Source organism: Pistacia vera, unplaced genomic scaffold (assembly GCF_008641045.1).
Source record: "Pistacia vera cultivar Batoury unplaced genomic scaffold, PisVer_v2 Contig751, whole genome shotgun sequence".
Classification (NCBI taxonomy): domain Eukaryota; kingdom Viridiplantae; phylum Streptophyta; class Magnoliopsida; order Sapindales; family Anacardiaceae; genus Pistacia; species Pistacia vera.
In genome coordinates, this window is record NW_022196614.1 from 55,021 (window position 1) to 199,199 (window position 144,179).

Consider the following 144,179-nt stretch of genomic DNA (forward strand, 5'->3'; position numbering starts at 1 on the left):
GAAACAACAATGCTTGTAAGGTTCAAGGAGTTGGTAGCATATCTTTGAGGATGAATAATGGAAAATTAGTCAAACTTACTAAGGTTAGATACATTCCAGATCTTAAGAGAAACTTGATCTCTTTAGGAACCTTGGATGAATCTGGGTGTTGTTATAAGGCAGAAAATGGTTGCTTAAATGTCTATAAAGGTAACAGCATAGTACTTAGTTGGGTAAAGAAGAATGGATTGTACATCTTGAGTGGGGGTTACTGTTCTGATTGTTTGCTTACTACAAATCTGACAGACATTGATAAATGGCATTTAAGGTTAAGGCATATGAGCCAAAAAGGCCTAGATACTCTAAGTAAACAGGGGTTGTTTGGTAGGGATGCCATTAGTGATATGAAATTTTGTGAAACATGTATAATGGGGTAGCAACATAGGCTAAGTTTTCATAAGGGGACACACCAGGACACTAACTGTTTAGAATACTTACATGCTGATCTTTGGGGGCCAGAAAAGATAAAATCTCATAGGGGCAACAGCTATTTCCTGTCGATAGTGGATGACTACAGTAGGAAAGTGTGGGTTTTTCTACTTAGATCCAAAAATGAGGCTTTAGATAAGTTCAAGAATTGGCAAACACTTGTAGAAAATCAGGTGGATAGAAAGGTTAAAGCCCTTAGGACAGATAATGGGTTAGAGTTTTGCAATTCAAAGTTTGATAAATACTGTAGTGATCAAGGTATTTTGAGACACATAACAGTCAGAAGAACTCCTCAGCAAAATGGAGTAGCTGAGAGAATGAATAGGACGTTGTTAGAAAATGTGAGATGCTTGCTGTTCACATCAGGATTACCCAAGACCTTTTGGGGAGAAGCCCTCAATACTGTTGCATATTTAGTCAACAGAAGCCCTTCTAGTACCATAGGTTTCACCTGTCCCGAGGAGAGATGGTCCAAAAGAAAGCCAAACCTAAACCACCTTAGGGTCTTTGGGTGTGCAGCCTATGCACACACAAATGAAGGGAAGCTTGAACTTAGGTCACTAAAGTGTGTTTTCCTTGGTTATCAAGAAGGGACTAAGGGGTTCAGATATGGGAAAGAACATCACCAGGGGTTAAAGTAATAATCAATAGGGATGTTATTTTTAATGAAGATATTTTACCTTGCAAAACTACTAACCCTGATGCAGGTACCTCTAGCATTGATCCTATAAGTCAAGAACCAAATACAGGGACACAAATTGAGGTGGAGCCCTTAAGTATTCAACCTGGTGAAGAAAAATCAGATGAAGAAACTGAAATGGCAGCCATGGCTCATAACCAGGAGGGTGAACCAGCTGAGAACTTAGAACCAACCCAAGAAGAGCTAACCAGAGACAGGACCCGTATAGAGATCAGACCTCCAGCAAGATATTCCTATGCTGATTTGATCTTCACTGCATTAATGGCTGGAGCTGAAGTACTAAGATTAGAACCTGATGGCTATGAGGAAGCAATCAGATCAAAGGACAAGGACAAATGGTAGGCTGCAATGGAGGAAGAAATGCAATCTTTGAAGGTTAACAAAACCTGGTCCTTAGTCCTAACTCCAAATGATCAAAAATCAGTTGAATGTCGATGGCTATTCAAGGTAAAAGAAGGTATAAATTTTTCTGACCCTCCTAGGTATAAGGCTAGACTTGTAGCTAAAGGTTATACACAAAGGGAAGGCATTGATTTTAATGAAATTTTCTCATTAGTAGTTAAGTATAAAACAATTAGGATTATGTTGGCTGTAGTTGCACATTATGACCTAGAACTAGAGCAACTAGATGTTAAGACTGCTTTTCTACATGGAAACCTAGAAGAGAAAATATATATGAGACAATCTACTGGATTTGTTGATAAAAGACTTCCAAATTATGTGTGTTTGCTTCATAAGTCATTGTATGGACTGAAACAGTCCCCTAGGCAGTGGTACAAGAGGTTTGATGCATTTATTTTAAGCATTGGGTTTAATAGGAGCAAATATGATAGTTGATTTTATTTTGCTTTGGATAATGATATGCCTTTGTATTTACTCTTATATGTGGATGACATGCTCTTGATTAGCAAATCTAAATCTAGGATAGATGGGCTAAAGAGTAAACTTAAGGCTGAGTTTGACATGAAAGACTTAGGATGTGCTAAAAGGATATTAGGAATGGTAATACATAGGAATAGAAACTGCCATGAATTAAGATTAACTCAAAGCTCTTACTTGAAAAAATTAGTTTCTAAGTTTAATATGGCTAAATCAAAGGTTGTATCTATGCCTTTAGCAAGTCATTTCACACTTAGTAAACACTAATGTCCCAAAACAGATTATGAGTTAATAAAGATGGAACAAGTCCCTTATGCAAATATAATAAGGTCAATTATGTATGCCATGATTAGCACCAGACCTGACCTTTCCTTTTCTATGTCATTGTTGAGTCATTTTATGTCAAATCCTGGGTCAGAACACTGGTCAGCCCTTAAATGGGTTCTGAGGTATATTAATGACACTTCACATATTGGTTTGGAATATTGTAAAAGATATAATTCACTTGATCTTGTGGGTTTTGTAGATTCTAATTTTGCAGGGGATAAAGACACAAGAACATCAACCACTGCTTATGTCTTCACATTGGGAGGAAACTGTGTGAGCTGGAAATCCCAGCTACAGCCTATTGTGGCACTCTCCTCAACTGAGGCAGAGTGTGTGGCTGTTGTTGATGTATTCAAGGAAGCACTGTGGCTCCAAGGAATACTAACTGAAGTGAATTTGATTGATGGAGTAGCCACAATTTATTCAAACAGCCAAAGCGCCATTCACCTGAGCAAGAATACTGTCTATCATGACAGGACCAAACATGTGGATGTCAGATTTCATTTCGTCAAAGATCTAGTTACCTAAGGATTGATCATCTTGAAGAAAGTCCCAACAAAAGATAATCCTGCTGATATGGGTACCAAGATTGTCACTGTTGCCAAGTTCAAGCATTGCTTGAACCTACTGTTTGTCAAGTAACAGGCAACAACTGAGCTATGAAGGGAGTTTAGGATGGTGAGCTGCACTTAGGAAATTTGGGTTGTAGAAGTTTTAAGCTTCAAGGTGGAGAATTGTTAATATCTGAAGCTCAAAACGCAACGTTTCTGCAGAATTTTATTAAGCAAAACGCTGCAGTTTCACTTAAGATTAGAGCATATCTCAGCCGCTAAAATCAAGCAAATCCAAGGGCCAGAATTAGCGCACAAGGTCAAACTATAAAAGGGAGAGCTTTTTTACACAAAAATAGTTTTTTTTTTTTTGCTCCTTCTCTTTTACGCATCAAATCTGTTTTACCTTTGAGTGTTGAGAGTTTGTTTCAATCTTGTTTTGAGTTGCAAATCTGTGTAATCCTGGGTGAGGGCAGGTTGTTCCTTCAGGTTTAGAGAGATTGGGTCAGGTCATCTCTAGGGATTTTTGTCAGGTTTGTGTGAGTGTGTTCTTGATTGATCTTTGGGTAAATCAGTGAGAGTTTTTCCTGTAATCTATAATAACGATTATTCCTTGGGCAATGAGCCCCAAAAAATTCCTGGAGCTCAACATGGATGTAATCTTTCCTTTGTGGAAAGGTGAACCACGGTATATTTGGTGTTCTTGAGTTGGTTGATTATTGATTTTGTAGTGTGTGTGTTATCTGTGTTATTTGTGCGTGTGATTAGGTGAGAATTGATTGTGGATTTCCATAACAATATGTTATGTGGCTGTGTGACACATCATTCGATACAAAATTTCGGTGCAAGTCTTCGGTTTTCATAGCATTATTGTTTCTCAAATATGTTATATGCTATCTTTAAAAAATGGGACTAGCCTTATAAAAAAATATTAAATAATTCAATATAAAAGGTTTGGATGGATTATTATAACCGCTCAACATGTATAAAAAATTAAAAAGTTTAAAAGACACGAAATGTTTAATGTAATAACATAAATCGTCGTAAGCCTTTTGAAATAACAAAACCTCCAAGAGGTTTAGCGGGCTTCTCTAGTTTATTTAAATAAAAAAATCCTTCTGAGATTTAGTAATAATAAAATTTCACTTACTATTCATAAACTATTAGTGTACCGTAAAATTTTATAACTAAATAGATTAATAAATAATTGTTCTTCTTTTGTTTAATTTAACCCCAAAAAATTAAAGGCAAGAGAATTTTTGTTTTTTCTATAATTACAGGAAGAATTTTATTCATTTATATCTAAGAGAATTATTGTTAATGAATATTACCATTAATTTTAGGATGTAAAAACTAAAAACTAAAACTAGGGGCATATTTATTATTTCAGAAATTTCAAAGGGCTGTTTTTAATTCAATCATACCGATGAGAAGAAATATTGTTAACTAAAAAAATAAAACTTAAAAGTCCTATATAACCCCAAAAGTTCTATATTTTTCATAAAAACCCTTTCTTGTTAATAAAGAAGACTGCCGCTTTAAACTCCATAAAACTGCATTAACTCTCTTTAATTTCCTCCATTCTCTTCTTGCATTTCAACCCCCAACAATGGCGAAGGAGTTCTCCGTCCCACCCGTAATCTTTCCCTCCGGCGGCAACCCGTCCACCACCACTCGCGTCCCCACTGCGCCGTTTCAGCCCAACCGCCCCGCCGCCAGCTCCGCTATCCCCTTCATGTCCTTTGACATTGGAACCTCCGCCCCCTCCTACACCGGCCCCATATCCACGTCATCATCTTCTGGTCCCATTTCCTTCGACGAAGAAGAACCCCTCCTCGACGAACTCGGCATCCACCCAGATCAAATCTGGAAAAAAACCAAATCAATCCTAAACCCTTTCCGGGTCAACCCGAATGTCCACAAAGACTCGGATCTTTCCGGCCCAATTGTTCTCTACCTAGCTTTCGGACTCTTTCAACTCCTCGCCGGGAAGCTCCAATTTGGAGTGATTCTCGGGTGGATCGTCGTGTCCTCGATCTTTTTGTACGTGGTTTTTAATATGTTGGCGGGTCGGAGCGGGAATCTAGATCTTCACACCTGTACGAGCGTGGTTGGGTATTGTATGTTGCCGGTGGTGATGTTGGCGGCAGTGTCATTGTTCTTGCCGCAGGGCGCGGCGGTCCGGTTTGCGGTGGCGGGGATTTTCGTGTTGTGGGCGATGAGGGTTTCGACGAATTTGATGGTTTCGCTTGCCGATGGAGGTGAGGAGCATCGTGGATTGATTGCGTACGCTTGTTTCTTGATCTATTGTTTGTTTTCGCTTCTTGTTATCTTTTGAAAAAAAGTGAAACCTGGGCCATTTTCATAGATGTAAATGAAGGTTTAGATTGATTTTATTTTGTTTTATGGTTCTTGAAGAAAGGAGAAGTGGGCTAATTGATTGGATTACAGTTTTTGTTATAACAATAATTTGTATTTTGATCGAACTGTTTTCGACTTTCCAAGTTGAATTTATACTTATTTTTTATAGTTTGAACTTTGAAGGAGCATATATGACCTTAGTTCAAGGATTTTTTTGAGCTTTAGCAATTCCTCATTACCATGGTGTTGATACACAAGAAAATGGGTCATTTGTCGTGCATGTTGAGTTCCCTACTTAGATCTTTTTACCATAGTACTAGACATGTTTGACACCCTCAATGATGCTTCTTGAACTTTAATGTATTTTGGATCTGTTAGTTGAGCCATGTTGTTCTTAGTTGGGCTGAGAAAGGTTTTTGAATCTTCTTAGTTATCAAAAAGGCCTCTGGAAATGGATTATTTACACTGATTTTGGTAATTTCAATTACATCATAGAAATATAAACCTGTAAGGTTGAGTTGTTTGTCGAAGGTTTGATTCAACATATGGCAATTTGAAGAAGTGTGGGAAAAAAATGTAGAGATTTGAAGTGAGAAATATAATGATTGGTTGTTTTCTTTGAATTAATTTAATGAGTTGATTGCTTGTTCTCCATGGTTTTATTTCGTGTTACCATTTTGAATTTGTTCTACCTGTATTACTGAAAAGTAAAAAGAAATTGTTGTATTACAATAAGTAAAAAAGAATGTGAGTGGTTTTATCTTTGTTAATGAATCTTTGAGAAATAGACTGATGATCTTAGTTCAGGGATGTTTTGAAAGATAGTGATTGTATGCTCATTCGTGCTTTGGCTGAAGTGTTCTCGTTTTGTTAGTTTTATTCACCTCATGAAAATATAGAGCTCATAGATTGAGTTGTTTGTAAAAGGCTCAATTTAAGACAGGGCGATTTGAAGATTGTACAGGGTATGAAGTCAAGAAATATGATCAGTGGTTGTTTTCTTTGAATTTTTTTGTTAGGAGTGGATGGTTCACATTCTTTCTGTTTCGCTTTACCATCCATAAAATTTGTTCACTGTTCATTTGTGAAAAGAAAATAAAATTGATGATTTTGATTATGATTTATGCTCTGTTTCCGCTTCTCATTACGTTGTAATAATGAAATGGAATGTGGGTAGTTTTTGTAGCTGTAAGTGGACCTTGAGACTGATTTTTGTACAATAGAAGAGAAAGTGTTTGATTTCTTTTTTCCTTTCTTTATTATTTAAAGCATATTTTTTGGGAGTTAATTTTTTCAATTTAAAGATGGAAGACTGGCATTTGGAATTCTTTTTATGTTATATTCTGGATCACGGTGAATGAGAGTTTGTTTTGCAATCTGAATGTTTAGTCATTGCTTTGAAGAAACAAATAGAAGCATTCATTGGCTGTGATGTTGTGCTAGTGCTATTTCTTTTGTTTAAGCGGAGTGGTGTAATTGGTGGTTCTGACTGCAATAGTTTGTTTTTGTTTTCTCAGATTGACTGTTTTCATCTAAATGCTTTCACATTAACTGAACAGAACATAAATAAAGTATTTATAGGTTTTGCGTTGCTGCCTACAATACTGAAAACCATCAAAGTCATTTAGAATCAACAGCCTCAATAGTGGCCAAACTTGGGAGACAGCAACGTATATTGGAGACTCACTTAACCCTCTGTAATTGCTTTTGATTATATTCTCCCATGCTAGCCCAGGACATCATATAGAAACTTAACGTGTTTCTAACTTAGAAATCAACTTTAAATACTTAAACTTAGGAAATCGATAGAACCTTGACAAATTTCTTAATATTGAAGTTATGACCAATGGTGCTTTGCGTTTGATAGAATGCTAGCTATTGTGTCATGCGTAGGAATGTTGGTTTTTCATTTATAGTAATTTCTTTGTTAGCAGATTCTGTGCTTGGGTTCCTTCCATCCCAGTGTCTTTCTTAGGCTATTATAAACCTGCATTGTCACAGGTTAATAGCTATCGATAGTTTGAGACATTTTTATAATATGTATCCCTACGTTCATTGCCATATATACCATATAATAAATGCCACTTCATGACTGATTTAAGCGTCAATAGTCCAGTTTTCATCTACCCTACTGGTTTGCTGCTGAGAAAAGACAGAAAGTTAAACAAAACCTGGCTACCTAAAGGTTACTAGTTTTAATATTTTCGATTCTTTTCATTTTGATAGCAGCTGAAGTGGGATTAAAGAAAATTGTGAACTAATAATCAATGGCCTTATAGAAGAGGTTTATTGATGTCAACGTTAAACACGAGTAATTAGGATTGTGTTTATAGTTTTTAGCCTCTTAGAACTCTTATCTGTCTCGTGCTTATAGTTTCATTTTATTTAAATTGTGTTCTACAGAAGATGAAATCTCTTCTTCAAAAATTCTTTGGTTACTTAAGCATTTAATAATTAATATAGCAAGCTCATAATTTTTGTACAAGGAAAAAGTCAAAATTTCTTTAGTAGGAGAGCTTCCCTCCAAAACTTTCTATTTCATTTTTTTTGTGAAATACTTTTTAGTGTGGTATATGATTATATATATATATATATATTTAGTTATTTAAACTAGAAAAAGAATTACAATTTTTACACTTTAATCTAAAAATAAGTTATTAAATTATACATACACAAACAGAATTACGGACAATGTCCTTATCATAACATATATAAGCTTATATATAACTATTAAATAAGACTTCAACTTTGTTTATTTAAAAGCATTTTAAATATGTTGACCACTACAATGGTTGGAATCGACAGCCAGTTAGTCCGTCATTGAAATCTGTTTATCGAAAATATTTTTGGTGTAACAATATTGGCATCAAAATTATCGTCTTTAAACTATCTATCTAACCTTACTTTGTAACAATGCAACGATTGGCCAACATTTGATGGAGAAAGTTCGACTGTTAAATTTCAACCAAACATTACCTTTTATTGCTTTTGATACAAAAACTGTCTTAAATTCATTTAGTGAATTTTTGGTCATCGGATTCCAAGGCCAAGGTTTTTGTCATAGGGAGTATTTGACGGGGTTTGGTTTGTTTTGATATTTGAAGTAGATTTTGATTTTGTTTAGATTTTAGTAAGTTGGTATAGTATGTTTCTGTAGGTGTGAAATATAGAGTTTTGATTTCATATAATTTGTACAAATTTGCTTTGGCAAACCGCATGAGCCTGAGTTTACATAATTATTTTAAGGGTTTTGTTCTTGAAGCAATAGCCAAGGCAAATGTTGTGTTCAAAGTGGATAAAGGGGAGACAACCTATAATTTAGGAGTAATTTGTGTAAATGTAATTTAGGAGTTTAGGTCATAAAACACTTGTCAAGTTAAATCATAAATGCTGTGGTTGAAGCTGATTAACGAGAGAGAATTTGAAAGATGTAAAAACATAAACCCACCTATCTAAACCTTAGAAACCCCAAACCTACTTGCAATATCATAACAAACAAAACCCAATTAGATCTGTCAAATTTTCTTAAGTTTACTAGCTTTAACCACTATTTGCATTAGTAGTTGTTTCATGACCAAAAGCCTTAAAATCATATGTACACTTATGTTTTTATTGATTATAGTATATCGATTTTTTTTTTTTTTTTTTTAGTGATCGAAGGTGTTTGAGTTAACTAGTGCGTGCCTCAACTAATCGTGAAGCTAACGACTATGGAATCAATCTCTAAATCTCAATAAACATCATGAAACCAACCTATCTAAACCCAGACAAAGTGCAAGCCTGCTCAATATGTTATACCAAACCAAAGCCAGTTACATCTTTTAAATCCTCTCTAGTTTATCAGTTTTAATCACAGGATTTGCATTGGCTATTGTTTCACGACTAGAACCCTTAAAATCATATGCACGCTCGTGCTTCTATGAATTTGTCACGTGTAAACTTGTATAAATTATTATGAAATCAACCTCTCTATCTCACACTAGTAGAAGCACTACAAAACTTACCTAGCTAAACTTAAACAAAATCAAAACCTAATTAATATATTATTCCAAACCAAACTTAATTACATTTTTGAGATCCTCTCTCCTTTATCAATTTTAACGATAACAATTGCTTTAGGAGCAGAACCCTTAAAATCATATTTACGCTCATGTTTTAGGGATTTGGCACATGTAAAGTTATACAAATAATTATGGAATCAACTGTTGACATGTGAATAATTATACGCACCATATTTAGAAGATTTGGGAGATTTGATATGGTCTGAATATGGGCAGTCTAGCTAGAACTATACTGTTGCCTTCTATGTATTGATTTGTATTTAATCTCTTTATTTGCTTTCCTTACATGTTACATTTACACTTGTACAAATTGTAACACATTGTATATGAAATATACATCTGAAATAAAAAGTATTCTTCTCTCTTTTTTCTTGCTTTTATTCTCTCGGCATACTCAACAACTAAGGTTGCTTCTCTTGCCTCTCCTGCATTCTTCTTGGAGTTCTTTGATAGTCCAAGTACCTCTTCTTGCCACTCCAATTCCAGGTTCTTGCATCAACCTCAATATCTCACATAAACAGAAACACTACAGTACCAACTTATCTAAACTTAAACAAAATCCAAACCTATATAAATTGTAGTGTATTGTACCAACCCACCAGTCCAACTGGTTTTTGGGAAAAAAACCAGGTGAATCAAAATGTAGAAAACAATGACTTTCAGCCAGCGTTCGGTGGGGCAAACATGAATTGAGGTTAGAAGGTTTTGAAGGGTGGATCATGGTTAGTCAGTGGGTGGTGTCTGATTAAGTTTTAGTCAACAGAATTGCCAAAATTTGGCCAAGAAACAATGAAACCCTAGCTTTTGATTGCTGGCGATTGGTGGGTGGAATGGCTTGGGAACTTTGGGGGTTTTGTAGGGGAGTAGTCGTGAGTCTAAAGGTGGTGGTGGTTGGAGTTGTCGTCGCTCAAAACGGCCAAAATCTGGCAAAGGATAACCAATCGATGCAGTTTCCATGGTCAACGGTCGACGAGTGATGAGAGGGGATAAAGGGTATGGTTTTGAAGAGGAGAGGGTGGGGGTTCCAGTGGTGGTAATGGGAGTGATTTTGGGTGAGAAAATAACCAGAAAAAAGAGAAAGAAGGTCGGCGTCAACACATGCTAATGTGCACATGAAACAGTGCTAACATGTGTTGAAAATAAAAAAATTTGAATTTTTTTTTTATGTTGATGTCACCGGTTTGACCCATCGGTCAACTTGGGGCTCGACCACTTTTTCGAGTTTAGCCTTGGATTGGTTTTTAAAACATTGTACGCAATTACTTAACGACCACAATCCTTATACTCATATGTACATCCACGCAATTATTATGGATTCAACGTACCTCTATATCCAACCACTGTTTAAAAAACCGGACCGGACCGGCCGGTCCAACCAATTGGACCGGGAACCGGTCACGTGTCCGGTTCGAGTCAACACCAAAACCGCCATAATGCACTCAGCCGCTTTAAGTCGTTTGAAAACCGAATAAACTTAGTGAACCGTCGGTCCAACCGGACTGGTGGATAAACTGGTCTAAATTTTAAAAACCCCTAAATCCCTAATACGTAATCGCAGCCCTTTCTCTGTTTCTTAGCTTCTTCTCTTTCTTAGTTTCTCTACGAAAATTTCTCAGCTTCTTCTCTCTTCTCTGCGAAAATTTCTCAGCTTCTTCTCTATTCTCTACAAAAATCTCTCTGAAATCCCACCCAAATCGCAACTAAACTCTCTGAAATCGACGACGACATATTCCTCCCTTGCCGGAAATCGACGACGTCTTCCTCCCTCGCTGGAAATCGACGGCGACAACTCCATTCGTTGACGATAGCTCCATTCCTCGATCCAGGTAATAAACACGTCATTCCTTGATCTAGCTTCAATAATGATTTCGTTGCAAACTTTATCTGGGGCAATGTGTATGTGCATGTATTTCCAGATTATGTGTATGTGCATGTATTTCCAAATTATGTATTTGAATTCACCCTGCTACTACTCCTGATTTTGTTTTTCTTTTGCTGGCTAAAAGCAGAAAGACTTCTTGAAGTGACCTCTTTCCTTGTGCAGGTTGGTTCATTACCTAGTTAAATAAATTAGGTTTAGATTTGCATGCCCATTTGAAGTTTGGTTTTGGAAGCAATGAGATCAGGACGAAATTGGTAGAAGTAAAATCATGAAGTGCATTTTGCAAATCACAAAAAGGAAATTCAAATTAAGCTCATAAAAGAAGGAAAGATTTTTTCTTCTTTTATGAGCTTAATTTCGTATATGTAGTTAGCGAACTTTTATTGATATACTTTATGTTTTACTTGAATATTTCTTTTACTAAGTTATTTTATGTACAACTATCAACTGATTTTGTGGTATGTTTGTTGCTAAGTACTTATTGTATGTGCATGTATTTCCAGATTATGTATTTGAATTCCGTACTTGAATGTTTATGTTTTACTTCTATTGTATCTTTGTGGATGAATAAGGACTTATGACGATAGTATGTTGCATGAGATTTTTTTTTTTTTTTTTTTAGTGATCGAAGGTGTTTGAGTTAACTAGTGCGTGCCTCAACTAATCGTGAAGCTAACGACTATGGAATCAATCTCTAAATCTCAATAAACATCATGAAACCAACCTATCTAAACCCAGACAAAGTGCAAGCCTGCTCAATATGTTATACCAAACCAAAGCCAGTTACATCTTTTAAATCCTCTCTAGTTTATCAGTTTTAATCACAGGATTTGCATTGGCTATTGTTTCACGACTAGAACCCTTAAAATCATATGCACGCTCGTGCTTCTATGAATTTGTCACGTGTAAACTTGTATAAATTATTATGAAATCAACCTCTCTATCTCACACTAGTAGAAGCACTACAAAACTTACCTAGCTAAACTTAAACAAAATCAAAACCTAATTAATATATTATTCCAAACCAAACTTAATTACATTTTTGAGATCCTCTCTCCTTTATCAATTTTAACGATAACAATTGCTTTAGGAGCAGAACCCTTAAAATCATATTTACGCTCATGTTTTAGGGATTTGGCACATGTAAAGTTATACAAATAATTATGGAATCAACTGTTGACATGTGAATAATTATACGCACCATATTTAGAAGATTTGGGAGATTTGATATGGTCTGAATATGGGCAGTCTAGCTAGAACTATACTGTTGCCTTCTATGTATTGATTTGTATTTAATCTCTTTATTTGCTTTCCTTACATGTTACATTTACACTTGTACAAATTGTAACACATTGTATATGAAATATACATCTGAAATAAAAAGTATTCTTCTCTCTTTTTTCTTGCTTTTATTCTCTCGGCATACTCAACAACTAAGGTTGCTTCTCTTGCCTCTCCTGCATTCTTCTTGGAGTTCTTTGATAGTCCAAGTACCTCTTCTTGCCACTCCAATTCCAGGTTCTTGCATCAACCTCAATATCTCACATAAACAGAAACACTACAGTACCAACTTATCTAAACTTAAACAAAATCCAAACCTATATAAATTGTAGTGTATTGTACCAACCCACCAGTCCAACTGGTTTTTGGGAAAAAAACCAGGTGAATCAAAATGTAGAAAACAATGACTTTCAGCCAGCGTTCGGTGGGGCAAACATGAATTGAGGTTAGAAGGTTTTGAAGGGTGGATCATGGTTAGTCAGTGGGTGGTGTCTGATTAAGTTTTAGTCAACAGAATTGCCAAAATTTGGCCAAGAAACAATGAAACCCTAGCTTTTGATTGCTGGCGATTGGTGGGTGGAATGGCTTGGGAACTTTGGGGGTTTTGTAGGGGAGTAGTCGTGAGTCTAAAGGTGGTGGTGGTTGGAGTTGTCGTCGCTCAAAACGGCCAAAATCTGGCAAAGGATAACCAATCGATGCAGTTTCCATGGTCAACGGTCGACGAGTGATGAGAGGGGATAAAGGGTATGGTTTTGAAGAGGAGAGGGTGGGGGTTCCAGTGGTGGTAATGGGAGTGATTTTGGGTGAGAAAATAACCAGAAAAAAGAGAAAGAAGGTCGGCGTCAACACATGCTAATGTGCACATGAAACAGTGCTAACATGTGTTGAAAATAAAAAAATTTGAATTTTTTTTTTATGTTGATGTCACCGGTTTGATCCACCGGTCAACTTGGGATCCAACCACTTTTTCGAGTTTAGCCTCCGGTTGGTTTTTAAAACATTGTACGCAATTACTTCACAGCCACAATCCTTATAATCATATGTACATCCACGTGTATGGCTTTATGCTAATTCGTCACATGTAAAGTTATACAAATTATTATGGATTCAACCTCTATATCCAATATTCCAACATCAATAGAAGCACTACAAAACCTGAATTTTTTTTTTCTAAACCTAAATAAAAATAAAATATCATATCATACCAAATCAAACCCAATTAGATTTTTCAGATCCTCTCCCGTTTATCAGCTTTAACTACAAGATTTGCCTTACCAATTGCTTCATGAGCAAAACCTTTAAAATGGGATTTACACTTGTGTTCCTACATAATACAATAAACCCCACAAAAAGTACTCCCACATTTGCACTAAGGCCCGATTAATCCAACTTTCTTGTTGCAACTTAAACACCTATTAACCCTTTTGGCTGGAGGAATGTAATTGGCTAACTTAGCCCGACCATTTCCCCAAACGACAGCTAACACTTCAAGGGTTGTAATCGACGAACTCTCCACTTTGAGTAGATCATTTCTCAAAACATTAGATTGAGGAATCGTGCCCCACGAAACAAAAAAGGGTTCAACAACAGCCACGTTAATATTGTATCATACGAATTTTCACTTCGTTTTATTGACTTTTGATTAATAGATTTCTCCATGACTGCTTTTACCGAAGCTACTTATTCCTTCTTGATACAGAAATCCACAAGGCACTCGTAACATAAGTTCATGTTGGCTACATGCCAAAGAAGCTACAGCTATTAGTGAAAAACTTTGATTGGAAAAAGCAAAACTTGTTGATTCTCTTGATGAATGCATATAATTATCATATTTTGAGAGAGTTTCTTAATCAAATCATTATTTTAAAACCTACTTCTTGTGAGACCCGACAAGGTGACTAAGTCACAGGTCGACCAATCCAACCAGTTGAACTGGTCGATTGGACCGATAACATCAGCAATAAAAACATTTAAAAAAAAAATCACAAGTTAGTCCCTTAAATTTTAGTATATTACCCCTAATAAATTTCAAATTAGTCTCTGGAATTTAATTTATTTTTAAATACCTTACTAGTCCCTAAAGTTTTGAAACATTACAAAACACTCCCTAAACTTCAATTAGTCCCTACAAATTTGAAATATAATAAAAAGCCCCCTGAAACTGAACCGGACCGGAGAGACTGCTGGGTCCCGGTCTGACCGGCCAGTCCGGTTTGGGTTTTAAAACAGAGAATCAAATAAGAAAAACTTTTGATTTATAAAGGGTCCTAAAAAACATAAAAAAAAAACTTAAATACTAATAAGATAATAGATCATTCTAAATTAAACAAGTCTTAGAAATCTCCACGAAAAATAATTCAGCAGCATGCCCAAATTTTATAAACCCCTAGAATAGAACAATGTCTAATAAAAAGAAATATCATCTCCAACAAATAATTAGAATCAGTGTTCCTAAAAACAAGTACTGAAGCAAAAAGGCGGAAAATAATTTAATATACAATAGTGAATATTATTACAATCGCCTTCGGATAATCAAGAAATAAACTCTACAAATTTTTCATACTACATCTGGGTAATTTACAGCAGTTTTGTTTTAGTTATTATGGGAGAGGCAGCTTGATACCTTGTTCGTTGATGCCACTGAAGCTTATTCTGTCTCTGATTGTACCGGTATTTGGAACAAATTTAAGCTTCTAAGGATATGCCTGCATACCGGAGACGTATGTTGCCTCGACAGATGCAGTCCCTTCTGCTGCAAAGTCCTCCCATGAAGAAGTCGACAATATGACAAAATCTGCCAGTTTCCCAGGAGACAATGATCCTAAATAATTTTCAAGAAAGCATCCACGAGCAGCTGAACTAGTATGCCTGCCACGGAGGAAGTGTTGGTATTCCAGTTTGAGAGTTCGATTAATAAATAACAGAAAGCATGAGATCATACATAGAGGATAGGGAAACGGTTAAGTAGCTGTAAAAGAGAGAAAATTAGAGCATACAACAAATATATCCACTCAATCCAAAAAAGATGGCATGGCTCAAAAATATTTGCATGTTTAAATCAAATGATGATGGTACTATGCAAAGTGTCTCATCTCAGAAAAAATCCAAGCCAGTCAAAAAGTATAAATTTCCTTATACATGAGTACAAGAGAATAACAAGCATTTCAAAATTGCTTACGCTATCAATGAGTCGATCAATGAAATTCGCTCTGATGGAATCCAAGCGTCGTCCCAACCAGGAGGTATTCTTTTCATTGCTGTCTTGATAGCACCTAACGGATTGATGTCGACAACCTGAAATAACATTAGCGATGTGAGATTTAGCAATGTTTTAATATCAAACTCAAAGGTTGAACACAAGTATTAATGTGAACCATTATACATACTGGCCAGTCAGATCCTAGTGCCAACTGAGCATTGCCAGCCAAAAGTGATCCAAACAGATAAGATGCTTTATGAGCCCTATCCATCCCCAGCTTTTTTATTGCAGAATCCGCATCATCTAAGAGGTGCTGTGGCTGTTACAAAAAGGATAATCTAACTCAAACAGTGTCATAATTAAATAATTTCAGAGTTCGCAATCATAAGGTGGAGCCAGAAAAAAGTTCATCCAGTAAAAGATAATTTGTCTATGAAAGTGGGTAGCATCACTACAGAAATCTACATGGTAAGAGCATATAAAGGATGGAAACAAGAAAGAAATGAAGCCACGAAGTGCCATCAGCAGTGTATTAATGATATATGGTGCAAAGGTGAACATCAACCAATTTTAAAATATGCAGAGAACAATATCTGCAAGCTATCCCTTACTAGCAAGCCACTAATATTTGACAGCCTAAAAGGTAGTTGAAAAACCTGTACTGAAGCAACAACCCCTTGGTCACCAAATCGGGCAGCTGCACCAGGAGCCAAATGCTGTGCATGCTCAATCTGAAAGAAATTGTTCCAGTCATGAGAAACAATGACACAAATATTCACCACCAAGCAAGCAACAAAATTACCCTAAATCTTCGATCCCTCTTTCCAGTTGTTGCAGCAACTGATTTATACATGTCCAGAATTAAATCATTTGCTTTATCACCTATGGCATGAATGGCAACCTGAAACAGTTTAAAAAAAAAAAAAAAAAAAGGTTATTGATTTGTGAATACCATTGACTCCCATGTATGTGGTCATGTGTTCTGCATAGGGATCTCTAGAAAAGACAAAGAAATACCTGAAGACCAGATTTATCCGATGCCAAGGTCATGTTAAGAAGACTTTCAGGATCCATAATTTGTAGGCCATAATTATCAGGCTCATCAGCATATGGCTACAGAATTCAAAAGACTCATGTTGATTTGACTAACATATATGCATAACCATCTGATGTGCTAATAATTCACACAGTATAGCATCTGCATCACAATCTACAGTAGTGTTTCATTATTATATCATTCCAATTTTGAAACCAGTCTCTAAGACAAACCTCAGGCAAATAAAATTCCATAGCAATCTACTCATCTACACCCTGCATTAGCAAGGGTATTTGAGGAGTCATTCAGACCTTGGTCAATGACATGAAGAGCATAAATAGACGTATCACTTGATTCAAGAACTTCTATTTCTCCTGAGAAAGTTGGATCATTACTTTAAAGTTTTAAAAGGCTCAGAAGCAGATTTTGTTTAGAAATTAAAGATGATTTATATCTCTTTCTTATCATTTCCTTCCGCCTGGCTTCCAATAGGCGATACCATTTCTATTCTGTATATATGAATAAGTCGCTGGTTATTAAGACTTCCCTTACAATTGAACACTCGTGCTGAAACACCACAGCATAATTTCACCTTTTCTGGAATGCCAAATGCCTCTAACTGACAGCCCAAGATTAATGACAATGTAAAGGAATGGAATATGCATTATTTTATATTTTCCATTTCCAACATTTATCCCAACTTTCTTTTTTTGAATATTTAAGCACAGAGCTAAAGTGATGAGATTAAACATTATTGATGCTTTTAATGTAAACAATCTATTCTTACCCTCTACTAGTTCTTAGCCTCTAAATATTTTTGAGATAGAAAGCTCTCTTGATTGATGCTTTAACTTCAAAAAGTTTATTCTAAACTATAAATTGGTCTATAAAAGGTAAATAAGAAAGGTTCATAGAACAAAAGAATGTGACCTTGAAAATGGAATCCATATTTATCCAAATTACAAAACACTTCAATGGACAAACAAAAACCTCACCTCATGAAAGAGTGCACTATTAGAACCTAATGAACCATCAACAAAAGCCTTGACGCCACCCAAGTAAACCCAATCGCTTTGGGCATGGCCTGTTTTGTTGATAAGATCCTGTCAGGTAAAGAGATATCCAAGTAATGATAAATAATACGAAAAGAGGAAAAACAAAAAAAAAAAAAAAAAGAAGGTTAGCTTGACAAATCTAGTGAGCGACCTCAGGTGGAAATGACAGGAAAATAAGTAATGCCAAAACTCTCTGATGCCGGAAATGAGATAGCAATAGAAATGGGTTTCAAACAGAGAATGGTAAATCAAGATGTGATGGAAATTAAGATTGTAGAAAAGTACTTAACAATTCATTATTTCTTGGCATACTGAAACATAAGATGGGAGAAAGTTAAATTGATGCTTCCATTAAGCAGAAAAAATAGCTCACTACCAAAAATATGCATCAAACTAAAACATAACTCTACTTAATCTAAAAATTATGATTTTGTTTTTAGATTAATATAATCAAGTATAAAAGAGGTGTATACGACCGTGTTATGATGGCAATTGAATGCCAGGCTTGTCAAAGATTATGTTTAATTTTCTAATTGAAATGAATTCCATCATCTGCTTGATTAGGAAAAACATATGAACAAATATAATCAAACCACTACTGCTTGGACACAATTAGAAAAATAAAACAATGAGGCCATATCTCACAAATTTTCAAGAAGTCATACAGCTAAACGCGACCATGTCTGTATTGGAAAAAATAAGCAAACCCTGATCCTCATCTTCTCTGAAGAAACAGCCCATTGATAGACATCTGTTAAAATCAGAGGGGGGAAAAAAAAAGGAACATCACTTTATACTCTAGAAGGTAATATCACTCTGCTAAAGGATTGCATTAAGGATATATAAGAAAATAAATAAATAATGTCTTCAACTACCAGATCAACTCAAATAGTTGTTTGATGAAAATAGATAACCAAGGGGTGCAGTTTTTCGTCCCCTGAATTAATATTTTTCATTATGTTGTGCATTGCATATGAAACAAGTCAATGAGCTTTCCGTAGCATTTGCATGGGTTTATTGAATATTTGTCAAAGCACACACAATACAGATCCTTAAGAAAACCCAATTCATATCAACTAGATTACTATGGCTTGGCAGTTATTACAATAAACTCTTATCTTATGAATTGCAAGAACCTGAAAAATCATCCCAAGGTTGCTGCAATGATGCCCCAGGGAGATATCTTCCAATATCAACAACAGTCGTCACACCCCTCATCAGAGCATGTTTGCTAGCTCTAAATAAGGCTTCCCTCCTTTCATCTACAGAGACCTCGGGAATCCAGGGAAGAATGAGTTTCATTGCAGCATCAACTAGCAATCCAGTAGGTTCTGCATGAGGAATATGTTGATGTAATAAAAGTGACTCACAATGTGCAATTAACTTTAAGTATAAAGATACTTTAGCAAAATCAAATTCATATGCAGATATTACATGCATTCCCAAACTACAAGGATTTAAGAGACTTGATTGATAATAGACTTTGTACAACTAATAATCCAACTACAAAAATCACATGATACAACTTATGCACACAAATAAACGTCTGGCTGCATCTCAGGACTCTACTATGCTCAGCTCTATGTTTAATATACTGTTTTGACTTTTTTGTTCTCAAAATCTAAACAACTGAAAGGCGACCTCAAAACTATTGCGCATGGTCAAGTAGGTGTTTTTTACAGAAAGGCAGCTTATGTTACCTGCTTTAGTTTATAAGAGTTTACAAAAGTATGTTTAAAAATTTTCTACATTCACATAAAGACTATTTTTTCCATCTGATACCTAGAATTCCCTCACCCTACAGTTCGCCCAGATCCAAGCTAGGGGCTATTTCCAAACCCTACAATGTTGGTAGCCATGAAACTTTTGAGATACAATATCCCAAGTGGGTGGTCCCAAGGGGATTTAAATTCTTGACCTCTTAGTTGAAACAACTCTTGGAGTTATCCACCTAAGACTATCAAAAACACATCATCCAACTCTATCAAAAATTTCTTTCGTTTATTAACGATGGCAATGTTGCTTTACATTGCCAATTCTTCAGTTTGTTTTCCTTTTTTCAAATCCAGTGTCTCATGAATTATGCTTTACAAGCTATGGAGAGATATACTGCTTGATTCTTGGGCATGCCTTAGATAAAACTTTTTTACTTGGATAAATGAACTTTGACAAACAGGAAGGAAAGAAAGCCTATTTGTCTGTGGTTTTCAATCAAAAAATTAAATTATGAAATCACAAACATATTCCAATTTCCTATATTCGTGAATCTAAATATTTCACACAAAAACAAATCTCAATTTACCTCCACTAGATGTCCTCATAATAGTTCCACCAGCAGGATCTTCCGATAAATTAGTAATCCCAGCCATCTGTAGGGCAACTGAATTTGCCAAGCCCATATGACCATCCATCCTTGATAACCAAACCTACAAGAAGAAGATATCTTGGACTAAGAACTCAACATTTTGAATTCTTATGTGTATAAAAGTTGTGACTACAACTAAGTTATGACCTCTTACAGGATTGTCAGGTGTAATATCATCAATCCAAGATGTCATTGGCAAGTCTCCTCCCCAAAGGTCATTGTTCCATCCACCACCCAGAATCCAGGAACCTTTTTTTAAATCTGAAAATGTTTATTAAAAGATTTCACCTCCAACGACATGATACTATGCATTAAAAACAAAATAATCTGAAAAAATTTTATTGAACCATTGTAACTCAAGATTCTGTTCATAATTAATAGGATTTCACTCATCACAACCAAAATTATGATTAATGGACTGAATATTTCCAAATACCAAGTGATGAATATTTATGTTACCATGGCAGCATTGATTTGAAGTTTTATAACTAAACCAGCTAACCTTCCAAAGCATATATGACAAAATTGACATGAAACCGAACCGCCAATCCTTTGTAAACTACTAAATCAAAATTTTGTAAAGTTGAACACTCAATTGAGCAAAAACAACATTGCTCAGTTGAGTGTTCAACTACTTTAGAGTTCCTTATGTAAGAGAAATCAGGTTTAGAAGTCATAGGGGGAAAGCCTGTGTTAAAAACTTAAGATTCAAACTTACTACTTGCTATAGTCAGACAGAACAAAGAGACGTCATTTGAACAAGAATATTAGCACATGTCTACTCCAGTATACTGGAAAGATGGTCATTGCATAGTTAATGTGAATTAATAAGCTAAAACCTGTAATTTTAGAACAACAGAGCTCGAGGAGTTACTTCTCACTGCTTTGACTCTTCTCACAAATTCATCCTTACAATTTACACCATGCAGTTCCACTTGTGCCATCTGTTTTTCAATCGGCAAAATCCCAACTCAATACACACGGATAACGACAACAAAAGCACACAATAGGACCAAGAGTAACTGAAACAAAGAGTTCATTCCATAAATGATTTGTAGCTTTAAAAAATTTGAATGAAGAATTAAGAACAGTGGTACGGGGAACTCCAAAATATCGATCAATGTACACCCTCTCACATGCAATCATGATGCACTAGTTTATCTAATAGGGAAACTATATATCACAATGTAGGCCCAAACTAAAGCCTTGCAGTTGCGGGCACATAATGAGACACCAAATTAGGCCCAAGTTAATCGGGTTTCAAATGCCATTGTTACTAATTACAAATTAGATTAAGCATATTACTTCACTTTTCAGTCTTGAGAAGTAACAAAAACTTTGGTCAATATCATTTAAGCTATATCCATGCTTCCCACATACCAGGACCCAGAAACCACACAAGGACCAATACCCGTAATGTTTGTGTCTGTTGCGGTTGTCTACTCCTAATTGTCCCTAAGAATTTTTATGACAGGCTGATGCAGTAATAAAACTAGATTAGTTGATTATATAGGAAACTTTCGGCAAAAAAAAACAAAAAAATGAGTTGCCGAAAGAATTCAACTCAATCCTAATACATGCCAACTAAAATTCTTATAATGTTTCAGCCCCTTACTCTCACCTTCACTTATCTTGCTCCTGTCTGCATACAAGTTAGTCATACATTGACTAGAATACAAGGACCAAGTAAAAGTCATTAAGAAAAAAATTTCACAGCCGTAACCATGCATATATTTGTAAATCTCAACATATTTTTTCACTAGACTTGGATCCTCAACTAATAAATGTCCAGTTAGTCAAAATAAAAGTTGAAAGAATAACAGCAGAGTACACATTGAAAATCTCTACAAAATCGGATAACATAAAGTTGAGAAAAAATAAACTGCTGATAAAACAAGTTTGTAACTAAACCTGCAGCCCTCCCCAAATCAAATGGACATGGGAATCAATAAATCCTGGAACCACAAATTTTCCTTCAAGATTCAACTCTTTTGTCCCATCTCCAGCCAATTCCTGCACGGTACATTGCCACATGGATAAATTTTACTCATAACCCATTTCAAATATAGGCAAAAACATAAAAGACTAACAAATTAGGCAGACGGATTAATTTCTCATTACTGTAAGACTTTCAGGACCAAAAATATAACACACCTTTGGAGAGAATATTAGTGATTTGTAATAATTAGCCTAATTACATTTGAGTAAATGACATCAATCCAAAAGACTAGTCCATTAATCAGACTGACTCATCCTGCTTATAAAGTCCAAGGGTCCCCATTAATCATCCAATGTGATCATCAATATGAATATATTTGACAAATTTTATGAAACTTCGGATAAACTCAACCAGGGGCGTAACTACGAGAGGGCTTGCTTGGGCTGTAGCACCGGTAGCCCTCCCCGAAAAAAAAAATATTAAAAACTCTTATTTTTTTAATTTAAAAAAAATTATACTGATTTATTTTCTCAAATTTCTTTACAATCCTTATTTTGTATTACAAATCATCATTTCATTCGATAGATTTTATTATTATTTTAACATTACAGAAATTAACTCAGATTCACCCTATGAAACATTGTTAAATTAACTAAATTCACCATGCAACACTCCATTAAAATTGGTTTTTAAGCATGTTTAATATATATATATATATATATTTTTAAGCATGTTTAATATATATATATATATATAGTGTACTTCATTAAACTGTAAAGTTATATCTAGTACTATCCATAATCATTTTGCTAAAATTAAATTTAGTTCAGCCCAGGTTAAAGTAAAATCCTGGCTAAGCCCCTGAACTCAACAGAGGTTTCTACTTAATCTTCACTAAAAAAGAAGTATGAATATGAAATGGAGAACCTGGATGGAAGAATAGTTCCCAACGCGGAGAATCCTGCCGTTTAAGATGGCCATAGAGTCGGCAAACGGAAGAGACTCATCGCTGGTGAATATAACTCCATTTCTTAGTATTAAATCTGCTACTGAGGGTGTTGATGGAGTCAAACTCAACCAATCTACAAACCCAGATGAATAATTAAATTAAAAATAATAAAATGGGTATTGACTGTTTTTGAAAGTTGTACTCACAGTTGTTGAGAAGAGGAAGAAGGAGAAGTGAAAGAGCAAGAAAAATTGTGGCAGGGATGAGAGTGTAAAGGTTCATAGTGGAGTCGGATAAGCAGTAATGGAGATTAACCGCCTCTTTGACACTTTTTCAAATCAACTTTCAATTGCAGATGATTAAAAATTTGAGGTGATGAACTGATTGCTTTGGGCCGTTTGGATAGGGTTAAATAAGATAACCGGGAAATATTAGTTTGTTTTGGTAACATTTTCTGTGTTTGGTTTGCAAGTAATAAAATATTGTGAGAATTTTTATTGTAAATAGTGTTTACTGTTGGTAATGTGGAGGGTAATCTTATTACCTTACTTGTGGGTATTCTTAAAGATATTTCGAGCTAATCTGATTTTTCCTTCTATTTTACTCTTAATTAAAAACTATTCAACATAATTACCCCTCAATATCTGTCAAATAACAATTACCCAATCCCCTTATATTTCAGAAATTAGTTAAAACACTCATGCCACAAAAAAGTTTAAAAGTTACAAATACCCTCAACCACCCAAGATCACCGCCGGCCATGACTCACTACCACTGGCCATCAGCGTCAGTCGTTGTAATGGTGCACGACCGACGGATTTGGCTCATCGTGCACTGGTAAGGCTTTTTCTAGCCATGATTTGGAAACGGCCAGATATGGTCTGAAATAACACAGCCAAAGATCTAGCCTTTTCATGGCCAGATTTGTGGGTCGTTTCATAGCCACATCTTTGGTCAGAAATGGCCATAGATCTGCCATTTTCGGACCGTGGATTTGTGTGATATGGCCATTTTTGGCTTTGTAGATGCACAATTGGCCATATACGACCATCTGCATCATTTTGTCAACTGTCGATGACAGTCGGCAGTGGCTTAGGGTGGGTGTAGGTGATTTTGCTATAAATTAAAGTTTTATATGATTGGGTTTTTTAGCAAAATTTCAAAATAGGGGGTTAAAAAATTAATCAAAAAAAATAATAAATACTATTATATTAATTTTAAAAAAAGAAGGGCAATTTAGTCATCTAATAATATATCTACTCATTTATCCTCTCAACCAAAAATATTATTCACCACAATTTATTCGAACCAACCAAACACATTTCTAGATATTTTCAATAATATTTATGTGATTTTCTTTTCGTTAATATAATATACCCCTATAATAAATATTATACGATTTAAATGCACTGTTATATCATTTCCTCTTCAAGGTTTGAGGAAAATTAACACACCCAATATTTTCGGGCAGTAACAAATATACCCAAAAAATTGATTATTTTACCATATAAAGATTATAAACCTTGGCCTAATTATATTCTTTCGGTTTTTTTTTCTCTTCAATTTTTATTTTAAACATATATAAAATTGAAGAAATAAAACTGAGAAAAAGACTTTAGTATTCTTAATCTTACATATGTACTCTCCCCATTTTATATTATTTTTTTTAGTTTTGGATTTAATTAATTTATTGCTTAAATTGGACCAAAGGTTCTATAGTAAAGTAATCCATGTTTTGTTATCATCCAAACCTTGGTGTGTTTATTTCCTCAAACTTTGAGGAGAAAATTTTTAAACCCCTATATTTGTTAGGGTCACTTAATGGCGTTAGTAGTTAAAACAAACAAAAAATTAATTTTAATTAAGAATGGGGAGAGATTGATAGCAACTGTATTACAATGATATAAAAAATTTCTAATCGGCTTTCCTCGTTCATCTCAAGCTAATCAAGTCAAAATTATAATCAAATACAATTGCTTCTACCAATGTTGTCTTGTTCATACAGTTACAACAATGGTCGATGATTTTTTGTTCTGCATTATTGGCACAGCTATGGACACTGTAAAAAATACCAAACATTATACAATAAATTCTCAATCTAAAATTGATATAGAGATAATATAGATGAACATCCAATAGGAATGCAACCTTGACATTGAGAATTAAGTGTTTAATTGAAAATAAATTAGACTTTTTAATACGGTTAAGTTGGCTCTCCACCTTCATTGAATCAACTCCATTATATCTCATATTTCGCTGTTCAGTTTCCTCCAATATCTCAAATTTTCAACTTAGGCCATTGTTAATGTTTTTCAACTAACCATCCATCTAATTCTTAATATATACACATTAATAATAGTTTTTAATATATTCACATATTATGCATGATTTGTTAAAATGTTTGATATTTCATGCATTATTTTCATATCAAAAGCTCAATTATCATGATAATATGTACAGGAATTATTAAAGAATTGAATTATTTAATTGTAATGAATATATTTAACATTTTTTATTTTTTTTTCCTTTACGTAAATCTGAAAAATATGTTTATTTTTTATTTTTCAAAACCTTAAAATAAGTATTTTATTTTATATGTTTTTCCGGCCTCATAGAATTCTATCTATCTTTCTTTGTTCATTGTTCACCTAACCATTCACGTTACTCCTTGAAGACTTTTAAAAACCTTTATAGATGAAAAAAAACAGATTTTAATATAAAAATATAAAAGTATTTTCAAAATGATAATATATAATATTTATTTTAGTTTAAGGCAAGGTGGCAGAAGCAGCTACCTTAATTTCTTGAAGGAGAAACAAATATACCTATACTTTCTGGATTTACAAGAATTCATGGTATTTTTTGGAAAGCTACATTATTTAAAAATAAAAAAAAGTCTGTGAATGCGTAATAGATTCTATCCTTTTTGCATATTAATTAAATCAATATCATATACCCATGCATCTCATAGACTCGATTTAAATAAGTTGAATAAAGTAATCATTTGCAAGCAAAATGATAAAAGAATTTGATAAAATAGAAGAAATTATTGGAACACTAGAAGATTATAACGGAAGCAACCAAAAATCAAGCAAATCCCTCAGATCAAGCAGAGAAAGTGGAAACAGATTCTTAGCCTAAAATCAAGGGTGTGACAGTAATCAAATATTGCATTTATTTCTCTATAACAACTAGCATTTATTCTAGGATTCTTACTTAGAATAGCTTTTGAAAATTTGTATTTATTATGTGATATACGACTGTAACTAGTGTGTGTAAAATTCTGAAAGTTGAGCAGTAATACAATTGTGAGAATTCTCAAACTTCATCATGGTATCAGGAGAGAGTCACCCTCCCACGAGAACTCCATCCCCACCTTTGAAAACACCCACAATCCGATCTCCACCCCCACCACCTTCCACAGATATTCCCCTCATTGCACTCAACATTACTGCTCAAATAAACGAAAAACTTAGATGATCGAACCTCCACTTTAGCATATATAAGCTTTCTTGGTGCAAACCCATTTTCTTGGAGTTCAAAGAAGCAAAGAGCAGTAGCACGATCATCCATTGAAGCTGAATACAGAGCCTCAGCAAATGCAGCTTCAAAAACTGTGTGGTTACTTTCCCTATTCAAAGAACTCGGTCTTCCAATGCCCAACAAACCTAAACTGCTATGTGATAGTTTGGGGGCCACGCACCTTAGTTTCAATCCCCTACAACACTCAAAAATGAAACACATTTAGATTGATCTTCATTTTGTGCGGGACATGGTCCAACATGGAATTCTCAATGTTCACCATGTGAACACACAAGACTAGTTAGCCGACCTTCTGACAAAAGCACTTTCACGTCAAAGAACAGAAATGCTGAGAAACAAGATAGGTTTAGCTTATGGCAGCTCTATCTTGCGGGGGCATATAATAGAAGCAACCAAAAATCAAGCAAATCCCTTAGATCAAGCAGAGAAAGTGGAAACAGATTCTTAGCCTAAAATCAAGGGTGTGACATAGAGATGGCAATGGGCCTGACATTTTTGGGTACCTAGCGGGACGGGCTTTACCCGAGGTTGGCGGGCTTGGGCTTGATTTTAAGGCCCGACCTCGTGTACGGGCCGAGCATAGGTATATCTTTAGGCCCAGCCCGGCCCGTCCCCAAAAATTTTAGTATTAATTTTACTAATTTACCCTTATATTATATATTTAATTACAATATTATACTATATATATATATATATATATCCATTTTTCCCAAACCTTAACCTCAATTTTCATCCCATATTGAAGGTTTAACATGTTAAAATTGCCTTTAAATGAGTTAGATGGGTTTGGTTCAACTCATAAAAGCGGATTTCACCATAACATATTATACACAGCTGAAAAGTTAGTATAATCAAATATTATGGAGTTTTAATTGCTCACTTATTGCTTAAATTATTTGCGGAAATAGTTTCAATTAATATTTAAAAACTATTTCTAAAATTAAAAATATAAAAAAAATTTGAAATTTATTAATATTTAAAAATAAGATTATATTATATATTCTTTTCAGTTTTTAATTTCTTCAAATTTTATTTTAAACATATATAAAATTGAAGAAATAAAATCGAAAAAGACTTTAGTATTCTTAATCTTACAATAGTTCACCTCCCATTTTATATTATTTAATTTTTAGTTTTGGATTTAATTAATTTATTGCTTACTAGACCAAAGGTACTATATAAAGTAATCAATTTGCAGTGATTTGTATCACCAAAACCCTGGTGTGTTTATTTTCCTCAAACCTTGAGGAAAATTGTTAAAACCCCTATTAGTTTTTTGAGGGTCACCTTATGGCGTTAGTAGTTAAACAACAAAAAAAATTAATTTTAATTAAGAATGGGAGATTGATAGCAACTGTATTACAAGATATAAAAATTTCTAATCGGCTTTCCTCGTTCATCTCAAGCTATCAAGTCAAAATTATAATCAAATACAATTGCTTCTACCAATGTTGTCTTGTTCATACAGTTACAACAATGGTCGACTGTAATTTTTAAAATAATAAAATGGGTATTGAGTGTTATTGAAAGTTGTACTCACAGTTGTTGAGAAGAGGAAGAAGGAGAAGTGAAAGAGCAAGAAAAATTGTGGCAGGGATGAGAGTGTAAAGGTTCATAGTGGAGCTGGATAAGCAGTAATGAAGATTAACCCGCCCCTTTGAACACACTTTTTCAAATCAACTTTCAATTGCAGATGATTAAAAATTTGAGGTGATGAACTGATTGCTTTGGGCCGTTTGGATAGGGTTAAATAAGATAACCGGGAAATATTAGTTTGTTTTGGTAACATTTTCTGTGTTTGGTTTGCAAGTAATAAAATATTGTGAGAATTTTTATTGTAAATAGTGTTTACTGTTGGTAATGTGGAGGGTAATCTTATTACCTTACTTGTGGGTATTATTAAAATATTGTCGAGCTAATATGATTTTTCTATCTATTTTACTCTTAATTAAAAACTATTTCAGACATAATTACCCTCAAATATCTGTCAAATAACAATTACCCAATCCCCTTATATTTCAGAAATTAGTTAAAACACTCATGCCACAAAAAAGTTTAAAAGTTAACAAAATACCCTCAACCACCCAAGATCACCGCCGGCCATGACTCACTACCACTGGCCATCAGCGTCAGTCGTTGTAATGGTGCACGACCGACGGGATTTGGCTCATCGTGCACTGGTAAGGCTTTTTCTAGCCATGGATTTGGAAACGGCCAGATATGGTCATGAAATAACACAGCCAAAGATCTAGCCTTTTCATGGCCAGATTTGTGGTCGTTTCATAGCCACATCTTTGGTCATGAAATGGCCATAGATCTGGCCATTTTCGGACCGTGGATTTGTGATATGGCCATTTTTGGCTTTGTAGATGCACAATTGGCCATATACGACCAGTCATGCATCATTTTGTCAACTGTCGATGACAGTCGGCAGTGGCTTAGGGTGGGTGTAGGTGATTTTGCTATAAATTAAAGTTTTATATGATTGGGTTTTTTAGCAAAATTTCAAATATAGGGGGTTAAAAAAATTAATCAAAAAAAATAATAAATACTATTATATTAATTTTAAAAAAGAAGGGCAATTTAGTCATCTATATAATATATCTACTCATTTATCCTCTCAACCAAAAATATTATTCACCAATTTATTCGAACCAACCAAACACATTTCTAGATATTTTCAATAATATTTAATGTGATTTTTCTTTTCGTTAATATAATATACCCCTATAATAAAATATTATACGATTTAAATGCACTGGTTATAACAATTTCCTCTTCAAGGTTTGAGGAAAATTAAACACACCCAATATTTTCGGGCAGTAACAAATATACCCAAAAAATTGATTATTTTACCATATAAAGATTATAATATCCTTGGCCTAATTATATATTCTTTCGGTTTTTATTTCTTCAATTTTTATTTTAAACATATATAAAATTGAAGAATCTAAGACTTTGTATTGAAAAAGACTTTAGTATTCTTAATCTTACTATACTTCACTCTCCCATTTTATATTATTTAATTTTTAGTTTTGGATTTAATTAAATTTATTGCTTATAATTGGACCAAAGGTTCTATAGTAAAGTAATCATATTTTGTTATCATCCAAAACCTTTGGATGTGTTTAATTTCCTCAAACGTTGAGGAGAAAATTGTTATAACCCCTATTATTTGTTAAGGGTCACCTTATGGCGTTGGTAGTTAAAACTAACAAAATTTAAATTTAAATTAAGAATGGGGAGAGATTGATAGCAATTGTACTTATTATTATGTTACAATGATATAAAAAATTTCTAATCGGCTTTCCTCCTTCAAGCTAGTCAAATCAAAATTATAATCAAATGCAATTGCTCCTACCAATGCCGCCTTGTTCACACAGTTACAACAATGGCCGATGATTTTTTGTTCTGCATTATTCGCATAACTGTGGACACTGTAAAGTTTGAAAAATAGCTTTTAGAAAAATCATATGGGGTAGAAATGATAATGAAGAAAGGTTTATAGACTTATATGTAATAGGCCAAAATGAGTTAGTTTGTCCCACATTGAAAAGGAATGAAAAGTGGGAAACTTTTGAGACCTATATATAAGGACCTAAATCAATGTTAATTGTATCCCAAGTTATAATTCCATTATACTTCTTTTGTTTAGGGTTCTTTCTTTAAGGACCCTTTAGTTTGTAAGTTTTGTTGTATTTCTCCTTTGTTTTGGGTATTTGTTGTATTGCCCAAAAGTTTGTAATATTTTAGAGATAGTGGAGTTTTCTTTTGCAGTGCCGAGAACGTAGGTTTCAATACCGAATCTCGTTAATTCTTGGTATTTTTTATTTCTACATTTAATTTTAGTTATTTATTTATGCTTTATTACTTGTTATTATTATATTCAATAGCTAGCATTAGAGTTTATGTTTCCGTTGCATAGCAGTAAAAAGTACCGAACATTATACAGTACATTCTCAATCTAAAATTGATATTGTGATAATATAGATGAACATCCAGTAGAATGCAACCTTTACATTGAGAATTAAGTGTTGGGAGTGAAAATAAATTAGACTTTTTAATACGGTTAAGTTGGCTCTCCACCATCATTGAATCAACTCCATTATATCTCATATTTCGCTGTTCAGTTTCCTCCCATTGTTAATGTTTTTCAACTAACCATCCATCTAATTCTTAATATATACACATTAATAATAGTTTTTCATATATTCACATATTATGCATGATTTGTTAAATTGTTTGATATTTCATGCATTATTTTCATATCAAAGGCTCAATTATCATGATAATATGTACACGAATTATTCAAGAATTGAATTATTTAATTGTAATGAATATATTTAACATTTTTTTTATTTTTTTCCTTTACGTAAATCTGAAAAATATATTTATTTTTTATTTTTCAAAACCTTAAAATAAGTATAGTTGATTTTTTATGTTTTCCCGCCTATAGAATTCTATCGATCTTCTTTGTTCATTATTCACCTAACCATTCACGTTACTCCTTGAAAACTTTTAAAAACCTTTATAGATGAAAAAAAAACAGATTTTAATAAAAAGTATTTCAAAATGATAAGATATAATATTTATTATGTTAAGGCAAGGGGCAGAAGCAGCTACCTTAATTTCTTGAGGGAAACAAAATAACCTATACTTTCTGGATTTACAAGAATCATGTTATTTTTTGGAAATAAGCTACATTATTAAAAAAAAAAAAAAAAAAAAAAAAAAAAAAAAAAGTCTATCAAAAAAAAAAAAGTCTATCCTTTTTGCATATTAATTAAATCAATATCATATACCCAAGCATCTCATAGACTCAATTTAAATAAGTTGAATAAAGTAATCATTTGCAAGCAAAATGATCAAAGAATTTCATAAAATAGAAGAAATTATTGGAACACTAGAAGATGTGTTACTAGAAGTTGAGGTACCGAGGAGATTGGATAATCTCACCACCTTACTTCATTGAACTGTTGGTAGTAGGATCGTCCAATAATATAATGACATTTGTTATTATACATTTAATAAAATTTTCTTTTTTATCCACCCATTATCATAATTTATGAGTACTTATTATCATTTATCAATAACCACCATCATAAAGGGGAGTTTTCAAAATTATATCTTTATTTTATTGTACACTCTCACCATGTTAGCCAAGTGATGTAATGAGACTGTCTCGTGTAAATTTCTCTCAAGAAACTAATTATAAAATAGCTTTATTGCTCTTACTAACTCTTTTCTATACAAATAATAATAATAATAATAATAATAATAATAATATCAACCTTATAAAAGTTTTTTATTAAAACTGAAAATCAAACAAATACAATACAGATACTGAATACTAAAAGAGTAATGCAACCAAAAGCTATCAATATAAAAAAATAATAAAAATAAAATAAAGTGGCATATGGGATTTCACCAATTCTCTATCTTTCAATGTCAATTGATGCAAAACCAATAAAACTCTTTGTAATACCAGCTTTTGCTTCCTCTTGTGGCTCGTATTAATCATCAGAATATTCATCTTTTCCACTCACTTTTCCGTATTCAACCTGTTCACCATAATGTTTTTCTAAAACTACGTATAAAAAGACTAAAAAAATTGTGATTCCAACTAAAACCCAGCTGAATTCAATGTTTACAAGCGACTTAGCTCTGTGTAAAGCCTCCTCTTTGTGGCATCTAACGACTTGGTGACCTTCCTCATAGTGTAAAAAGCAGCCTTTTGGTATGTATTTAGGATTCCAAAGCATCAAGCCAATCATAATAAGCCAAACTCCTTGGAAAAAGATACTAGCTGACCTAACAAAACTCACCATGAAGCTTTTGGGGAGGCAAATTCCCAATATGGTTGTGGTTAAAGAAACAAGGATGATGAGTTGTAAAAGAAAATGGTAATGGCCTTCAAGGCCCATGTGATCGGTTGAATGAAGATGAAATAGAAGAAATTCTTCGGTGAAGGCGATGGCTCCAAGGAAATGTGCTAGGGCATGTTGAGATTTGCAGCAATTTCTGTCTAGAAGAATGGTGAAAGCTGCATAGGTGAAGAAAGTGAGTGATATTGTTGCATGTTCAAAGTTGTGAAGATGGTTTGAAGGAATGGTTCCATCGGAGTCGAAGGGATGGTGTTTTCTTGGACCTATGACGAGTTCCATGGCAATGGAGATTGAGCTTCCTAGCATGATGAAGAAGAGCTCTAGGTATTTTATTTTTGGAGAGGGAAACCATGTGGTTGATTTGTAGGATTTGGGGTGGAGGGAATGGAGCTTGATGTGGTTAAAAAGATGCCACAAGCCAAGTAACAAGAAGGCAAATCCTGGTACTACATGTCCTATTAAAGAACCCATAATTTAGTAATTGAAACCAAATTGTTTTATTTTTCTCTTTGAACCAAGAGGGGGAATTAGTGTTTGTTTCCGAGAGAAATGGTGAACAAATTAATTTGGGGATTTAAGCGTGGCTTATATAAGGTTTTGAAAGTTCTATGAGTGGCATGTCTTATTTATTTTTTGGATAAACTATCAAAAATCTCCTAAAATTAATTATTTTAAAATAATATCGAAGAGTTTGTGTGCACTTCAAATTAAATGAGATGGGGCTAATAACCCAATGAAATTTGTTTGTTTGGTTAGTTTGAATTATCAGGAGTTATCCTCTTCTATGTTGAAAAGTTGGACGTACGTATGTTCATGGCTATAATATGCTTTCGTTTTTTTCTTTTTAAATACTTCACCAATTATTTTATGATAGAAATGTGCTACACGCAATTCTTTATTTTAGGGAAGTTTGTCATTTTAAGCGAAAAATAGTTGCCTTGATATCTAGAGAATTGATGATCTTAAGAAATTTTATTATAATAGGTATATCCTGCTCAATTATTAATACTCAGTCACTTAATTAATATTTGATTTAATTTGCTTCTAGCTTTGATGTACTGATCTGGATTTTTCTGGGTTGCTTATAGATTGAATGTTAGTGAACTCTATCATTAAAGAAAGTGATGTTGATTTATTGGTAAGTTTATGATATTGGCTAGAATGATGAAAGTGCTTTAACAAAATTTTAGATAATCGATGAAGTTTTCTCAATGTGAAGGGAGGTTAGGGGTAATTTTGAATAGCTTTGGGGTATCAATAAGCAAAACTGAAACCTAATGGGAGGTGAGAGATAATAACCATAATATTAATTATATCCCACAAATGGTGGTAAAAGCTGTTAAGATGGGATTTTTGTCATCTCAACAATAAAATTGATTTTTGACCTTTTACAATGTTTCTGATTTGGTATGTTTAGCAAGAAACAGAGTAAACTGGCAAGCACGAAATTGGGAATTTTCATTAATCAAGGAGTACAAAACATGTTTATATGCAAATTTAAGCGTTGCAATATTTAGATATTTCATAGGTATAACATAATTTATCATTAATAAGTTATCGTTCTGGATAATCATATTGTTACTAATATGAGATTTAATTTATCAAGATTAATAATATGGTACTAATACATGCTTAATGATATTTTAAATATTTAATATTACAAATTAATGTTTGAAGTTATTCAGTGTTACAATTGTTTCGATTATATCATATACTTTATAATATAATGTTATATTTATGAGTAATGTTATATTTACACCACTCTTTTATACAATTTTCATTACATCATGTCATGATGTGATATATATCACAACCACACAAATTCTATTATAATATTAAAAATTCAAAATAATTAAAAATTTGCATGATTGTGACATATATCACATCATGATATAATGAATATGGTGTAAATATAGCATTACCCTTTAATTTATCCTATAAACTAAGCAAACAAAAAGCATTTTAATATCTAATTTACATATAGAGTAAAGGACATGTTCCCACCCAAAGTTCAGTGAAATTACAAGTTCCCACTCCTAGTTTCATAAATTCCAGATTCTCGCACTTAAATTAACATAAAATCGTTTTATTTAATGATCAAAGGGTAAAATTGTCATTTGAACTGAGTTAAATCTCAAACAAAAATAAGAATTTCAAAGTAACCCTCCACATCTCCAATTTCTCTCACAAACACCCTCTCTCTAATACTACTACTCTTCTGTCGCTTCTCCCTCACTCCCTCTGCCATAACCTCCCATTGCTCTCCCTAACTAGCAATCGTGCTCCTCTCTCCCTCCCTAACCTAATCTAGCCAAATCGGAAGCCGCAATTAATACGCTTATTTTCCACATCACTCTCTTCTTTAATCCTTCGGCGTGAGAACTCTCTCGGCGTCGAGGAGCAATCAAGTGGGCATCCGGCGAGCAGCAGGAGATGCAAAGAGAAGACGAGGGCACGACATCGGATTGAGACAACCGATTACAGGCGACGACGCAAAGCAACGAGTAACAATACCCAGCAAAGTCGCGACAACACCAAACTCTGAAAGACACCGCGAACTTATTGCGATGCAGTCGCGAGATGACCGATCTCGAAGTTTGGCGATGCAAACGCAGCGGAAACCAAGAAAACGCGATCGACGCAACCACTGGAGTTAGGCGGTGGACTTGGGATGGTGGGGGGCTGCAATTGGCCCCCCCACCATCCCATCAAATCTATGTCCAGCTCTCATCTGTCAAACCTCCTCTTTTACAAAGAAAGGTGCCAATTTATACATCTTTGAGGTCAATGTAATGAGCCCTTTTATAAGTTGCCTTGACACATGGAGAACTCTCATTCGTCCTTATCTTAAAATGAGATAGGATTGATATAAAATATCTTTGAGGCAGTATGGGTTTGACAGTTAGTACATTTTGTCTTTTAAGCACTTGTTGAGTTGACATTAATATGACTTTGTAGGCACAACAATAATAATTTGCTATCATGATAATCGTAATATATATATATAGTTTTTCACTAGTGAATATTTAGTCGTTCATTACAAATTACAATTGTATAATATTAATAGGTTCACAATGAGGAAAATTTTGACTAAAAGAAAATATATATATATATATATATATTTTTTTTTTTTTTTTTGAGTAAACGACATCTACCCACCCAAGGTTTGGCAAATAGACAAGTTCATACCTATGGTTTCACAAATTCCAGATTTCCACCCTTAAATTAATACAGTTACTGATTTTTGAGTTCTAACACAGTATATAAGTTCAATTATCATACTGCCCTTAACAAATAAATTAATAAATTACTTTTTTTCCTCCAAACTAATAGAATCAGAAAAAATATGTTACTTTCAAATATTTTTCAATAACACTCTCTTCTTCAATTTTTATTTAAAAAAACAAAAACAAAAACCCTAAGGAGAGGTGGACGGCGACCGGCCGGCTAACAGAGTTAGGTTGGGGGGCCGCCCTGTTCACACAGTTTACAACAATGGCCGATGATTTTTTGTTCTGCATTATTCGCATAACTGTGGACACTGTAAAGTTTAAAATTGCTTTTAGAAAATCATGATGGGGTAGAAATGATGAAAAAGGTTTATTATGACTTATAGTAATAGGCCAAATGAGTTAGTTGTCCACATTTGAAAGGAATGAAAAGTGGAACTTTTGAGACCTATATTAAGGACCTAAAACAATTGTTATTGTAATCCCAAGTTTATTCCATTATCTGTCTTTTTTAGTGGTTCTTTCGTTAAGGACCTTAGTTTGTAAGTTTTTGTTGTATTTCTGCCTTTGTTTTGGGGTATTTGTTTATTGTCCAAAGTTTGTAAATATTTTAGAGTAGGGAGTTTTCTTTTGCAGTCGCCTGAGAACGATGTTTCAATCCGAATCTCGTAATTCGTGGTATCTTGTTTTATTTCTACATTTATTTAGTTATGTTATTTATGCTTTATTACTATGTTATTATTATATTCACTAGCTAGTCATTAGGGTTTATGTTTTCCGTTGCGTCAGCAGTAAAAATACCAAACATTATACAGTACTTCTCATCTAAAATTGTATTGTGATAATTAGTGAACTCCTAGAATGCAACCTTTTACATTGAGATTAAGTGTTTGGGAGTGAAAATAAAATTAGACCTTTTTAATACGGTTAAGCTTTGGCCTCTCCACACTCATTGAATCAACTCCATTATTCTCAATTCGCTGTTCATTTTCCTCCCTTGTTAATTGTTTTTCAACTAACCATCCATCTAATTCTTAATATAATACACATTAATAATAGTTTTTCATATATTCACATATTATGCATTTTGTTAAATTGTTGATATTTCATGCATTATTTTCATATCAAAGCTCAATTATCATGATAATATCACGAATTATCAAGAATTGAATTATTTAATTGTAATGAATATATTAACATTTTTTTTTATTTTTTTTTCCTTTACGTAAATCTGAAAATATATTTATTTTTTATTTTTCAAACCTTAAAATATATTTTATTTTATATGTTTTTTCCGCCTCATAGAATTCTATCGATCTTTCTTGTTCATTATTCCCTAACCATTCACGTTACTCCTTGAAAACTTTTAAAAACCTTTATAGATGAAAAAAAAACAGATTTTATATAAAGTATTTTTCAAAATGATAATATATATTTATTCTAGTTTAAGGCAAGGTGCAGAAGCAGCTACCTTATTTCTTGAAGGAGAACAAATATACCTAACTTTCTGGATTTACAAGAATTCATGTTATTTTTTGGAATTAAGCTACATTTAAAAAAAAAAAAAAAAAAAAAAAAAAAATCTATCAAAAAAAAAAAAAGTCTATCCTTTTGGCATATTATTAAATCAATATCATATACCCATGCATCCTCATAGACTCATTTAAATAAGTTGAATAAAGTCTCATTTGCAACCAAAATGATCAAAGAATTCATAAATAGAAGAATTATTTGAACACTATAAGATGTGTTACTAGAATTGAGGTACCGAGGAGATTGGATAATCTCACCACCTTACTTCTTGACTGTTGGTAGTAGGATCGTCCAATCAATATATGATGTTATGATACATTTAATAAATTTTCTTTTTATCCACCCATTTCATAATTTATGAGTACTTTTATCATTATCAATAACCCCCATCATAAGGGAGTTTTCAAATTATAATCTTTATTTTATTGAACTCACATGTGCCAAGTGATGTAATGAGACCTGTCTCGTGTAAATTTCTCTCAAGAAACTAATTTAAAATAGCTTTATTGCTTTACTACCTCTTTTCTATACACAAATATATATAATATATATAATCAACCTTATAAATTTTTTTTATTAAAACTGAATCAAACATCACTACAGATACTGAATACTAAAAGAGTAATGCAACCAAAACTCATCAATATAAAAAAAATAAAAATAAAATAAATGGCATATGGATTCACCAATTCTCTATCTTTCAATGTCAATTGATGCAAAACCATAAAACTCTTTGTAATACCAGCTTTTGCTTCTCCTCTTGTGCTCGTATTAATCAGAATATTCATCTTTTCCACTCCCTTTTCTGTAACAACCTGTTCCATAATGTTTCTAAAACTACGTATAAAAGACTAAAAAAATTGTGATTCCAACTAAAACCCACTGAATTCAGTTTACAAGCGACTTAGCTCTGTGTAAAGCCTCCTCTTGTGGCATCTAACGACTGGTGACCTTCTCCTAGTTAAAAAGCAGCCTTTTGGTATGTATTTAGATTCCAAAGCTCAAGCAATCATAATAAGCCAAACTCCTTGAAAAGACCTACCTGACCTAACAAAACTCCACCATGAAGCTTTTGGGAGGCAAATCCCCAATATGGTTGTGTTAAAGAAACAAGATGATGATTTGTAAAAGAAAATGGTAATGGCCTTCAAGCCCCATGTGATCGGTTGAATGAAGATGAAATAGGAAATTCTTCGGTGAAGGCGATGGCTCCAAGGAAATGTGCTAGGGCATGTGATGATTTGCAGCAATTTCTGTCTAGAAAATGGTGAAAGCTGCATAGGTGAAGAAAGTGAGTGATATTGTTGCATGTCAAAGTTGTGAAGATGGTTTGAAGGAATGGTTCCATCGGAGTCGAGGGAGGTGTGTTTCTTGGACTATGAGAGTTCCATGGCAATGGAGATTGACTTCCTAGCATGATGAAGAAGAGCTCTAGTTATTTTATTTTTGGAGAGGGAACCATGTGGTTGATTTGTAGGATTTGGGGAGGGAATGGAGCTTGATTTGGTTAAAAAGATGCCACAAGCCAATAACAAGAAGGCAAATCCTGGTACTACATGTCCTATTAAAGAACCCATAATTTAGTAATTGAAACCAAATTGTTTTATTTTTCTCTTTGAACCAAGAGGGGGAATAGTGTTTTTTCCGAGAGAAATGGTGAACAAATTAATTTGGGGATTTAGAGTGGCTTATATAGGGTTTTGAAAGTTTTTAGTGGCATCTTATTTATTTTTTGGATAAACTATAAAAATCTCCTATTAATTATTTTTAAAATAATATCGAAGAGTTTGTGTGCACTTTCAATTAAATGAGTGGGGCTAATAACCCAATGAAATTGTTTGTTTGGTTAGTTTGAATTATCAGGAGTTATCCTCTTCTATGTTGAAAGTTGGACGTAGTATTGTTCGGTATTATGCTTTGTTTTTTTCTTTTTAAATACTTCACCAATTATTTTATGATAGAAATGTGCTCAACGCATTCTTTATTTTAGGGAAGTTGTCATTTTAGCAAAAATAGTTGCCTTGATATAGAGAATTGATGATCTTAGAAATCTTTATTATAATAGGTTATAAAGACTTTAGTATTCTTAATCTTACAATAGTTCACTCTCCCATTTTATATTATTTAATTTTTAGTTTTGGATTTAATTAAATTTATTGCTTACAATTAGACCAAAGGTACTATAGTAAAGTAATCAATTTTGCAGGTGTATTTGTTATCATCCAAAACCCTTGGGTGTGTTTATTTTCCTCAAACCTTGAGGAGAAAATTGTTAAAACCCCTATTAGTTTTTTGAGGGTCACCTTATGGCGTTAGTAGTTAAAACAAACAAAAAATTAATTTTAATTAAGAATGGGGAGAGATTGATAGCAACTGTATTACAATGATATAAAAAATTTCTAATCGGCTTTCCTCGTTCATCTCAAGCTAATCAAGTCAAAATTATAATCAAATACAATTGCTTCTACCAATGTTGTCTTGTTCATACAGTTACAACAATGGTCGATGATTTTTTGTTCTGCATTATTGGCACAGCTATGGACCTGTAAAAATACCAAACTTATACAAATAATTCCAATCTAAAATTGATATAGAGATAATATAGATGAACATCAATAGGAATGCAACCTTGACATTGAGAATTAAGTGTTTAATTGAAAATAATTAGACTTTTTAATACGGTTAAGTTGGCTCTCCACCTTCATTAATCAACTCCATTATATCTCATATTTCGCTGTTCAGTTTCCTCAATATCTCAAATTTTCAACTTAGGCCATTGTTAATGTTTTTCAACTAACCATCCATCTAATTTCTAATATATACACATTAATAATATTTTTAATATATTCACATATATGCATATTTGTTAAAATGTTTGATATTTCATGCATTATTTTCATATCAAAAGCTCAATTATCATGATAATATGTACAGGATTATTAAAGAATTGAATTATTTAATTGTAATGATATATTTAACATTTTTTATTTTTTTTTCCTTTACGTAAATCTGAAAAATATGTTTATTTTTTATTTTCAAAACTTAAAATAAGTATTTATTTTATATGTTTTTCCGGCCTCATAGAATTCTATCTATCTTTCTTGTTCATTGTTCACCTAACCATTCACGTTACTCCTTGAAGACTTTTAAAAACCTTTATAGATGAAAAAAAACAGATTTTAATATAAAAATATAAAAGTATTTTCAAAATGATAATATAATTTATTTTAGTTTAAGGCAAGGTGGCAGAAGCAGCTACCTTAATTCTTGAAGAAAACAAATATACCTATACTTTCTCGATTTACAAGAATTCATGGATTTTTTTGGAAAGCTACATTATTTAAAAATAAAAAAGTCTGTGAATGCGTAATAGATTCTATCCTTTTTCATATTAATTAAATCAATCATATACCCATGCATCTCATAGACTCGATTTAAATAAGTTGAATAAAGTAATCATTTGCAAGCAAAATGATAAAGAATTTGATAAAATAAAGAAATTATTGGAACACTAGAAGATTATACGAAGCAACCAAAAATCAAGCAAATCCCTCAGATCAAGCAGAGAAAGTGGAAACAGATTCTTAGCCTAAAATCAAGGGTGTGACAGTAATCAAATATTGCATTTATTTCTCTATACAACTAGCATTTATTCTAGGATTCTTACTTAGATAGCTTTGAAAATTTGTATTTATTATGTGATATACGACTGTAACTAGTGTGTGTAAAATTCGAAGTTGAGCAGTAATACAATTGTGAGAATTCTCAAACTTCATCATGGTATCAGGAGAGAGTCACCCCTCCCCGAGAAACTCCATCCCCACCTTTGAAAACACCCACAATCCGATCTCCACCCCCACCACCTTCCACATATTCCCCTCATTGCACTCAACATTACTGCTCAATAAACGAAAAACTTAGATGATCGAACCTCCACTTTAGCAATATAGCTTTCTTGGTGCAAACCCATTTTCTTGGAGTTCAAAGAAGCAAAGAGCAGTAGCAGCAGATCATCCATTGAAGCTGAATACAGAGCCTCAGCAAATGCAGCTTCAAAAACTGTTTGGTTACTTTCCCTATTCAAGAACTCGGTCTTCCAAGCCCAACAAACCTAAACTGCTATGTGATAGTTTGGGGGCCACGCACCTTAGTTTTCAATCCCCTACAACACTCAAAAATGAAACACTTTAGATTGATCTTCATTTTGTGCGGACATGGTCCAACTGGAATTCTCAATGTTCACCATGTAACACACAAGACTAGTTGCCGACCTTCTGACAAAGCACTTTCACGTCAAAGAACAAATGCTGAGAAACAAGATAGGTTTAGCTTATGGCAGCTCTATCTTGCGGGGGCATATAATAGAAGCAACCAAAATCAAGCAAATCCCTTAGATCAGCAGAAAGTGGAAACAGATTCTTAGCCTAAAATCGGGTGTGACATAGAGATGGCAATGGGCCTGACTTTTTGGGACCTAGCGGACGGGCTTTACCCGAGGTTGGCGGGCTGGGTTGATTTTAAGGCCCGACCTCGTGTACGGGCCGAGCATAGGTATATCTTTAGGCCCAGCCCGGCCCGTCCCCAAAAATTTTAGTATTAATTTTACTAATTTACCCTTATATATATATTTAATTACAATATTATACATATATATATATTATATATCCATTTTTCCCAAACCTTAACCTCAATTTCATCCCATATTGAAGGTTTAACATGTTAAAATTGCCTTTAAATGAGTTAGATGGGTTTGGTTCAACTCATAAAAGCGGATTTCACCATAACTATTATACACAGCTGAAAAGTTAGTATAATCAAATATATGGAGTTTTAATTGCTCACTTATTGCTTAAATTTTTGCGGAAATAGTTCAATTAATATTTAAAAACTATTTCTAAAATTAAAAATATAAAAAAAATTTGAAATTTATTATATTTAAAAATAAACATTATTAAAAAATGCGGGTTTGGGCCGGCCTGCGGTTATAAAAAACCCGTCGGGCCGCTTGGGCCTGGGCCAAGGGGTACCCAATCCTAGCCGCCCATTGCCATCACTAGTGTGACAGAAATCAAATATTGCATTATTTCTCTGAACAGCTAGCATTTATTCTAGGATTCTTACTTAGAATAGCTTTAAAATTTGTATTATTCTGTGATATACGACATACTACTGTGTGTAAATTCTGAAGTTGAGCAGTAATACAATTGTGAATTCCAAACTTCGTCAAAGATGTGTTACTAGAAGTTGAGATACAGAGGAGATTGGATAACTCACCACCTTAATTATTATACATTTAAAAATTTTCTTTTTTATCCACCCATTATCATAATTTTGAGTACTTATTATCACTTATCAATACCACACATAAAGGGGAGTTTTCAAAATTAACCATATTCTTTATTTTATTGAACCACATTAGCCAAGTGATGTAAGGGACCGTCTCGTGTAATTTATCTCAAGAAACAATTATAAAATAGCTTTATTGCTTTTACTAACTCTTTTCTATACACAATAATATATATATATCAACCTTATGAGAGTTTTTTATTAAAACTGAAAATCAAACAAATACAATACAGATACTGATACTAAAAGAGTAATGCAACCAAGCCATCATATAAAAAAATAATTAAAATAAATAAATTGGCATATGGGATTTCACCAATTCTCTATCTTTCAATATCAATTGATGCAACCAATAAAACTCTTTGTAACATCACTTTGCTTCCTCTTGTGGCGTATAAATCATCAGAATATTCATCTTTTCCACTCACTTTTCCGTATTCAACCTGTTCACCATAATGTTTTTCTAAAACTACGTATAAAAACTAAAAAAATTGTGATTCCAACTAAAAACCAGCTGAATTCAATGTTTACAAGCGACTAGCTCTGTGTAAAGCCTCCCTTTGTGGCATCTAACGACTTGGTGACCTTCCTCATAGTTTAAAAAGCAGCTTTTGGTATGTATTTGATTCCAAAGCATCAAGCCAATCATAATAAGCCAAACTCCTTGGAAAAAGATACTAGCTGACCTAACAAAACTCACCATGAAGCTTTTGGGAGGCAAATTCCCAATATGGTTGTGGTTAAAGAAACAATGATGATGAGTTGTAAAAGAAAATGGTAATGGCCTTCAAGCCCCATGTGATCGGTTGAATGAAGATGAAAGAAGAAATTCTTCGGTGAAGGCGATGGCTCCAAGGAAATGGGCTAGGCATGTTATTGCAGCAATTTCTGTCTAGAAGAATGGTGAAAGCTGCATAGGTGAAGAAAGTGAGTGATATTGTTGCATGTTCAAAGTTGTGAAGATGGTTTGAAGGATGGTTCCATCGGAGTCGAAGGGATGTGTTTTCTTGGACTTATGAAGAGTTCCATGGCAATGAGATTAGCTTCCTAGCATGATGAAGAAGAGCTCTAGGTATTTATTTTTGGAGAGGGAACCATGTGGTTGATGTGTAGGATTTGGGGAGGAGGGAATGGAGCTTGATGTGGTTAAAAAGATGCCACAAGCCAAGTAACAAGAAGGCAAATCCTGGTACTACATGTCCTATTAAGAACCCATAATTTAGTAATTGAAACCAAATTGTTTTATTTTCTCTTTGAACCAGAGGGGGAATTATGTTTTGTTTCCGAGAGAAATGGGTGACAAATTATTTTGGATTAAGCGTGGCTTATATAAGGTTTTGAAAGTTCTATGAGTGGCATGTCTTATTATTTTTTGGATAAACTATCAAAAATCTCCTAAATTAATTATTTTAAAATAATTCGAAGAGTTTGTGTGCACTTCAAATTAATGAGTGGGGCTAATAACCCAATGAAATTTGTTTTTTGGTTAGTTTGAATTATCAGGAGTTATCCTCTTCTATGTTGAAAAGTTGGACGTATGTATGTTCATGGTATGCTTTAGTTTTTTTTCTTTCTAAATACTTCACCAATTACTTATGTATAGAAATGTGCTACACGCGATTCTTTATTTTAGGGAGTTTGTCATTTTAAGCAAAAAATAGTTGCCTTGATATCCAGAGAATTGATGATCTTAAGAAACTTTATTATAATAGGTATATCCTGCTCAATTATTATACTCATCACTTAATTAATACTTGATTTATTTGCTTCTAGCTTTGATGTACTGATCTGGATTTTTCTGGGTTGCTTATAGATTGAATGTTAGTGAACTCTATCATTAAAGAAAGTGATGTTGATTTATTGGTAATTCATGATATTGGCTAGAATGATGAAAGTGCTTTAAACAATTTTAGATAATCGATGAAGTTTTCTCAATGTGAAGGGAGGTTAGGGGTAATTTTGAAAGCTTTGGGGTATGAATAACCAAAACACCAAAACTGAAACCCAATGGGAGGTGAGAGATAATAACCATAATTAATTATATCCCACAAATGGTGGTAAAAGCTGTTAAGATGGGATTTTTGTCATCTCAACAATAAAATTGATTTTTGACCTTTTACAATGTTTCTGATTTGGTATGTTTAGCAAGAACAGAGTAAACTGGCAAGCACGAAATTGGGAATTTTCATTAATCAAGGAGTACAAACATGTTTATGCAAATTTAAGCGTTGCAATATTAGATATTTCATACATATACATAATTTATCTTAATATTATCGTTCTGGATAATCTATTGTTACTAATATGATTTAATTTATCGATTATAATATGTACTAATACATGCTTATGATATTTAAATATTTAATATTATAATTAATGTTTGAAGTTCCAGTGTTACAATTGTTTCGATTATATCATATACTTTAATATATATATAATATATATATTATATATATATATATATATAATATTATATAATAATATATATATATATATATATTGTGTGTGTGTGTGTAATAACATCTTATCCTATAAACTAGAAAACAAAAAGCATTTTAATATCTAATTTAAATGTTTTGGAGTAAAGGACATGTTCCCACCCAAAGTTTGGCAAAATTACAAATTCCCACCTTGGTTTCATAAATTCCAGATTCCGCTCATAAATTAACATAAAATCGTTTTATTTAATGATCAAAGGGTAAAATTGTCATTTGAACTGAGTTAAATCTGAAACAAAAATAAAAATTTTAAGATAACCCTCCACATCTCAAATTTCTCTCACAAACACCCTCTCTCTACTACCACTTCTCTTCAGCCACTTCTCCCTCACAGTGAGGGCCTCACTCCCTCTACCACAGCCTCCCATTCTCTCCCTAACCGGCAATCGTGCTCCTCTCTCCCTCCCTAACCTAATCTAGCCAAATCGGAAGCCGCGATTAATACGCTTATTTTCCACATCACTCTCGTCTTTGATCCTTCGGAGCAATCAAGTGGGCATCCGGCGAGCAGCAGAAGATATAAAGAGAAGACGAGGGCACGACATCGAATTGAGACAGCCGATTACAGGCGACGACGTAAAGCAACGAGTAACAATACCCAGCAAAGTCGTGACAGCACCAAAATCTGAAAGACACCGAGAACTTGTTGCGATGCAATCGCGAGATGACCGATCTTGAAGTTTGGCGATGCAAACGCGGAGGAAACCAAGAAGACGTGATCAACGCAGCCACTGGAGTTAGGCGGTGGACTTGGGATGGTGGGGGCTGCAATTGGCCAGATCTGGTGCAATAGGCCAGATGGGTTGGGATTTTGTGTTGATTTGGATCCATATCGGCAAGCTCGGTCAATTGTTCAAGCTGTCAAGTATTACAATGATTTGTATGAATTGATGGAAATTTGCTTTGGTTTACAGGATTTTGAAGTAGGTAGTGAAGCAAGCAGGACATATTTTCCCCATTTGACGCCCCCGGATGTTGTAAGGTTTCTTGGCTTAAACCCCAATTGGGATGGTCTAAAGTTCATCAAATTTGATTAAGAGTTGAAGAAACAAAAAGGCATTGGTGAGATAGAGTAATGCGCGGTTACCAAAAAGAGAAATAGAGGAATGCAATAGAAATTTAGCCGCCATGTTGCAGAGAGCTTGAGTGATATCAAGGATGAGTAGGAACCGTTTTAGGATGTGGTGAGTTGGTGAGGAGGATTAGACGAAATGCAGAGGAAAAGATCTAATATTGAAAGAAAAAAAAATGTAAAAAGGAAAAAGAACAAAAAAGATATATTGTTTCTGTTTTGAGTTGGTCAAAACTATTTATTAATTTGGCTGGATGGTGATAGTGGTGGGTGGCGGTGGTGGCTAGGTGGCAGTGGCAGTGACAATGGCTAGGTGGTTGGGATGGGGATGATGCAAAGGTTGTAAGAAGATGGTTTTATTGAAATAAATTTGAAAGCAAAAGATTCTTTTTCTAATTCTACTAATTTAGGGGTTTAAAAATAATTTATTAATTGATTTGTTAATGGCAATTTGGTAATAACACTTTTTGTAGTTTATCAAAACCAAAAATCATTAACGGTGTTAATTTAGGTGTTAATTTAAGAGTGGGAATGGGGAATTTATGAAACTAAGGGTGAGACTTTGTCATTTCGGTAAACATTGGGTGGGAACATGTCTCTTACTCTTAAATATATGGTATAGTAATTATAGTCCGTAAAAGCTTCAAAAAATTGAGACATAAAATTATGTGTAATCGTAGTGTCTAGTAAAAGACAGTACAGCAAAACATGACGTCAATTTGTTAATGTCAGTACTACTTTATGATTTGTAAGTTATAACATTTTCCCAATTTCGCATTTAATATGAATAAAATCATGTTTTTCCTCCCCTTTAATATTAATTTGATATATTTAATTTTCAATTACAATAAAAATTATTTTTTGAGTTATAAATTCAACTAACTTATATGATAATATTTTACAAATAATAAATAGATTAAAATAAATTTTTTTTCTTTTTCTTGAAAAAAAAAATTAAAGGATGATAAAAAATACCTAAACAATAGAATAGTAAAAGAATCAATAAATATCCTTATTAGTAACTTTAAATATGAAATTGGGTTAATATTTTAAGGAATTAGAATGAATATATTTTATGAGCTTTTAAATCTGTGGATGACATATGCAAGCAAAATTTTATAATACCTTATAACTCCTTCTATAGTTTATATAAAAAAATTAGAAAATGTTTCTCTACCACAACAAATCAAATAGTTTTTTACAACAAAAATATTTAGTTATCATTCATTCCTCCAACTAATCCATGTTCATTACATCAATTAACAGTATTTATATATTCAGCCAATGGCCCAGAACAGCTTATTAGCAACACAATAATTTTTTGTTTTTGTTTTTTTTTTTTAGTAATGTTACGCCCACGATTTAATCTCGCAAGCTCAATGTGATAGCTGAGCTGGTAACTGTCATGTCAACTCCTACCACACGCAAGACACTAAATGATTTTAACTAAACACAAATGGTAATTTCTTAAGGATGAACGATCGATCCTTCATTAGGAATGACTGTTCATTATGAAGGAACAATCGTTTATTTATATGGAATAAAAAACAATAATTTATTATTAATAGAACGACTATTCCGTATGAAGAAATAACAATTCCTTATGAATGAACAATCGTTTGTCCCTAAGGAACGGTCATTCGTATCTAAGGAATGATCGCTTTTCTCTAAGAAACTACCGTTTGTGTTTAGTCAAAGTCATCCGTTGATGTGGTAATGTCAACTCTGCTGCCACATTAGGATTATAAAAGAAAGTTGTGAGATTGGGTTGTACACGTAATATTTTTGTTTTTTGTTTTTTTATTATTATTTAGTGGGTTTTGAATAATTGCAACTATTAAATATACAAAGCACGAGTGAACATAAGTTAGTGCTTGGATATAAAAAAAATATTGGGAAACGTAGTCAATTGATGGAGATAAGCTACAAAATCCAGTTAAATAATGTTGTGAAATCAGAGTGTTAACTAGAAGGACAACAAATCAAATAGTTTTTTACAACAAAAATATTTAGTTATCAAAAAATTTCTAAATTATGGCTTTTAAATATTTTCATATATATAGAGGGAAAATTAGGAATAAAAAAATTGATAATTGTTTATGCTTGATTTTGATATCAACGATTCGCACGTGCAAAGTGCTAAGCTGACTTCAAAATTACACATGAATAGAAAAAGAAATAAATAAGAAGGAGATGATTTTTAAAGTAGTTCGGATGCTTAAAACGAATCTTACGTCCACTTTTCTTTTATTATTTTTTGATTATCTCTATGATATCGCTCGTAAGGCATAGAAAGATAGATAAATACTTTGTTTACAAAGAAAAATAATGAGCTCAAATCTATGTCTAACTTCATTTGTCCAACCTCCTCTTTTACAAAGAGAGATTCCAATTTATACACCTTTGAAGTCAATATAATGAGTGGCATTGACACATAGAGAGCTTTAATTTGTCCTTATCTTAAAATGAGATAGAGTTGGTATAAAATATCTTTGAAATGGTATGTGTTTGACAGTTAGTATACTTTGTCTTTTAGACACTTGTTGAATTGACATTAGTGTGACTTTTTAGGCACAACAATAATAATTTGCTATCATGATAATCGTAATATATATATATAGTTTTTCACTAGTGAATATTTAGTCGTTCATTACAAATTACAATTGTATAATATTAATAGGTTCACAAGGAGGAAAATTTTGACTATATATATATATATATTTTTTTTTTTTTGAGTAAAGGACATGTACCCACCCAAGGTTTGGCGAATCAACAAGTTCCCACCTATGGTTCACAAATTCCAGATTCCTACCCTTAAATTAATACAATTACTGATTTTTGAGTTCTAACACAGTATATAAAGTGCTATTATCATATTGCCCTTAACAAATAAATTAACTTCAAACTAATAGAATTAGAAAAAATATATTACTTCAAATATTTTTCAATAACTCCCTTTTCTTCAATTTTTATTAAAAAAACAAAACACAAAAAACAAAAACCCTCAGGAGAGGTGGACGGCGATTGACCGGCTAACAGGGTTAGGTTGGTGGGGGGGTTTTGGAGAGCAAATGTCGGGGAAGCGATAGGTGGTGATGAGGGTTATTTTTTATGCTAAGATTGACCGAAAAAAGCTTGAGAATCTTGGACCAAAAGGTGGCAGTGGCCAGCGATATATAGAGGAAACAAGTGAGGTGTCATAGGGGTTTTGGTCTAAGGGCTGAGGGAGGAAGATGGTGGTGTCGGGGAAGGCCAACGACACTGGGTATAGGCTGAAAATGCCGAAAATGGCTATCATGCGTAGTGGAGTTAGTTTGCGAGAATCTATGAAAATCGACCAAATCGAGGGCTATCAAGGTTAGGAAACACTTGGGAAATGATAAGGTGATGATTTGTGGCGATTTTGCTAAGAAAATCGGTCGGAATAAGCTCCAAACGCCTGACGACAGCGGCGGCAATGGTGGCACTTTGTCGATTTTGAGATATGAAGGGTTATTTTTTTTATTTGTTTTTTTTTTTTTTTTTTTTTGTTACTGGAGTGTCTAGGCCAGCTTGTTGCATCTCAACTAATCCTTGGGATCTATTGACCATCCTACAAGCTCAAATGACCAGACAAACCATAATGTTATTATGGTATGTAACCCTAAGGTTTGAACCCAGAAATTAAAGAATGAAGCAAGCCTTCTTGACCGTCAAGCCAGCCATGATTATTGTTGCCAAAAATAAATTTCTATGACTAAATATTTATTTCTCAATTTTAAAATATAGTTATTAAATACGTCCATATAGAGAGAAAGTTACCAAAAAATAGATAATAATTTATTACCATAATGATCATCGCCAAGAAAATAACTTTCAGCTACCTAAAATATGGTTGTTTATTACAATTTTTAATTATTGAAACGGTCTACAAGGAGAGAAAAATTGCCTCCAAAAAACTATATTTCATTTATAACAAAATATTGGAAAACATTTTGGTGCCATGACAATTGTTGCCGATAATAACTTTATGTGATACATTATTTAGCTGTTCATTTATGTTATGGTTGCTAAATAAACTCATATGGAGAAAAAAATTGATAATAATTTGTTACCTTAATAAATTTTCTTGGTTGTTTTTACACTTGTTGAGTATTATATATTTATTTTATATCGTCAAATGTATTAATTATAAAGAATATTATAAATAAATATTTACATTTTAATATATATTATACCCTATAAATTTATTAATAATTGTATTGTTAAGTTTAATTTATGTGTTGGCCCTAGAATGATTTTCTGGCTACCAGTTTGGGTAAATAAATAAGATTTATACTCACACGTTTCAAACAACAATCTTCAAAATTTAGCGTGTGGTAGCATGAAATACAGCCTTCATCGTATGCAACACAAAGGGACAAGTGTTTCCTTCCTCCGAGGTTTTGTCATATGAAAATCCAAACAATCCACCGTGTAATGTAATATCAACTAGCCACTCACTTCCGTCTTAAGTACCTTGAACACATTTGGAAACTTCTCTCTAACAGCAAACATACTGCACCACGAAAACATACATTAAATATTATCAACCTATTACACAACATCATACTAACCTGGCTTTGTAATTTTGCAAACTCCCATTTTCCATCAATTGGAAACATATCTAATGAAAAAGGAACTAAAAACCTAGTTCTATTAATGCTGTAAAGCCTCGGATTCAGCAACCATAGCAGCTAATGCTCCATCTTCATCCTTCATTGTGCCAATATCAATTTCTTTCAGCATTTTATGCCTCAAAAAACTTCATCATTTATTCAAATTGTTCAAACTATTGTTAGCTTTTGAAGTCAATTATGATGGCTGCTGACAATTCTTTTTTTTTTTTTTTTGATAACCAGGGTGTACGGATTAATTTGTGCGCACCTCAACTAATCCCCAAGGTCTATTGAACACCCCATAAGCCCAAAGAACCAGGTAAACTACAATATTATTGTGATAAATGATCTCAAGATTTTAATTAAAGAACTCAAAAAAATGAACAAACCTCATTGACCACTATACTAACCTCTTGAGGTTAAACTGCTAACAATATTTGATCTTCAGTGATATGCGAATTTGGGATATCGTCGATGGTCATGAGCACTAACTAAACCGATTAAAAATGTTCAGTAGTAATCACATTTATCATTTATAAATAATGTATTTTCTTTATCAGTAAATCTTAGCCGCATCATTAATCCAACACTCAATTTATCTTCAAGCATAGTACGACGCATTCTTACATACTTGTATTATGGCCAAAGTCAATCGAACTTCCCTTTTAAGAGAAATCTCATCCGATGATTGTCGGGGACCAATAACGTTACTGGCCTGAAATTTTATTATAGCATAAGCAATAAATAGAGAAGATCCAGATAAATAAGCAAATATGAAAAGTAGTTTTATTCAATAAGTATGCCCAGAAAATGGATTCTCGAACACAGCATTTTGAACCACATAACCAGCCCAGAATATCCTACAAGGGGAAAACTACTACAGTTTACAATGAAAATGAAAAACTACTTCTGTCACAAAAAGCAAAAGATCTTGAGGAGAACCTTTCAATATGCACAACGGCAACACGCATCATCATCATTTATTCTTATTGAAGTATCAAGTAACACAATCTGTTCAAAGGACTTAGTTCTGAAGTTGGGACCTGTAGATGTCATGGCCAGATGTGGCTGCAGTTAATGGGCATAACCTAATACAGAATGAGTAAGGTACACCAGGAATGAGATACTTATCGTGGACACACGGCGTCCAGCTATCGTCCCCTCCTAGACCCATATGTTTGTGGTCAAGATGCACCTATAATACCATCACCATGAAGGGACAATTGGTTACAGTGAACATGAAAATTGAGACAGATACGTGTAAACATGAGAACGAGCAAAAAAATATAGAAAAATATACATAAGTCGACAAAATGCACAAAAATAAACCCCAAGGACTAGCTCAAATGATTATTCGGCAATAGTCTCAGTTCAAAACTCAATGAACACATAAGAAGGGTTGGGGAACTTCTGAGTAAAAAAGAAATAGAAGGCTGCTCGATACCCAACTGCTGACAAAAATATTTTATTAACACTGAATATTTTCTTCGGTAGGAAAAAGAAAACACAGTTGAAATTACCTCGATGATATCTCCTTTTAAGAGATCCTCATTGTGTGTTGCACGGTCAAGCTCTGTGGTTGTGTAGTAACTTGCATTCATCTGCATGGGGGGTGAGTTGTCATACATTGAAGCATAAATTCCAAAACCCTCCTTGTTTTGGAATGTCACCCATCTAACATCTGCCCTACCCCCACATTCACCAGGAACAATATAAGGTACATGCAAGTCACCCACTTTCTGATCATATACTCCAACATGTGCCGCAGCTTTTCTATCAGGATAACATTCAAACGGTCCTCTACCATACCATTTGATATTTTCCATTGATTTTTCTAAGTGGAATTCAACTCCAACACGTGGCCAAGGTGGAAGATCAGCATTTGGTTTAACATTGCATTCGATAATGACATTCCCAGAACCATATATTGTATAAACCAATTCAATTTCAAATAAAGCATTTGGTTTTTCCTTTTCAGAGGAGGAACCCTCGCCCTTAGGCACACCAAAGTAAACCACTGCTATCTTCACAAGATCGTCTGTAACATTCTGTGTGGAACAGCCCTTTGTATGAAAAAGAAGGCTATCAATATGAGCAGCTTTCCACTTGGAGTAGTAACTACTTTCACCGCCCCCTTTGTCATTATCTGTAGGTGCCCTCCAGAAGCATGGAAATATGCCTTTGTTCATCACAGGAACTCCATTAACCTGCCATTCAGCACAAAATTTTACTCGTAGTTCCTAATATAGTCAAGTACATGACAGATAATAATTTGAGTGTGACAACAAAAATGTAAGAAACAAGTTCTAAACAGTTATGGCTGTCATTTTAGCGTCTTTAAACATTCCAGAAAGTTGAAAATCAAAATAAAAACATGTCAAGAGTATGTTGATTTTTTGGTTCATTCATTCAATTCTCCTAAACATTTCAGAGAGAAGAAAAACGTGGAATAAAGAGAGAGATAATTAATTAAAAATGTTTTCATGAAAAGGTAATTCCTTGAAATTCTCAATTAAATGCTATAGACAAAAATATTGAAAGAAGTGTTTTAACTTTAAATCTTAAATACCTTTCTCTTCTACCATTTCAAAATGCACTCAAATATTATGGAGAAACTTTTCATCTACCATGACAAGCAAAGCATCCCAAGTTTATAAATTTGTCATTGCATGCAAGCAACCGCAAGTTAGAACCTCTCTGTGGCTAGTTCAATACACAATTTTTTGGCAGTAGTCTGAAAAGGTGTTCACTTGTTCCATCAAAAAACAAGGTTTGATATGCATGTATATTGTTTAAATGAAGACAATCAGGTAACATGTGTTCAAACATATAAAAGACTGTACTTAAAGGAGTAACATTTGCCAGAAGATTTCCATTTATATTCTGCTGGCTTCCAAAATGCTCAAACAGGTATCTTCGCCATTATATAGTGAATTGCATTTAAAAAAGATCAATTTCGTTTCAATAAAAGGTGGCCAATTCCACATGACCAGTTTTATAAACTACCTTCCAGCTTTCAACAGCTCCGGTCTGAATGTCAAATTTTATCTCCCAATCATTCTGGTGGCTGACCAGAATTGTATCCCCAATAGTTTCGTGGCGAATAACAGCACCTCCAGTTTTGATGACCTGAAAACCGACATCATTAATCAAGCATATAACCATGTTACCTTGTGTCTACACTTATAGAACATGTAAAAAAGGAAGAACAATTACATGACGAATAGTTTCTCTTTTGGAAGGCAATTGGACTTGTGTAGAAGAAACGACATGGCCAGCTTCAACCCAGCGTGTAGAGTCCAAAAGTTTACCAGTTATAGTCAAAAAAATTTCTTCTGCAGAACAAGAAGCCCATTGAGAATACCATGGACTCGACTTCAATTCTATATCATAACTGCTCTGGGGTTGTATCACGGGAAGAGATAGAACTCCAGATCCAAGCATACAACCATCCCCATGAAGAACCCAGGTGAAATGCAATTGTTCCGTTGTTTCAAAAAAATTAGTGTTGGTTATCTGTAAAGAAAGATTTCAACTGTAAGTAAAAATGAGATTAAATTAAAAGTAAATAAAAAGCCAATGAAGAAAGGTGAATACCTTGACCATGCTTTCTCTTATGGAAACCTTGATTGTTTGATAGAGATACTTAACTTCTGAAAAATCATAAGAAGGACAATGAGTTGTGATGCAAGCTGATCGTTGGAATAAGAGCTATAAGGACATTCCTACATTTTACATAAGACATAAATATGATGTTACCGTGTAATGCAGGATGAGGAGTTCGATCTGGCCATATTAAGCCATTCAAACAGAAGTTCAAATCATTAGGTGTATCCCCAAAATCACCTCCATATGCCCAACGTTTACTACCATCAGCACTCTCTTTCAATAATCCCTACATGAAAATTGCAAAATGCAAAATGCAAAATATTAATCTCCGGGTAATATCATCCTCTGCTGAGCAACCGAAGAAAAGAGAAAAATAAAAGGGAGAAGGGAGGAGAGAAAATGAAGAGAAACAGAGATGCTATGGGAACACAGTCCAGGATATCATTTTGATAATACATTTTCAAGAAAAATAGCTCAAGTATAACAGACGAATTAGGTTCTAAATTCCTTGACCACAAAACAGAGCTCAAACATTTGACAATTGAAAAGAAATATAATAGAATGATATTTACACAGAAAGAAGTCAGCAATTTCATTAATTAAGTTAAGGTGCTTTGAATTTAACTAGCCAGATAAGAGAACAATTCTAGTTGAGTTATAGCATGCTGAAAAAACAAACTTCAATGTGAACCTCATATGATAGGAAGAAAATCAAATAAACTGAAGCGCAGATAATAACTTGCACTTAAATTAAAGCTTCGATATTTGTTACTTAAATTTCTTAAGGTTTCTACTGATCTGTGCAAGCATTTACACATCATTCAAACAGAAAAGGGAGACAGACATAACTCGAGAAAACAGGACACAGTGATTCATATCCATGTTTACCAATCAACTTATTCAAGAACTTGAACCTGTTATTATTTGAAAAGGAAAAGAAGCATAATAGTAACCGAGGACAAGACAAAGAAGTTGTTCTCATATAGGAACGTGGCATATTTGTGAGGAGAAAACCAAAGAGAGTTTAACATGAAAGGAGGAGTGCCAAAACTTCCTTTCTGAGAAAAATATATGGCTTGCCAGATGAGAATTAGAGGGGAAAAGAGGTATTTTCATACAAGTAATTTCATAACTGTTCATGGGCGATGCAATTGGGGAAAAAAAGTCCATAGAGAAGTGGAGGGAAAACTTATTTATCATCACAAGGCGGTGCCTACTAGATTAACTGCAAAAGTTCTTTTAAAATTTACATGAATATTGTATTAAAATATTGCCAAAACTCAAATTTAGGCAAGATGTTAATTATTCACTGCACTTGGACTGAAAGGTTCTGTACCAGGTCGGCCCAATCCCAGATAAAGCCTCCTTGGAGACCAAATGTGTTATCAATTGCTTCCCAATATTCATGAAGATTTCCATTGCTGTTTCCCATTGCATGTGAATACCTATCATTAGAGACTTCATAAGAAACCTTAAGTAAACAAAAGTGGAAAGACTACAAAAATAAAAGGCCAGTTATCTTGTTATTGGCTAATCTAAAAATAAAAAAGCAAGCAGCCTCTGTGAAAATAAAATAGCAATGAACTAGCATACTCGCATAATATCAAAGGACGTGTTTCAGCTGGATTTTTTGCAATCTTCACTATGTCCCAGACACGCATATACATTGGGCATACAATATCAGTAGATGGAGTTCTGGATCCACCTCCTTCATAGTGAATTAGCCGCGAGGGATCATTTCCTCGAATCCAACCTATATACAAAATCCATCATACCAATAACATTCAGTTCATCTCATTACCTACGAGAACAGGAAAGGTATATAAACGAGGAGAAGGAAAGGGGGAAAATTTTCTTTCTTTGTTTTCATTGAAGGAGAAAACTAAGAAAGTACTCATAATCTTATTATGAGCAAGTACTTTCTATAGAATATATCACTTAACTTGCTCTAAAAAAATTTCTGTTCACAATTGTTCGCCTATCTTGGCAACAAGAAGAGAATTTTATAAAGTTTTCTCTCATTGGTCTTCCATTCTGGCATCCACTTCTCAATTTTGGACCAAAAGGAAATAGGGGAAGGAAAACAATAAATTTCTACACTCCCTCTCAAGCGGACATGAGTAGAGAAGAAAAGAAAGAGTGATAATTTTGATCAATTCCAAGACTTCAGTAAATTTATATACCCAAATTTAAAGATAGAAATTTAATCATGACCAGCTTTTTGAGAACAACATACAATCCATATGTCATAGAGCTTACAGCAATATATCTAAAATTTAATAGACATTTTATATGCTGGAATCTTATTACTGTGCCAGTTCAAATTAGACAACAAAATTGCACAATTCTTATTCAATCAGTGCAGTGCATGCTTTTATCTTTTCCCAAATTTCACCTTCAATTCAAGAAAAAACTTCAGATATGTATTGCATATCTCAGATGCTTTTGATGCCAAAATATGTAAATGTGAAAATGCAAAACATAAAAAACAGAAAAGTTCCCTGCAACTACAAACAAGGGTTCTGTGGGACACCTTTAAGAAATAAATTCATTTTATCTAAGAACCCGTTCACTAGAAGAGTTTTGCAAAACTATGCTTAAAGTAAAGAACAACAAAATGAAACAGCAGTGAAGTTGATGAAGTATCAAGAAATTGGTTCCAAAAACCCCCAAACTCCCAAAGATAAATAAAATAAATAAAAAAAGAAAGCAGAATCAAGTACCAGCTGAAGCAGAATGATTAGGACCGTATCCAGCCTCATTTCCTAAAGACCAGCAAATAATGGAAGCATGATTTTTGTCTCTCTCTACCATGCCTATCACACGATCCAACATAGCAGTAGCCCAACTTGGTTCTGAAGCAGGATGCTTCAGATGTCCCGAAAAGTAGAAGCCATGTGTCTCAATATTCGCTTCGTCTATCATGTACATGCCAAATAAATCACACAATTCGTACCAACGGGGATGTTGGGGATAGTGGCTGTTTCTTACAGCATTTATATTGTTTTGCTTCATCAGAACCAAATCCTGTAGGCAGAAAAGTTAGAACATCACAATATGGTAAATAAAACCATTTTGCAGGACCAAGTTTGAAATTGAATCTAATATTGAGGGGAGCAAAAGGAATAAATAGAACCTTAATCATGCATGACTCCAAGTTTGTCTTCCCCAGACGTGGATGATGTTCATGCCTATTAACACCTCTTATTACAACTGGATGGCCGTTAACAAGTAATTGTTTGGGAGCTTTTGATACTTGTCGTATGCCGACAAGGCATGATTCACAATCCACTACAAGGCCAGATGCATCTTTGAGGATGACAACAAGAGTATACAAATTTGGCTGTTCAAGAATGCAAATTAAAAATAAATAAGATATGGAAATGCCAAAGATTTAGGTACAGGAAAACATTGTAATACAAAGTCAAATTTGCTAAGCAAGGACAAAACAATGGAGTTCAAAAAACTCTATGGAACTCAATAAAACCTAATCATGAGCACAATTGATTAGGAAAGCTAACAGAGCAAGAAATAAGATAGAAGTTCTACAGAAAAGTTCTTGAATCTCCTAATGCAGTCTTTGAACCGTCTAAGAAATAAAAACTTCTATCACATGCAAAATTTTCATTTGACATTTCTTCCATTGTTGATTAAAAACTAAATAAATACACTATTTTTTATATCAAAGAAACAAAATGGGCAAAACAAAAGAGAAATAAGATAGGTAAATTTACAAAGTTGTTCAAAGCAATGGGTCAGGAAGAGACTAGAACCTCATGTCACTGCAATCATTTAGACGTGTGCATATATTCCTTGATATTTTCTTTACATTCTTCGAGGGAGGAAACGTGTCACCTCACTTATCTTTTTCATACAGATAAGATTTTCATACATAAATTGAAGGAACGTGGTGTAATTCATGCATTACTATCCTAATTTTCAAACCCTATGGAATTACAATCATAAAGCCAAAAGATATTAAAATGAATAAGTTCTTCATGTTTCTCACACTGGACCTTACATTACCATATAATTTGTTAACAAACCCATTGCCATGCCTCTCCATTTCTGCTATACTAATTTAAAGTTTATTCTTTCAGGGAAAAAAACTCTACATTATATGATAACAAATAAACAATACAATAAGAAACCATACAACCATGACCACAACCAAATTTTTTTTTTTTTTTATTTATCTTTTTATATATATATATATATAGGAAGCAAAATATATGTATTGATGGTAAAAATGAGTTATAGCAATTAACCAGATGTCCACAACAGTCTCAAAAAGACACAAGCTGTATAATATAGATGTGAATCAATCTATACAAAACCCCACTGCCAAATTAATTGATAACCCCATCCCAATTTAGATGAATAAAGAAAAGTGAAGAATCGAAAAAATTCTTAAGAGTTCCGCAGCCCAAAACGATGCTAAAAACTGAATCCTATCCCATACCATGTTTTCTTATTCAACGTATTAGAATCAGTAAAAATCATTTATATAAAGCATATAGCATGCTTCTTCTCTGTATTTAAATTATGAAAATAACTATGCTGCTGATAACATAGATTATGACAATAAATGCACTTCACCATATACATATGTGTTCATATTGAGCAAACATTTGTTGTTGGTGTTTGAAAGAAATACATAAATTATATGATACCATGCAAGGAACAATGAGATATCATAATAGACCATAGGGTAGTTAAAGAAAGTGTGAACTGCAGAAAATTTGTTAATATCATCTACACCCTAGATCAACAGTTAAGCTGTTAAGATATAAATGCCAGAAAATTCTGATCATTTACACCATCACCATCTATTAACAGAGAAAAAGATTACTTAGAGTTGTATTGATTAGTAACAGCACAAGGATTATATAGCCTAACAGCAAGACTAGAAAATGAAAATACAGAAACAGAAAATAAAGAGAAATACATCTTGTATACTGCACACAACTGGTTTGGTAACTGACAACTAAGCAATATTTATTTCAACACCATTGTTAACCTTGTTGTACTTCATCATTTTCAGTAGGAAGCCATATTTCCCTTTTTCTTGTCTGGTACAAATTTAGCACGTCAACATCTACAAACTTAATGTTATCCTTTGTTGCTTAATAAAGTTTAGATACTCAACACCACTCACTATGCCCCACGCCCCACTCACCCCCGCAAAGGAAAAACAAAAAATAGATAAAAAGAAAGGGGAAAATTATTTACCACCTAATGAGTTCATGATAAATATAAATTTGAAATGGTATCTGAAAAGTTGGCTTCCTTACTTGCTCTGCAGACCAAAGCCTTGGCATTTCAAGTTTTCCCTCAAGCACATAACCAGGAAAGTCTACACTTGCACTAGAGGGACTGAGCTTTATATTAGCCACATTAGATGAAAGCAGATCGCTAATTCCATCATGGCTGTACCAGCTCCTGGTGTCATATAATGCTGCTTCTATGCCAAAGTTGGCAAGGACACTATCTTTAGATGCTTCTCGAGAGGTATCAATTTTCACTTCAACCTGAATGAGTGCATAGAAGAAAACCATAACTTTGAGTGTAGAAGTTACTGATCATACATTAATTCTAAGAAACACTGTATGAATAATTCAAGTGGTTCAATTAGGATGGTGCTTACACCATTTGTCAATTACATATAACAACTATAAAGAAACACAGAAAGTATAAATTTGTTTACCGTAAATTAAATGTGAAGATACCATAATCACCCTAGCCTCTTCTCAACAGTGATAAAGTATCCAAAGTAAATATTACCTAAAAGAAATAGACTTTAAACTTAAAACAAAATAGCAGGCATGACACCTGAGCTTAATATATATAATTATAGTAACTTTAATCTCATTATATCCAATTAAAGAATCATAGAGTGACTTCGTCAGACCTAGTAGTTAGATTATTGGCATTGCATTAATAGAGGTAAGCTTCTACATAAATCCTAATGGCTGCACACCATAAGTTCTTATTTGAAATATTAGCTGAAAGCTTATGATTACCTTGACAAAATGAATCTCATGAACAGCTCAAAAATGAAAAGAAGGTCTTGGCAGTGCTTTTCTATTATGTTTCTTTGTAATCCATATGCCTACATTTTATAAACTACCTCCAGCTTTCAACAGCTCCGGTCTGAATGTCAAATTTTATCCCCATCATTCTGGTGGCTGACCAGAATTGTATCCCCATAGTTCGTGTGCATAACAGCACCTCCAGTTTTGATGACCTGAAAACCGACATCATTAATCAAGCATAAACCATATTACCTTGTGTCTGCACTTAAGAACATGTAAAAAAGGAAGAACAATTACATGACGAATAGTTTCTCTTTTGGAAGCAATTGGACTTGTGTAGAAGAAACACATGGCCAGCTTCAACCCAGCGTGTAGAGTCCAAAGTTTACCAGTTTAGTCAAAAAATTTCTTCTGCAGAACAAGAAGCCCATTGAGAATACCATGGACTGACTTCAATTCTATATCATAACTGCTCTGGGGTTGTATCACGGGAAGAGATAGAACTCCAGATCCAAGCATACAACCATCCCCATGAAGAACCCGGTGAAATGCAATGTTCCGTTGTTTCAAAAAAATTAGTGTTGGTTATCTGTAAAGTAGATTTCAACTGTAAGTAAAAATGAGATTAAATTAAAAGTAATAAAAAGCCAATGAAGAAAGGTAATACCTTGACCATGCTTTCTCTTATGGAAACCTTGATTGTTGATAGAGATACTTAACTTCTGAAAAATCATAAGAAGGACAATGAGTTGTGATGCAAGCTGATCGTTGGAATAAGAGCTATAAGACATTCCTACATTTTACATAAGACATAAATATGATGTTCCGTGTAATGCAGGATGAGGAGTTCGATCTGGCCATATTAAGCCATTCAAACAGAAGTTCAAATCATTAGGTGTATCCCCAAAATCACCTCCATATGCCCAGTTTACTACCATCAGCACTCTCTTTCAATATCCCTATATGAAATTGCAAAATGAAAAATATTAATCTCCGGTAATATCATCCTCTGCTGAGCAACCGAAAAAGAGAAAAAAAAGGGAGAAGGGAGGAGAGAAATGAAGAGAAACAGATGCATGGAACACAGTCCGGAATCATTTTGATAATAATTTTCAAGAAAAATAGCTCAAGTTAACAGAGAATTAGGTTCTAAATTCCTTGACCACAAAACAGAGCTCAAACATTTGACAATTGAAAAAATATAGAATGATATTTACACAGAAAGAATCAGCAATTTCATTAATTAAGTTAGTTGCTAGAATTTAACTAGCTAGATAAGAGACAATTCTAGTTGAGTTATGGCATGCTGAAAAAACAAACTTATGTGAACCTCATAGATAGGAAGAAACAAATAAACTGAAGCGCAGATAATATCTTGCACTTAATTAAAGCTTCGATATTTGTTACTTAAATTTCTTAAGGTTTCTACTGATCTGTGCAAGCATTTACCATCATTCAAACGAAAAGGGAGACAAACATACTCGAGAAAAAGGACACAGTGATTCATATCCAGTTTACCTCAACTTATTCAAGAACTTGAACCTGTTATTATTTGAAAGGAAAGAAGCAAAAGTAACCGAGACAAGAACAAAAGTTGTTCTCATATAGGAACGTGGCATATTTGTGAGGAGAAAACCAAAGAGTTTAACATGAAAGGGAGTGCCAAAACTTCCTCTGAGAAAAATATATGGCTTGCCAGATGAGAATTAGAGGGGAAAAGAGTATTTTCATACAGTAATTTCATAACTGTTCATGGCGACGCAATTGGGGAAAAAAAGTCCATAGAGAAGTGGAGGGAAAACTTATTTATCATCACAAGGCGGTGCCTACTAGATTAACTGCAAAAGTTCTTTTAAAATTTACATGAATATTGTATTAAAATATTGCCAAAACTCAAATTGGCAAGATGTTAATTATTCACTGCACTTGGACTGAAAGATTCTGTACCAGGTCGGCCCAATCCCAGATAAGCCTCCTTGAGACCAAATGTGTTATCAATGCTTCCCAATATTCATGAAGATTCCATTGCTGTTTCCCATTGCATGTGAATACCTATCATTAGAGACTTCAGAACCTTAGTAAAACAAAGTGAAAGACCAAAATAAAAAGGCCAGTTATCTTGTTATTGGCTATCTAAAAATAAAAAAGCAAGCAGCCTCTGTGAAAATAAAATAGCATGAACTAGCATACTCGCATAATCAAAGGACGTGTTTCAGCTGGATCTTTGCAATCTTCACTATGTCCCAGACACGCATATACATTGGGCATACAATATCAGTAGATGGAGTTCTGGATCCACCTCCTTCATAGTGAATTAGCGGCGAGTCATTTCCTCGAATCCAACCTATATACAAAATCCATCATACCATAATTCAGTTCATCTCATTACCTACGAGAACAGGAAAGTATATAAACGAGAGGAAAGGGGGGAAAATTTTCTTTCTTTGTTTTCATTGAAGGAGAAAACTAAGAAAGTATCATAATCTTTATAGCAAGTACTTTCTACAGAATTATCACTTAACTTGCTCTAAAAAAATTTATGTTCACAATTGTTCGCCTATCTGGCAACAAGAAGAGAATTTTATAAAGTTTTTCTCCCATTGGTCTTCAATTCGGCATCCACTTCTCAATTTTGGACCAAAAGGAAATAGGGGAAGGAAAACAATAAATTTCTACCTCCCTCTCAAGCGGACATGAGTAGAGAGAAAGAAAGAGTGATAATTTTGATCAATTCCAAGACTTCAGTAAATTTATATACCCAAATTTAAAGATAGAAATTTAATCATGACCAGCTTTTTGAACAACTACAATCCATCTGTCATAGAGCTTACAGAAATATCTAAAATTAATAGACATTTTATATGCTGGATCTTATTACTGTGCCAGTTCAAATTAGACAACAAAATTGCACAATTCTTATTCAATCAGTGCAGTGCATGCTTTTATCTTTTCCAAATTTCACCTCAATTCAGAAAAAACTTCAGATATGTATTCATATCTCAGATGCTTTTGATGCCAAAATATGTAAATGTGAAAATGCAAAACATAAAAAACAGAAAAGTTCCCTGCACACAAACAAGGGTTCTGTGGGACACCTTTAAGAAATAAATTCATTTTATCTAAGAACCCGTTCACTAGAAGAGTTTTGCAAAACTATGCTTAAAGTAAAGAACAACAAATGAAACAGCATGAAGTTGATGAAGTATCAAAATTGGTTCCAAAAACCCCAAACTCCCAAAGATAAATAAATAATAAAAAAAAAGCAGAATCAAGTACCGCTTGAAGCAGAATGATTAGGACCGTATCCAGCCTCATTTCCTAAAGACCGCAAATAATGGACATGATTTTTGTCTCTCTCTACCATGCCTATCACACGACCATCATAGCAGTAGCCCAACTTGGTTCTGAACAGGATGCTTCAGATGCCCGAAAGTAGAAGCCATGTGTCTCAATATTCGCTTCGTCTATCATGTACAGCCAAATAAATCACACAATTCGTACCAACGGGGATGTTGGGGATAGTGGCTGTTTCTTACAGCATTTATATTGTTTGCTTCATCAGAACCAAATCCTGTAGGCAGAAAAGTTAGAACACTCACAATATGGTAATAAAACCATTTTGCAGGACCAAGTTTGAAATTGAATCTAATAGGAGGGACAAAAGGAATAAATAGAACCTTAATCATGCATGACTCAAGTTTGTCTTCCCAGACGTGGATGATGTTCATGCCTATTAACACTCTTATTACAACTGGACGGCCGTTAACAAGTAATTGTTTGGGAGCTTTTGATACTTGTCGTATGCCGACAAGGCATGATTCACAATCCACTACAAGGCCAGATGCATCTTTGAGGATGACAACAAGAGTATACAAATTTGGCTGTTCAAGAATGCAAATTAAAAATAAATAAGATATGGAAATGCCAAAGATTTAGGTACAGGAAAACATTGTAATACAAAGTCAAATTTGCTAAGCAAGGACAAAACAATGGAGTTCAAAAAACTCGTATGGAACTCAATAAACCTAATCATGAGCACAATTGATTAGGAAAGCTAACAGAGCAAGAAAATAGAAGTTCTACAGAAAAGTTCTTGAATCTCCTAATGCAGTCTTTGAACCGTCTAAGAAATAAAAACTTCTATCACATGCAAATTTAAAATGTTCAGTAGTAATCACATTTATCATTTATAAATAATGTATTTTCTCTATCAGTAAATCTTAGCCGCATGATTAATCCAACACTCAATTTATCTTCAAGCATAGTACGACGCATTCTTACATACTTGTATTGTGGCCAAAGCCAATCGAACTTCTCCTTTTAAGAGAAATCTCATCCGATGATTGTCGGGGACCAATAACGTTACTGGCCTGAAATTTTATTATAGCATAAGCAATAAATAGAGAAGATCCAGATAAATAAGCAAATATGAAAAGTAGTTTTATATTTTTATTCAATAAGTATGCCCAGAAAATGGATTCTCGAACACAGCATTTTGAACCACATAACCAGCCCAGAATATCCTACAAGGGGAAAACTACTACAGTTTACAATGAAAATGAAAAACTACTTCTGTCACAAAAAGCAAAAGATCTTGAGGAGAACCTTTCAATATGCACAACGGCAACACGCATCATCATCATTTATTCTTATTGAAGTATCAAGTAACACAATCTGTTCAAAGGACTTAGTTCTGAAGTTGGGACCTGTAGATGTCATGGCCAGATGTGGCTGCAGTTAATGGGCATAACCTAATACAGAATGAGTAAGGTACACCAGGAATGAGATACTTATCGTGGACACACGGCGTCCAGCTATCGTCCCCTCCTAGACCCATATGTTTGTGGTCAAGATGCACCTATAATACCATCACCATGAAGGGACAATTGGTTACAGTGAACATGAAAATTGAGACAGATACGTGTAAACATGAGAACGAGCAAAAAAATATAGAAAAATATACATAAGTCGACAAAATGCACAAAAATAAACCCCAAGGACTAGCTCAAATGATTATTCGGCAATAGTCTCAGTTCAAAACTCAATGAACACATAAGAAGGGTTGGGGAACTTCTGAGTAAAAAAGAAATAGAAGGCTGCTCGATACCCAACTGCTGACAAAAATATTTTATTAACACTGAATATTTTCTTCGGTAGGAAAAAGAAAACACAGTTGAAATTACCTCGATGATATCTCCTTTTAAGAGATCCTCATTGTGTGTTGCACGGTCAAGCTCTGTGGTTGTGTAGTAACTTGCATTCATCTGCATGGGGGGTGAGTTGTCATACATTGAAGCATAAATTCCAAAACCCTCCTTGTTTTGGAATGTCACCCATCTAACATCTGCCCTACCCCCACATTCACCAGGAACAATATAAGGTACATGCAAGTCACCCACTTTCTGATCATATACTCCAACATGTGCCGCAGCTTTTCTATCAGGATAACATTCAAACGGTCCTCTACCATACCATTTGATATTTTCCATTGATTTTTCTAAGTGGAATTCAACTCCAACACGTGGCCAAGGTGGAAGATCAGCATTTGGTTTAACATTGCATTCGATAATGACATTCCCAGAACCATATATTGTATAAACCAATTCAATTTCAAATAAAGCATTTGGTTTTTCCTTTTCAGAGGAGGAACCCTCGCCCTTAGGCACACCAAAGTAAACCACTGCTATCTTCACAAGATCGTCTGTAACATTCTGTGTGGAACAGCCCTTTGTATGAAAAAGAAGGCTATCAATATGAGCAGCTTTCCACTTGGAGTAGTAACTACTTTCACCGCCCCCTTTGTCATTATCTGTAGGTGCCCTCCAGAAGCATGGAAATATGCCTTTGTTCATCACAGGAACTCCATTAACCTGCCATTCAGCACAAAATTTTACTCGTAGTTCCTAATATAGTCAAGTACATGACAGATAATAATTTGAGTGTGACAACAAAAATGTAAGAAACAAGTTCTAAACAGTTATGGCTGTCATTTTAGCGTCTTTAAACATTCCAGAAAGTTGAAAATCAAAATAAAAACATGTCAAGAGTATGTTGATTTTTTGGTTCATTCATTCAATTCTCCTAAACATTTCAGAGAGAAGAAAAACGTGGAATAAAGAGAGAGATAATTAATTAAAAATGTTTTCATGAAAAGGTAATTCCTTGAAATTCTCAATTAAATGCTATAGACAAAAATATTGAAAGAAGTGTTTTAACTTTAAATCTTAAATACCTTTCTCTTCTACCATTTCAAAATGCACTCAAATATTATGGAGAAACTTTTCATCTACCATGACAAGCAAAGCATCCCAAGTTTATAAATTTGTCATTGCATGCAAGCAACCGCAAGTTAGAACCTCTCTGTGGCTAGTTCAATACACAATTTTTTGGCAGTAGTCTGAAAAGGTGTTCACTTGTTCCATCAAAAAACAAGGTTTGATATGCATGTATATTGTTTAAATGAAGACAATCAGGTAACATGTGTTCAAACATATAAAAGACTGTACTTAAAGGAGTAACATTTGCCAGAAGATTTCCATTTATATTCTGCTGGCTTCCAAAATGCTCAAACAGGTATCTTCGCCATTATATAGTGAATTGCATTTAAAAAAGATCAATTTCGTTTCAATAAAAGGTGGCCAATTCCACATGACCAGTTTTATAAACTACCTTCCAGCTTTCAACAGCTCCGGTCTGAATGTCAAATTTTATCTCCCAATCATTCTGGTGGCTGACCAGAATTGTATCCCCAATAGTTTCGTGGCGAATAACAGCACCTCCAGTTTTGATGACCTGAAAACCGACATCATTAATCAAGCATATAACCATGTTACCTTGTGTCTACACTTATAGAACATGTAAAAAAGGAAGAACAATTACATGACGAATAGTTTCTCTTTTGGAAGGCAATTGGACTTGTGTAGAAGAAACGACATGGCCAGCTTCAACCCAGCGTGTAGAGTCCAAAAGTTTACCAGTTATAGTCAAAAAAATTTCTTCTGCAGAACAAGAAGCCCATTGAGAATACCATGGACTCGACTTCAATTCTATATCATAACTGCTCTGGGGTTGTATCACGGGAAGAGATAGAACTCCAGATCCAAGCATACAACCATCCCCATGAAGAACCCAGGTGAAATGCAATTGTTCCGTTGTTTCAAAAAAATTAGTGTTGGTTATCTGTAAAGAAAGATTTCAACTGTAAGTAAAAATGAGATTAAATTAAAAGTAAATAAAAAGCCAATGAAGAAAGGTGAATACCTTGACCATGCTTTCTCTTATGGAAACCTTGATTGTTTGATAGAGATACTTAACTTCTGAAAAATCATAAGAAGGACAATGAGTTGTGATGCAAGCTGATCGTTGGAATAAGAGCTATAAGGACATTCCTACATTTTACATAAGACATAAATATGATGTTACCGTGTAATGCAGGATGAGGAGTTCGATCTGGCCATATTAAGCCATTCAAACAGAAGTTCAAATCATTAGGTGTATCCCCAAAATCACCTCCATATGCCCAACGTTTACTACCATCAGCACTCTCTTTCAATAATCCCTACATGAAAATTGCAAAATGCAAAATGCAAAATATTAATCTCCGGGTAATATCATCCTCTGCTGAGCAACCGAAGAAAAGAGAAAAATAAAAGGGAGAAGGGAGGAGAGAAAATGAAGAGAAACAGAGATGCTATGGGAACACAGTCCAGGATATCATTTTGATAATACATTTTCAAGAAAAATAGCTCAAGTATAACAGACGAATTAGGTTCTAAATTCCTTGACCACAAAACAGAGCTCAAACATTTGACAATTGAAAAGAAATATAATAGAATGATATTTACACAGAAAGAAGTCAGCAATTTCATTAATTAAGTTAAGGTGCTTTGAATTTAACTAGCCAGATAAGAGAACAATTCTAGTTGAGTTATAGCATGCTGAAAAAACAAACTTCAATGTGAACCTCATATGATAGGAAGAAAATCAAATAAACTGAAGCGCAGATAATAACTTGCACTTAAATTAAAGCTTCGATATTTGTTACTTAAATTTCTTAAGGTTTCTACTGATCTGTGCAAGCATTTACACATCATTCAAACAGAAAAGGGAGACAGACATAACTCGAGAAAACAGGACACAGTGATTCATATCCATGTTTACCAATCAACTTATTCAAGAACTTGAACCTGTTATTATTTGAAAAGGAAAAGAAGCATAATAGTAACCGAGGACAAGACAAAGAAGTTGTTCTCATATAGGAACGTGGCATATTTGTGAGGAGAAAACCAAAGAGAGTTTAACATGAAAGGAGGAGTGCCAAAACTTCCTTTCTGAGAAAAATATATGGCTTGCCAGATGAGAATTAGAGGGGAAAAGAGGTATTTTCATACAAGTAATTTCATAACTGTTCATGGGCGATGCAATTGGGGAAAAAAAGTCCATAGAGAAGTGGAGGGAAAACTTATTTATCATCACAAGGCGGTGCCTACTAGATTAACTGCAAAAGTTCTTTTAAAATTTACATGAATATTGTATTAAAATATTGCCAAAACTCAAATTTAGGCAAGATGTTAATTATTCACTGCACTTGGACTGAAAGGTTCTGTACCAGGTCGGCCCAATCCCAGATAAAGCCTCCTTGGAGACCAAATGTGTTATCAATTGCTTCCCAATATTCATGAAGATTTCCATTGCTGTTTCCCATTGCATGTGAATACCTATCATTAGAGACTTCATAAGAAACCTTAAGTAAACAAAAGTGGAAAGACTACAAAAATAAAAGGCCAGTTATCTTGTTATTGGCTAATCTAAAAATAAAAAAGCAAGCAGCCTCTGTGAAAATAAAATAGCAATGAACTAGCATACTCGCATAATATCAAAGGACGTGTTTCAGCTGGATTTTTTGCAATCTTCACTATGTCCCAGACACGCATATACATTGGGCATACAATATCAGTAGATGGAGTTCTGGATCCACCTCCTTCATAGTGAATTAGCCGCGAGGGATCATTTCCTCGAATCCAACCTATATACAAAATCCATCATACCAATAACATTCAGTTCATCTCATTACCTACGAGAACAGGAAAGGTATATAAACGAGGAGAAGGAAAGGGGGAAAATTTTCTTTCTTTGTTTTCATTGAAGGAGAAAACTAAGAAAGTACTCATAATCTTATTATGAGCAAGTACTTTCTATAGAATATATCACTTAACTTGCTCTAAAAAAATTTCTGTTCACAATTGTTCGCCTATCTTGGCAACAAGAAGAGAATTTTATAAAGTTTTCTCTCATTGGTCTTCCATTCTGGCATCCACTTCTCAATTTTGGACCAAAAGGAAATAGGGGAAGGAAAACAATAAATTTCTACACTCCCTCTCAAGCGGACATGAGTAGAGAAGAAAAGAAAGAGTGATAATTTTGATCAATTCCAAGACTTCAGTAAATTTATATACCCAAATTTAAAGATAGAAATTTAATCATGACCAGCTTTTTGAGAACAACATACAATCCATATGTCATAGAGCTTACAGCAATATATCTAAAATTTAATAGACATTTTATATGCTGGAATCTTATTACTGTGCCAGTTCAAATTAGACAACAAAATTGCACAATTCTTATTCAATCAGTGCAGTGCATGCTTTTATCTTTTCCCAAATTTCACCTTCAATTCAAGAAAAAACTTCAGATATGTATTGCATATCTCAGATGCTTTTGATGCCAAAATATGTAAATGTGAAAATGCAAAACATAAAAAACAGAAAAGTTCCCTGCAACTACAAACAAGGGTTCTGTGGGACACCTTTAAGAAATAAATTCATTTTATCTAAGAACCCGTTCACTAGAAGAGTTTTGCAAAACTATGCTTAAAGTAAAGAACAACAAAATGAAACAGCAGTGAAGTTGATGAAGTATCAAGAAATTGGTTCCAAAAACCCCCAAACTCCCAAAGATAAATAAAATAAATAAAAAAAGAAAGCAGAATCAAGTACCAGCTGAAGCAGAATGATTAGGACCGTATCCAGCCTCATTTCCTAAAGACCAGCAAATAATGGAAGCATGATTTTTGTCTCTCTCTACCATGCCTATCACACGATCCAACATAGCAGTAGCCCAACTTGGTTCTGAAGCAGGATGCTTCAGATGTCCCGAAAAGTAGAAGCCATGTGTCTCAATATTCGCTTCGTCTATCATGTACATGCCAAATAAATCACACAATTCGTACCAACGGGGATGTTGGGGATAGTGGCTGTTTCTTACAGCATTTATATTGTTTTGCTTCATCAGAACCAAATCCTGTAGGCAGAAAAGTTAGAACATCACAATATGGTAAATAAAACCATTTTGCAGGACCAAGTTTGAAATTGAATCTAATATTGAGGGGAGCAAAAGGAATAAATAGAACCTTAATCATGCATGACTCCAAGTTTGTCTTCCCCAGACGTGGATGATGTTCATGCCTATTAACACCTCTTATTACAACTGGATGGCCGTTAACAAGTAATTGTTTGGGAGCTTTTGATACTTGTCGTATGCCGACAAGGCATGATTCACAATCCACTACAAGGCCAGATGCATCTTTGAGGATGACAACAAGAGTATACAAATTTGGCTGTTCAAGAATGCAAATTAAAAATAAATAAGATATGGAAATGCCAAAGATTTAGGTACAGGAAAACATTGTAATACAAAGTCAAATTTGCTAAGCAAGGACAAAACAATGGAGTTCAAAAAACTCTATGGAACTCAATAAAACCTAATCATGAGCACAATTGATTAGGAAAGCTAACAGAGCAAGAAATAAGATAGAAGTTCTACAGAAAAGTTCTTGAATCTCCTAATGCAGTCTTTGAACCGTCTAAGAAATAAAAACTTCTATCACATGCAAAATTTTCATTTGACATTTCTTCCATTGTTGATTAAAAACTAAATAAATACACTATTTTTTATATCAAAGAAACAAAATGGGCAAAACAAAAGAGAAATAAGATAGGTAAATTTACAAAGTTGTTCAAAGCAATGGGTCAGGAAGAGACTAGAACCTCATGTCACTGCAATCATTTAGACGTGTGCATATATTCCTTGATATTTTCTTTACATTCTTCGAGGGAGGAAACGTGTCACCTCACTTATCTTTTTCATACAGATAAGATTTTCATACATAAATTGAAGGAACGTGGTGTAATTCATGCATTACTATCCTAATTTTCAAACCCTATGGAATTACAATCATAAAGCCAAAAGATATTAAAATGAATAAGTTCTTCATGTTTCTCACACTGGACCTTACATTACCATATAATTTGTTAACAAACCCATTGCCATGCCTCTCCATTTCTGCTATACTAATTTAAAGTTTATTCTTTCAGGGAAAAAAACTCTACATTATATGATAACAAATAAACAATACAATAAGAAACCATACAACCATGACCACAACCAAATTTTTTTTTTTTTTTATTTATCTTTTTATATATATATATATATAGGAAGCAAAATATATGTATTGATGGTAAAAATGAGTTATAGCAATTAACCAGATGTCCACAACAGTCTCAAAAAGACACAAGCTGTATAATATAGATGTGAATCAATCTATACAAAACCCCACTGCCAAATTAATTGATAACCCCATCCCAATTTAGATGAATAAAGAAAAGTGAAGAATCGAAAAAATTCTTAAGAGTTCCGCAGCCCAAAACGATGCTAAAAACTGAATCCTATCCCATACCATGTTTTCTTATTCAACGTATTAGAATCAGTAAAAATCATTTATATAAAGCATATAGCATGCTTCTTCTCTGTATTTAAATTATGAAAATAACTATGCTGCTGATAACATAGATTATGACAATAAATGCACTTCACCATATACATATGTGTTCATATTGAGCAAACATTTGTTGTTGGTGTTTGAAAGAAATACATAAATTATATGATACCATGCAAGGAACAATGAGATATCATAATAGACCATAGGGTAGTTAAAGAAAGTGTGAACTGCAGAAAATTTGTTAATATCATCTACACCCTAGATCAACAGTTAAGCTGTTAAGATATAAATGCCAGAAAATTCTGATCATTTACACCATCACCATCTATTAACAGAGAAAAAGATTACTTAGAGTTGTATTGATTAGTAACAGCACAAGGATTATATAGCCTAACAGCAAGACTAGAAAATGAAAATACAGAAACAGAAAATAAAGAGAAATACATCTTGTATACTGCACACAACTGGTTTGGTAACTGACAACTAAGCAATATTTATTTCAACACCATTGTTAACCTTGTTGTACTTCATCATTTTCAGTAGGAAGCCATATTTCCCTTTTTCTTGTCTGGTACAAATTTAGCACGTCAACATCTACAAACTTAATGTTATCCTTTGTTGCTTAATAAAGTTTAGATACTCAACACCACTCACTATGCCCCACGCCCCACTCACCCCCGCAAAGGAAAAACAAAAAATAGATAAAAAGAAAGGGGAAAATTATTTACCACCTAATGAGTTCATGATAAATATAAATTTGAAATGGTATCTGAAAAGTTGGCTTCCTTACTTGCTCTGCAGACCAAAGCCTTGGCATTTCAAGTTTTCCCTCAAGCACATAACCAGGAAAGTCTACACTTGCACTAGAGGGACTGAGCTTTATATTAGCCACATTAGATGAAAGCAGATCGCTAATTCCATCATGGCTGTACCAGCTCCTGGTGTCATATAATGCTGCTTCTATGCCAAAGTTGGCAAGGACACTATCTTTAGATGCTTCTCGAGAGGTATCAATTTTCACTTCAACCTGAATGAGTGCATAGAAGAAAACCATAACTTTGAGTGTAGAAGTTACTGATCATACATTAATTCTAAGAAACACTGTATGAATAATTCAAGTGGTTCAATTAGGATGGTGCTTACACCATTTGTCAATTACATATAACAACTATAAAGAAACACAGAAAGTATAAATTTGTTTACCGTAAATTAAATGTGAAGATACCATAATCACCCTAGCCTCTTCTCAACAGTGATAAAGTATCCAAAGTAAATATTACCTAAAAGAAATTGACTTTAAACTTAAAACAAAATAGCAGGCATGACACCTGAGCTTAATATATATAATTATAGTAACTTTAATCTCATTATATCCAATTAAAGAATCATAGAGTGACTTCGTCAGACCTAGTAATTTGATTATTGGCATTGCATTAATAGAGGTAAGCTTCTACATAAATCCTAATGGCTGCACGCCATAAGTTCTTATTGGAAATATTAGCTGAAAGCTTATGATTACCTTGACAAAATGAATCTCATGAACAGCTCAAAAATGAAAAGAAGGTCTTGGCAGTGCTTTTCTATTATGTTTCTTTGTAATCCATATGCCTAGAATTTCTATAAGAGTGATACGACACATACAACATTTCGCATACAACATTATGCGGCAAAATATGATTGGCTGATTTTAAATTAAAAAAAAACTTTCACCCAATCATCTTTTATCACATAATGTTGTATGAAAAATGTTGTATGTGTAATATTATGCTTTCTATAATGGTTCGGTGACTCATAAAGTCAAGCAGAGGAGATGATAAATGAATAACACATAGCATTTCTTTTTAATATAATATATTAATAGACAAACCACTCATGTGAGTTGTGAATAATGGTTTGATGGTTATAGACCTAATGATTTGATATCAAATGAGAATTAGGAGTAAATAGGGAAGTCTCTAATTACAATTAGCATATCAATACCAAAACACATGGAAGTAAAATAAACAAAATACTAGGACTTTAAAACGTAACCAAATTTTCCAAATTTAGCATAAAATTATCTAGAAAAAAATACTTTTTTCATGAATACTCAACATGCATTAGAGGAAGTATGGCAAAAATTCCCATAAGCTGTGCCAGAGGAGCTCTCACCAAAAAACCAAGGCTCTGTTTAGAGATACAACCAGAAACTTTGACACTGAATGGTATAGCCCACAGGAAAACTTTCAACTTTATAGTTCCCTCATTGCTATGAACAAAGGTCACAGCATATGTAGACATATCAACCAGAATATGGCAGATATGTCACATGCAATAGGGATGTTATCATATAAATAGACAACATAACCAGTGAGCATCAGCAAGTAAAAAATGATATAACCATGTGATACAAAAAATAGTTGAGCATAATCAGATCATGTACAATAACCCTCATCCAATAGAATCTGACTACTGTTAAACTTAAAACAAGTGCCAAGTTTCTAGATTTCATCGTACCAAGAAACAAAAAAAAATTAAGTTTCTCTTCAAACAAGTTCTTTTACCTGAATATCTGCATAAGAAAAATCCTCAGCCAGATTTGATTTAAAGTAGTAGTCTGCAATGAACACCTGCATTACCAAAATTGGATTAATTTATCTGATCACAGAAAGAAAATTTGCAATACACAAAGTTCCAAGGCCTGATAAAATATTCAATTAATCATTATACTTAGATATATATGAGGTCAAGACTTTCTTAAACTCCTCAGAAGCCATTTTCACTTGTTGGATATGCCTTTGGCAATGAAAGATCTTATGGAGTCTCTACTATTTTGATTCTTCGGTCGAAAAAGACCAAATGCCAAGACCTTGTAGAGCAAGTAGACTAATTCTTACTACAATCAAAATACAGTTCACCTAATTTGATTTGGCTTCACTGTTTTCTGATTTATGGATTATGGAGGGGAAAGATTCAGTGTCAAGAATAGGATCTTTTGACCAGTATTTAGCTAGTGCCTTTACTCCTAATTTTCAACTCAATCCTTTTATCATATTTCTCAATCTACAACAACTTACAGAAAATTATATTAAAAGGGCAGATCCTCTACTGTAATGACAGTGGGTCTTAAACCACTTAAGGGCAACAATGCTTCAAATTCAAGCTTAGGCTAAAATGGAGGCTCCAAATTACCAGCTTAGGTTTGTTTACATGTTAACTACTTGCTTAAGCATGTAATGCTTGGCGGCTATATCAACTACTTGCTTGGCAGTTTGTGCATGATAATCATATGCCTAGGCGTGGATGCATGGCAAACGATTCATTTTACTTTGTACATCAGAGGAGTCAAGATTTTATCATCCTAATATATAAAGTAGTTTCTAGTCTTGATATAAATCTTGTCAAGGCCGTGCTTAATCACCGTTTAACTCATTTTATTGAAGTGATATGATATTTCATAAATAAATCCAATGATATATATAAGTATGGCCCTAACACAATTAAGGTTGAGATGTCCTGATTATTATATACATGTTGAAGATTCAGAGATCTTCAAGGATTCTCTAGAGTTGGCATTGGTGGATTAGGAGAAAATGAGAGAAAGCAAGAGAAAATTGGGAGAATTTTAGAAAAATAGGAGAAATTCATTAATGAATGAATTGTAATCCTTTTGACTGGAGCATACCTCCTTATATATAGTCCTTTAGGATCATGTAGGGAAAACTTTTAAAAAATTAGTTATATGCTAATCCCAATGTCACACTTTTTCCACTTTTCCTTACTAACTAGACATTTTTTTTCCCCATCATCAACTTTTTTTCACCCTTGCTAATGGGCTTTCCTCTTGGAGTTTATTTGAATAACCCTATATTTTACTAAGTTTACCTAAGTTAGCCCACTTTTGCACCAAACCCAAATTATATTTAAATCCACCCCCGACATAACTCTCATCCTTTCAATCCTTATCTTTAGGCAAGACAATTAAATTTAAAAAAATGAAAAATAAGAAACTTCCAAGATTCCGCAAAATTCTTATTTATTTGATTACTTTTGACTCCCTATTTGAGTCCTCCCATTTCTATTCTTTCGACTTTTCTTGACTCCCTATAGCAGATATCACCTTTTAGGAATTTAAAATTTTGAAAGAAGCATAATTACTGAAGCCACCTACCATCCGCTTGTTCACAAAGCTTATTTATAATCCAACCGGTCTCTTCTTTTATCAACATTCCTACTCCAACCGTCAACCTTTGCCATCATCTATCCATTGCCATTCTTTTAATAATCCTCGGGTAGAGAAATTCTAAACCTTAGGTTCCATTCTTCATCCTCCCAAATCTTTTCTTTATTTTAAGATATCCTATTTTTTTTAATATTAAATCATGGTAAGAAATAGTTCAAGAGGTAAAGGAAAAGAAAACAGAGAGCCCCAGTTACTCCCCTATCTTCTCCAGAGATTTTTAAATACATTGTTGAAACCTACGGTTTTGACTCTGACAAGATAAAACTTCAGTTTTTGCCTAAAAATGTTAATACTCTTTCTAGGGATTTCCTTCGTCCAAGCAAGTTTGATCTCTTTATTGAGCATTTAAACGCACTTTGCTTCCCCTTACATCTAATGATCCATTATTTTCTCCATATGTATGACCTCTCACTACTGTAGATAAACCCCAACTTACAGAATTCTATCTACTGTTTTAGTGCTTAACTTCACTCATGACTTAGATATCAACATCAGAGATATCCTGTGGAGTTATGCAACTAATAGAAATAAAATGAAATCATCTAAAGGGTTATACAAAACACAAAATTTGAAATCCCTATGAAGATAGTGATTGTAAAAGGAAGTCAAAAGAATAGAAAACAAAATATAATAAGTCAATTGGATGTCAAAGTAATTAAATAAGCGAGAATCTATGGGAATCTTGGAATTTTATTTTAAATTTACTTGTCTTGCCTAAAGACAATGACTAGAAGTAATGGAGTTATGTAGGAGCTAGAGTTAAAATATAAGTTTTGTTTGGTGCAAAAGTGCACTAACTTGCCTAAATTTAGTAAAAGACAAGGTTTTTCATATAAAGTTCAAGATGAAACTCTATTAAAAAGTGAGGATGATAAGACCCAACTCATCCAACTCAAATTTACAAAAGGAATAATAAGGGCAAATAGCATGGTGTGTGATGCGAACCTACCCAGATCTCTTACTCTCTCATACACAAATACTAACACCAGAAGTAATCAACAGTTCATTGTAAATATCATGTAAACGTCCAGAATAACAGAGTATATATTGCATTGAGAAGTTCAGAATTACACTCAGCTATGGACTATATCTCAACATGAGATCAACAAGAATTCAATTAACAAACAATGGAAAATAATGGAAAAACATATATGCTAGACTTCGAGGGCCAGCTCCTCCCTAATTGTTAACTTCGAGGGTTAGCTCCTCCCAAATTTCCCTAAATTCTTCCCCCCTAATCTGCTTTCTCCCTCTCTTTTTATCCTCCAGCTCTCTTTCTCTCCCTAACTGAATTCCCTTGCTGTCCCAACCCTTAATCGCCACCTGTCCTAGCCTAAACCCCTGGCAGTTTCCTGCCACATCACCAAAATCCCCTACTTCCCAACCTTATGTTTCCTACAATAGACCAGCACACTCAGGGTCTCATCAGTGTGCAAGTGAGAGTTGGTTATCCACGTGGTAATAACAATGGAATTGGTGTGACGTTAGTGAGTATAAATTGAGGGATACGAATTGTAAAAGGGAGAGAATATTTTAGTGGGATATTGGAAGGGAGGCCCCTAGCTCCTCGAATTGCTAGGTTATCTTTACATTCATTGATGTTTTCTTTCTTGTTCGCCATTACCGTTGTTATTCATTCCTTTATCAATCAATATAGAGGTATATTCATATTAACTGTCTTTTCAATTGTTACTGAACTGTGTTGGTATATTGCTCTGTTTGGGTATACTATACTCTGTTTGGGTTGTGTTGAGTGTTAAGAATCCAGGTTCCCATCAGAGGAGAGTTGTTGATGTGGAAAAAGAGGTCCAATTGGCAAGAAAAAGTGCAAAAAGTGTGATCGTAGGATTAGCATATGCAACTAACTTTTTCAAGGTTTTTCCTCCAAGGTCCTAAGAGACTATATAAGGAGGATTGTTCTTGTAAAATGGATTTCAACTAGTTTATTAATAGAATTTCTCCCATCTTTCCAGAATTCTCCAAATTTACAAGCAATGGACTAAGGCTAACAGATAAGATCCCGAATTTATCAGTTTCATTTATCTATACATTTTATAATTTTTTTAGGGTATATTCTAATTGTAAAACTAATAGGAGTCAACCTAAATCCTCACTGGAATTCAAGATAGCCCTATGAAAATGCTGATCCATTTACCAAAATATTAGATTATGTAGACAGGTTAAACATTTAAACATTCCATGGACAAAACCGGTGCTCAACCCTATTTAATCAAGGTTCATTCAGTTGTTCTTAACTAAGTCTCTGCCTATGATATTAAATTAAAATTATATCATAAGACTCCAATAAATAAGAAATATAACAAGATAAATAATTCTAGTAACCTATCTGTTACTAGCAATTCACTATGTCAAACTAAATGTATCATTTTCCTAGTTCTTTCATCCTTTTCTTCTTTTTGGGTTCATCTCTGTATAAGAATCATAAAAGCTCTTAAATCCTGCTACGTATAATACTTAAACTACTTAAATGTAGGATTAATGCTTCGGCAAGTAATTATCATGCATAGATCATGAAGCAAGTAACCAACCTAAGCCTCCAATTATTATATGCTTAAACAAATAAGTAATATGCACACAAACATAAGTTAGCAATCAATAATCTCCCTATCTTGCCTAAGCTAGAATAGAAAGCCTCCCCTTTGGCTGAAACTTGAAGTTAAATGGCCTAAGAGGGTAAAGACCTTACTTCCAATAAAAAAATAGTTCATAATTGAAAAATAGCCAGTTTCAAAATTCTTGCATATATAGTCAAATAATGACCACAAAGAATGAAAATGCTCCTCTATACATTAAACCTGTCTAGCACGCAGTTAACAACATTTAACACTTGTTGAACACCATTGTGTGCATAAGACATTGAGTACCATCTAGTGCACTAGATAGTGTTTTCTAGTGTCTAGTGGGCTAAATAGAGTCTCATGGCTAAATAGTGCTCAACAAGAGCAAGATAGTATTAGGTTTTAATTAGAAAACAGCAGTGCTAATTAAAGGGATGCAAAGGAACAAACCCGTGGCTTCGCTAGAAGAAGCACATCACGATGAATACCAGATAACCACCAATGATCTTGATCTTCAAGGTAAGAACCATCACTCCATCTAAAAACTTGAACTGCTAGAACATTATGCTTGTCTGAACTACATGGATAACAGTTGTCCGTAATTTCAAACTCCGCAGGTAGTCTACTATCCTGACTGACCTAGCACAACACAAACAAGTCTGTTAATTCCCATCAAACGTTTATCAGTAACCAAGGGCACCCAGACATATAAACCATAACTTTTTAATACAGTACCCAGCAGTATACCTCAATGATCTCCATATATATCCTTTGGACTCAGCAATTAATTTTTTATATTAAAGCAAATAAGGCTCAACTAGCAAATCTGTGATAGACAACCTTCAGATTGAGTCTTTATACTATAAATTATTTAGATTGTTTTTCCTTTTCTCAACTAGATCTCCAAGTGTGATCATCTCTAAAACATAGTTTTAGTGTGTAATGAAGAAACTGAAGTAGAAAAGTGTATAGGAAACAATTGAACAACTCCAATGTCAACTGCATGAGTAAATGAGATTCATTAAAACGATATATGAACTCTAGCTCAATGATGGTTTAAGAGTTTATATCATACTGTTATTTAAGGTATTAAACGTTATTATAATTTCTGGTGTAAAATGTAAGGTGATTCATTCATCACATACTATCCATTGATTATAGGTTCCGTTAAATTTGTGTGTGTGTGTGTGTTTTTTCTTTTTTTCTTTACTTATAGGAAACAGCATAAATTGCCTAATTGCACCCCAGCTTAGATCACCAAACTTTTCATGAATAGATATTTTATCTACATAAACTACATATACATACTGATGATATTGCTAACATTCACTATGAAGGCAAAACAATGGATCATTGAAAAGAAGAAACCTACCTCCTATTAGTATAATAATTACTATAATTCAAAAAATATTTCCTTGTAAACATGCAATAAGTACCTATATCCAACAGGCACTCCATTGATCCATGTGCAGAATGCCGAGTCAACAGCTTCAAAGTGCAAGAATAGTCTACGACCTGCTTAAATAATAAACTTTCAAAGTTCCACGATTTGTGAAATGTGTGCCACGTACGAATTAGTGGGAGGAGTTTGGGGTGATTGTTTGCACGTGTATGTGTGTGCGCGCGCGTGCATGTGTGTGTCTGTGAGAGAGAGAGAGAGAGAAATGGGAACTATCATATTCATGTAAACACTGGAAATAAACATATTCAAATTTGAATTACCATACAAGCATATCTTCTAAGTATGAAACATACCAAAAAAAAAAAAAAATACTTCAAGAGAAAATTGAATTCTCTTGTAATTTCAAATTGAATCAATTCCCCAAACAAAAAATCCCAAAACTGCCTCTTCTATCAATATTTTCAGATAACCTAAAGAGTCACAAACATCGCATGCCTTAGCTCATGTGAGGAACATTTGGCCAATGTAAATTTGTAGCAAGTCAAACATGTACTTCTTCCTTGTGACAATCAATTTTACCCTTCACAATATAGCCTATGAATATCTCTGTTAAATGTTAGATTCCAACGTTATATTAAAGCATTAAACTTTTTGAAGATTAGAACCTTGGACTAAAACATGTAGACTAAAAAAGACCAGATGTTTTATATCTAAGCACCAAATTCCTCTCCTACTCTTTTCCAATCCATTTCAAAAATCAAAGACCACTAATAAAAAACAAGTTGAGAGACAGAATATGGACTTGCCAATTAGTGCTATCTGCTAAAGACATTTGTCAGGAATGAACTTGTTCAACCTGGTATAACACATAAGTAAAAGTTTAAACAGAATTTTCTGTCAAGAGGGATAATCTAGGATTACAGCCAAGTGTTTTATGGGCATTGTTCCCATGAAAAGTTCAGAGGGCAAGTTGTTCATAGATAGAGCAGTTAAGAGTTCATCTGAGTGTAAACCTTAGATGCAGAAAGGATAAGAACTGCCAAACTTAGATCAAATGTTTAATAATCACTGAAGCACAAAATAAGCAAAAGAACAAATAAACAAGGATCAAGAAGCATTAGAACACATAACAAAAGTCACTACCACATTTAAGTATATAATACCTTGCCATTCTTTAGGAATGTGAAAGTAAGTCCTATAGCAACCAGTAGGATTATCAACAGAAGTATGAGGAGGATCAAGTGGAAATGGATACACAACATTGGTATAAATTGGGCGATCGAATCCATGCATCTGCCAGTTGGAAGGAACTGCTCCAATTAGGGGAAGAAATAAACTTATGAGAATTCCGGGGAGCATTTCTAAGTACTAGACAAGGAGATAATATAGAAGATGCAATTATAAAATACGACATAATTACATGTCAGATTTGATTGAAATTGAAAATTAGAAACGGAAAAAGAATAAAATAAAAGGCATTAAATGTTTACCAGGTAATTTGTCCCACTCAGAATCTTGAAATACACTGTCATAAAAATTCATAGGAACACTGGTAGGATTAGGAGCCAAGAAAAATTTCCAATAACCAGACAAAGACTTGACGAAAGGCAAGCCTTGAACCCAAAACCCAGCACAGTCAAGAGCTCCTTGAACAGCTTCGTCATCCCAAACAGCAGTTTTGGATGCAGAAAGATCCACTTTATTGCGTTCATACCAGTATCTAAGAGAACCTATAGATAAACAAAATGTCAAATTTCAAAAAAAAAAAAAAAAAAGGAGATAGACACCAACAAATATCAAGAATAATTGAATTGAATACTGCACACGTATACACCAAATCTGAATTTATTTTCAACCCCATTTACATTTTACAGTTAAGTTTAAAACTTCAAAAGAGATTAGCCAGAAAAGAAATTTTCCAAAAAGGATCAGGTTGCTAGTATTTGTGCAAGAGACGAGTGAATGAAATAAAAAGGTTGAACTTGAGCTGAATACTGCAACATAGACTAATTAAATTTGAGCCCATTTGTCTGATCAGACAGTTTTAACTAAACTCAACCACAACAACGAGCAAAACTTCCAAAAACATCAGGTAGTTATCAAAACAGTACCAATGCTAACAGAATAGAATCACAACCTCAGAAACTACAATTTGGCATACTATGTTCCTGGCCCCCGCGGTACCATTACTGGGAAATGAAACTTGTTAATTTTGTCCAACCTACTAGACAAATTTCTCGGGCCAGTAAGGTAAAAGCCGCCAAATGTGGATAATAAAACCTCTAATTCCGGTATCAATACCGGGATTTCTATCAGTAGCATTCTCCACGAATCGAAATATACTCAGAACGCCATTTGCTAAAACTTAAAAATGATCAAAAAAACAAAAACGAACAAACCAATAGAGATGAGAATGGGAAAGATGGTTGACCTTCAACAGAATCATGGCAACGTAAAGTGACATGAGGATCTCTCTTATTCCACTTGATGAAAGACTGATCTTCCCAAACTTTATATCCATTTGGGCCTTCTAAGGCAAACACAAGTTGCCCCACCAAAGAAGCCATTACTACAGAGAAGTAACACTTGTTAGAATAAGCAGATAAGAGAAACGAGAGAGAGTAGTGTTGATCTTGTGAAGTGGGTGCTGATTCTTTGACTCAGCAGAAACTATTTTCGAGTCAGGGGACCACGTTTTCAATCATGAGCTTTGTTTTCTTTTTTTATCTTCAAAAGAAAAATGGATAAACCGGGTCAGTTCTTGGATCCATTGGGCTAAAGAAAAACAAAATTTAGACCAATATTCAATTTATTTGGTTAAGCTTTTGATTAATAAAATACAATTGGGCTAAATAATTATTTTCTCATGAGCCTTAGGTGGTCCGCCCCTTGAACCGATCAATGGGCCAATTCCTTGGGTTTTCAGCCTGACCGGTTGGATCAATCAGTTCGACCAATGACACTAGCATATCTAGCAGTTTTGAAATCCAGCAAACATACTCCTGCAAAATTCTAATCAGTCCCTACAGATTTAAAATTTAGCAAACACACTCCTGCGATTTGGGTAACAACCCACAAAGCAGACAAAACGACGACGACAGGTGGCCAATCGGAGTTCAAGATGATAGGGGTTTTGATGTGGAGATGAAGATGATGTTGATGTTGATGTTGATGTTGATAGTGGTGTCAGGTGGGGTGGTTGGCGTTGCAATCTGCAAGAATTAGGGAGGAAACTGCCGATTTTCGCGAAGCAAACACAATTGGACTTTCGGATGATAGGGATTTTGATGTGGAGATGAAGGTGATCATGGTGGTGGTGTCAAATGGGATCGTTGGCATTGGAAGCTGCCGGAATTTGGTGACCAAATTTAGGCATCAGGCCGGTTGGATTGGTGGTTTGTTACTATTCTACCCGTCCAAATCCGGCCCAATCTGGGCCAGTGGCTATTCTCGGGTTTGGGGGGTACATGGACCACAGTCAGTGTCGATTCTCGGTCTGACCGGCCAGTTCAGCTTGGGTTTTAAATCACTGTCTAAAAGTTGAATGTGTTTGTTAGCTATTTCTATTTGAATTTACAAGTATGATAGAGATATTTGTTTTTTATTTTTCAATGTATGATCATAATGTTGAATTGTTTGTTTTTATTTGTAGTAAATATCTTAAGTATTTAATAATATTTGTTTACATGTTTTGAACAATTTTAACTTATAAAATTATGGAAATCAAAACAAAACAAATGTTATAAATTAGAGATAACTGTATAATTTTAAAAATTATGTTTGATATAATATTAAAATTTTATTTATAGCAAAAAAAATTAAAATTAAAATTAAATAAGACCAAAAACATATAAAATATAAGGGATTTGTTAGAATTGGAATTATATAAATATAATAGGTGTATTGTTGGCCAAAGAAATTTATTAGTAATTAAGATGTTGTTGTATTTAGATAAAAGCCAAATATTTTTGGCTTTTTGATTATATTTGTTTATCAAATATAAATCAATAACAAAACAAGCAAAAAATATCTTAATATATTAAAATTGGCTACATTAAGATTTATGAAGAATAAACAAACAACCCTTAGAGCGTGTTTGGTTCAGGGAATATTGTATTATTGAGAATGTTATATTAATGAAAAGATAGATTACCTTAAAGATTATTAAGAATATTTAGGGAAATATGTTTGGCTAGATTCAAATAAATTGGTGGGTATATTATATTTATATGCTTAGTTGGGAGAAATAAATTAGTAGATATGTTATATAAATTACTAAATTGCCTTCCTTTTTAAATATTAATATAATATTTTTTATTATTATTTTTTAAATCATTCCTTTTAACCCCCTACAATTGAGATTTTGCTAAAACATGTTAACCACATAAAAGTTTAATTTCTAACAAAATCACCTCACCCATACCAAGCCACTGTCGGCCGTCGGGCATCACCGCCGTAGGCGATGATAGTGGCCAAAACGATGCACAACTGATCGAATTTGGTCGGTCGTGCACCGATCAAAATAGATCTGGTCGTTTTCGACCAGATCTACGGCCATCTGGTCGTTTCCAACCATTGATCCGGTTGGAAATGGCCAGATCGGTGCACAGTCAGCCAGATTTGGCCGGTCGTGTGTCGTTCTATTGACGTCAATCGGCAATGGCTAGTGGGCAGCGGTGGTGGCTGGCGGGCGACAGTAGTCATGGGTGGTCTACAACTTGTTTTAAATACAAAGGCATTAGTGTCTAAAAACTTACGGTGCATTTGGTTTATTATTTCATACCATATTCCCAATCATATTCCCAAAATATTTGTTTGTTTAATTATTTAGGAAATACTATTATTTTTTAATTACTTTTAGACCCCTTAAGTTTATTAATTTTATTAAATACCCCTAGAAAAAAAGTTTAAAAATTAACAAAAACAACCCCACCCACCCATAGTTGCCAGATTTCGGCAAACACCATCGGTGGTAGCTGGAATCTGTCACAACGGCCTACAAACGACCGGAACTGGCCGGTAATTCGCTGATCTAGCCTTTTTCGGCCAGATTCGTGGTGGATCTGGCTAGAAAATGCTAGATCGAATCACGGCCGGCCAGATCTAACCGGTCTACATCGTAATGCCAGATTCTGACCAGATTCTGACGGTGGTGGCCAGAATCTGACACCGTGGGTGGGTGGGGGTGTTTTTGTCATTTTACAAAAATTTTATATATTGGGGTGTTTAGTTAAATTAGCAAACCTAGGGGGTTTTTTTGTTAATTTTTAACTTTTACCTCATAATAATCACCCTATTCAATTATCTAATATTATTTCCAAAATCATATCCAAAATAACAAACCAAACGAACCCTTAATTATTAGGGGTAAAATTGTAATGGTAGGTTTATGTAAATTAATTTCAAAATAAGGGTATTATTGTCCAAAAAAATTAATAGTTGAGAGTAAAACTGTAACAAAATTAAGATTATGAAGTAATCTTAAAATACTTAAGAAAATGACGGTAATCAGATTACCACCTATGTAATAAAAAATAATTACTATTGGTTTTGAAAGATTACTAGAATCTTCTATTACTTGACAACCAAATATTGTAAATTTGTAATATAAATAATATAAGATGACATTACTTCAGTAGTGAGGGATAACCCCCAACCAAACACCCCTTTAGTATGATTCCATATTTAATATAAATATGTTAGGTTTTGACTTATAAGGAGAAGTAGATAACATTACCTAATTGGGGTAATTGACAAACACCAATGTCATGAGATTCACATCTATTATGTACACCATTTTAATAAAAGGAGAGTTGGTCTCAGCATGCTAATACCGTATACCTAGGGGTGAAAAAAACCGGTTAACCAAAAACTTGAACCGAATCGGTTTTCGGTTCAAAAAAATGATTGAACCAAAACCGGTCCGATTTCAATTAAAAACCGGTTATGAACCGAACCAAAAATTTGGTTCGGTTAACCGATTTTAAACCGGTTAAATATTGGGCTACATTTTTTAGCCCAATTATGAAATATGGACTGCTTTTTTCGGCCCAATTCGGTCACACTCCACTTTGGTTCCTTTTTTTTTCCAATTTTTTTTTTTTACTTGAATTAAAATTATGCTTTACCAAACGATCGAGGAAGAAGAAGAAGAAGGCTGAAGTCCAATCATGGTGTTCTCTTCTCGCTTCTTATTCAAATCTAAACAGAAAAGCAGTGAAAGAGAAGAAATGGAGAAGACGAAAAAGAAAAAAAAAAAAACAGAAAAGTGAAAGGAGAAGAAGACGAAAAAGAAAGAGAAATTGGTGAAGGAGAGGAAGAGACGAAAATGTGAAGAAAAACTGAAAAAAAAAAAAAAAGAGAAAAGCAGTGAAAGGAGAAAGAAGACGAAGAAAGAGAAAATAGTGAAAGAGAAAAAAGTTGGTAAAGGAGAGTAAGAGAAGAATACGAAAATGTGAAGAAAAACTGAAAAAAAGTAAAGAGAAAGCAGTGACAGGAGAAAGAGGAAGAAGAAAGAGAATATAGTGAAAGAAAAAAAAAGTACTTGTGTGGAGAACCCAAGAAAATGCGCAGAGAAACAGAGTAGCAGACTGCAGTTCTGCGTAGCCAATACCAAGAAAAAGGGGGGAGGGGAGGGGAGGGGGGGAATAAGGGATATTTTTATTTTTTTATTTTTTGAAAAACCGATTTTGATTTAACCGGTATGATATTATCCTTAAATCGTTAATCAAACTAAAAATTCAGTTTAATTATTTTTAAAAACCGAAATCGAATCGATTAATTTTAAAAATTAGTTTTTTCGATTCGATTTCGATCTGATTTTTTGGTTTGGTTTTCGATTTTTTTTTTCCAGCCCTACGTATACCGACCAAGGAGCTGAACTAGGGAGACTTGGTCCAATTATGCACCCAACCAAGTAATTGAATTCGAGTGAGTTAGTCCTCTTGGAATTAGGGTAATAAAATATGCAGCGGAAAATTTTCTTCTTTAAAAATTAACAAAGAAAAATATAATCCAAACTCATGATGCTATATACAATCAATTTAGCTTAATCAATTACCTCTTGTAGATTGCTTAAAATCACGCCAAAAGAAACTTCAACCAACCAGTCTTTTTTGCTATCCTCAATCCACTAAAAAACCAATTATTATGTGTGTGGGGCACACTTTGGATGGTTTGATCGTTTTATGAGACCAGTTTACTCCTTTTCTTACATGAAATTCCTAGAAAAAAAAAATTCTTGAGTATTTTAGTCACACTCAAATATATCTCAATAAGATATATTTATATTGGAGACTTAGAATCTTTTTTCCCCTCAGATACGAAAAAAAGTTTTTTTCCTATTTTAATTAAAGACAAATTCCTCTAAGAAAATATCTAGTTAAAATAAACTTATTTAATATCCAAAATAATATGAATTAATATCTCATAACAAGATCCATAATTTAAATACAAATATATTTGAATTAAATATCTCATAACAAAATCCATAATTCAAATATATAAATATATTAAATATATATGTATTTAAAATGCAAAAATCCATTAATATAAATAAGAAAATCAAGTCATAAACCCGATTTTCTCACAAGAAAACTCCGTATCCAATCTACCATTCTAATGTTTTTCATTTAGGGATTTTGAACTAGCAAAGGGATCAGCTAGATGTTGGGGTTCGGCCTTAAGAGTACAATATTTTCTGAAATGTTGTAAACAACTGATATATAAATAAAATTGTTTTATTGTCATCTAATATTTCCTTTTATAATACATGTGAATATGTATATACACCAATGGTCAAAGGTTCCAAAGCTACTAGATGAGACAAAACTCTCGTTTATATGAAGCAGTCATATATAGGAGACACGAGATTTTATCGTAACTTGAAATTATGTTCACAACCATGAAACATGAGTTGGGCACGCTGTTTTGATAAGGTTATTGTGTTGTTTGCCTTAGTGGGGGTGATAAATCTCAAATCACTCAAATAGGATTTTAGGGCAGAGACACTTGTGCATACGATATGCATTGAATTGGACCAAGTGAACTTTATAGTTATATGTAACTACCGTAACGGAAAACATAAACTTCACACCTTAGCAACTTTGTCATATGTACCTTAATCTTGAGTGGGTAGTGTAGCTGCAAAAAATCTACCGTCATAAAATAGGGTCAAATCCCGTGCGGTTAAGGCCACTGACAATCTGTTATATCTGCACACATGAAAGGGCAAGCGTGAAGTTTCCGAAAAACACCGAGGTGGTGTTTGCCGTAGGCACTCCGACGCTCAAGTCAGCGAGGCTAAAAGAGATTATTTGATAAGAATTAAGGAAATGAAGAATTACCAGGAGTCTTGTCGGAGGCTAGGACTACGGCGGAGGCGTCGGGTTCTTGGAAGCAAGAACTTTAGGAGCAAATATATGGTTTTGAATAGTGTAGATTGACTGTGGAAGATTGCCTTTTTTAATGAGAGGGCAAGTCTCTGTTTTGATAGTGAACCTAAGGGGCTAGAATCCTAGTATTATATTTTTTTTTCTTTTTTTGGAGATAATCCCTATCAAGAAAGAAATATGCTTTCTTGACCTTATCAGATTAAGTTTGATAGTTTAAATAAGATTTGGAATCTTAGTAAGACACTAAGTCCTATTTTGGGAGATAATCCCTATCATGAAAGAGATATGATTTCCTGACCTTATCAGATTAAGTGTAATAGTTTAAATAAGATTTGGAATCTTAGTAGGACATTAAGTCCTATTTTGGGAGATAATCCCTATCGTGAAAGAGATATGATTTCTTGACCTTATCAGATCAAGTTTAATAGTTTGAGTAAGATTTGAAATCTTAGTAGAAAAGGAAATAGAATGAAATTCCGATTTCCTATTTATAGACTGTTGCAGGCTAATAGGCTGAAACCCAGTTTAGCTTAACTTATAGGATAGCCCAACTCATTGAGTGGGTAGGTCGCAAGGTGATTTTAAGCTTAGGCCCAATCGGGATTAGGTTGAGGCCTTGGGCCGTGACATGTTTATTTCATTATTGGGCCTCGTCAAGCCTAAGATGATTTTTGGCCTTAACAGTTAGCCCCCCACTCTCTAAGTTAAAGAGTATTTAACTTAGAGAGTAGATTTAATCGAATGAGTGCAGATTGAGCAGATTAGTGATAGCAGCTCGTTAGGTCGGATGGATCATTGTGTGGATTGGGTCGATCACTTGTCGATTTGAGGTGTAAGAACCCTTCAACCAGCTTGGCCAACTGAATGTGTAGCTTTATGGACCGGGCAAGGCCAATCGAAGGTGTAAATCCGTAGATCGGTAGGGCCGATCCGATGGTGTAAATCCGTGGATCGAGTAGGCTCAATCCGAAGGTGTAAATTCGTGGATCGGACAGGGCCGATCTGAAGGTGTAGATCCATGGATTGAGCAGGGTTAATCCGAAGGTGTAAATTCGTGGATTGAGCAGGGTTGATCCGAAGGTGTAAATCCGTGGATCAGGTAGGGCCGATCCGAAGGTGTAGATCCGTAGCTTAAGTAGGGTCAATTCAAAGGTGTAAATCTGTGGATCGAGCAGGGTCGATCCGAAGGTGTAAATCCGTAAAATGAGCAGGGTCAATCCAAAGGTGTAAAATCGTGGATCGAGCAGGGTCGATCCGAAGGTGTAAATCTATGGATCGGGCTGGACCGATCCGAAGGTGTAGATCCATGGATCGAGCAAGGTCGATCCAAAGGTGTAAATCCGTAGATTGAGCAGGGTCAATCCGAAGGTGTAAATCCATGGATCGAGTAGGGCCGATCCGAAGGTGTAGATCCGTGGATTGAGCAGGGTCAATCTGAAGGTGTAAATCCGTGGATCGAGTAGGGTCGATTCGAAGGTGTAAATCTATGGATCAGGCAGGGTCGATCCGAAGGTGTAGATCCGTGGATCGAGCAGGGTCGATCTGAAGGTGTAGATAAGTGGATTGGGCAGGGCCGATCCGAAGGTGTAAATTCGTAGATCGGGCACGGCCGATCCGAAGGTGTAGATCCGTGGATTTAGTAGGGTCAATTCGCAGGTGTAAATCCATGGATCGAGCAGGGTCGATCTGAAGGTGTAAATCTGTGGATTGGGTAGGGTCGATCCGAAGGTGTAGATCCATGGATTGAGCAAGGTCGATCCGAAGGTGTAGATCCGTGGATCGGGCAGGGCCGATCCGAAGGTGTAAATTCATAGATCGGGCACGGCCGATCCGAAGGTGTAGATCCGTGGATTGAGCAGGGTCAATCCGAAGGTGTAAATTCGTGGATTGAGTAGGGCCGATCCGAAAGTGTAAATCCATGGATCGGGTAGGGCCGATCCGAAGGTATAAATTCGTGGATCGGGTGGGACCGATCTGAAGGTGTAAATCTGTGGATCAGGCAGAGCCGATCCAATGGTATAAATCCGTGAATCAGGCAGGGTCGATCCGATGGTGTATGCCAAGTGGAGCTTATATGGAGCTTGCAGTCAAGTCGGCGTGATCGACTTGTAGTTGAAACCTTTGAGGGCTATGTGGCCCAGTCGGCATGACCGACTTTGTAGTTGAAAACATTCGATTGAAGCTGGAGCAGTGACATGCATGGCATGCATGTTTTAAGCAAATAGTCGAATTGAGAGTTAATATGCATGATGTGCATGTGTTATGGACTGAATAAAGAGTGAGCTAAATGGAAAAATAGGCTGCATGTATTTAAGTAATGGGCCGAATAGAGAAAGATTTAACCAAATAGAGTGGTAGTTAAAAGGAGACAATGACACATACCTTTCCCCTTCAAGTGCTGCCACCCATGCTTGTTGGACCGAGTGGAGAGAGAGGTGTTACTTTCTATGTCAGAGTTGAACCAGTTGAAGTTGAGTGGGCACGTGATTCACTTTTGGGCTGATCCGAATGGGCACATACAACATTGATATTGTATGTGCAAACCCAAATATAATTGAGTGGACTACTCGTGTTGTTTAGTGGTGCTGAGTTGTAGTGGGGAGTGGAAAGTTTGCAAATAGCGGGGAGCGTGAGGGCTTTTGTGACAAGTGTGCTGGAGATTGTGATGTGAAGGTGGTTTGAGTTGATATGTATTGGTTGGGAAAGGGCGATGGTTCGAGTTTGGAGTTTTGGAATACGGTGGGGTAAAGAGATTAGGTGAGAGCGGGGTGGCGTCACTTAAGTAGGTTTTGTTTGGGGAGTTTCTCTTCGTGTTTAGTAGATGACTTTAGGTGTTTTGAGAGGATTACTGTTGTGTTTTTAGGATTTTACTGTGTGATTGGAGAAGCTATTAGGGCGATTTTAGGAGAACAGATGGACGGGTTTTGGGTTTCAATGTGGTAGCAAATCTCTGTGAAGTTGAATTGGGATTGGATCAAGGCTGGTCAAGTTTGAGTTACCTTCTAATGGAGCGGAGGTCCTAGAGATGCTAGCGTATTGCGGCATCTTCTTGAATGAACAAATTGACTGGTTCTGTGGCGGGTAATGCATTGCAAAGCTCTGATAACGCTGGCGGACCACCTGGTGGTTTGATGATTGAAGTGAAAAGGTGTGTGCAGAGAGGTTAGAGACAGAAGCTATTGCCTTATCTGAATAGAGGATTAGAGAAGAGAGATTGTTGAAGCAAAGTCAATGAATCAAGTGGTTTAGGAACACCACTTTAAACTCTAACACATTATTATTTTATTATTAATTTAGAATAATAATATGAAGCTATTATTAATTTAGAACAATAATATGAGCTTCAAGGTCTTATACTACCCGCTGAATGGATATAATATAAAATAAATTACGATATGTCGAATAGATATAATATGGCATGTGAATAGATAAAACAAACGAAGAAAAATAAAGAAAAAAAAAAATTCTTATCATGATGAGATTTTCTGATTAACATTGTCAGTCAAAAGGAGTTTCGTATCGCCTCCCATGTTGTAAGTCATTGTTGGCAGATGATTGTCAGGGCCCTACGGTGGGCGCCAAACTGTAGCTGCAAAAAATCTACTGTCATAAAATAGGGTCTGATCCCGTGAGGTTGAGGCCACTGACAATCCGCTAGACCTGCACACATGAAAGGGCAAGCGTGAAGCTTTCGGAAAACACCGGGGTGGTGTTTGCCGTAGGCACTCTGACGCTCAAGTCAGCGGGGCTGAAAGAGATTATTTGATAAGAATTAAGGAGATGAAGATTTACCAGGAGTCTTGTCGGAGGCTAGGACTACAGCGGAGGCGTCGGGTTCTTGGGAGCAAGAACTTTAGAAGCAAATAGATGGTTTTGAATAGTGTAGATTGACTGTGGGAGATTGCATTTTTTAATGAGAGGGCAAGCCTTTGTTTTTATAGTAAACCCAAGGGGTTAGAATCCTAGTAGGACATTGAGTCCTCTTTTTTGGGAGATAATCCCTATCAAGAAAGAAATATGATTTCTTGACCTTATCAGATTAAGTTTAATAGTTTAAATAAGATTTGGAATCTTAGTAAGACACTAAGTCTTATTTTGGGAGATAATCCCTATTATGAAATAGTTATAATTTCTTGACCTTATCATATTAAGTTTAATAGTTTAAATAAGATTTGGAATCTTAGTAGGACACTAAATCCTATTTTGGGAGATAATCTCTATCATGAAAGAGATATGATTTATTGACTTTATCAGATTAAGTTTAATAGTTTAAATAAGATTTGGAATCTTAATAAGACACTAAGTCCTATTTTGGGAGATAATCTCTATCATGAAAGAGATATGATTTCTTGACCTTATCAGATCAAGTTTAATAGTTTGAGTAAGATTTGAAATCTTAGTAGAAAAGGAAATAGAATGAGATCCTAATTTTCTATTTATAGATTGTTGCAGGCTAATGGGCTGAAATCCAGTTTAGCTTAACTTATAGGATAGCCCAACTCAAAGAGTGGGTAAGTCGCAAGGTGATTTTAAGCGTAGGCCCAATCGGTATTGGGTTGAAGCCTTGGGCCGTGGCATGTTTATTTCGTTATTGGGCCTCGTCAAGCCCAAGACGATATTTTGCCCTAACAGGTAGTGTATCTTTGATTTGTAGATTGCAGTTTTGATTAGAATAGAAGGTGAGATTATGTTGTTTAATGGATCAATGCCTTGGCTAATTGGGATTGTAACTCTATGGATACGAGAATACTATTCCATAGATATGGAATTCATGACTCCGAAAGGTTTAAGGGATACCGTCTTGTGGGTTTTACAAGGTCTTTAATGATGAGACTTGGCTTATCGTTTAATGAAGTGTTTATTAAACATTTATTATTCAGTGGATGTAAAACTAAAAGCAAGGAAAAGACTTAACCGGAAGGGTATATTGATATATTGACCCAGTTCCGGTTATCGGTGTTCCATGGGTGTATATGTGTAGTTGTACCTAAATAAATAGCTTTGATGAAATAATTTAATCCGATTAAATTATTAAAGTTTCTGATAAACAGAATGTTTAATTCAGGAGTGCAACATTGTCCCTATAGTGGAGTCGGACAACGGTAACACGTCCGGTACCTTATGTTTATGAGATAAAGAGTACAAACCGAATATGTTGAAGCCTAATATTAAACATCCCCATATGGGTCCCCTAAGTAGCCGGTAAAAGTTATCCTAGACAATATGTGTAAATTATTTTAATTTAGTTTGAACTATTTAGAATAGTTGGGAAATTGAATTAGACAAGTTATGGAAGGTATTCTGAGACATGTATTAAATAGTTTAATATATTTATGGAGAACGACTTACATGATTGTCATGTCAAATATGAGATAATAGTGGGCTAAATCATATTATGATTGGTGGAGGAATACTTGCATGAATATCATGTAAAATTTTGGACTAATTCTCTCCTCCATGGCCGAACCTTCTTGCTTTCTTTTCTTTTGATTTGTTGTGTTAAAATTTAGTTTTAAACACAAATTAATAAAGGATTCACATATACTAGGTTGGAAACTGTTCCGAAAGCGTCGACGCCCACTCGTTATGTCTAGGAAGCTTTGGATATGCCTTAGGAAGGTTCATTGGGGCTGAAACTTCATTGGAAGGTAACATATATTCACATATCTAGTTTAAATAACTCATTTTAATTGATCTTGGGCATAGTTTAGAGTTAGCCGAATATTGCATATTGACTGTGTTCGACGACTCCTTGTTTTCGACCCCTTCACTGGACATATATAGTCAAGCTCCAATAATCATAGACAAATTAACTCCAAGTCAATTATCTGTCGGTTATTAACTTCAGAATTACTTCACTATAAACCCGAAGTTGCACTCTTGATTATATACCGTGATTACGAAAGATCTATAACCTTTTTGTCCATGAAATCCTTCCATGTAACATCCCCATGTATTATCCATATCAACTCGAGGTCTTGTCCGTTTTACCTCATCGATCATTCTATCTCAAGTTCAATTATTCTATATCGAAAAGCCATGTTTACAAAATAGAATATCATTTAAACATTTTCAAATGATCGAGATCTCTTTTGCTTTCCATTAACCTGAATGACTCCTTAAGAGGATAACCTTAACTCCTTTAAATTAGAGTCATGGGTTCCATATCCATGAATCATGATCCATTGTTTACGGGTCATGTGTCCAACATACAAGAATATTAACCTACTCTCATAGTGGCTTCATCCTTAGTATATCAAAAGACATAAGTTGCAAACACAAAGACATGAATTCATTAAAGGATTAAACTGAAATACAAGTATGATAATTAAAGGGAATTTATTAGATCAAACAGATATGTTAAATCAATTCCACTTTAGGTCCTGACCCAATGTACATCCACCACTAGGATATACATCAATGTATCTATCCCCACCCCGCTTTGGATTTTAGTCTCCAATCCATTCCTCACCACATCCCCTAGCGGGATAGAGATTTGGAATACCCATATGGGGAGCGAGTGCTACTGCTTTCCCAAACCCTACTCCACCAATTTATTTGAGCGGGGTTACAACAAACACACTATAAAACTTACCCTGATTATGGAAATAATCACATTAAAAATAAATAACACTATAATTGAATTGGTTTATTATATTGTATTAATATTCTAATAAAAACAATCATTATATAACAGTAAAAATTTCCAGGTATCATCAATTCTTGTTTAAAATTTGTATTGAATGCTTGAAAGACATTTTAAGTGAGTGAGATTTGTTAATTATGTACTCACTCAACACAATTCACAAGTATATTATATTCAGAAATTGCATAAAACTTAAATTCAAAAATATAAATATTGATATTTAATTTCTAAATCCTGGACGTTTACCTGATATTGAATGCCTTCGACAAGAGGGATGAATTTTATTTTATTTTTTTAACCTCTTTAATATAATAAAATGTCCAATTTAATGAACCATTTGGAGGCAGAATTGCTTCAGGTACGTTGAAGGGGAAACTAAAAACTGTCGAACCGATGGAGAAATTCAAGGGAAATAAATACTTCATCTATTGAGCTATTGATTAGCTACATTTGAAATGGTGGAATTGCTATTCATATGAACAGCACTCATTCAAAAAGCAGGCCGTTCACACATCTGCTTAATTGGAAGTCAACTACACATGCATCTACTTTCTATATACAGTAAAAATTGCAGATGATAGATGAAGTTTGTATCAGAGTTAAAACACTATCTCTATCTAAAACCAAAAGGGAAACAGGGTATACCACAAATGTCATTCCTTGTTTTCCTCCAGAACTGGAGGAAGACTGCGCTCCCGATTGTTACCTCCATTGTGAGGTTTTCTGAAATATTTACCGAGGAAATCATCAGCAAGGTCGGGATACTTTCCTCTGATGAAATTGTCCAGGCACTTGCGATACGAGAAGTCATTGCTGCTGCCATCACTAGACACAACATAGAAGCATCTAGTATCCTGAAATCTGATGTGCTTGTTAACCTGTCATAGAAAAGGCCCCATTTAAAAAAATCCCATAGTAAAGTTTCATTTCATGTATAAATAAATAATATGGAAAGTGCTAAGTTACTCACCCAGTAACCTTACTGAGAGGTACCACATGGAAATACCCAGTAAGGTTACTGGGTGGGTGGATACTGTAGTATTGCTCACATAATATAACATACTGTCCATTGTCCAAACCATAATTTGTGAGTACCATATGGCTCAGGAAAGGGCCCAAAGCTTTGAAAATTTAAAGTTTTGGCTTTTGATAAAAAAAAACAACGTTAAGAAACTCACAGGAAAAGCTTGAGATGGTTACAAACTTTATCACATATAAAATATGCTAAAAGCTCGAGATGAGTACAAACTTATCACATATTATATATCCTAAAAGCTTGAGATGAGTATACAAACTTGTTACATATAATGTATCATAAAATGGTCAACCAAAATAGAACAAAATTTAGAAAAAAAATCCAGTTGGCATGAGAAGTTAGTCAAACATACCGTGATATGATCAATACCAGCACCCATTTTGATTGCTTTCTCTGGATGGTAATTTAAGACATTATCAACAATAAACATTTTATCATCAGCTGACAATTGATCCCCATCCTTGTACCTTCAAAGAATTGAACCAATTATAGATTAGATGAGGGCACTGGAGACTGAAAGAAGAATATTTAGGCAATATAAAATCTAGGCAGAACTTGGGATGAAAAGAAATAGCATCATGGAGCACCCTAGTCAGGGGAAGGATGGACGAGGAAAAAAGCCAAAGTGACCACTTATTACCTGACTAGCAACTTCAAATAACAAGAGTGGTGTTCATCAGATTAATATTAAGTTCGTCTGCAATTGTAACTATGTGTTGTCTTACTGCCAAAGCTAAGCTACATTACCACCAAAAGGCAGCTTCCTATAAAGAATGTACCTTGGCAATGGCCCAGATTAATATCCTAAACTTTGATTAATAGTGTTACAAGCATATACTACTATTAAGAGAAGAGCAGAAAAAGGAAAAGGTGTAAAGAGCTTAAAGAACCTACCCAGATTGATGCATTATTCTTCTGATTGACTGCATAATTGGCTCAACATCAGAGAGAATAGCTTGCTCCTCAGATGTGAACATGTCTAACCGTTGTCTGGTTACAGTATACTGCCCAGCGACAGTAGAATCACTGGGTGCAGGAGACCTGGGAGGGCGATTATTCTTCTTACCTTTCCAGATGCCCCTAGGTTGCCCCCACTGATTCTTTTCACTTTCCTTGTCATCTCTAGCATTTGGCAGATCCCAACCAGATGAACTTGCTGGCTGACTTGAGTCATTGGCCAAGCCCCAACCTAGTGAAACTTCAGATGACTTCTGCTGATCCCATGAACTGTCATTGTCACCTCTGCCATCTGGCCCCAAGGAACTGTCATTGCCACCTTTGGAACCTTGCCCCCACGAACTGTCATTGTCACCTCTGGCATCTGGCCCCAAGGAACTGTCATCGCCACCTTTGGCATCTTGCCCCCATGAACTGTCATTGCCACCTTTGGCGTCTTGCCCCCACGAACTGTCATTGCCACCTTTGGCACCTAGCCCCCACGAACTGTCATTGCCACCTTTGGCACCTTGCCCCGACAAACTGTCATTGCCAGCTTTGCTACCTTGCCTCCACGAACTGTCATTGCCACCTTTGGCACCTCCACCCCATGAACTGTTACTGCCACCTTCGGCACCTTGGCCCCATGACCTGTCATTGCCACCTTTGACAGATGATGGCCCCCAGGAACTGTCGCTGCCACCTTTGGCACCTTCCCCCCAAGAAGTGTCATTGCCATCGTCACTGCTACCTTTAGCACCCCAGGAACTATCATTTCCAACATTGGCATCTGCACACCAAACTGATGATGACTTTGCCACAGAAGACCCAACATTTTCAAACTTATCTTTAGCCTTTGCCTCCCAAGCAGACGTGGTATCCCAACCAGGTGATGGTTCACTTGTCTTTCCCCGAGTAAATTTGTCACCTATAGCCTTTCTTCCCCAAGAAGTGGTGGTATCCACATTCTTCTTTCCCCAAGATGCAGAAGCATCCTTCCAGTTGCTGGACTTCGTAGAATCCTCCTGAATTTTTGCGAAGCCAACTTCTTCTGCACCCCAACCTGACCATGGTTCTGATGCAGAAGTCTCTATTCTTTCAACTTTATCTTCAGCTCTCTTATCCTCTGAATCCCAATTGCTGGACTTGGAAGCTTCCTTGTACATACTTGAAGTAGGGCCATCTCTTCCTTCATCCTTATTCCAACTAGACCAAGAATCTGATTTAGCTAATTTNTGCGAATTTTGTAAGCCAAGGATCGTCCACTGGCATGGTTTTCGCATACGCCCTCATAGTTTTCCTTCATAATATAGCCTACCTCATTCCCATTCATGTTAGAGTAGGTTCCCTAGAGCCAATCAAATATTGTGTTATTAACTCTTTGTAAATCACGTTTATTTATCAATAAAAGACATTTTCTTCCATATCATGTAATTCATATTTGTATGTCTTGATATATGTCCTTAGGATGGTAGAACCGTGATAAGGGTATCGAGTGTTTTAAATCTCAATAGTGAGAGAACCCTATGATCACATATGGTGCCCATTCTAGAAATGTATGTAGCCCGAGTATTATTTTGACCAAGGGCATAGATAGTACGACAAGGCTATCATAGTGTTGAACAACCCCATCGAAAGGTAGTGACTGATCTCACTTGTCAATGGTGTTTGGTGACAACCTAGTGCAACAAATGGGGTGCTTTCTATATGCAAGTTCACTGGACAGGCCCACTAGAAGATTCCACATAGATGATAACCCCAGTATCTATGGAATAAATCCTCCAACGGATGATGGTGCATGTGATCCTTAGACTTGAGGTCACTGGAGCGCCTTGTGCACCAACTGGTGTAGTTTGACACTAGCCCAACGTAGTTCTATTCAGGACTATCATAATGGTAGTGGTAGGCTGCATCGAAAAGTGTATCAAAACTATGGTGCATTGACAAAGGATTCATCACTCTCGGGTACGGGAGAAATTATCTCACTGTGCAATTCGGTGAATGGCAACCTGGTGACCAATATAATTCCTCATATTAGCGAAATGGTCACAATTTTGATATTTATAGTGACAAATTATTTTGTTGCGAGAAGCCTAAATTCTTATAGTGGGGGGCACCAATAAAGAACCAGAGGAGCAGCACAAAAGAACCTCCAAGCACCAGCATTTGAATCACATGTTACTGTTACTTGTATACAAATGCCTTAAACAAAGTATCCAGACAATTTTGCATCAAGGTACATGGGGTCTCCTTATATATTGTTTTTTAAACTTGTACATCCATTGCCAATAGGTAATTGTTAGAAAGCTAAATTAGGAGTGAACCAGACTAAGGGATCTAATTCGTATTTTCTTACAGTTTCGATTAGGAATATCTTCCACTTGCGTTGAAGATGACTGTGCAGACAACTGAGGAATTTGAAAGGGAGAGTTGTCAACACCTGGTTATTGGATAATCCTTGGCAAGCTTGACCAAATGTATATCCCAACACAATACCAATCAGGATTGCTGCAATACTTTCTCTCTCTAGCTAGTGTACTCGTAAAATAACATTAAAACTCACTAAAAATATATAAGAAAATATACAAGTAGAGGAGTATAAAATAATGGGCCCATATCTAATTTTTTCTTTATATACAAATCTTTACATAATATAATACAGTCACAAAGCAACAACTCGATAGTGTTGCCAAACCCTTCCGCCTCTTGACGTTCCAAGCAACCGCATCTCACCCACCACCTGCAAAAACATTGAAAACAACGGGATGAACACTAATTGCTCAGTAAGTAAACCCACTATACTACTTTTCTCTCTCCGTTGCTTATATTTTGAATTTCTTTCCTTACATCACACTTCTCTAATCTTCACTGTTCTTTCTTTGTTCTTTCTCTGTTTCTAATTTCTCACTACTCATGATAGTAGGCATGGTATCATGCATAGGTATGATGCAAATGCACAATGCATAGGATGTGCATTTTATTTTCTGTTTTTCTATTTTTCTTATTCTGTTTTTTGTTTCTTTTCTCTGTATTTCTTTCTATGCTTCTTTTCTTTCTATTCTTTATTTCTTTCTATTTTTTCTTTCTTTCTATTCTTTTCTTTCTTTCTATTCTTTCTTTCTTTCTATTCTTTCTTTTCTTTTCTTTTCTTTCTTTTCTTTTCTTTTCTTTCTTTCTATTCCTTTCTTTCTTGCCAATCGGACTCGGTTGAGGCATGGATTTGGAGCCTTGGCCGTGTGAGTGTATTCTCTAATTTTGGGTACAGTCCTCATCCACATGCACTTCTAACGGATTGTACAATTCTTCTTTCTAATTCTGAGATCGCTCACTAAAGGCGGCGTGCGGCGTGTTACGGGGCTATGTCACTCATGGGTTCCCCATCACAACAACCTTCTCTTCTTTTATCTTTTTACACTTCTTTAAATAAAATTTCATATTTGAACTTCTTTAATATTTCTCTTTTCTTTCTCTTTATTCTTTGTTCTTTAATGCTCTTATGAGTATGTATGTATGTAGATGGGCTCATGCTTATTATTCTTTCTAAATTCACATGTTTGGATGCAATAATGCAATATGGAGTGTAACCATCTAAAAACTCATAACAAATAATCATACTCACACATGCATTTCTCTTTGACATTTCATCAAGCAATTTATATGCACACATCAACTCTAATTTGGCTACACTTCTACCTCTTTTCTAAGCCACCAAAATTTGGAATCAAACTCACTACAATCAACGTCAAACTTGTCCAAGATTTACACTTCATAAATTCTACTCCAATTCTTCCATAATTCTCCCAAACTCTCATCAACCATCAAGTATACAAACACTACTTCTCATGGATAAATTCTAACCATTGTTCAATATTCATTCCATCAACAATTCCTCATATATAAGCATATACATGCATAAAAGAAATTCTCTACACAATATTACTCCAATCATAACTAGAGTTGGATTTACTTACCTTAGATGTGACCAATCCAACACTTTAGTAGTCTTCCTTGATCCAACTCTCTTTCTCTTAAATCCTATGAACACAAATCATAAGAATTCAACACTTTTAAAAATTAAATCTCACATCTTAGTGCAAGGATCTTACCTAAGGATACTTGGGATTGAAATTCCACTAAAAACAAACTAAGATCTATGAATTTCCTTGAAAAATGAGTGAAGAAATTTGAGAGAACTTGGGTGGAAGGTGGCGTGAATGGATGAGAAGAAATGGCAAGGGTTTCATTCTTCAACTCTTGATATAACAAAATATTAGCTATAGTTCCCCATTTTACCCTTGCACATTCTATGAAATTCCATCTATGTCCCTTAGTCAATTACCATAATGCCCTCATTTTTATCAACTTCTCCATGTTATTCTACTTCTTTTCACTTCCCACTTTTTCAACTAATTAGGAGTGAAAAGACCATTTTACCCCTAATGAAATTTTAAGGCATTTTCTTCACACTTGTTCAAGATAACTTTAACAAAATTCAACTAAGGGTATTAGGGCATAAATAAAGCTACGTACCTTGATGTGAGCGTTACAACTGCTACTGCGTTCCCAACTTGTGTGTACTTGAAATGAAAAATAACCCTGAATGTTTAGGACTAAAAACTAGACCTTTTTCTGTAATTCTAAGGCTGGGGAATTCTGCAAGTTTTAAAATGTCCAATTAGGGAGACAAAGTCTTAAAATGACAACACCATACCATAGCATTTATACGCCCTCTAATAAAGTTTTGCAAAATATATATTTAAGATAATGAAACTCCAATATAAAAGCTATTCAAAGGAAAATCTGAAATACTAGTTCAAAGTCACTTGCCTCTCTTTAATAGACCCAAAAATTCAATAGCAATCTGGGAATCCTTATAATCTTGCATTTTCACAGATTGTGAGTAATCGATCTTGTAAAGGATGAAGTACACTCTGGAACAAATAATTATGGGGACGTATATTGAAATTGGGTTATTCAGTAGAACATGATATCTTATACCTTTTTATCTTGAACAACAAAGACACCTGGTAGGTCCCTTAAGTTTGCACCCTAAAAACAAATAATAGGCAGAGTTGATCAATGATAAGAAATATCCAAAAGAGGTGTAAAACCAATAAAATGGTGTAATGTCATTAGGTAAAGCAATGAAACCTTTTTTTTTTTTTTTGGAATATAGCAGACTTTTCATAATCATCTTCATTCAACTTCAACGACCGAAGATCATACGTCATGGTGCATTTTAAGGAGTAGAAAGACTGACCACATCTACAAAGATGCAAAAGCTGATCAACTTAATACTATTCATTAGTTGGATATTTTATAAGATTTACATTTCCAAGAGCAATATAAATTCTATTAAGCTTACAGTTTCACTTTAGTCTGATATATTTTTGAAACTATGTGCAAGCTATTGTCTCATACTCCCTCTCATCATTTGTAACCTAAGATGAGAATGAAATTTTCAAAATTGACATCAAACAACACAAAACACTAAAGCTTTTTGAAAAATTTAATATAAAAAATATATTTTTGGGAGCAACACTTATTGGTGGGGATCTTATTGCATCGTCAAGACAAGTGGCCTTTTTTAATTGACAAGGTTGGTTCTTGATATATGCAATAGTGACTTCCTAGATGAATGAAAAATATTGGTAATTTTTTGCAAACACTAATCACATATCGGTTAAAAGACACATACCTCAAACTTAGTTGGAATAAGACCGGCCCTTGGATAAGACCTCATAAGTTAACAATGGATATTGTGGTAATTTTTGATAAAAGAAGAAAAGCCGATAAGATCATATAGCTCATGGTGTCATGTTCAAACAAAATTAAAGAATACACTTGCCTTAAACAAGAAAACCTGCATCCAAAATTGTGCTAAACCATAAGAACCTGCTACCATCACCCCTAAACGAGTTTGATAGTCCATGGAAACAAGACATCCGATATCATATCTAATAAAAAATCCACCACCAAACTTTAAAATATCTATGACATTCTCCATTAGAACATATCTTGGCTTCTAAAACTCAATAATGTCCATGAACACTACTAGCTAATGATTTTTTATGCCTTCCAAGGTAGCTTTTGAGTTTCTGAAACGATTGAAACCAGTAACTCCTTGACATGGAAGCCCCCCACATATAAAATCAATCAACATCGTCCTACATAGACATTCAACAAAATGAACGTTATGAAAATAATAATAATAATAATAATAATAATAATAATAATAATAATAATAATAAAAGAGATCCACTAACAAGTAGACAATCATAGAAAATATATGATAAGGAACTCACAGGAAGTAGCAATATCTTTGACTTAAACCCTTTTGTAACATAATCTTTCAGTTTCTCCTCGCAGTTACTAATGCAAATGTAAAGTGACACAAATTTGTTGTACAAGAAATAAGAAAAAAATGAAAGGAGAAAATGCAATGACAATTACATAAAGGAGTACGTCAAGTCCTTAATAGGCTCCCAAGTGTCCTCACTAGGACCGTATCCCTTCCAACGCAATTGAAATTCATATATGATAAATAAAAGATTGTTATTAAGTTTACCAAGATGACAAAATGCAGAATACCGAGATAAAAAGCAACCTCAGAGCAACGAAAAAATATTGGTTAACCCTATACATTTCTCAAAAACATAAGTTCTCAACCAAACTATATTAATTTGGAATTTAGGAATAACAAGACAAGAGTGTTATATCCATGTCAATATGTAGCCAAATAAGTCCAATATGCTTGTATGTTTGTTCCCTTGTTCATTTTTTATTGGGAACCATTGCCTAGTGATATAGTTAAAACTCTAGGCAGACAAATGTAAAATGCATTGAGGTAAGACCGAATCAAAATCAAACTCCCAAGACCAGCTTAGGCAGGAATACAAGGCAATGAATAAGGAAACAAGAGATGAGTAACTATGGGCAATCGATAGATGTCAAATTTTAGTTCTCTACCTCCATTACATTTATAGAACTATTGATTAGACAAAATTAAAATAAAGCAATGCCATAAATTTGCCAAACAATGAAGGAAACACCACAACTATCCAAACTAGAAAACAAACATTTCAAAGGAAAAAGTGAATAAAAGATGAAGAAAAATTTGATCAGTGATGACATGTGCCATATAAAGAGCTTTACAACAAAGACAATAGAACAAATATGACATGTGGCCAATCTTTTCCAAATGAAATATAGAATACCTTAAAATACACTCTAGGTTTCTTCACTTTGTTAGAATCACCATAACAAACAGCTAATAACCTCTCCACTTCAAATTTCTCACAAAAAACAGTGGAGGCTTTATCGTTTTCTTCTTCTTCTTTGCTAACTGAGTTCAAACTCTACTCTAACCCTTTATCTAAATTAAAAATGAGAATTGTTGGCACAACTTTTCCCATTCCTTCAATAAAGACAAAAAAATCTTCCATTGCCTCATTATATTCCTCACATGTTTATCCAAAAAATGATGAGATATCAAACTTAATTGAACAAATCTTCAACATGTGAACAATTAAGAGTACTAATTTAAAAGGACACTATACCTGTGTCTCGGGATGATTGTATTTCAAACTTTTACATGCATCGATATTTATGTCAATAGCCCACCTCTACATTAAACACAACAAGGAATCAACATGCTTCCAATTAGTTAAAAAGTAATATCTTCGATATTGACATAATGCAAATCCTTTCACTAATAGTTAATGGAAATATCATCAGATTTCAATTATTTACCTACAATTATTAGTTTTACTCCAGATAATGATGCACACAATGCACAGACTAATAGACATGCATCACAGCCACCATACAAGTCCAGCAAACGCATCTCAAAATTCCCAGGGGTGTTGTTTGAACCACTCTCACTTGAAATAGTCGATATATCACTATCTCTTTTATCAATTTCTAAGTTAATAAAGCAAATAGCATCAATTAATTGAACAAAAAATGAAAAAATCCAGATTGTAGGGGCAAAATAAATTTCCTATGATTATGTTTGTAACAGTCAAGTATGGCAATGCATATTTTATATCATAATACAAGTCACAGGGAGGAATATTTTCTTCCTTTGCCTTTAAGTTCATTTGCATTGTCAATTGAACTAGTTATGAACCTTTATGTTGATATGAATGCAACAATTGAACTAGAAAATGGAGAGAATAATTAAAGGAAGAACAATGAAATACTCTTACATTTGGGGCAACTTGAACAATGTTTACTTTAGACACAATACAATTTAGTGGACTGTCATCTTTAACATCTTAGAGAAATACACTTCTTTTGTCAATAATATTTGCATGGTCCTTGATGACCTAAAAATGACCAAAAATTGCAAGCTCAATACACCAAAATAGATCATAAAGATATGGGCGAAAAAATATGGAATAATCAGAATAATCTTAATGTGTCCTCAACTCTATAAAACCATTGAGCCGTAAAGTATGGCTCTCCATCAATACCTTCAAAAAACTTAATGATTCTAGCAATATCATGAAGCTTCCCATCCTTAGCCTAAAAATTAAGTGATTATCAATACATGAATTGGGAAACACTTTCAATGAAAGGAAGATAAAGAATAAGAAGTTACCTTGATATAAGCATTATCACCAAGAATGTACTCACTGCTGGATTCATGCACATTGAACATGAAAATGGTGTATAAATGATGAATAAAGTGATGGACAAAAGGTAGAACACAAACAATGAAAAAATTAACAAGTTAATGTAAGAAACTAACAGAAAATTACCAACTCCTTTGCTATTAAATACTTGGATCTTGATTCTTGGAGCCTAGATTCTTCAAATGAGATTGAAGAAACACAAATGTAATCCACACAAGCCAAGGAAGAGAGAGCCGAATGAGTGAGAGAGAAAGTGAGAGCATGTAATGCTTTTTTGTACTTGAAAAAGGTATAAAACTTGTTTTATATACCATGGGCACAATGTGTAATTTTAAAATTGTTTTGGGAAGTCCTCAAACAATTTTAAAATAACTTGATAAATAAAAAGCATCATCAAGTCCTTGGTTTTATGGTTAATTCATAATTATTCCACAAATTTTAATTCCATTAAATATTTTAACCCTTTAGAATAAAGCCAATGCACTTTTGTCCCTATTATTGAATCTAATTCAATAATAATATTTAAATTTTCTTATTACCCTTGGTTGGTGCTAACTGTCCATGGATAATCATTTCTCACCAATACATTAACTCGAATGTAACTGTTTACGTCCGAACATCATTAATTCGATTAATGATATGTATTACTCTCTCTCTCCCTAAGCTTCGTTTAAGTGTGACCATTTTGGTTCAATGTCGTTGACCCAATATCAAATTTTGATATGTTTCGTTATAACTCCTTATGATCAAAACTGCCACCAATTATGATAGACGTCTAGCAATGTTCTATAACCCCTAAACCACAATGAAGAATAAACTTCATTAATGAACCTTTTAACCGGTCGTACATACCATGTAGTAAAATCCATCCGTCGTCCAATCTTGATCAAGAATAGGTTCATCGTATGTCAAAACCCTTTATTTAATCTTTATCTGAATTGTCAATCAATACATTGGAACACGCTGCCATGAAACACCTTTCATTCGACTTTATTATATACCATGGCCGAGGATTTTCTTTTTCCAATGTTTATTGACATTCGTCTAAGAACTCAAAACTATTTCAAGTCAATGGATCACTTATTGACTATCACTTTTCTTCGTACATAAACAACACATGACCAAACCGGCTTCTTGTACATAACATGATTCTTCTCATGGTTATAAACTATATGAACCATATGCATCTGCAACAAATCCAATTGTGATATCTTAGGTCTAAGGATCAATGATATACTAGTACGATCCTACAATGTATCATTGACTACATTTTAAATGTCCATGTGATTCATCGTAATCGGTCATGTTCGATAAGTAGTTCACTAACCGCTCATTCACGCTAATGCCCTAGTGATACAACTTTCGTAATCACCCACACTAATGTCATCACATGACATTCAATGGAGATATTTAGCATGCATACTATGCAATGTTATTGCCCAATTAACATTATGAACATGGGGAACTCTTCGATGATATGATCTTTTAAAGATTCAGATCATCCGGACATTCCACATGTATTATAAACAAAGTATAATTTTGAAGCACTAAGAGAAACATGTGAAATAAAGAAGAATTCTTATAATATTAATAATATAAATAATACATCATTTTAAAATATACAAGGTAATATGCCCCCAAAAGCAACAACATGATTGGTTCCTAGGGCATATGCTAACAAAACTCCCACTAGCACTAGAGCCAATCGATATGGCATCTCATATCTCTCTTCTCAAGATAACAATTGAGCTGCTTTTGTGTCATTGAGTCAGTGGGTTAGCTGTGTTCTCTACTGAAGGTGTCTTCTGCACCAAAATTTCTCCAGCTCTAACATATTCAGCGAAAATATTATCTCAAAATGTGATATTTTCGCTGAATATGCTTCAACTTTTGGTATGCCATTGGCTCCTTTACTTGTGCAATAGCACCATTATTATCGCAGTATAGATTTATTAGATAAGCCATACTCGAAACCACACTAATTTTGGTTACAAACTTGCACATCCAGACAGCCTCATTTGCTGCTTCTGAATCAGCTATATATTCAGCTTTTGTAGTGGAATAGGCAATTGTTGGCTATTTGGAACTCTTCCAACTGACTGTTCCTCCATTACATATGAAAATGGATCCAGACGTAGATTTTCTATTGTCCACATCTAATTGAAAATCAGAATTTGAGTATCCCTCGATGTTCAACTTTGAACCCTTATATCTCAGTATTAGACCCTGAGTTCTTCTTAAGTACTTAAAGATCGTTTTCACAGTTGACTAGTGTTTCTCCCTTGGATTGGACTGATATCTGCTCGTAACACTTAGGCTATCTCAGACCTTGTACATAGTATGGCGTACATGAAACTATCTACGAGTGAAGCATGGGGTATCCCATGCATTAGTTGGCGCTTTTGATCAGTCTTGAGACTCATATCTTTTGAAAGATGAATTTTATGACTGCAAGACAAAAAGTCCATTTTGGAGTTTTGCATGATGAAACGTTTTAACATCTTCTCTATGTATGTTCTTTAGGATAAACCTATTAATCCTTTCGTTCTATCTCTATAGATTCTCATTCTTAGAATATAGGTCTCTTCTCCTATGTCTTTAAGGGAGAAAGTTTTGGATAACCTTATTTTAACCTTAGTCATCATCCCAATGAATTTCCCATCAACAGTATGTAATCTACATACAATATGAGAAATATTATGGAATGATCCTTTACCCATTTATATAAAGAGGGTTCATCCAAATTCTTTATAAAACCAAATGATTTGATTGTTTCATAAATCAGATGTTCCAGCTCCTGGAAGTTTACTTCAATACATATGTGGATATGTGCAACTTGCACACTTTATGTTTTTCGGCAATGAACACAAAACCTATAGGCTCATACTACATGTATATATTTTCCTCAGCGAATCCAATTAGGAACACGGTCTTGACATCCATTTGCCAGATTTCATGATCATAGTATGCTGCTATGGCTAGCATGATTTTGATTGATTTAAGCATTACTATTGGTGAAAAGGTTTCTTCATAGTCCAACCCTTGTTTTTTAGTATAACCATGTGCAACCAGTCTAGCTTCATAGGTCTCCACCTTTCCATCCTTGCCAATCTTCCTCTTAAAGATCCATTTGCATCTAATCGGAACAATTCCTTTTAGAGGATAAACAAGTGTCCAAACTTGATTAGCATGCATGAATTCTATTTTAGAATTCATCGTTTCTAGCCATCTTCCAGAATCGATATCCAATATTGATTATCCAATATTGATTCTTCATAAGTTCTAGGATCATCTCCATGATCAACCTCTCAAACCAAGAATGATTCAAAATCCTCTTGATGAAGAAATTAATTTGTGTCTCTCTGAAGGTCGAGATACTTTAAAGGATCTGCAAGTGATAATCAGTGGATTATATTGTTTTTCTTGTTTATTTGGTAGGATTGTCGGATGTTTCCCTTTGAATTTAGGCTTGAATTGCTGCTTAATTCGTTTATTTCATGTTACCCGCTGAAGGAGCATAGTCAATAGAGAAAGCAACTACACAAGTAAGAAACAAGTAAACAAGGCAAGTGAAGAAACAGATGAAGGCCTATGAAGAAGCAACTTCAAACCTGAGCATGGTCCGTAATCGCCTTCTGTAAGAGAGGGATCAATTCATGCCTCCTCTCTTCCTCCCAGCTAGCCTTCATGGTCGACTCATGGAGGGCAACATAAAGGCATCTAGAGATGCTCCAGAAGCTCATCAATTGTTTGCTCATTGACATCAACAACCAGTCTCTCTCTGTCTCCCTTCGCATTCACCATCGATCGGGCATTCATAGGAGTCTCCTTTTTAGCCTCTTTTGGGCTCAACCACCCCGCAACAGGGACGGGGCAATTGCCCAGTGTATGGGTGGCCATCCTCTTCCTACTTCGGCAGGAAGGTGATGTGTGACTTCACAAACATGCATATGTAACAAGTGCACTAGTCGCAAAAAGTAATAAAGTGATAATCAGTGTATCGTTCCCACGAGGATAGTGTTACTAAGTACCGATTTCTTTAGTTTAAGTCCTAATTAAAGCAACAATAAATTGGATTGATGGAAAATTAACAAACTAAATAAAAATTAAAAAATTATAAATGAATGATAATGAAATGAAAGCAAAACCCAACAACTTACCTAATTAAACAATGCTAAAAAAATGCTAGGGTGTTGATTTCACCTAGATACGCTAACCCAGATCATAGAATCTATTACCCAAGTTCTAATTCCTTGATTGAAAATCGAATTCCCTAAGTTGTAAAACATACCTTCTTAGGCTATATTTTCGTACTTATCCCTATTAAGCTTCCGCACCCAACAAAATGAAGATTAATAGTTCAAAGTCTTTTAAGCTCTATAAAATTCTATCTAGATTTCATCGATCGTGTTTATCTATCTCTAGTTTTCAATCAATCTATGGTATTTATCCCAAGAGGCACAATCACAAATCACTTCCTAGTCTCATTGTGAATAACATACATTTGAATGGTGATCAAGCATCCAAAAGTCATTAAGCAAAGAGATAAACACTCAATCATGAAATTAAAACTCAAAGTAAATCAATTCATAAAAATTTGAATCATTGTATCAAGGTTACATCAAACCCTAGCTAAACAACTCAGTTCATACTCAAAAACAAAATAAAATAACAAAAACAAACTAAATCAAGTTTCATCATTGAAAAACAAGCAAAAGATGGAGAAATCTTCTTTAATTTGAAGCCCAAATCTTCAATAATCTTCTCCTTTCATGAGCTGCCTCCCAAATGACGAACCAAGACCCTTTTCCATTCCTTTTCATGCTAATTTATACCTCTCTCACTTAAGGATGAAGCCCTAGCAAGCCAAAACGTGTTGTTTTATTTTTTACATCTGACGCAGTCTCGACGTGGCGAATGTTTTTCCTTGCCACGGCGAGAATCTTTCGGGCCAAATTGGAGCATGATATATTCCGAATATGGAAAAGTGTTAAACATATAAATTTTATATCCCTTTCAATTATCTTTCTACTAGTTCAAGAATAAACTCAATCTGAAGTCTACAGCTCAAGTTATGGCAAAAATACTGAAGCACGTCCAAAGACGTTTTCTTCAGTTCTCAACATACTGTTTACGACTTCAAGCCAAGTTTTCACCCTTGTCCAGTTAGAATTAGGAAAAACCCAAAGCATGAAAGTTGTAGCTTTGCTTCTTAGCTTTCCAAAGCTTCTAAATTCAGGCCATTCCGAGTTCTCAACCTCAAGTTATACAATTCACGCTCAAAACTGTCATTTATACTCAAAATCATCGTTAAGGCCTGCAAAGATAAATTAATAGAATTAGGTAGCAATTATGGCCCAAATTGTATGAAAAGTATCCTAAATCCTATCAAAATTCAATGCAAAATCATAGGGAAAAATAGGATTATCAAATACCCCCCAAACTTAAGATTTGCTCGTCCTCGAGCAAAAAGGAATAAAAATCAAAACAAAAAGAAAGATAAATACCTAGATTGAATCACAATGCAAGTCTCAAAAATTTTTGGAACACTATTACAAAAAAATGCTCAACACTCCAAGAAGTCATAAATTGAATTGACTATCTTTCTCTATTGGTCACTTGAGTAGGTAATTCCCACTTTAGTCCACCTTCCGACTTCCCAGATTATTTTATGTAGAAATGTAAAGTTTATCAAATGGTGGCAGACTCCATAAGCCTAAGTATAGAAGTACTCTCCACTAATGTAGACTAGGCATCGCTAAGGATCAAAAGGCCTTTGCAAGCTTGTAATGTTAGACTCGGGTAGTGGGCTCCAAGGAAAAGGATAGGATAAACAAAGTAAGAGAACTCGGTTTTCCTCATGCAAACACTAAGAGCTACATCAATCTCCACTTTCTTTCTCAACCACCAATCAAAGTGTCAACCATTTTACAACCCTCAAACTTATGCATTTCTTATTCTTGATTTTGAATTGAATTAAAGAAATATTTTTTTTTTTTTTTTGCAATAACAAATATTTACAACACCATTGAGGTCTATTGCCCTTTCTTCCTACCCTTTTTGCAACCCCCAAACTTAAAATTTTGGTTTGTCACTTATTCACACACCTCTCAAAGCTCTTTTGTGTCATACATTAGGTCCATAATTCTCCTAAATGGTATGATAAAGTGTTTAGGGTATACCGATTGGACAACTTTTGGTTTGCAAGAAAAATAAGGGAATGATAATCTCATAAGGCTCAAATGGGTGACTAGGAAAAGATTCATTCATGGGTCAGCTGGAAAGGCTCAAATGTTCCTAAAAATGCCTAAATCATTTCTTCAACAATGTCTAATCCTAGAATTTTGCCTCAAGCACTTCTTAACTAGGTTCTAGAGTCCACCAACGTTATCAAGACTTTACCTAACCACATAAAATGTTTCTAAGCATGCCGAAGGAATGAAAATGGTGGTTGAACCACCCAACAAACCTCTAGAAAAGACCAATTTAATCAACCAACATAAACTTGAAGCAATGCTTAGCATTTTCCATAAATAATATCCCAACAATCCTAGTCTCATCATAGACTTATGCAATTCATCTAGGCAACAACAACACAAAACACACTAAACAAATAACAATCAAAGAACTTAAAACAAAAAGAAACACAATTTCGAGCTAAAACACACAAACAAACTAAACACAAAAATTTTCAAAATTTTCCTAACCCCAAACTTAAAATGACATTGTCCTCAATGTCACACAATAAAGAACAAGGAATAGAGAAAAGAGAAGGGTTAAGAAATACTTCCCTAATTAATCCGCGAAGTGTGTTCTCTATGTCAATGCCTAAAATCCATTCATTATCTTCATTCTCATAAGAATCTGTCAAAAAAAGAAAACTCATGGTGCACCAGTTTGCTAAAACACATTACAGATTAGTAAGGGAAATATCAAACCTCATCAAACTAAAATCAAAGTTCTAAAATTGAAAATAAACTTCAACAAAAACAAAATAAACTGAAAAACACTTGGGTTGCCTCCCAAGAAGCGCTTTATTTAAAGTCGAAAACTTGACTTTCCCATGGTCCTTCATCAATCCGGATCTTTGTGGGGTGCTTCACTTCCCATTGCCACCTCTTGGTCTTTCCTTTGGAATTTTGGGTATTCTCATAAGCATCTTTTTGAACTTCAAATTCGTATATGCGTACTTGAGATGAGATGGTGATTGGTTGAGTCCAATGTTTGGAGTCTCTTCCAACACCAATTTTAACTTGTGCACATTTACACCAAATTCCTTAAATTGTTCCTTGTGAGGTGAGTTGCTTGGTTGAAATTCCCTTAAGTATCTTGCACACCTTTTTGCTTTGAGATTTTCCCCTTCATTAGTCTTGTCTTCATGTTCTTCCAACTTTTCTTCATTGTGAGGTTGCTCCAACACTATACCTCTCCTCAATGTTATGACATTTAATTGTTCTTTAGGATTTGAGGCCGTTGCGCTTGGCAAAGAACCTTGAGATCTCTCTGTCAATTGTTCAACCAATTGCCCCACTTGAACCTTTAAATTTCAAATAGACACTCCTTGATTTCTGAAGTTTAAGTGTGTCTCATTCATAAATCTTGTGGTTTCTTGCATGAATTTCTTGAACATATCCTCCAATTTCGACATTCTTTGCTCACATGGTTGATGATTCACTATTGGTTGATGGTTTGGCATTGTCCTTTGATTTGATTGATTGCTTCAAGACAAATTTGGGTGATTCCCCTAACCAAGATTGTAAGCGTTGGAGAAGGAGTCATTTTACAGCCTTTGTGAACTAACCATGTAATTCACTTGCGTGGTTGTTGAGAAGAATAACTGGTTTCCATCTTGGCATTTCACACTCCCATGGTTTCTTGCATAAAATTCACAAGTTATAAAAGGTTGAGTGAATAGGATTTACATTCATACCTCCCAATTGGCTTTGAAGTGATGCAATTTGTGCAGATAATGTGGCGAACACATCGACTTCATGTAGACCCATTGTTCTCTTCAAACATTGCTCTCTCATTAGGTCTTTAGTAGTTATTGTTGGCCATCACCTCAAGCAATTCATAAGCATCTTCTGGGGTCTTGTTATTTAAGACTCCACATGCTGCCACATCTACCATAGTTTGAATATTTGGTAGCAACCCATTGTAAAATGTTTGGACTTGTATCCAAAACGGTAGACCATGGTGTGGACATTTCCTTAACAACTTCGTGTACCTCTCCCAAGCTTCATAGAGTGATTCATCGTTGCCTTGCATGAAAGAGATAATGTCATTTCTCATTTTTGCTGTCTTCTCTGGTGGGAAGTATTTTACAAGAAACTTCTGAGCTAATCTGTCCCATGTAGTGATTGTCCCAGCTGGGTGTGACATGAGCCAACCTTTTGCCTTATCTCTCAGTGAAAATGAGAACAATCTCAGCCTAATTGCATCATCGCTCATTCCATTAACCTTGAATGTGTCACATATCTCTAGAAAGATAGCGATATGCAAAATTGGATCCTCATATGAATTTCCACCAAATTGGACTGACTGTTGGATAATCTGAATTATTGTCGGCTTAATCTCAAAGTTCACTGCAATAGGTGGCCTTGTAATACCATAATTACATATCAAGGTTACATCAAACCCTAGCTAAACAACTCAGTTCATACTTAAAAACAAAATAAAATAACAAAAACAAACTAAATCAAGGTTCATCATTGAAAAAAGAGCAAAAGATGGAGAAATCTTCTCTAATTTGAATCCCTAATCTTCAATAATCTTCTTCTTTCATGAGCTGCCTCCCAAATGATGAACCAAGACCCTTTTCCCATTACTTTTCATGCTAATTTATACCTCTCTCACTTAAGGATGAAGCCCTAGCAAGCCAAAACGCGTTATTTTATTTTTCACATTTAACACAGTTTCGCCGCGGCGAATATTTTTCCTTGCTGCGGCGAGAATCTTTCAAGCCAAATTGGAGCATGATATATATTCTGAATCTAGAACAGTATTAAACATATGAATTTTAGCCCTTTCAATTATCTTTCTACTAGTTCAAGTAAGCCTAATCTGAGGTCTACAGATCAAGTTATGGCAAAAATACTGAAGCACATCCAAAGACGTTTTTCTTCAGTTCCTAATATACTGCTCACGACTTCAAGCCACGTTTTCACCCTTGTCCAGTTAGAATTAGAAAAACCCAAAATAGGAAAGTTGTAGCTTTGCTTCTTAGCTTTCCAAATCTTCTAAATTCAGGTCATTTCGAGTTTCCAACCTCAAGTTACGCAATTTATACTCAAAATTGTCATTTATACTCAAAATCATCGTTTAGGCTTGCCAAGAAAAATTAATAGAATTAGGTAGCAATTATGGCCCAAATTGTATGAGAAGTATCCTAAATTCTATCAAATTTCAATGCAAAATCATAGGGAAAAATAGGATTATCAGAAGGAGAGGAAGATGAAGCCCCCTTATGACTGCGGCATCATTGCCTATACCTCCTGAGGGTCCAAGAGACCTATGATTAGAAGGCTAACTAATGCAGGAACCTCCTCGCCTCTAGCTTGCATTTGAAGGGCCGACACCATCGTCGCAGTGGAGGCCATGGCGAAATGGATGTCGGGTTTTAATCATATAAAGTGTGGAATAATAAGCAAAAAAATTATTTGAAACCCATTTAATCCCGAATCATAGATTGATATTAATAACCCATTCAAAACAAATATACATAAAAGATTAAAGAATCTTTATAATCAAAACTTTGATTGGAGGCTCCACCGATTTTAATTGAAGGAAAGTTGTTTCCACTTCAAGAGGAAAAGTGAACTCACGGTAATCCACATAAAGACAACAAAATCCACACAATCAATTTGCTAGTTTGAGAGTGAAGATTCAAAGAAGAAAAAGGGAAGAAAAATTCCTCTCTACAACTGTTAGCTTTGGAGGCAAGAATGAGCTTATTGGGAAATAAGGGTTAATGCCCCTTTTAATAGGCAAATCCTAACCCTAATATTCCCTTGGCATATGCCAAGGAATATTCCCTTTAATTTCTCCTCATATCCATTATTTATAAATAAATAATTAGACTTTACTTAGTGCCCAAGAAAAAGTCATTTTGCTATTTTATTATTATTGCTTTAATCCTACAATAATAATTCACTATTTAAAATGCGTATACACAAATATATATTAATTTAAATAATGATTGTTTATTCTTTTAATATATATACACCAATATATATATTTGAACAAATAAGTAACCTTAGAAATTAAAATCCAATATTAAAATCAGACATAGGCAATAACCTTCCAAGTGACAGACAACCTTCAAAAAATTTAATTGCACCTTAAGAATTATCAAAATACCCTTCATCCCAAAAATGAGGAAAATGCCCTTACTCCAAATCTTCATTGATTTGTCTTTCAAGTGTGTGACCCATAGTCTTCTTATTGTATCAGCAATGGGTAATATCGTAATTGATACTCAATCAATTGTCCCATTACACACGAACCCAAATTGGCCTCTAACCAGGCATCAAGGCCACCTGATAGATTCAAATTCAGTGTATCAACTACTTGTCAACAGTATGGTTATTATGTAATCAAATCCTTCCATCATCTATTATCTTATCAAGGTTTGAAGTACAGAAATAACGTCAACTTCAAGTATGCTACCTTGATATGTTCATATTTGTTATTTCAAACTAATGACTTAATTGAACTTTAGCACCAACTCAATTCCACTGTGGCCACAATTTTGTGGTGTTTGTCACTTACTAAATTACTCAACGAGATAAATTCTCCTATAATCAAGAGTGATGAATCCTATATCGATTCACCATAGTCATAGTGTACTTCTCAATGTAGCCAGTCACTTCCGTACTGATAACCCTAAGTAAGACTACGTTAGGCCAGTGTCAAACTACACCGATATTTACACACGACACTCTAGTGATCTCAAGTCTAAGGATCACATGCACCACCATCTGTTAGAGAATATAGTGCATAAACATTAGGGTTACCATCTATATGGAATCATCTGGTTGTTATGTCCAGTGAACTTTCCAACTACAAGCACCCATGCATCAAACCAAGTTGTCATCAAATAACTTTAACATGCAAGATCTGTTGTCTTTCGATAAGGTCGTTCAACTCTATGATAGTCTTATTGTATTATATGTGCCCTTACTTCAAGATAATATTGGGGCTATGAACGATTTCTAGAGTGGCCATCTAATGTGATCATAAGGTTCTTACAATCAAGATTTAAAGCACTTGATACCTTCGTCATGTTTCTTCCATTCAAAGGACATATATTATAACATATTTGAAATATGATTTACATAATATAGTTAGACACAATACAGTCATATCGCCTTTTATTAATATCAACATGTTTTTACAATTTGATTGGCTTTAGGGCACCTACTTTAACAATGGACAAATCCAAGCCTCTGTAAATGGTACAGCCGATGCCTTAGGGACATCATTATCTTGAGAACCGATGTTTTTGTCAAGACAACCACTGCCGGTCTACATCTTTGGAATAGGGAAGAAAAAGAACAGAAAAAAAACCCTAAAGTCTACAAGCCGCTCGATAAGTTCAGAGCAGAGTAAGAATGAAGGATGGAAATCCAACCCAAAAACACCTGCATTTATAAGGAGAAAAAGCATTACAGTGTTGCTTCGATATCCCTAAAATGGTTGCAACCCCTAACGTTTTAGGAAACAGGATGGCAAATCAGTTGCATCCCATCAAATTTCGTGTCAGATAACGCTAGAAATCTGTCGAATATCTAAAAGCTAGAGGCAAACGAAAAGGCTACAATGAATGACAAGACAAGACAAGACAACATTGATGGGATTAGACCGCAAAGACTTAGTTTTCCAGGCTCATCACACCCCTAGAAAACTAGGGGGCAAATGTTGTGCGGTAAAAATCCCTAGTTCGGACTAAGCGAGGAAGTCCAGGACATGTCCTCGCATAGAGTGAGCATCAAGCCTGAAAAGAGGAAGTGTTTGGTGAAGGGTGCAAGCACTTAGACTAAGTGCGAGGGACGCAAGGTGTGACGAGATAAAAAAAGGACCCACCATAGAAAATATCTACCCACTTGGACATATAAGCTCACCATGTGTAAGCCACATACTTCGATTGAACGGCACGTAACTATGCAAGCTCCACATTCTCTTCATGAAGCCCATCCAATAGGATACTTGTAGAGGCACCCACTATTAGAGGGAATATCCATCATTAGCTACAGTGTAGGGGCATGTGAGCTTCCAACCGCCGTGTGACATCGGACAACGTGGCAAACACACTTACCATCATGACAATCCAAAGCTCTTTCTCTCTATCCCTTTATAAAAACAGTAGCAACCAGAGGAGAAAGGGCAAACCCAAGTGTGGGAAAGAGAAGGAGACACAAAAAATCACAAAAGCAACTCTCTCTAACCTTAGATTTCCTATTAAAAATCAAGCTAGAAACCTTTTTCCGACCATTGGAAAAACCCATCTCTTATATCTCGATCTCACACAAAATAAATAAGATATCAGTGGACGTAGGCCTTATTTGCTTTCCAACCAAACCACTTTAAAAATGTCCAGTTTTCTCATCGTCTCTCAAGAGGCACACCATTACCTTGGTCTATACCACATGCGATACGAGTCCCTTTCGTTGGTTCTCAAGAATCACGCACCCATCTTACTCGATTTTCTCCAAAGTCAATCAAGTACCTCTGGTTGACACGTGTCTTTGTCCCAACGCTTTAGTCGGTGCAGAATTTCGTGTCAACAAACTATAACAGAAAATTGGACTGATAATCAAGTGGAAAGTAACATTATAGTTGTAATAAAAACTATTTCAATAATAATTCACCAAGGAAATCATTAAATCTTGTCACTTCAAAATATTCTTTTAGAGAAGCTAAATAAGGGTTTTGTAGCACAAAGATCACCGTTATTTCACGAGCCCATTCACTATTATTTTAACATTTGTTTTCCAAAAGACGAAGTGTAAAACATTCAAAGAGCAAATTTCACGAGCTATCTTTTGCTTTTACGAAACTATTAGGCACGTGTCACGCGATAAATACTAACATTAGTATAATCTGATTTTTCCATTTTTAAGGCTAAAATAATTTTTTTGGCTTTTTTATATAAAATAGACTTTCACATTAATTAAAATATAAAAGTCCAATTAATGTTCGAGAAATGATTTTGAGACCCCCATTTATTTGTTCATTACCCCCGATTTAGGGTATAATTGTAGTAAAAATATTAAACAAAACAAAATAATTGAATCTCCCACTTTACCGGAAACCTCCGCCACCTTTCTCTTTTTCAAAACCCTCTAACAATATTTTAATTTAAGTACATCCATGGCTATCAAATCTTGGATATAAAATTTTATTTAAACTTTATCAATTTTATTCCAAAATTTAAATAAACAAGCAGTATACGTAGAAGCACAAAATTTATAACAATTCTTGACAGTAAGATCAAGACAATACAGTCCCAAAATCCTAGGAGGTTGAGGCTATATAAACCCTCAAATTTATAACAATTCTTGACAGTAAGGATGAGAAATGTTATATGTATCTCACACAAACATTATTTTTTTCTCAAATTTCCAATTTTTGTGATCTAGTGTTGATAAGAGCTTAAAAATACACATTTACTTAGTGGTTTGTGGTGATTTTTTGTGAGAAATTAGGCTTAATTAGCTAAAGTGGCTTAATATTTTCATAATTGTTTTTTATCAGATCACAGGTGTGTTTGAGTGTTTTTCAGGTTATTAGTGCTAAATGTTATGCTTGAATAAAGAATCATGTCGGCAACAGAATGAGTGACGAGTGGAAACAAACGGATCGAGAACTGGAGTTGAATTAAAAAAGTTATAGAGCTTTGAAGTAAAGAGGAGATTCTAGATCACACTCCAGTTTGAACACACCTCAATGTTTCGACAATAACTCGAGTTGTAGACCTTGGATTAAGACGATTCTTTGAGTGTTGGAAAGCTGACTCAAAGGGCTACATTTCATATGTTATAACATCTCCAAATTCCATTGTTATTGTGCTAAAAAATCACCATCTCTAGAGTGTTGAGGAATGATGCGAGATTTGAACTAAAAAATAGGAAGTTATTACTGTGCCGCAACACACTTTATCCAAAATCAACCAAACCATTGCACAGTCACGACAGTTAGGAACTTTTTTTCTATTTTTTATTAGGAAAATATGGTTAAGAGTCCCAAACTAAATAGAATTAAAGAAAATAAAACCCTAACCCTTGTGGGATATAAATAGAAGTCTTTTAGCATTATTTTGGGGGATTCCTTGGAGAGAAATAGAGGAGGTCAACACAAGAGAAGATCAAAGTGATATAATTTCTGGAGCTTTTGATTTGCAATATAGAGAAGTCTTCTTGTTTCTTTCTTGAACTCATGTTTCTTATTTTAATAAAAATGATTGTTTCTTTCATGTTGATTATAAACTAAATTTATTCTCTAGGGCTAAGATGTAGCCCAATCTCTTGATTATGTGTTGATTTATTTATGTTGATTTTTATTAAGATTTCTTCCTAAGTTTTATTATTATGCCTAATGTTTTTTATTCTTAAGGGCCCAAGAATTGAATGAACTAATGGACTTCGTTGAGATCAAGAGATGATACTTAGCTAGTCTATGGTAGTAAAACCATAGATTGAGCGAATGCTAGAGATAGATTACCGTGACTTGTGAGGTTTTGGTAAACTCCATAGAGCGTAATGATCTCCAATTGCTTAAATCTAATTAGAGATAATTCAGGTTAGTAATTAGGGGGTAATTTGATAATTGTTTGAGAGAAAGTTATTGGAAATTTAGGGAGTTTGACCTGTAGGAAGAGCTTAATGAAATTAGCATAAATGATCAATACAAATGAATAAGAGTTGGTGTGAAATCTATGCCCTTGGTCTAGTTATCTTACATTAAACTCAAAGTTTTATTTAGTTGTTCTCTTTTCAATTCTTTTTTTAATTTCAATTGTTATTTTTTTTTTTAATTTAGGTTTTCCTTGATACAATTTGGATTAATCAAATAGTAATAGGATAGTTTAATTTGGTAATTGATAATAGTAATTCCTTTGGTTCAATATTCGTATTCATACATTTTATTACTTAGGATTTTGTACACTTACGAAAATCACAAGTGTATGATTTAAAAATTGGAGAGGTCACTCTAGCATAATCCAGCGGTGTCCCATAACAGTAGCAAATCTTATTGAAGTGATTGCAGGGTTCTCCACAATCTTCCAATTTGAATGAATTTCCTATCGATAAACTTCTCACGCAGTAGGTTTGTCTAAGTCAGTTTTTTCGCACAAACATATATGATGATATGATGTTTTTACATTTTGGGGCCGTTTGGATCGAGGGTAAATAAGATGATGGGGTAATCTTCGTTTATTTTGCAAGATTCTTGTGTTTGGTTTGCAATAAATAAAATATTACAGTAATCTTTTATTGCAAATAGTGTTTACTGTTGGTAATGTGAGTGGTAATCTTATTACCTTGCTAAGGGGGTGTTATTAAAACATTACCGAGGTAATCTGATTTTTCTACCCATTTTGCCATTAATTAAAAACCATTTCGGACACAATTGCCCTCAAATGTCTACCAAATAACAATTACCCAGCCCCCCTACATTTGAAAAATTAGCTAAAACACCCCAGCCACAAAAAAAAGTTTAAAAGTTAACAAAATACCCCCAACCACCTAAGACCACTGCCGACCGTGACTCATCACCACCGACCACCGGTGTCAGTCGCCGTAATGGTGCATGACTAGCGGGATTTGGCCGGTCGTGAACCGATAAGGCCTTTTTCGGAACAACTAGATTTGGTGTTTCTATTGTCGTTTCATGGCCAAAGATGTAGCCGTGAAATGGCCATAGATCTAGTCGTGAAATGGCCATAGATATGGCCCTTTTTCGGCCATGGATTTGTGGTCCATGGCCATTTTCGGCTTTGCCGATAGACGATCGGCCATATACGGCCAGTTGTGCATCATTTCGTCGATTGTCGGTAGCGGTCAGAAATGGTGGTTGGCTGTCGGCAGTGGCTTGGGATGGGTGGGGGCGATTTTGCTATAAATTAAAGTTTTATATGGCTGAGGTGTTTTAGCAAAATTTCAAATGTAAGGGGTTAAAAAAATTATTCAAAAAATAATAATAATAAGTCATATTATATTAATATTTAAAAAGGAGGGCAATTTAGTAATCTATATAACGTACCCATCTATTTATCCTTCCAACCAAACATATTATTTACCAATTTATTCGAACCAACCAAACATATTTTATAAATATTTTCAGTAATCTTCAAGGTATTCTTTCTTTCCGTTAATATAATATATATTCTTGTAATAAAACATTATATGGTCTAAACGCCCTTACCCTATAGTAACCTTGTCATGAATGATCAATTTTTCTCATATGATTTTCCTGATTAGAATCGTAAGTAAAACAAAGTAGTGCTTGCTAGCTGTACCATGATAGAATGATTTTCCTGATTAGACTAGAAAGCAAAACAAAGTTATATACTCTTAACATAATCGAAGAGCATATGTCATTTATTCTACTATGAAAATTATATTTTCTCTGATTGATATCCAAGAAAGTATACATAAAAAGAAGCATCCTACATTAATTAAGTAATACTAACATAATCATTTCTAGCCTAATTGCAAGTATCATAGTACTTAAGAACTGTAATATTTAATATTATAATAACAGTACCTCCTTAACTAGTTTATTGATATTCACATATGATGAACCATTCGGACTAGTGGCTTCCTCTGCCTTCTTCTTCCACTTCATGACCTGACTTCTCATCTTTGTACCACTCTTTCCCTCCATTAACTGCCTCACAAGTTTCTCCATTTCATCTCTCTTTACATTATTGTCGATTTCCGGGCCTATACTCCACTTACTATATGCAAACCAACAATTAGTTTGTTGGTCTGCGAAAAATGGCCAACAAACCATTGGCACTCCACCACACGCGCTTCCAATGGTAGAGTTCCATCCACTGTGAGTCAAGAATCCTCCTATAGATGGATGATTGAGCACTTCTTCTTGTGGACACCAACTCGCCAGTAGACTTCTTTCTTTAGTTTTTTCAAGAAACTCAGGCGGCAAAATCGCTGAGTCACCCATAACAAGATCTTCTCTTATAATAAATAGAAACGTTTGGTTGCTGTTAGCAAGTCCCCAAGCAAATTCAGTCATTTGTTGCTGTGTCATGACACTGACGCTCCCAAAATTCACATAAACTACGGATTTTGGTTTCTTGGAATTGAGCCATTGGAGACATTCAGTCTCTTCTTTCCAGAGATTTGAACCAATAGATTTTAGAGAATTTTGGGGAATGTTATTGAGAAATAATTGAAGAGGACCGGCCCTGTAAATAGGAGGGAATATAGAGGAGAGAGTATTCAAAACATGATGCTCAAAGTCATTAAACGTATTGAGAATAATGGCCGAACCTTTTTGAGACGTCTTTATCAGTTCCATGATTAAGTTTAACATAATATGTATCATTTGGATCTGTTGTCCTAATGAAGGTTGGCAAGTCCCTTAGCCGGATGCCTTCCAATCCTGGAATCCAATCTACAACAGTATCCAAATAGCCATTTTCCATATCGGCCACATCTGCAATATTTTACATTTGTTACCTTATGTTTCAACTAAATATTTTCAATTAAAAAATAACCGCCTATCCCAACCCTTAACTAAATTAGCCAATAGGTACATCTTTTAACATAAAGTTTTTTCTATAAAATATGATACCTCATTGATGCGAAATGGATGACTTGAATTAAAAAATAAAATAAAGTTAAGCAATTAATTAAATTGTAAATAATACCTTTTAAAGGAATCAAACCTTTAGCCACAAGATTTGAATACTCTGAATATCCTAGGAAGGCACACGCACTCATAGCCCAGAAGAATACAGTGGGGATTCCAAGTTCTTCCGCAGCCTGCAGAGTAAAAGGCAGACCTGAATCCGAAATTATGCCAGTAACACATGGAATATTAGGGGAAGAATCCAATTTTTTGAGAAAATCACGAAATGGGACTGAAATGTTGTTCAAGATCGGGACGTCTTGTGTAACATCAGCATCAACTTGAGGCAGACCATCCGGGATCGTTTCCAAACAAAAATCCGGTAAGCCATCGAGGGCATCAGGGCCTCTGCTTTTAATTAGCGTTTGTGGTTGTACTCGGTGCTCACAAACGTTATGTGGAAACCTCTGAAATGAAGTAATTTTGCCAATTTGAGCAGTGGGGTTATGTGTTCTTGAGTTGGGAACGTGACGCAAACTATATGAGGCTTCTTAGATGCTGGAACTAGTCTATCCATCAGCTATAATGAATAAGTCTTTCTTTCCGATGATGTTCTTGATTCATTTAATAAGAAAACTTGAAAGGTATTTATATTTATTAAACCTGTAGAACCAGTGCTGCTTTGCCAACAAGATATTAGAAGTCAAAAAAGGTCTCTTTCCGTTTCATCATCATCAAAACCACTTTTTCTTCATAATGATGTCACTTTTACATTAACTAAGGAAGGAGCAAATCGTCGGTTGATTTTCCCTGTTAAACTAGAAAGTAGACAAAAGTATCGCCTGGATCACGCAATAACGTCCAATAATTACTTAATCAATTATACGTGTACTTGAGCATCAATTATTCATAGGTATAAAACATTTAAAAATAAAATTGAAAGTTGTTGAAATATATAGGTAGCTTTCTCTTGATGTTGATCGCGGGTGATCTCATTTCTCTTGCCAACTGCAATCCAACGAGCAAAGCTTCATACTCGGTCTCATTGTTGGTCGCCTTGAACCCGAAACGAAGAATGCCATGAATACGAGTCCCTTCAAGTCTTAGGAGGAGAAGGCTTGCCCTGGCCCTTTTCCTATTCGATGATCCATCGACGTACAGACTCCAGGTCGATAGATTTTGGATAGTTTTCTAGGTGACTTCACTGGCTTGTTGCTCGGATTCCTTTTTTGGATGATATGAGAATTCTGAGACGAAGTTGGCAACAACCTGCCCTTTGATGGTTGCTTTTGATCTGTACTGTAGATCGAACTGACTTATCTCCATGGCCCACTTGAGCAATTTACCTGACGCCTCTAGCTTCTGGAGGACTTGTTTGAGCGGGTAACTGGCCCTTACATGGATTGTGTGTCGTGGAAGTAAGGTCGCAACTTTCTGGAGGCGATCAGTAGGGCATAAGTCAATCGCTCCATTTCCGGATACCGCATCTCAGCATCCAACAGACACTTGCTCGCGTAATATACTGGCCATTGAACCTTGTTCTCTTCCCAAACTCAAGCTGCACTGACCGCGTACTGAGAGACGGACAGATACAGGAGGAGAATTTCTTGCGAGAGAGGCTTGGACAGAAGAGGTAGCTTTCCGATGTGCTCTTTAATGCTCTGGAATGCCTGTTCGCATTCGGGAGTCCACTCAAACCTCTTATTGGCCCTAAGTATATTAAAGAATGGCAAGCATCGATCTGTTGCCCTTGATATGAAGCGACTGAGTGCCGCTATTCGCCCGTTGAAACTCTGAACCTGCTTTCGGTTGGTCGGGCTTTTCATATGGAGGAGAGCTTGGATTTTCTCAGGATTGATCTCTATTCCCCTCTGATTAACCATGTACCCCAGAATTTTCCCGAGGATACTCCGAATGAGCATTTGAGAGCATTGAGCTTCATTTGTACGTCCGGAGTATGCCAAACATCTCAATGAGATGTGCTATGTGATCTGAAGCGACATACGATTTGACCAGCATGTCATCAACATAGACTTCCATCGATCTCCCGATCTGTTCCAAAAACATTTGGTTAACCAATCGCTGGTAAGTTGCCCCAGCATTTTTTAGGTCGAAGGGCATAACCTTGTAACAATACAGCCCCTGATCTGTAACAAAGGAGGTATGCTCTTCGTCTAACGCATACATCGGAATCTGATTGTATCTCGAGTACACGTCCATGAAACTCAACAACTCATGCCTGAAGGTGGCATCAATGAGCTGGTCAATCCTTGGCAGGGGAAGCTGTCTTTCGAACACGCTCTGTTGAGGTCGATGAAGTCAATGCAGGTCTGCCATTTGCCGTTAGGCTTCTTTACCAGCACTGGGTTGGCAACCCAACTTCGATAGAGCGCCTCTCGGATGGATCCATTCAGGAGGAGATTATCTACCTCAACCTTTAAGACAACATATTGCTCCGAATCCAATACTCTTCTCTTTTGCGGACAGGTCTGGCCTCACTATCGATGTTCAAGGCATGGCAAATGACATTCGGGCTGATCTTGACCATGTCGGCATTCGTCAATGTGAACACATTAATATTTTCTCTGAGGAAGCTGGTAAGGTCGCTGGCAAGCTGGGGGTTGAGATTGCTTCCAATCCTCAACACTCGCCTCGGCTCGCTCCGATCGACTGACACTTCCGATAAATCCTCAACCGGCCCACTGGAAGGGTATTCCTGGATATGAGGATCCATATTATCCTCGGCTGGGCCAGGCTGTGGTACGATCTGACTGATCGCTATCACTTGTTTGGGAATGCTGCGGGGAGTGCCTTTTCCCCTACACGTCATTTGCATTGCCCTTACATAGCAGTCACGAGTCGTGCGCCGAGATTTAATTACTTCCCCTATCCCCGTCGGGGTGGGGAACTTCATCTTGAGATGGTAAATCGAGGTGACTGCTTTGAAGTTTCTTAATAGAGGTCGCCCTAGGATGCCATTGAAAGCGGATAGGCAGTCCACTACTAAGAACTCAGTGATCTTGGTTACCTCGTTGGAGTCATCCAATGTGACTGCGAGTGAGATTGTCCCCTTAGGGATCAGGTGATCCCCAGTGAAACCATATAGAGGGATGGAGGCAGGTTTTAGGTTGGCCTCATCCAGTTTTATTCTTTTGATAGCTCGCTGGAATAGGATGTTCACAGCGCTTCCGTTATCTACTAACATTCTATGGACGTTGCAATGCCCTATTTGGGGAGTGATGACGAGAGCATCGTTATGGGGATGATGCAATTGAACTGCATCTTTTTCGGAGAAAGGTGATTTCCTCCTCCTTGTGAATCTTAGATGGTCGTAGCGTTGTGTTCATTACACTGATGGGGTCATGATGAGCTGTACGAGCATACCTTTCTTGGGCACCTCGCGAATTCCTTCCGAGGTGTGGTCTCCCAAAAATTATCCCTACGTTGTGGATACCCTTATGACCACGACGCTTCTTGCCTGGTTCTTCTTGATTTTTCTCCCGTACGGGAGTAGAGTCATCAACATACTCTTTGAAGTGCCCCTATTTGATGAGCTCTTCAATTGTTTGTTTAAGGACCCGACACTCATCGGTGTGATGCTTATTATCCCAATGGTAGCGACAGTGTTTTTTATTGTTTCTAGCTGAAGGGGGATTTTTTATGGGCTTAGGTTCTCCAAATAGGTCGGCTCTTCTGACTTGTCAAGAATGGAAAAAACTGAGCCATTCAGAGGGGTGTGCTAACTCTTGTCGCAGTCGTGATCGAGGAACTGGAGCGTAAGATTTCTTGGGCTCATACCACTGCTTCTTCCCTTTTTGTTGATCGTCATTAGCCCATCTGCGATCAGTCCTCCTGTTCTGCCCCCGACCGGGCACACTGCCTGAAGGACCGGGGTCGTGGCGGTTGAGCGTCGCCATGGAGTTTTCAATGTGGAGGTATTTCTCTGTAAGGTTGTAGAAGCGGGTGAGGGAAACATCGTCCTCTGATTGCAACTCTTTCCACATATCCATCTATGGATGAACTCCCGCGATGATGAGAGTCTGCACGAACTCTTCGGGAGTATGAGCTACTTTATGGAGCTCCCTATGGAACCTGTCGATATAAGATTGGAAGGATTCATCCCTCTCTTACCTTATGTTGCTGAGGTAGCTCAGAGGCATTGAGAACTTCCTGTTCACCTGGAAATGTCTTAGAAATATCGAGTTCATCTAAGGCCATGAGCTGACTAATCCTGCTGGGAGCGACCTGAACCATCACTTGGCATGTGAAGTAAGAGTTACTGCCAGGCAACGACATTTTGCTAAGTCAGAGACTTGGTGGAGTTCCATCAAGTCATTGAATTCGTATAGATGATACTATGGATCAAAAATTTTGTCGAATGCTCGCATATCGGGCATTCTGAATTTGGATGGAAGAGGGGCAGCTAACACAGTCGGAGAAAAGGGAGACGCCTCTGTGACCTTCCCTTGCTCATTTCGCTGAGCCTTCAGCTGATCCAGAGCTCGCTACAGCTCTTCAATCTGAGGTAGCGGAGCTACCTGGGGATCGCTTTCCGTAACGTGGGTTCGACCCTCATGGTTGCGGTTGAGGAAAGACTATAGGCTGGATTCCTCCTCGCCTCGGTGAGCAATTCAGCCAATCTTGACACACGCTGCTAAAGTCATGTGATGGCGTTGCGTGGTTTGGGGAATCTTCCCAACCTCCGTGGTGGTGCGAACCGACCCGCGGATGATGAGAACTTCCTGCACGACGACGATCGGAATCATCATTTTGGCGATAATGGGAATCTCCCCGCCTTACACTTTTATAGGAGTGCTTGCGCGACGTGGCATGGGACATGTCGCGACATGTCATCGAGCCTTAAAGCCACGAGTATTCTACACGGGGTGCGGTCGGTGTTCGCTGGCCCCTCGGAGCCTCGAGGCCCCCTCTTCGCCACTTGCTTTCCTTTTCTTTGACGCGTTGTAGTACGTGCAGCATGGGCTATTGCCCTTTTTCGTGCTTTCATGGGACCTGCAGCCATTTTTGGCGGTGGTACCACCTCATTCGATTCGGGTGGCATGACCCGATCCAATAGGTCCAGCCTTTGGCTGACCGTTTGGAGAGTATTGTTGAACCTTTCCAGGTAGCTCATGACAGCTGGGTTAAGCCATGAGCTTGAAGAGATATCCTCCATGGTATTTTGTGGGACTGAGGGCACCTCGAGAGAAGTGTCCTCTTGTACCTAGGGGATCTTCTCATCACCATGATTGATTTGCTCAGATTCAAATCGGCGAGCCATTTGCTGTAGTGGGACTGATTAGTGAGAGATCCTCCTTCTAGCGCCAAACTGTTGATGCTTGATTTTGACACCAACTAATCGCACGTGGGAAATGCTGAGCTGACTCAGAAGTCACACGTGAATATGAGGGTATTGGTTTGAGTAAGAGATGAAGAACAATGTTTAAAGTGGTTCGGATGCTTAACTAAGCGAATCCTACGTCCACTGGTATTGAATTAATATATGAGATCATGTCGCATTTAGCGAGCTGATTTATAGCTTAGAGAATACATGAGAGGGGGAGAGAGAGAGAGAGAGAATAGGCTATTCCAGAGTGAAATTAGTTAATCCCACAAACGGGAGGGGAGCCCTTTATTTATAGTAGGATGAATTGAGGTAATGATTACTGAATCTGTGAGTGGGTCAGATTGCCATGCAAATCCTCCTTTGTGTCTCGTTGCTCACCTGCTCGAGTGATTTCCTCGACTTGTGCAGGGATTGGAACACGTGGAACGTTTCCAGCCTTTCGCCACTCTAGTGCACACCCACTGCACTGGCACATGCCGCTCACATCAGCATGCGATGTGGCTGCATCTGAATGGCTGCAGAACCTACCTAAGCTCTAACCGCCCATGCTGACAAGGCTCAGCGTCAGCCCTACCTTTTCAGGCATAACACTTTCCATCATAATTTTTTAGTGTGATTCAAGTCAAGTGTACGTTAAGAAACATATATGTGTATCAAATATAGGCAACCAATGATTGGTTTGAAAAATCTTTATATACCCCCACTTCAGACCTAAACAACACAACTTCACCTGAATGAGAAGAAGCATTGATATTATTTTTTGCGAAAATAACTCTTAAAGCTTGTGATTTTCATTTATTTTGTATTTAAAGTAAAAGTAGAAATACAGAGGAAAATGTTTTATAACATTTCATTGGTAAGTAAAATGAATTTATACTTTTACTTATATAGTCCATTACAACCAGGGCTGTCTCAAGAACATTTGTGACCCTAGGCAAAAGTTACTTTAGAGGCCTTCTAATAGTATAAGCATATATTACAAAAAAATTATTTTAAATTTATTTTTCTTGTCTTTTGAGATGCAAAATCACTAGGAGAGGTGGATGACGACCGGCGGGCTAATGGGGTTAGGTTGGTGGGGGGTTTTGGAGAGCATATGCTAGAGAAGTGATGAGTGGTGAAATGGGTGATTTCCAATGCTAGGATTGACCGGAAAAGACTTGAGAACTCGCTGCCCAAAAGGTATTGGTGGCCGGCTATGGCGGAGTAAACAGATGAGGTATGATAGGGGTTTTGGTGAGTAGGCTGAAGGAAGGAAAATGGTGCTGTTGGGGAAGGCCAACGATGCCAGGTACATGTCGAAAAGGCCGAAAATGGCTAGCACACGCGGTGGAGCTAGGTTACGACATTTGTAAAAAATTGGCCAAATCAAGGCTAGGAAAACACTTGGAAACTGATAAAGTGATGGTTTCGGTTGATTTTAGTGAGAAAATCGACCAGAATCAACTCCAAACAGCCAGCAGTGGAAGAGGGGTGAAGATGATTTATGTGAATGTCGAATTTTTGGATTGAATTAGGGGTGAGTAATTTGAGACATGTAAATGACCATTTTAGACTTTCATTGTTAAAAGAAATTCAATGTGTTAATTTAGGGGTGTAAATTAGAATATATAAAACTAGAGGTACAAACATGCTATTTTGTCAAACTTTGGATGAGAATATACCTAAAAAGTTTATAATAAATTTGGGTCTTTTGGTTTTTTTGGGGGGCCCCTTGGATTGCATTAGATAAGAAATTATACACTATTTTTATTTTTGTAATATATTTAAAAAAAAAAATTTGGCCCTTTTTGGCTCTATTTTTTGGGGGCCCTAGGCAGGTGCCTCAACTACCTATCTCTTGAGCCGTCCTTGATTACAACTCAGATTAGAAACTTAGTAGACTTTGACTTAATACAATTAACTGATGACGTGTACATTAGTTATTTGTAAGCTTTAGGCTTAGCTATAGTAATGCATATTCTAGTTATTTGCAAAATCATCGAGGCCGACCCCCACAAGTAATGCTCTTATCCGAGGGATAAGTGATCTAAGACCGAAGAATTTGAAACCAGACGGCTGTTGGAGGCTTGGTTAATAGATCGACTACTTGAAATTCAGTAGGAACATCTCTAACTTCTAGCTCTTTAGCAACTACTTTCTCTCAAATGTCAATTTTGATATGTTTAGTCCTGGAGTGAAACACAAGATTAGTAACTAAAGATCCCGCTCCCAATTTATCACACAAGACTGGACAAGCATCATGAATTTTAATCCCAATTTCCCCATTTTTTATCATATTTATTACCCTTATATATATGTTAATTATTAGTTATTTTATTTAAATAATTTAATTTAATTTAATGTTTAATTTTTTTTAGGGTGAATAAATTTGGAAGCGTGTGAGAAAGTCTTCAATTCAAGTCAAATGCATTGGAAATAAAGTCAATCCAAGTTGAAGACGAGAAATTAAGCTTTATTTCGGCTAAGATAATTTAAGATCCAAGTGAAGATTAATGCCCAAAGAGTAAAATGACAGAAGAATAAAATAAAGGGAGCAAAATGATATTTAAGATCTAAGTGTGTTTAATGATGTTATTACTAAAAATAAGGGCTCATACACATTGACGTCATCTCCACCAATCAGGATTTAGTAGATCTCTACACCAACCAAAATTTGACACACACCCAAAGACAATAAGAATATTAGCTGTCAAAACCAAAATCGCCTCAAGAATGCATTTAGTGCAAGAGTGAATTTGGTTCGCACACTTGTCCAAGCCCCATTTAATTTAAGAATATACATAAGAGTTCTCAATGACTAGGAAGGCAGAAAGAATCTTCATGCCATTAGACCATTTGCAAAAATTACTCATTACCTTGAGCAAAACGGGTATAAATAGGTAGCTCCCCTCCTCACAAAAGAAAGGTTAAACACACACAAATTACACAAAGCAAATAGCAAACACACTATTAGAAATAAATTACCTTGACATTCTCTTAGAACATAAAAACTTGTAACCGCAAATCGCAGATCGCAACCCTTGTAAACTTGTACAATGATTAGAAAAGAACACTCACTTAAACAATCACAATGGGTGTGGGAATCACTTTTTAGCATTTGAACTATTATAAAAACTCTCTTGTCAATTTTATTTTACGTGCTTGCATGTAATTTTTATCACAGTATTTTATCTATTCTCTATAATCTATTTGCATGTAACTTCTTAGCACTTTATATGTCCGAAGCAGTTGGTGTCAAAATTAACATCAACAAATGACATTCAACCCATTCTTTATTATAACAGTAAAAGGATAATTAATGATATAGGATTCCTATTTTGGAAAGGAAAATATCTTTATCCTACATTAGCCTATATAAAGCCTGTTTTTCACACAATTTGGTAAGAGAGGAGAGCCGTATCTTGTAGACTGAAGCTTTAGTGACAAAGGCTTCTCAATATGATTTCGTTTTATTCTTTCTATTTTGTTTTTGGTTTAATTTTGTGTTTCTAGATATTGGATTGAGGGTTGATGAAGCCTATGTTTAATAATTAAATTTCAATTAATGATTTGATTCAATTATTTATGCGATTAAAGATTAATGTTCTTGCTTCTCTATTAATTTGATAAATCTCTTTCATCTTTAATACCATGCATTATTGACAGTTAGGATTGTTTAATTAATTAAGCCATGTGAATAATGTTTATTTAATTTCTTTGATTTATTGTTTTTCATTGAATTGGATGCATAAAAATGCTTAGAAATTGTACCTTAGGCTTAAGAAGAACTCAAATTAGATTTATTAAACTGTGCTTTACTGAATATCTATAAGAGACAGTGGACTGATTTCTTAACTATCCATTAATTTAAATTAGGAATAAAATCATTTCAGAAATTAGAAGTGGATTCAATTCATTAATCTGCTTTTTGTTGTGTTATTGCTTTTAATATATTTTAGTTTAATTTATTTAATCATATTTTGCAAAATATGTTAGCAATAAATTAAATTTAATTAATTAAGTTTTCCATTAATTTATCAACCCTATGGGTTTGACTTCGCATACAACTAATTCTAAAGTTCAACAGATTCGTGCACTTGCGAGTTTTATTTACAACAACAAAGTTTCTGGCGTCGTTGCTCGGAAAATGATATTTGCCTTATAATTACAAGTCTAGAATGTAAAGTAAAGGTGGGAATTTGGGCCCGAACCCAAAAAATTGGGCTTAGGACTTGTCCAAAAACCAGAGTAGGCCCATAGAGGGGGACCCGGGCCCAAGTTCAGTCCCTCCTCCAAGGCCTAGGCTTGGGACCGGTCCCAGATCTGATCCCAAACCCCCCAATCCAATTTCGTTTAAGCCCTTAGTAAATATCTAAAATCCTCATATTTTATACGAAATAGACAAAAAATATAAAAGTTAAAATAAAATTTTATGTATTAGTGGAGCATATTTAAAATTTTTAGGCCCATAGGATCGGTCTTGTAAGCCCATGATCGATCCCAGCCAAAATGGTTCCTGTCCTAATGAGACTAGTCTCAATTTGGGATGGGACCCATGGGGCTCAGACTTGGAGCCGATTGACCTAGTCGTTACCCACCTCTAACATAAAGGAATTGATTTGCATTTAATTAACATGGGATCTACTCTTTATTATAATAGTAAAAGGATAATTAATGATATAGGATTCTTATTTTGGAAAGGAAAAGGTTTTTAATCTTTATTCTACACTAGGTTATATCAAACCTATTTTTCACACAATTTTGGAGGAGAAGAGAGTCGTATCTTGAACAATGATAAGGAACCCAGCCTGGACCTTCCGGTTCAACCGGTCGAACTAAGAATCAGAGGATTAACCTGTCCAGATCGAATAAAAAAACGCTTATATAGTTAATCTGTAATGACCTGGGGTTGGACCGATTGGACTGTAGCTAACCTCCAGTCCAACCGGTCAGGTGTCCAAACCGGGTCACTTAAATTGTACAAGCAGTCTGAAAATTTTTGATTCCTCAATCGAATTCATCTGCGATCTTCATTTCAATTCCATCTCTAGGCTTCATTCTATCAACTCTTCAAGTTCAAACATCGAATCACATTGCAAACTGAGCTGCAATCTTCATGTATTGAAAGCAATCTCTTTCACTCGATGGTTGGATGTTGGACGAAAACTGAACAACGAATGATGAGGGTTGGCGTTTGACTCTATAAGTGACAAATCCCGAGTGGATGGAAATTTTTTGTTGGTTTTTAATTTTTAATCAGCAATTCGTCTCTATTTTGGAGGGAATTGAGTTTCAAACACTCAATTTAAAGTTTTAATTTTACAATTTCAACCACTAAACTGGTGAAATCCCGAGTGGTTTCAATTTCGGCGAAGCTGTAGTTGAAGATCGTAAGTAAGTTAGTGATTTTCATTTTGTTTTCAAATGTTTCGTTATGTTTCTTGGATGCTCTAGTTTTGTTTCGATATTTGAGTGTGTAGGTTGTTGAAAATCAGCGATTTTCAGATGTTTGATTGTTGTTGTTGTCGTGGATTTTGGAGTGTGGTTGTGGATATTGGAGTGTTGTTGTTGTGGGTATTGGAGTGTTTGCAATTGACGAATTTTCTGGAGCAATTTGGAGTGTTTGCAATTGACGAATTTGCTGGAGCAATTTGGAGTGTCATTGTTATTGTGGATTGCAGTTTGCAAACTGCAGATTGAAGAACTCTATGGGCTGCATGCAGTTTGCAAACTGCACTGCAACTGTAGATTGAGGAATTTTTTTGTTTTTTGCTTTAGGTTACAAGAGAAATTCAATATATTCTAATTTTAGCTAGAGGTTTGATTGATGGCAACTTCAACTTGTGTTAGGTTAATTTGTTGAAGCTGAACCCTTAATCAAATTGAACTTTGTTTTGAATGAAAATTCTATCAACTACTGTTCTGTTTGGTTCCTCCTTCTATATATGCCTTTATTATATGAATTGATCAAGATTTTCATTTGTTGCTGAAACTTTTGTAGATGTTGATGACTTAGATGATGCTGATGACTTAGATGATGGTGTGCAAAATCAATTTAGGATAGATTGAAATTTTATGTCTTTATGAATTTGATATTAGTTTCATTTGTAAACTTTGATCATTAGATTGTTATTGAATTGTATAAATGTAATCATTTTTTTATTTTTCGATCATGCTGATGTCACCGGTCTAACCCGTAGGTCGGATCGGTTCAATCGGTGGCTGCGTCAATCAACAGGTCAGGTTCCTAAATATTGACCTTGAAGAGTAACGGCATCTCCAGCCTGCGTTATTTTGGTGTTTTTACACCAAAATAATGCACCAAAATAACGCTGAATTTCAACTCCAACCCACCGCCATTTTTTGCACCAATTTGGTGCAGCCCTAGTGCCACGCCAAATTTGGTGTAGCACTGTTCATGCACACCAATTTGGCGTGGCACTGTTCAAACAGTAAATTTTATTTTATTTATTTGTATTTAAGTTAATTTGAAGGAAGATGGTATAATATGGGTTATTATTTAGCTGATGGTATATATCCAAAGTTGTATACTCTCGTACAAACTATTCACGATCCACGTGGTCCTAAAAAAAATTATTTGCAATGAAACAAAAAAGATGTAGAAAGATGTGGAACATGCGTTTGAAGTTCTCCAATCGTGGTTTGCAATTGTGGTAGGATTGGCACGTTTTTGGGAAAAAAAATGTATTACATGATATAATGACTGCATGTATTATTATGCACAACATGATAATCGAGGATGATCGTAATGTTGATACATCGATTGAGAATTAGATGGAAACGCCAACTCTCGAAGTTGAAATTGCCGTAGATAAAAATGTCCGATTTCAAAATTTTCTTGTTCGACATAGACAAATCAATGATACAGAGGCTCACCATGTTCTTTGAAATGCATTAATTGATCATTTGTGGGAAGAATATACTAATTCGGAAAATTAAATTACTATCAATATGAAATTTTACTTTTATGTTTCTGTTGTCTTTTTTTTTTTTTTGGTATCATTTTATATTAGATGTAATGTTTTTCTATATTAAATATAATGTTTATTTGATTAAATAAATGTTTAATTTTATTAAATTATGATAATTTTCAAAGTAATTATTATATAATAAAAATGTCATTTCCAATATTTAATTAATGTATACAAAAATAATGAGTGAAATAGATTAATTGTTGATTATTACAATAAAAGAAAAAGAAAAAAGAATATTTTAAATAATATTCTAAGAAATATTCTTTTTGGTGTAATATTTGGTGTAGCAGGTTAGAGATGCAATAGTGTTTCACACCAAAAATATACCAATTTGGTGTGAAACTTGCACCAATTTAGTGCAATGGGTTGGAGATGGTTTAATAAAGCCTATATTCAATAATTAATTTTCTTTCTATCATGTTGTAGTTCAATTATCTGTTTCTAAATTATTGGATTGAGGGCTGACGAACAATGTTCTGAAAACTGGACCAGACCGTTCGGTCGTCCGGTCGGACCGATAACCAGTGGCAAATCTGGTCCGGTATATATAAAAAACCGTTATTTTGATTTAAATCGGATTGGTCTGTCGGAATAGTGTCGAACTGCGGTTCAATCGCAGCTCAATCCTATCGGATTCTGGCGTCGTTCGAGGGCGAAAACACGACCATTAGACTGGACGACATCTCCACGACAAAACCCATCCATTTTCAGTCGCCGTCATCCAGCCTTCGTCACTCGCCGTCCACCTAAAGTTTACATGACCGTCAGATTTCTTTTGTTGATTCCGGCGAGTTACAATGCCGATGGAACTCCCTAGCACCACCATCAGATTCGCCGGCACGTGTACATCAAAAGCCCCATGATTCCAAACCTCGATTGGCCGTCAATCGTCGCTATCGCCACCATCACCGGTCTCTTCACACGACAGGGGTGTTTTGGACAGATTTCAAACCTTAAGGGAGTATATAGGGGTGTTTTTGATGAATTTCAAACCTTCTGAGACTACAATGTAATTTTATAGAATACGGTCCAACCGACCGATCCAACCGGAAACCAAACCCTTGAATGGGTCATAGTTTGGTCCAGTTTTCAGAACATAGTTGACGAAACCTATGTTTAATAATTAATGATTTGATTTCCTTCTTTATGCAATTAAAAATTAATGTTTTTGCTTCTCTATTAATTTGATAAATCTCTTTCATTTTTAATATCATGTACTATTGTTAGTTATGTTAGTAAATTAAGAATTACATATATCCTAGTTGATTCCCAAGATCATATCAAAAGTCATTATTACAATCACATTATTATAAACGAACTACAATAATAATTCACATCATAAATACCTCATTTTCTTGTTAATCAAAAGCACAGACCACCGTTCTCTTGAATTCCAGTAAAAAATAATTAAAGAAGAGAGAAATATATTTGCGTAAGAGTTAAGAGAAGAGTTTTTCATCAAATGAAAACTCTTATATTGATGCGACAATTGCCTTCAAGGCAATTGCTGCAAGATAGCAATAATCAAATTGGAAGGGTCCCATTATGGGTGTCCCACTTATATCTAATATCTCCCACTCACACATGATGAGACTATTTTTCTTTGTGCTTCTTCAAGGTTCATATTTTAGTAAATATGTCATCTGACCATGCATACATCGAGAGCACATTAGTCATATATTTGTTAGGAATATATAACTTCTCGAATTTGTGAAACTTGGGTTGTATTGTATGTTGTATGCAATATGTCAGATTCCTTATCATACCTTTTTCTAACAATCTTATTTATAATAAACATCTATTATATTCATAATTATGTTTTGTCCTTACATAAAAATAATACATAATTAGTCGACCAATGAATACATATGATTGTAATGTGGTACTCCAAAAAAAAAAAAAAAAAAAAAAAAATTGTAATGTCCCTCTTTCTTGATTCTTGCAACTTTATTTAATTTGCTTTTCCAGAAATGTTCCAGCAAGTTGAATTTATCCTAATCTTTTGGCAACAATCATTAAATGAAGTTTTCAAGAAATAGAATAGAGTAATAAGGGTACTCTATGAGATTTTATTCTTATAATCTTAGGGTCTGACATAATGTTAAAGCTGAGATTTTGACTTTCATTACCCTCTTGGTCAATATTTTTGCACATGTGGTATGAATCATATGCTACAACATTTCCTCCTTTCACATGGAGTGCATGTCTTTTTTTCTTGTAAATGCCGTGCAGATTTTAGTTCAGACATACCTAATGTCTAACTTGAGTTCACTTTACATACTTTTAGTTCACCATAACTCTAATATGTCAATAAATAGATAAAGTGATAAATTTGATAATTTATCATTTATGGTCATACTTCATTATGACATTATTTTTATTTTGTTTTATGCGACATTAACTATTTTAAGATTTTCTCTCTATTATCACCTAGATAATAAGCTTAAAATCGTCTCAACTCCATTCCCACAAAGTAATGGAGGCGATTGCCTGTGTGAGAAGGTCGATCTTTTAACTGTTCGACATGCTCTTCAAACTAAATGTATATGTATTTACATAACAAATACACACACGCATGCGCGCACGCACGCACGCACGCACGCACGCACGCACGCACACACACACACACACACACACACACACACACACACTCCTTCATGTATGTTCCATAATAAATGAAATTGAGCATTAACAATATTGTTATTTAATATTGATAAGATAACGTGAACATCTTTGGGAAATCTCAAAGTATGAGTAGATTCAACATCTATGTAAGCCTAGAGATCTAACAAGTCTATTAAATGTATCTCTTGGTATAGGCTTTGTAAATGAACCTGCAACCATGTCATGCATAGATATGTACTTCATGTTCACCTCCTTTTATGCCACCAAATCTCACATAAAATTGTATTTGGTATCTATGTGTTTTGTTTTACCATGATATTTAAGATCCTTAGTGTATGCTATTGTTTTTTGACTATCATAGTTTACTCTCACTAGTTCAATAACAACATTAATTATTCCCAAATAATTCATAAACCGTCTCAACCAAATGACTTCTTGCACTGCAGCTGATGTTAGTGCTACAAACCCAGCCTCCATGTAGATAAGACTATACATGATTGTTTCTTACTACTCCAAGATGTGGCCCCGCCATTTAGTAAGAAAACATATCCGAAAGTAGATTTGCTTTCATCTAAATCTCCTCTTCAATCAATACTGGTGTAGCCTCTCAAGTATAAATCATTTCACTGACAACATAATGAGTAATCAGTTGTTCCCTTTAGATATCTTAAGATTCCATTCACTGCTTTCCAATATGCTTGTCCCGGGTCGAACTGATATCTGCTTACCAACCCAACAGCATAACAGATGTCGGGTCTGGTGCACATCATGACATACATGAGACTTCCAACAACACTTATATAAGGAACATTATTCATTTGTTCCTTTTCTTGTGGAGTCTTTAGACATAATTTACAACTCAAAGTCTCGCCTTTCACGATATGGTTGTCTATGGGTTTACAATCTTGCATATGAAATCGTTCAAGAATTTTCTTTATGTATGTTTCTTGTGAAAGAAATACTAATTTCCTTGAGTGATCTCTTGAAATCTTGACTCCAAGGATATATGTAGCTTCACGCATATCTTTCATCTCAAAATGAGATGATAACAATTCTTTGATTTCATTGACAAATCTCTTATCATTTCCAACTATAAGTATATCATCAACATATAATGATAATATAACAAATTTGTTAGTGGATCTCTTTGTATACACACAGTGATCATCAATTATTTAGAAATCATACGACATTATCGCATTGTAAAATCGAATATACCACTGCCTTGAGGACTGCTTGAGACCATAAATTGACTTTAAGAGTCTATACACTTTATGTTCTTGACCTTCTTTAATAAAACCTATTGGTTGTTCCATATAGATTTCTTCTTGTAATTCACTATTGAGAAAATCAGTCTTTACATCTATTTAATGTAATACAAGATCCATGTTAGCAACTATAGCTAGAATAAGTCGGATTGAAGTAAACCGTACAACAGGCAATAATGTTACTTCATAATCTATTCCTTCTTGTTGTGTATACCCCTTTGCGACTAAGCGAGCTTTGTATCTTTCAATATTGCCATCAGTTTTACACTTGATTTTGAGAACCCATTTGTTCCCAATGGTTTTGCGTCCTTTCGGTAAGTCAACCAATTCCCATACTTGGTTTGATTTCATAGACTTTATTTCTTCTTCCATTGCTTTCATTCATTTGTCCTTATAAAGGCATTTGAGAGCCTCATTTATATTCCTTGGCTCTTCTTCATCTTGTGGAGTAACTATAAAAATTCTCCCTTCAATCTCAAATCATCGACGTGAAACTTGTTTCTTGTTTGATTGACGAATTGGAGATTAATTGGTGTTACTCCCACTTGGACTAGCTATTATAGTCGGATTGTCAGTGAGGGACGATGGAGGATCTAAAACCAACTCATCAACTTCCATATTGCTCCCACTGGGATGTAGTATAACCAACTGGTTTTCAGTAGCAAAATTGCCTTGGTCTTGTGGTTCCATATAGAAACAAGTCTTGACCTATCTCACATTTCTTAGGAAAATCAGTTTCCAAAAATGTGATATCTCGTGATTCAAACTTAGTGATGTTACCACTTTCTTGTTCTCCTAGCCGCATTATTACGGTAAACCCTTCCGCTCTCAGCCCTCACTAAAATACCTTCAACCTCGTTGATTTGAGCGTAGGCACTATGGTAGACACCATGCACATCAATGTCACCCAAGCCTTCATGTTCTCTTTCCCTTTTTGTGCAGGTCCATCCGATTGTTAGCGGCTCGTTTCACACAAGATTTGTCCTTTCCGAATCAATTGTAGATTTTATCGTCTACAGTAACATATCTAGGTAAGCTATTAGCAAACTACAACCAAAAACAAAAAAAAAAAAAAAATTAAGGGCTTGTTTAATTAGAAATTAAGTACACCTTTTTTTTTTTTTTTTTTTTTTCCTTTTTGAAAACAAAGAGACCACAAATCTTATGAAAATGTGTTTGATAGAGATGAGTCGAATTGTTTTTTCAAAACAGTTTTCACAAATACAATCCTAAAAACTAGTGTAAAATTAGACAATTAAAAATAGTTTTCGCAATTTTCTATAATTTTTAATTTAAAAACGATTATTAAATATTATATCCAACACGTATTCAAATATTAAAATATTAAGATACAACTAAAAATTTAGAATTTATTTTAGTGTTTAAAATTATTTTCGAATCACAAAACAAACAAACCCTGAACTTTTTATTATATGACACTACTCTTATTTGGGTTCAAATAAAAATAACCAAACTGTATGAATGTTTTATTATAATTTTATACATTTAGTTAAAAATTACTATAAATAAAAAACTTTTTAACTTTTTTATTTAAATAATTTAAGCAAAAGATCATTATTATCAATGTGATTGGGATTGCTATAGCGTAAAAATTAATCACTTAATTCTTAAGCTACAACAGAAAAGGTGTCTGATAAACAACTTTTAAAATATATTGGCTCCGTTTGGTTCATTATTCTAATAGTTTTTAGAATAATCTTTTGAAAAAAGTTAAATTGGGCGGGTATTATGATGTAGGATTTGGAAATTATCAAAAATATCTCATATGTTTATTTATTTATAAAACACCCCTATAATAGAATATTAAAAGTTAACAAAAAAACCCCCAACTCACCAATTAAATACGAACAGCCGGCCACCACCGCCGGAGGGTGGCCGGAGTGTTTTTGCAATTTCTAAAAAAAATATTTAGGGGTGTTTAGAAAAATTAACAAATTTAAGAGGTTTAAAAGAAATTAAAAATTATAGAATAATATTTTGGGAATAATGATATTTTACTGTTTACTTTTTTGAGAATACTAATAGTAGTATTCCCAAAAATAAAACAAACGGAGCCATTAAGTTCTAAGTTGATTACAATATAATCGGTTTTATAAAAGGATTCTAAAAGCTAAAAGAGCTAGCTTTTAAAAATCTGATTAATTCTAAAGCTGATTATACATTATAAAATGACAAATAAACCTATAAATAATCCTTCAAATTACAAAATAAATTTAAATCAAATTATTTAATTCATTAAATAGATAATTTCATACTTTATTTGAAATAAAAGAAATAGAAGTGGTTGCGGGAACCACTGCTGACGGAAAATCGCCGATCAACCACTATTGACTAGTGTTGTGTTGAAGCCATCTCGGTCCTTTGGGGACTGGCAAGTCCCTAGCTACAAGAATGTGGTAATTCAACTGCTTTCTATGGCTAAACTCAGCATCAGAATTCAATTGAATCACCATACTCTTGTAGATCAGGATTTTATGTTCCCGATAGGACCGATTGTTAACCATCGTTGACCGGTTGACTGCTGCCAACCAAATCCAATATTTTGATTTTCTAATTATTAATTAATAAATAATTTATTTAATAGAAAATTTTTAATAAATTTTTAAATACTTATCAAATAAAAATTGAGAAGAAGTTGGTTAAACTTAAAGCTATAGCAATCCCAAACTAACTCTAAATTAAAAACCCAACAAATGAATAAATAAAATGAAACTATATTTGACTTAAATTGAGAAAATAAATAGCCCATAATATCACCGTTTTGTTGGAGTGTAACTTGCTTGGTCCGAAAAGCATTTAATTCTTTTTGTCGGATTGGATGGAGAGTTAATAATAATAGTAAACAAAGAACTACGTTCACTCCGGAAAAAAAAAAAATTGCAAGAGAGGTCTTCAATATTACAACGTATAAGTATACATATCTCTTCAACGGGCATGTGCTACAAAAGATGGGTATAATAAGATTGAGAAGGAATGGTAAATGGGAGATGATTCTAGCACCAGGAGAAGAAAGACAAAGGGATGAGACGAAATCCTCAAGTGAAGAGACACCTTTGGCTGATAGGGGTAAAAGAACAAGGACAGAAGCCGGACCAAAGCAATCTTCATCCAAGACAGGCAGATGAGATTTATGAGAGATTGAGGTCTCATTTTGAAGAGGGATTCAAGAGGCCAGGAAGAGAAGTGAATAATAAGTTCCTCATTCTGAGCACCCAAATGTCTGAAGTTACAAATGAGTTTCGTCATCTTCGAGCCAATGTGACAAACTAGCCACCTCCACCCGAGCCATAAAGTCTTAGGATTCATTTCTTTTATATTTTGACTCTCTTTTTATGATTTTCAACAAGAGGATGCATTTTGTGTACTTTTTAGTACACTTGACTTATATTTATGTTTATCTTTTGATTCTCATGTTTATGAATGGATGGATTTATCTTCTTTGTATTTCTTTTATCATATTGTGAGTATAATGCTGATGTGGTTTGATACTTCAACTTTTTTTTTTTTTTAATGACAAAAAGTGGGAGAAGTATATATTGTTTTCTTGAGATGTTGAGATGTTGATGGACTATAGAAGTATTTGTGCTTATAAGTTTGTGAATGAAAGATATTCATTTGAAGTGTTTGCGTTGATAAATGAGTTTTTGAATGAATATTGGAGCTAGCATTTTTCTTATGTTGACATAAGAATGGAATGCTAATTGTGAGGGAAGCTTTTTCTTGAAAACAGAAGTATTATTTGTCTTTTAAATTCAAGGAAAGGCTATGTATACTTGTTGAAAAAGGGAGTTTTTGCATTTTCCTACATTTTGTTAAACTCAATTTTGCTTAGTTTTGTCATCAATGAAAAAGGGGAAGATTGTTGGACCCTTATATGTTTTGATATGCCAAACCTAATCAAAAGAATGTTTAAGGACTGTGGAAAACTCATATTTATCAAACTTATGAATTGTGTTTGTACACATATGTTCTGCCTGCTCACCAAATTGCTAGACTTGAATCTTGGCTTGTTTCATTTAGAGTGTGTGTGCACAATAGTTTGTGCTTTCACTCT

General features: G+C 34.8%; 7 protein-coding genes, 1 non-coding gene and 5 pseudogenes across 8 annotated transcripts; 3 read left to right on the plus strand and 10 right to left on the minus strand.

Annotated features, from left to right (window-relative positions):
- Window positions 1-2,344: 2,344 nt before the first annotated feature.
- On the plus strand, window positions 2,345-2,902 carry LOC116115683 (secreted RxLR effector protein 161-like). Its single transcript, XM_031401812.1, has one exon. The coding sequence runs from the start codon at window positions 2,345-2,347 to the stop codon at window positions 2,900-2,902; it is 558 nt and encodes a 185-aa protein (XP_031257672.1).
- Window positions 2,903-4,466: 1,564 nt separating this feature from the next.
- Window positions 4,467-5,411, plus strand: LOC116115698 (protein YIPF5 homolog). Its single transcript, XM_031401819.1, has one exon. The coding sequence runs from the start codon at window positions 4,535-4,537 to the stop codon at window positions 5,261-5,263; it is 729 nt and encodes a 242-aa protein (XP_031257679.1). The 5' UTR covers window positions 4,467-4,534; the 3' UTR covers window positions 5,264-5,411.
- A 6,610-nt stretch (window positions 5,412-12,021) lies between these two features.
- Window positions 12,022-14,169, minus strand: LOC116115684 (annotated as a pseudogene).
- A 1,034-nt stretch (window positions 14,170-15,203) lies between these two features.
- Window positions 15,204-23,433, minus strand: LOC116115695 (protein LONG AFTER FAR-RED 3). Its single transcript, XM_031401818.1, has 15 exons — window positions 23,260-23,433; window positions 23,032-23,186; window positions 22,077-22,178; window positions 21,040-21,109; window positions 20,320-20,426; window positions 20,103-20,226; window positions 18,937-19,131; window positions 18,466-18,551; window positions 17,741-17,848; window positions 16,727-16,822; window positions 16,512-16,610; window positions 16,366-16,440; window positions 15,897-16,028; window positions 15,689-15,804; window positions 15,204-15,378 (listed from the first exon to the last, which is right to left on the minus strand). The coding sequence occupies exons 1-15, from the start codon at window positions 23,333-23,335 to the stop codon at window positions 15,204-15,206; spliced, it is 1,716 nt and encodes a 571-aa protein (XP_031257678.1). The 5' UTR covers window positions 23,336-23,433.
- Window positions 23,434-31,914: 8,481 nt separating this feature from the next.
- Window positions 31,915-33,042, minus strand: LOC116115699 (transmembrane protein 45B-like). The gene has a single exon (XM_031401820.1). The coding sequence runs from the start codon at window positions 32,950-32,952 to the stop codon at window positions 32,110-32,112; it is 843 nt and encodes a 280-aa protein (XP_031257680.1). The 5' UTR covers window positions 32,953-33,042; the 3' UTR covers window positions 31,915-32,109.
- Window positions 33,043-38,245: 5,203 nt separating this feature from the next.
- Window positions 38,246-38,872, minus strand: LOC116115685 (annotated as a pseudogene).
- Window positions 38,873-43,117: 4,245 nt separating this feature from the next.
- Window positions 43,118-45,456, minus strand: LOC116115686 (annotated as a pseudogene).
- A 6,143-nt stretch (window positions 45,457-51,599) lies between these two features.
- On the minus strand, window positions 51,600-59,964 carry LOC116115688 (beta-galactosidase-like). The gene is made up of 11 exons (XM_031401813.1): window positions 59,701-59,964; window positions 57,543-57,749; window positions 57,130-57,433; window positions 56,000-56,159; window positions 55,743-55,851; window positions 54,557-54,692; window positions 54,395-54,450; window positions 54,014-54,313; window positions 53,804-53,926; window positions 52,318-53,004; window positions 51,600-51,992 (listed from the first exon to the last, which is right to left on the minus strand). The coding sequence occupies exons 1-11, from the start codon at window positions 59,962-59,964 to the stop codon at window positions 51,822-51,824; spliced, it is 2,517 nt and encodes an 838-aa protein (XP_031257673.1). The 3' UTR covers window positions 51,600-51,821.
- Window positions 59,965-64,841: 4,877 nt separating this feature from the next.
- On the minus strand, window positions 64,842-82,987 carry LOC116115694 (beta-galactosidase). The gene is made up of 17 exons (XM_031401817.1): window positions 82,852-82,987; window positions 81,911-82,150; window positions 81,584-81,730; window positions 80,455-80,533; window positions 79,469-79,652; window positions 74,761-74,826; window positions 73,008-73,244; window positions 70,850-71,056; window positions 70,437-70,740; window positions 69,307-69,466; window positions 69,050-69,158; window positions 67,864-67,999; window positions 67,702-67,757; window positions 67,321-67,620; window positions 67,111-67,233; window positions 65,625-66,311; window positions 64,842-65,299 (listed from the first exon to the last, which is right to left on the minus strand). The coding sequence occupies exons 1-17, from the start codon at window positions 82,985-82,987 to the stop codon at window positions 65,129-65,131; spliced, it is 3,342 nt and encodes a 1,113-aa protein (XP_031257677.1). The 3' UTR covers window positions 64,842-65,128.
- A 13,125-nt stretch (window positions 82,988-96,112) lies between these two features.
- Window positions 96,113-98,714, minus strand: LOC116115689 (DNA-directed RNA polymerase V subunit 1-like). Its single transcript, XM_031401814.1, has 3 exons — window positions 97,390-98,714; window positions 96,848-96,962; window positions 96,113-96,337 (listed from the first exon to the last, which is right to left on the minus strand). Exons 1-3 carry the CDS (start codon window positions 98,712-98,714, stop codon window positions 96,113-96,115), a joined length of 1,665 nt encoding a protein of 554 aa, XP_031257674.1.
- Window positions 98,715-100,093: 1,379 nt separating this feature from the next.
- Window positions 100,094-109,759, minus strand: LOC116115690 (annotated as a pseudogene).
- Window positions 109,760-114,258: 4,499 nt separating this feature from the next.
- Window positions 114,259-114,365, plus strand: LOC116115700. Its single transcript, XR_004125708.1, has one exon. It is a non-coding gene; the product is annotated as a small nucleolar RNA R71 (small nucleolar RNA).
- An 8,307-nt stretch (window positions 114,366-122,672) lies between these two features.
- LOC116115696 lies at window positions 122,673-124,489 on the minus strand (annotated as a pseudogene).
- Between the last annotated feature and the right edge of the window lie 19,690 nt (window positions 124,490-144,179).

Coding starts and splice junctions, on each gene's coding strand:
- LOC116115688 (XM_031401813.1), bottom strand. CDS start 59,964: ATGGTTTTCTTCTATGCACTCATTCAGGTTGAAGTGAAAATTGATACC. Junction 55,852..55,999: donor CGTCCTTTGATATTATGCGA/GTATGCTAGTTC, acceptor CTCTAATGATAG/GTATTCACATGCAATGGGAA. Junction 54,693..55,742: donor TCTGGGATTGGGCCGACCTG/GTACAGAACCTT, acceptor ATTTTCATGTAG/GGATTATTGAAAGAGAGTGC.
- LOC116115694 (XM_031401817.1), bottom strand. CDS start 82,987: ATGGCTTCTTTGGTGGGGCAACTTGTGTTTGCCTTAGAAGGCCCAAAT. Junction 79,653..80,454: donor GGAGTGCCTGTTGGATATAG/GTACTTATTGCA, acceptor GTGCTAGGTCAG/TCAGGATAGTAGACTACCTG. Junction 66,312..67,110: donor GAGCTGTTGAAAGCTGGAAG/GTAGTTTATAAA, acceptor GCTGAATGGCAG/GTTAATGGAGTTCCTGTGAT.
- LOC116115698 (XM_031401819.1), top strand. CDS start 4,535: ATGGCGAAGGAGTTCTCCGTCCCACCCGTAATCTTTCCCTCCGGCGGC.
- LOC116115683 (XM_031401812.1), top strand. CDS start 2,345: ATGGAACAAGTCCCTTATGCAAATATAATAAGGTCAATTATGTATGCC.
- LOC116115695 (XM_031401818.1), bottom strand. CDS start 23,335: ATGAACCTTTACACTCTCATCCCTGCCACAATTTTTCTTGCTCTTTCA. Junction 22,179..23,031: donor GGAACTATTCTTCCATCCAG/GTTCTCCATTTC, acceptor TGTACCGTGCAG/GAATTGGCTGGAGATGGGAC. Junction 19,132..20,102: donor TATGAGGACATCTAGTGGAG/GTAAATTGAGAT, acceptor TTCCTCATGCAG/AACCTACTGGATTGCTAGTT.
- LOC116115699 (XM_031401820.1), bottom strand. CDS start 32,952: ATGGGTTCTTTAATAGGACATGTAGTACCAGGATTTGCCTTCTTGTTA.